Source organism: Pseudoliparis swirei, chromosome 12 (genome assembly GCF_029220125.1).
Source record: "Pseudoliparis swirei isolate HS2019 ecotype Mariana Trench chromosome 12, NWPU_hadal_v1, whole genome shotgun sequence".
NCBI classification, from domain to species: domain Eukaryota; kingdom Metazoa; phylum Chordata; class Actinopteri; order Perciformes; family Liparidae; genus Pseudoliparis; species Pseudoliparis swirei.
In genome coordinates, this window is record NC_079399.1 from 8929426 (window position 1) to 9051321 (window position 121896).

At 44.7% G+C, this 121896-nt stretch overlaps 3 protein-coding genes and 1 long non-coding RNA gene across 10 annotated transcripts; 2 read left to right on the plus strand and 2 right to left on the minus strand.

Annotated features, from left to right (window-relative positions):
* Positions 1 to 15478: 15478 nt before the first annotated feature.
* LOC130202385 (uncharacterized) lies at positions 15479 to 25786 on the minus strand. Its single transcript, XR_008833357.1, has 3 exons — positions 25102 to 25786; positions 17675 to 18202; positions 15479 to 17239 (listed from the first exon to the last, which is right to left on the minus strand). It is a non-coding gene; the product is annotated as an uncharacterized LOC130202385 (long non-coding RNA).
* A 296-nt stretch (positions 25787 to 26082) lies between these two features.
* Positions 26083 to 59108, plus strand: LOC130202384 (prospero homeobox protein 1-like). Of its 3 annotated transcripts, XM_056427882.1 has the most exons (7): positions 26083 to 27901; positions 28073 to 28187; positions 30913 to 32982; positions 36798 to 36905; positions 38602 to 38649; positions 41904 to 42098; positions 54176 to 59108. In XM_056427882.1, the coding sequence occupies exons 3-7, from the start codon at positions 30973 to 30975 to the stop codon at positions 54359 to 54361; spliced, it is 2547 nt and encodes an 848-aa protein (XP_056283857.1). In that variant the 5' UTR covers positions 26083 to 27901; positions 28073 to 28187; positions 30913 to 30972; the 3' UTR covers positions 54362 to 59108. The 3 variants fall into 3 exon arrangements, with proteins under 3 accessions (XP_056283857.1, XP_056283858.1, XP_056283859.1); XM_056427883.1 differs by lacking the exon at positions 28073 to 28187; XM_056427884.1 differs by lacking the exon at positions 38602 to 38649 and having other exon boundaries at positions 26098 to 27901.
* A 17686-nt stretch (positions 59109 to 76794) lies between these two features.
* LOC130202382 (N-lysine methyltransferase SMYD2-like) lies at positions 76795 to 84389 on the plus strand. Of its 5 annotated transcripts, XM_056427879.1 has the most exons (12): positions 76799 to 76999; positions 79202 to 79265; positions 79829 to 79939; positions 80009 to 80069; positions 80652 to 80776; positions 80934 to 81001; positions 81584 to 81686; positions 82378 to 82488; positions 82583 to 82703; positions 82945 to 83119; positions 83535 to 83643; positions 83774 to 84389. In XM_056427879.1, the coding sequence occupies exons 1-12, from the start codon at positions 76833 to 76835 to the stop codon at positions 83846 to 83848; spliced, it is 1290 nt and encodes a 429-aa protein (XP_056283854.1). In that variant the 5' UTR covers positions 76799 to 76832; the 3' UTR covers positions 83849 to 84389. The 5 variants fall into 5 exon arrangements, with proteins under 5 accessions (XP_056283851.1, XP_056283853.1, XP_056283852.1 ...); XM_056427878.1 differs by having other exon boundaries at positions 76797 to 76999; positions 79829 to 80069; XM_056427877.1 differs by having other exon boundaries at positions 76797 to 76999; positions 83535 to 84389.
* A 364-nt stretch (positions 84390 to 84753) lies between these two features.
* Positions 84754 to 121513, minus strand: LOC130202381 (tyrosine-protein phosphatase non-receptor type 14-like). The gene is made up of 21 exons (XM_056427875.1): positions 121162 to 121513; positions 109597 to 109980; positions 106983 to 107158; positions 103727 to 103765; positions 99337 to 99434; positions 98164 to 98231; positions 97695 to 97765; positions 97329 to 97416; positions 97089 to 97177; positions 96819 to 96906; positions 96529 to 96611; positions 96261 to 96321; positions 95577 to 95655; positions 94224 to 94693; positions 92836 to 94134; positions 91411 to 91551; positions 90162 to 90380; positions 88210 to 88338; positions 87825 to 88059; positions 87400 to 87563; positions 84754 to 86717 (listed from the first exon to the last, which is right to left on the minus strand). Exons 2-21 carry the CDS (start codon positions 109768 to 109770, stop codon positions 86589 to 86591), a joined length of 3900 nt encoding a protein of 1299 aa, XP_056283850.1. The 5' UTR covers positions 109771 to 109980; positions 121162 to 121513; the 3' UTR covers positions 84754 to 86588.
* Positions 121514 to 121896: the final 383 nt, after the last annotated feature.

Below are 121896 nucleotides of genomic sequence, written 5' to 3' on the forward strand. Positions count from 1 at the left end.
CTCTTTACTATTTCACAAGCTTTATTTTATTTTACTTGTAGACGCTGCAGAGTTTAGCTTTTTCAGGTTCTGCATGCAGCGAGTCAAGTGCAGTCACTCTTCAGTCTCTGTCCCTTCACTGACGGTGAGACTGCAGAGCTACTTGCTGTACATATTGTGTGAGGGGATATTACCGAGGACAGCAACATGCTTCTCTCTTTGTAATTGCAGAATTAGTAAATGTAATGGCTCTTGTGAACTGTGGTGAAAAACAGCTTCAATGTGTCGAGGCAGCGGCATGTTAAAAGCTCTCCTTTTAGGCAAAGATGCAGTGGAGCCGTCACAGTTATAACAGGACACGACATTGTGGTTCAGCACGATAGATTTGTATTGTTGTTAATTCATTTACAATAGTGAACATACAAATGTTCGAAACATTAATGCACTTAATATTTTCTCAAATATTTATTTACAAGTAATGTTCAAAATACCAGTGAAAGTTGAAAGCTAAGACCTAAATGGGAAAGTGTGAAGAAAGTGAAGAAGTGGGTTCATGATAAAGCTTCAGGATGACAAACACACACACACACACGCACACGCACACACACACACACACACACACACACTGCTGCTGCCTGTCCTCATCACATGATTTGTCATGTACTCTGAAAGTGAGAAGTAGCAACAGCTGGGTTCACCGCTGCGCCCAAACAGCAAGACGGACCTGGAGTGTGTGTGTGTGTGCGTGCCTGTGTGTGTTTTAACAGTGTTTTTAAAATGGTAATGATATCCCTGGCAACTCATGTCATGCTATTGTGTGAGTGTGTGCATGTTTAGTCTAATTTCATGCATTTGTATGGTACATGAATGTGTGAGTGGTGTAAAAAATAAGTGTGTGTGTGTTTGTGTGTTTCAGTCCAGGCGCCACTCACCCTGATAAAAGCCCTTTGACACCCAGCTGTTTAACAGCTCAAACTGTCTTTACTCTGTGGATTAAACACACACATGCACACACACACACACACTTACACACAGCTTCAATGACCTCACCGACACCTCCAACATACCCCTCCCCAATTTAACAAGGAATATCTTGTGAGTACGTGCACGTGTTTATGTGTGTGTGCGTTTGCCCACATATCCAGTGGCCTGCTGAGGGCGTCCTACACCATGCGGCCCCTCTCCGCTGCATTTCAGCACCGTGGTGATAGGTGCTGGTCCAGGAGACAATAGAGCTCCTCCAGAGCTGGCAGCCAGCACACCATGAAGAGAGAGAGAAAAATAAGTGGCATTCGTAATCCTGAGTGCACGAGAGAGACTTTCCAAACCTATTGCTTCTCCCAAGTTTCGCCTAAATTAAAAGGTGAGAATAAGTGGTTTGGGTGATTGTGGAAAACAGAAAGGGAGACGGAGTAAGTGAGCTTGAGTGCTGCTGAGGGAAGAAGAGTTAAATAAAAAAGCAGCACGAAAGATACAGAGCTATAAACATGCAGCTCACAGATCTTTCAGACCCGAAAAAGGGGAATAAAAAGCGCGTGGAAAGTTTCCAGCGAGTCTTTGATTCCCCCAGTTTGCAATGCGACTCCTCAGGAGCACAAAGACGAGAGGTCCGAGCGCCGCGGCGTTGCACCGCCCACCCAATACAAACCCCTGCTGCCAAATTGGATTTTATGGCCCCGATTCAACATGTTGGGTGGTTTATGGCGGTGTATTTTTAGTAAGAGTGTAATGTATGTTTCCATGATTGAGATCATATACACGTAATAAAGTTCCTCGGGCCTGTGGCTTGTTTCTTAACAAAGTTCATCTCAGGTCAGATTCAGAACACGATATAATCCTCCCCTCTCAAAATTCTGAGAAAACATTCTCTCTTATTTAGTCCCACAAGGTAAGAGAGCTATTTTAACTGAGCTGATTTGTGAATAATAATCGATGTTTTTCACTTTATGTGTTTTTTTTATATGCCGATATTTTAAACGCCGCTAGTTTTGTCCATTTTATTTTTATTTTGCGTTTTATTTCTATCAAGGGTCAAAATTACTTTGGAAAATAGAATACAAAACATATCGTTGGTTACCGTTGTCAGTTTTTCATTACTAGTGTAGATTGAATAATGTACAAGTAAGGATTCATCAACTCATAAAACGAACATGAATTAATAATCATGGAGAGTATTATTAAAATGTAATTAGTCATATAAACAGGCCTTAAAGATGCTGTGAAGACTGAAGTCGTCTTAAAGGGACAGATCCCCCAAAATCACAAATACATGTGTCTTTGTCTTGATTGTTTTGGTGTGAGTTGCAGAGTGTTAAAGATATTGGCTATAGAGAGACCTGCCTTATCTCCAAGACAATGGGACTATACTGCACTCTAAAAAAAGAATGGAAAAAAAACACTCAACAGGGTTGTCTTTCCCAGAAATCATGTTTAATGTCAAATCTGACAGCTTAGCATCAGCCTCTAAGATGTGCAATGTGTGGAGCTCATATAGCTCCTCAACACGTTGGAAGTCATCCAGTTAAGTTACGTGTTCTTTAGCACAAGCTCGTAGTCCTCTCGATGTGTGTGTGGCAAACATTCTGCGTTTTATGAATTGTACCGTCTTGTTTTGAGTGGAGCAGGCTTTTAGTGTGTGATGTGTGTGTTGAGGATTCCAGAGTGTGTGTACTTGGCATGTCACCGGGGCCAGGTGCAGGGCTGGGTTCTAATCACGAGTATGGGTTCTGCTCAGGATAAACAGGGTCTCTTTCCCACCTCCCAAGAGACCGCCATTTCCTGGTACTCTTTGTAATGGGAGGAACACCCGATCACAACAGCAGAGAAGATCAAACGGTCGTCATTCGCTGAGTCAGGGTTAAGAAAAACCACCAGTTGACTCAAAAACATGTATGACAAATGGAGATGCACGTGTCACATGAACTGGTTTTATCTTGGCTGTGTCACAATTTGTCATTTGATTATTTATTTATTTTTTGCTCAAATCTGACATGTGCAACATGCCCTTTGACTTAACTATTTGTAATTTGATAATTAGTTTTTTTTAAATGTTTTGCTCAAATCTGACATGTGCACCATGCCCTTTTGACTTTTTTTATTTCCACCCTGTTTGGTCGTTTGTTTCTTTTGCAAAACGAAAAACTGCGAGATATGATCTGATTCAGTGCGTCTGACTTTTTTTTTTTTTTCAATCCTTCAGCACAAAAAGTCTTTATTTGTTCTCTGCAGAATTCCCCTTTCAGCCTGTGATAACCTGCCGTCCATCCCCCCCCCCCCTCTGCCTTGCTGGGCAGGAAGCGGAGCAGCTCAGACATACTGTACGGTCCCTCGCGTCTGGGCCGGAACCAGGATGTGTTGCTAGGCGCAGGGATGATTGTGTCAGCACTTGCTGGCCGCTCCGTTTCCTTACAGGTGATCTCCTGAATGGACAATGACAGATATACGTTTCCTGCTATTTTTCACTTCTGCAGGAGGGGATCAGAACAACACGGGACTCTGTGACCACGGGGCCACCTCCGCAAGCAAGTGAGCAGGCTCCCAAAGATAGCAGCGCTTCAGACCGGGTGAGACAATGACACATTCAGCCGGTCAGACACGAGACCTCGCGGTGACCCCGTGGCCTCAGTCTGGAGGCGGGTGGAGCGTTCAGTCGGGGGGTAGTAAACTAATCTGAGAGATAGGGGTGGGGGGGGGGGGGTGGATAAAGAGGAAATATTGAGGAAGCCACTCTTGATTTCTGACGCGTTTGACGATCTTTGATGTGTCGAAGGTCGAGGAGGATGAGAGGGTGACGGTGTGGCAGGAGGGGAAAGGGGGGGAGCGTGCGATGGCGTGTGGCAGGATAGCTGAGGTCGTTCTTTTGATTTATGATTTTTTGACTTTGTCTAACAGTGGAGAGTATATGCACAGCACGGGAGGGGAAGGGGGAGAGGGACGTGAAGGAGGGATGCGGCGGGGCGTTGAAGTGGAGGGGTGGTCACGCTCTTGATTTATGACGGGGGTGATTAATGCCCAAGGATATTACCCCTTGGAAAAAGTGCTGGCCCCTTGACTGAAGTTGTGTTTTGCTACATGTCTGACAGGCAGGAGCGATTTGGCCTCCTTTTGTTTTATGACGACAATGTGAAGAGGGGTCATCTCTTGTTCACGAGCCAGGAAATATCTTTTTGATGAATTTATAATGAGTATAAAGCAGTGTGAACTGGTTAGACCGATCAAGATGAGCTATTATAAAAGAAATACATACATTTCTATATTACTAATACTAACTAATCAGTGGGAACTTTTTTTTTTTTGGGAGACCAGCACGACATTTGCAGTTAAAAAGAAATTACGCACCACTTCAACCTGTCTAAAAATGCTCCCTACAATGATATCATGTATGTTACTGAAAGGCTGTTCTTTAAGATTACAAAAAGTCATTGAAAATACATTAAATGAACAACACACAGTTACATTTAAACTGTTATCTATATATGAACCGTTTCCCTTCATTCACAGTCTCTGCAGCTTCAGTCAGTCAACAGTCTGGAAATACAAACAATGCAACAGATCATCGGATTTCTTCTCTTCCTACGATTACCGTGATGCGTATCTTTCTATGTAGCCCAGGCACAGTTTAAGTACATTTGTGTTTTGTAAACTTTTCTGACTTTAACGAAATTGTAAATGATATAAGCTATAACCCGACCCTTTAACAAAGCCCTCTTGTCACTTTAAAGCCATTGATGCCTGTATTTTACCTTTTTTTAAAGATATATATTTCTTAAATGTCGTGTTTTAAATCAATAATGTCTTTTCACCTTGTTGCTGCTGGACTGACTGAGTCGCCAACTAAATTTCATTGTATCTTTCTACGATGACAATAAACACCCTCATCCCGATTAAAGGAGAGGTATTAATTCATCATGCGTGTTTTTGAGTACTTTTTAAATACCCCCGCAGACCAACAGACACGCAAGGCGGTGGCAGGAAGCGCTAAGGTCAGCCATGGTCTGGTACCTCTGCTCAGCCATCTTGTTTTTAAAAGACATAAATCACACGAAATCCGCCGGTTCCTCTCCTCTTCAAAGGCCTTTGTTCTCCAGCCTCGGCACAGAGGTTATCAGCAGGGCAGCGGCAATAGTGTGTATAATAGACCTCCTTACGCTGCCTGATAAGATGCATCCAGAGTCGCTGATTCTCATGTTAGACTGTCAATAAAACCAGGGAATCGGTGTGTTTTTTCAGGCTTTGAATTATATCACATCAATGTGACAGCGGCACCATCTTTCTCCACAGACTTGTCCGCCAATATAAACCGCGGAAGAATTGTTTATGTTCCCGTCTGCGGTTTTTTTTCGACGACTGACCCTGTCTGGTTGATTAAACGTCTTTGTGCTGCATGTTTCGGCACCATCATCCCCGACTGGATCAGAAGGTTATACACACTGCCGCGTACAGTAGATATTGATGTTGTCAATAAAAGTGCCTCGGAGTTATGTCAGCCGACTAGACGCTCCAAGGTTAAGCGGTGTTAAGCACGCCGTCTCCTCCTCGTTAGACACTGTTTGTCTCAGTGTCAATCACGCCACATGTCAGTCTCTTTTATGTTGACTCGCTCACTCGCAATGACGACTCCTCTTGCTCCCGCCGCTGTGCGCCCTCGTCCCCTCCAACGCACGCGGCTCGTCGGAGGTCACCCTCGCGGTTCTACGCGCGTGTTGAACCAAGGAGCGCCGGTGGGGAGGCGGGGCTTGGTTGAGGGCATCGGCTATCGCTAATCACTAACACGATGGCTAACGGTAGCGCTGTGGAAGCAGTAGCCTTGCAGCCGTGTGATCTCCAGCTCACCTTGCCCACGGGCCTCTTTTGTCTGCACGCCGCACACGGCTGGCTCCATCCTCTCTCTGTTATTGAGCGGGCTGGATGGGGGGGGGGCGAATCAATGGCGAATCGCTGGCACTGTTCTCAGGACAGTGACCGAAGCCCAGTCTGTTGGCCCCCTTTGCCTCCCTTCCTCCTGCCTCCCTCAACCGGCCCTCCGCCCCTCAGTCACCGCCCGCCCCCACAACCCCTCCTGTCTGATTGACACTTGAAAGGTGGCCGAGGACGGGGCCGGAGGCGATGTTCCACGCTCTGGAACCCTCCGTGCAGGGGAACAGCTGGTGACATCTGCAGTGAGGCCCACAAAAGGCAGTTGAAAGCGTGCAATCATCCCCCCTCCTTCTCTTCTTCCCTTGTCTCCCTCACTCACTCCTTCTCTGTCTCCCCCTCTGTCTCTCTAACCCTGCTCGTTCTTTCCCTTTCATTCTCTCCCCCTCTCTCTCTACCTCAGATGTCCCGTCCATCTCCTAAGAGCTGGCCCATTTGTCTAAAGCAGTGATACAGGCCTTTGAAATGCATGCTTTAAACTTGAAGAGCTTACGCTGGAGCATGTGTGTGTGAGCAAAGAGAAACAGGGGGGACAGAGAGAATAGGGGGGGGGGGGGGACGCCTGTATGTCGTACAACAGCAAAACACTTCTCTTTTATTTAAAATAAACTCCCTCTAGTCATTTAATTTATTTATCTTTCTGCTTCTTCACTGAGAATTCACCCAGTGTCTCTGCGTTTGATCACCTTACATGGAAAACTATCGGCGGTATTGATATACACGCGCACGCGCCCAGTTAAAAGCTGCCTTTTAAGAGGCCCCATTGTCCCCGTTCAATGGCATTACCCCGGCTCAGCTCGCAGTGAGTGCTTGGGAAGCGGAAGGGGGTATCGACTCCCGTTAAAAGAATCCAAACGTGTTCACTGACGAGACACACATCGCCCACAGGAATGTCAAACTTCCGACTCGTTACCCGCTCCCTCCCTCTCCATCTTTCCCTCTCATCACTTCACATCTCTGTCCTAGAGTCAAAGGCTAACTCTGTTCCATCTGTCCTCTAGTCTGTGTTTTTGAGATGTTTCTTCTAAATTGAGGAAACCATTTCAAACTAAATGTATTCACTTTTTTGTCCGACTAAACCCCCGCGTAGGGTCTCTCGTATGCATTGAAACGACTATCTGTACATTCTTCCCATCATTAGCAAAACTAATTCCCCCGTCACTAATTCCACCTGGCCACTCCCAACACTTCTGCCCTCCATCTCCACTTCCTCTCCTCTAAGAATGTAGAGAGGTCAAAAGGTCGGCGTGCTCCAGGTATCAATATTTCAGAGCTGTGTGAATCCCTCCTTTCAGGTAGCCGGGCCTCGCTGACTGAAGGTATCTTCAGGACCCAGGGGCCGGCTGACGGATGAGCACAAAGCACCCGTCAAGCCCGCGAGCAGCGCCGCGCCGCGGCTCGCACGGTCCGCGTTACGCGCACGGGTTTTGCGTGCGCGTGAGCGGAAGGCTCGGGCAGCTCCCCCGCGGTCTCCTTTGTCGGGCCGTTTGAATGGAAGTGGGAGCTTTGAGTGACAGAGGAAAGTGTAGCTGACGGTAAAGTGAGATATTGACCTCTCAATCGCCATGGAGGGTGAGTGGGGGAGGGGGGGGAGTAAAGCGAAGCGGCGAACGCTTCTGTTTGAATGCGCAGCGTGCGTCCCGTGAAAGCTGCGCAGGGCCCTATAAATGAGATCGGCGCTCAAGGAAGCGAGTGCAGATGTCTTTGAAATCGAGTGTGAGTGCGTGAAACCGGTGTTTGAAAGGGAACGGCTCCCGCGAGGTGGAGTGGTCGGTGCACTCAGCGAGCCGGCCTCGCCGCTCGGTAACATGAAACAAGATTCCCCCCAATGATAATATTCAGTTTCAGTCTGCCCCTGGCCAGAGCCCCTCCAAGACAAAGGGGGAAGGAGCCTGGCGGGGGAACAGTAGCTTCTTGTTATTATGACATGCGGTAACATGAACTCCTTGGAAGACTTCTCCTGTCATCCCGGCCCGAGGTCCTCTTTATTCCACGGGCAGGGGATGTGGAGGTCACGACCTCCCGGACAGATTACGTTGGAACACGCTGCGCTGTGTTGAAACTGACTTGAATACGTTCATTGGCTGAGCCAGTGACGGCCCTTTGTGCCGACTCCCTTGGGAGGCTGAATACAGATTAGTCCGTGGATTGACTATTCATTTCAGATTGCACTCAGTTTTATCTCGCGTCACAATTCTCAGTGTCTTTACTTTAGCTTGAGGAATTCTTGCGCTGAGGATGATGTGATTTCAAATCCCATTTGGAGATTACCTTTTCATTCTGGTGTTTGTCTTTTCAAGTCATGTCAATTCATTCGTAGGTGTCATTTATGATGCGAAGGAGTTGATGAGACTTACAAGATGCGTACACCTGTTTTATATAGTAACATACGATGTGAAAACAGTCTCATTTATGTACATTGACATCACATTGTCGATAAAGTTACTTTCTATAAAGCCGAATGCATAGTTTCCTGAAGCAGAAGGTTACCGGCACCTGTTGGAACCACAGTAAGCAAATCTCTACCAACACTTTACTGAAGCCATCTGTAGTTAGAATATAATTTAAAAGAATTTAAAAGTTTGATTTGTTTTGTAAAGATCATTTGGTGGTATGAGGTGACTTTTGAAAACCTGTCCTTGAATGATTGTCGACGAGTCGACGAGACAAAAACACACAGAAGGCGTCAGTGACACTTGGCCTCTGACCGAACTCTGCTATTTATAAAGTCTTGTTTGTTGCACTATTAATATTCCCACTCCGTAGTCCGTGGCAGGGTTCAAAGGCGCACGAGGAGATGACAAGTCTGCTGTGGCGGCGAGCGAGCCAAAAGAGTGACAGCGACGTGGCCGCTCCCTCTTGTTAACGAAATAAATAAATGTGCTCCGAAAAGCCAATAAGCGGCGGGCGGGAAGCGGAGCCAAGGATCGCTGCGTCAAAAACAACCGCTTCAGCCATTAATCTCGCTAACTCTCTTCCCCCCCCCCCCCTTCTCACTTTCTCTCTCTCTCTCTCCTCTGAGAGAATTACTGCCATAGATGTATAATTCACGATGGTTTGGCTTTAGAAGGCAGCGGTTCTGTTGGAAAACACGGTGACAGCCAAGTGAGCGCACCCTCTCATTCAACTCAGCCACCTGTTCACTGGGGAGGGGGCAGAGAGAGCGACGCTTGATTTATATTTCATCTTTCCTCCCCATCTAATGACTTTGTTGCGCAGTCGGGGCTGGAAATCGTCTCATGTATTAAAGATGACAACTTAAAGGAATCCTAAAGCCCTGACACGATTGAGCACTTAGGCGGACACTTTCGGTTGCTTGTGTCAAGTTGAACTTGTCAGCTTCCTATTCCCAACAGCAACTCATCACTTCAAGTCCAATCAGTGTCATCAAGTTTAAAAGAATAACTGTGTGCATGCATGTGTATTAAACTTTCTCAGTCGCTCTCTCAATAGCAGTTTTCACACAAACAATATAATTGCTGCCTCGATCAGGAAAGCTCGAACGCATCTCAAATGTTTACGGCGCTGCGTCTCCTGTGTGTACCTGTGCCAGTGTAGCCGGACACACGCATGCCCGTGTCACTGCCATTTATTAGCATGGCGTAATTTTTTGGAGGTGAAGAGGAATAACAAGTTAGGGCTTTGGCAGCCGCACGCTCTCGCCCATCTGCGCGGCCCCAGCATCAGTCTCAGGGTTTCCTCGCCGATGATGAGGGCTGTCAGGGGCTTTTTAACCTCCTAACTGCTGCTCCCCACCGGCCCTAATCACACATTAATGACATCAGGAGGACCCCGGGGCTGGCCGCGTTGCTGCCTGCGCAGACAGAGTACTGATGAAGAGGGCAATTACCGACCAGCAGATAGCATAACCTCCACTGATCTGTACGAGGGTTATGGGCTATTAGCGTGCAGGTTCTGCTCAAAAGATACAGCACAGGCTTAAGGAAGGATCTGGTGCTGAGAGTAATTGGGGATGTGCGTGCGTGGCTGTGTGTGTTGCAGAGGGGGGGAGGGGGGGGCTTGATGGTTTTGTTATTCGTCATACGGTGTCAGTCTTTTTATTCATTTTTTGCATTTCTCGCCGCATCTGTGGCCAAAGTCTCACCTTCGACAAACAAGTGTGTGATTTACTGATTACGATTCACAAGGAGTCTCGCTGCGAAGCACCGCCGAGTGGGCAGATTATCCATATTTCATCCAAATATCTTTGATTTCCCCTCTCACACCCATTTGCCCCTTCACACACACTCACACTCCGCTCTCAGTTCTGTCCGTTTCCTTGCTTCGGAGATGAGTGAGAGTGTTTGTATGAAATATTAACAGGCCATTTGCTCCTCTGCGCCTCTGTTTGAGAGCTGGATATTGGCCCTGTGTCTCTGGTCCCTCTTTGAGGCCATCTGTTGGGGACGGGCACCAGGGAGGTTTCCGGGAGGGGGCCCTGTCACCCAAGCAGGGCCAGCCCAGAAAGCGGCACCGCCCTGGGGATCGATACACCCGACCTGCTGGGTGACGGAGCATCAAAGCTCTCCAACCTGCCAGATCACTGTACATGCTACGAGGACCGCTGATACGTAAACGCTGCTGCTTACCATGCGGCCCTCGGGGAGCCTCCGCAGTGTTTGTGCCACTTCTGAGGGTCTGTTTTAAGTGCAGTTTATGAGCTATTTATGTTCACCTTTTGTAGAACGGCAGTCAGAAAGCTCTTGACAAAATGCCCAGAATCCCTTTGGAGACTATTTCTTTTTGTTAAAAGGCTGCATCCCTTGTTTGAAAAAGTTCCTTCTTTATTATCTCCCAACTGTATTTATTTTTGCTAATTTCAGAGTTATGGGGGAATTTTGGCAAGCGTGAAGACCTCCCTAAAAACGGACAAATAAATAATTCACAATATAAAGCTCCATAACACCACCAGCTTCTCTGTAACAACTGAAGACGGATCACAACAACGTGTCAATAACTATTGCCACCGGGTTTTCTTCCCATTCAGTAGTTGTAGCATTTATAGAGACACTTCCCTCTCATGACATCAATCAAATACACGTTGGAGCAATATATACAACCTGTGTGTGTGTGTGTGTGTGTGTGTTTGTTGACATTTGATGTCCTTGTTTTGGGTAATGGATTTGTCCCTGGCAGAGAGAGGGGCTGGGCCAGAGGCTGTCTTATGAGGCCCCTGGGTTAAGGAGGCTGCATTAGCCCACTGCTAACTGATTACTGATCAGACAGCTGGTGCACACACACACACACACACACATGCACAGACATGCCTGCGTGCATACATATGTGCAAACATATACATGCATACATGCACTCACAACTGCGCTATTACCGTAATGAAATGCTCCCGAATCCAACGCGCACTAACGTAAATGGTGCCAACCAAACAATGAGAAAGTAATTGTATAAGGCTTTAAGATGCTCTGATGTTATTTCTTTATATAGTAATGGTGGTAAAATTGATTTTTTTTTTTTTTACAGTGGCTGTAGTAATCATTACTTATTCACACTGGCATTAAATGCATTGCATGACGTAATCATCCTCCATATGAAAGCCCTGCAACATAGGGCAAAGATTAGATGTGTGATATGAAGAGATGGATTAGTATTAGCATGGGGGTATCATCGTTACACATCCCAGACACTGGCCTTCCTTCAGGCAGGAGAGTCACACACACACACATCAGATCTTCTTTTTTGTTCTTGTTGTAATTGCAAATGGGCTTTGCATTCATAAGCTTCTTTCTCGCCTTCTTTCTGCACGTCGACGTTCACCCAACCACACACACGTTCTCACGCTGATGGCTGGCAGAGGCTGCCAATGCAAGACGCCACCTGCTCATCAGGATCTAATAAACATTCACACATCGATAGCACAGATGTCGCGTCGAATTTTGGGGTTTCAGTATTTGGGACACTTCGGACCGGAGGAGCCGCGGATCGAACCGGCGGTCTTCGCCGATCTGATCCGCGGCGAGCAAACGGATGTCGCACGCCCGCACACATGCATCGACACACACTCTCTCTCTCTCTGTCACACACACGTCTTGGCCCTTCTCTGGTTGGACGCCGTGTGCCAGGACACCGGTGCCATGAGCGCCCATGTGTGACGCCGGCAGCACCTGGGGTCTCACAGTAAAGATACAGCCGTCATGAGAAGTCTTATTCACAGACCCGCTCACCGTTTCCTCTGACCTGCATCGCTTAACTCAAACCGCATCTCATCTGGGATTAACCGATAGCTAAATAACACTTGATGATTTTAAATGTACATAATGCATTTTTTTGTTATGGATTCAAACTTTCACCTCATTTAAACTCAAACAGCGGGTTTTGGATCGAGGGCCCGAGGGTTTGAGAAAGTCTTTATTCATAAAGACGGCATCCTATTACTGCGCTAATGAACTACATTCAAGAAGCTGGATATCCAAAGCACTAAAGCCACAAATGGCTCATGGAAGTGTGACATGACGAAGAAGAATAGATTTGATAGTGTGTTAATGGACGATTTTAGTGTCGGATTTCAGCCCATGGGAGCAGCTACACTGTACAGTGTATGTTCACAGTAAGGCTCGCAGGCACTCTCTCACTCACTCAAACACACACACACACACACTAATAATAATAATATATTGTTTGCAAAAAAATTGAAGTTCAATTTCAAAAATTTGGATTGGATTTCATTTCTAAAGAGATTAGATTTTTTGTGATTAAAGGCTTGCTTAGCGGAGACAAAACTAAAACTGTGTGTCGGCATGTGTGTGTGTGTGTGTGTGTGTTTACTCGAGAGAGAAAGAGAGAAAGAGAGAGAGACCAAGCTTATATTATCGTTTAAATAAGGCAGATTGAGGTGTTAACATCATTATTTCGTATTTCCTCCCATGAAATGCAGCATTGTTTCCTCGGTTGCCATCTCGATGGGAATACCATAATCCCAGATTAAAAAGGATGGGTTAGCGGACACACAGCAACACACAATGAGCCTTTTGTGTTTGCGTGTGTGTGTGTGTGTGTGTATGTGTGTGAAGCGTTTATTGTTTACTGTACAGCTTAAACACCTGCAATAGGGCGAGAAATGTTCTAAAGCGTACACTTTCGCAATGTGCAGCTCTTTTCTGTTCAGCGCCAAAGACATCCTCACACGTGGTCACATGGTCACTCGGCAACAGAAGTGTCACATGGTTCTTTGATCAAATTATTTTTTAACATCAGCTGAAAGTTAACATTTTCCTCTCAATGTGTCATTTTGTCATGACTTGACTAGCTCATTGATTCAATTCTGCAGATTCAGTGTTAACCTGCATTTCCGCTCCATCTCATGTGTGACTTAACCAGGTCCGTATGGGGTCTCCTAGGCCGTGTGCAGGGGCTAAGGCCCCCCTCTGAAACTCTCATAGTTCTTGGTCAGTCATGCATGAGAATCCGTGGGTCACAGAGTGGGCTGGAAAAAAAGCAGCTCACAAGTCGCTCACTGTGACAGATGTCCTCTGGAAGATTTCTCCACCTCGCCCTCCCCCTTCCCTCACCCTCTCCACCTCCGTCGCCCATCCCTCCCACCCCGACCCTCTCGGTGCTTTTAAGCCGGGAGAGAGCAGCGAGAGGTGATCCTGGCCTGCTTAACCTACTTCCCAAGACCTTGCTCTTAAAAAGTGTGTGTGTGTAAGTGTGTGTGAGTGTGTGTGAGTGTGTATTTGTGTTTATTCACCAGGATAAACCTTCAACACTTTACTGAACGCCTGTATTTGTGCCTGCTAAGGCTTTGACATCTTTCACTCTATAACGATCATCTCGGCCATATTGGGGGAGTTACTGATGATGAAGATGAAGATGATGAAGATGGTGATAATCTTCAGAGCTGAACTATTGGTTGATTTTCGAATGAAATTGAGCTACATACATTATTTTAGTCACACAAATCTGACATTCACTGGTTCAAGATTCTCAGTTCTTCGGTTTTACTGCTTTTCCTCGTCTTTAGTGACAGGAAACCAAATATCTCTGGGTTTGGGATCGGTGGTTGTCAGACATTGTTTAGAATAATCAGACCAACTGGGTCGATTGTTTAACTTTTTTCTGGAAGACACTAAACTTTGTGTCTGAAACACAAAACAATTTTTAAAAGGAAGTTCCCTCTCTCCTCCCACTCGGCAGCTTTAACAGAGCTGTGAGCCAAACAGTTCCACCGCGTCAAATACACGCCGCATGTATTTAGCGAAACGCTAAAGTCGGCCCGTCTCCACTCAGACACAGCGTGCCCATCACAAAAGTGGGATTAGGGCCCTTGCTGTAACTAACTCTCCCATGTCATTTGCACCGAGACAAAGATCAATCAGTCAGATGAAGGGAGGAAGTCTTTCGATGAAGAGAAATTAAACGGAGGGAGGGAGCGGCGAATGTCTCTTAAATACAGAGAAATTAAAACAGATGAAGGGGATGGTGTCTTTAAATACCGCTCATCCACTGTACAGCATCCCTCATCCTTTAATGTAATGAGAAGAGCGGGAATAAAAGGCTTGGCCCGAGGATGAAAAGGTGATTTTTTATTCTTCCCTTTTTTAGTCCTGAGCGGTGAAAGCCTTATCCTAATGTAGATTAGATGTTAAATCTGACAGAAGGGTGAAGCTTTGCTGAGTCTGTTCACCTCGTTTCACTTGTCCTGGTTGAGGGTGGCAGGAGGTTGTGTGATGTTCTGATGAAGTCGAAAAGCAAAGTGTGAACTCAACTCTTCTTGAGCTTCTTGCTTGGACTTTTTGCCATTTCCAGACACTGGTTACAAAATAAATGTACGTTTTGATGTGTCAGAAAGTGACAAAGACATACTGTACATGTGTCACACACACACACACACGCAGGCACGAACGGACGCACACAAACTCCGACACACACACTCTGTGCTAAAGTACACACACTTTGAGGTGTATCACAATGTATGTCCATCTCCCCTGCACTGAATTTGAGGTTAAAGACCATTTGTTGGTAAGCAGGTCATTAGTGAGTGACAGAGAAGAAAAAATCTGTCTGTCGGTGTGTGTGTGTGTGTGTGTGTGTGTGTGTGTGTGTGTGTGTGTGTGTGCATTTTCTCTGTAATAATAATCCCGATGAAATCCACATTTCTCAATCCGGTAGCTCATGCTGACACTTTAAATAAAATCATTCTAATCCCACATGGTAAGAGAAATGAAAATGAGGAGATTAACATGGGGAGGAGGACGGGTGCCCACCTCCCCCTCTGTCTCTCACACTCACCCCGGTCTCTCTCTCTCTCTCTCTCTCTCTCTCATCCTTGAACCCCTGTTGCTTCCATCGTGCTCGGGTCAGAGATAGATAGAGAGAGTTTATGGCAGGTCTAGAAGACGGAGGAGCTTTTAGCATTTCTAGCCAGGGGAAGTATTGGATAGTATGCGTTGGAATTTGTGTGTGTTGTGTGCGCGTGTGTGTATGTGTGTGTGTGTGTGTGTGTGCTCTACTAGGGGAATAGCCTACAATAATTGGACAATGTTAGGACCACTGATCCAATCAAATGATGGGAAAGTATCTGTTTTTCCTTCTCTCATAGTCACAAAATAAAATAAACCACACACACACTTCCAGTTTATCCGTTCATGAATGTATATGTATAAATGAATGGACGAAGTATGAATGCATTGGGATTTTAAATAATTTTGCATTCATACTAAACCCAAGGCCCATGAAGAGAAATATCCTAAATAACTGTTGTTGGTCAATCTATAAACAAACGACAAATAAACAATAATTTCCTCTCGAGATTACAACTCAACACAGCCAAACAATACTGTGGATAGATTTTTTTGACACATGCAATAAGCAATAGAACATACATAAAATACAACAATCATAACAGAGATCTTGCGAAAAAATATTATGAGATCTACAATTTATTAGTAAACACAGGTTACATGTTACTAGCATTACTGGTAGAGCTCGGAGATTTTGACTATTTTTAAAACTGCTAAAAATATATATTTTTTATTAACTATGCTGTTCTCATTCAGTGATTGATTGAAGGAAGTCAGGTGAGGGAGTATAAAGAGGGACCAAGTGTGCTTAGGAAGGAGGTCAGGGTGGATGGATGAGTCAAACTAACATGTTTCTGTACGAGGAGAATAATTCAGTCTGTAATTAAACTGTGACTCAGGTTTTGCTCTCGATTGTTCGGGTTGTTTGTCAAATAAAAGCTTTACGCTCCGTCACCCAGACAAAGAACAGCCGACGGTCTTCAGTTAGTGAACACTTCCCAATCCCTGTTTTCACTGCTTAATCCAGCTCTTGTCCTCATCCTTCCTGCTTCCTCCTCTCTTTATCTCTCCATCTCTGCCTCTCTCCATCAACCATCCTCTGCTCTCTCTCTCTCGCTCCGTCACATCACCTCCATCTCAGCCTTTTCATTTCGACTTTCCCCTCGCTGCCGTATTTCTCTCCTCGCTTTTTTGTTAACCCTCTCCCACACACACGTTACCTCCATATGATTCATTTGCCCTCTGTCGATCCACCCGACTGTCCGCGCAATCTCTCCCTCCACCCGCCCCCTCTATATCCATCTCTTAAGCACATCTTTTTTTTCCTCCTTCTCTCCTCCATCTCCACCGCCGTCCTTTCCTTTTAAAGGATAATCTTCAGATAAGTGGACAGCACTTCGCTCTCTCTCCCGTTCCCTCTTAAGTGACCATCCGATAATCTCAGGATTCTCTGTTGAACCCCAACAGAGTGAACGGATCAGAAAGCCTGGAGTGGAAGTCCTAAACTGGGTCAAGAAAAGGCCAGTGACTGGGTTCTCTGGGGCTGGTGGGACCATGGAGAAAAAGCTGATGCCAAACAAAGTTGGAGAGAGATCATCAGAGCAGATGGACATCATCTCTCTATCCGTTTTATCTATCTATCTTCAAGGCTTGCAAGGCCTCGACTTTGAGAGGGGAAATAGAAAAATAAGAACGGATCTGTGTGTGTGGAGAGTAGAAAAAAAGGACATCACTAGGCCATTTTGAGGATTTGAGGATTTGTTTTCTATCTGTACACACAAAAGAGGCCGAAAAGAGGGAGGGGAGATGCATTCACGCCGTTGGGGTCGGTTAAAGGACATGACACTGGATGCATGACACACACACACATATGCAGAGGTCGTGCTGATGGTACAAGATCCATCGCACCTCCTTGCTGCAGAGAAAAGAAGCCCTTAGTCAGGTTACACAGACGCACATGTTTTTATTCTTTTTTCTTCCGCTGTCCTCTTCACGGGTCAGCGGTTGAATAAAGCCGCTGTCACTTTCCTTTGGGAGGCGCCAGTGACGGGCAGACTGACCACGATAAACTTCCGCACAGGAAGAGGAGATTCCTGCAAGGAAAAGGCCAGGAGGATCAGGAACAGACCTGGGCATCACTTGTGCGCCGGCTTAGCTAAAGACACAGAAAACAGCAGCGTGTGTGTGTGTGTGTGTGTGTGTGTGTGTGTGTGTCTGAGGTTAGTCAGGGTTGCGTGGGTGAGTAATACAATTAGTATGCCACTGTAGAGTTGTATTGTAGAATCTGAAACAAAGGTTTTGTCATTGTTTCGCAACATTAAGGCTTCATTTTTATTAAATGATAATACACACCACATAAATAGTCAAAGTAAAGTTCAGATTAAAGTCTTTATACGTTGTACTATACCTAGTTTATCACAGGCCATGTCCACACTCCTACAATTCCATTTTAAAATGCATATCTTTTGATACGTTTGCACTGAACGTCCACACTACACCGGGGATGGAAAGCAGCAAAAACGAAATACCTGCGTTTTCTAATTGGGTCTTAGTCACGGCGTGTACTTCCCCGATTGGCCACGCCCCTATCACATGACTCTGAGCAACGGTTCGACCTCGTCCTCAGTCCAAGCGAAGACATCTCTGGTCCCTCTTTTCGTCATTGCTGTTCTTCATCTGCAGCTGTTCAAGAAATAAAGGTTTGTTTTGGGTCAACACCGAAACAGGCACTGCTTTTCTTGTGCACACGCCTCAAAATAATACAGCGACTGGTCAAACTCCCTGGTTACAGTCTCACTCCCGACTTGCCAAATATACACCTTTGCTGGATCAGTGCCCCTTGGCGTCCAATAGCAACGCACTGAGGCACCCTTCAGCATCTCTACGTGACTCGTGGGGCTTTCAACTCTTTTCAAGTCAAACTTATTAGACGCTCAGAGCAATTGCTGTCGCATGAAGTGGAGGCCAGTCCACTGTCAGCGGCCAGCAGGGAGGATGTGTGGTGGTGGGTGGTTCACACACACACAGGAGTCTGACAGGTGGCTGCTGTTCGTGACCTGTGTGAAACAAAAGGTCAACGTGAGTCCCTGGTCATGTGAGTCGTTAGTCACTTGAGGGACGTGTGGTCTGAATGGTAACATTTGGGTTTACTCTCAAACAGTCTCAATCAATGATACTGAATCCAATTTATAGGCAGACCTATACTAGTCCCTCTGTATGTTTTCCAGAGCAGTTAATAGGTTTTGCTATAAAGAGCTACTTTGCAATTTAATTTTAGAGGAATTATTCTCTTCCTTTATCATAATCCCAAAGGTGTAAAACACAAGCTTTTCACCTCAGGAAACAAAAACAAGTAAATCTCAGAACATTTCCAGGACAGATGGGAGGGGACATTATTCTGAGAGCAGTTAATCATACCAACAAAACCAAAGACACAACGTCCTATTATGGGACTCTCCTCTGTCCTGGATCTACCGGCACGGGTGCCAGTGTGGCTCATTTATAGTCAGGTTATCCCATGGTTGAGGCATGGAGCTGTGGTGTGGCATTCACACACACACAAACACACACACACACACACACACACACACACACACATACTGTACACACACTGCAAGCAGCCGAGTCGAAGAAGCTGGATGGATGTATAAAGAGGATGTCACTCCTCTGTTTCTTCTAGGAACTGCTCAGTGTGTGTGTGTGTGTGTGTGTGTGTGTGTGTGTGTGTGTGTGTGTGTGTGTGTGTGTGTGTGTGTGTGTGTGTGTGTGTGTGTGTGTGTGTGTGTGTGTGTGTGTGTGTGTGTGTGTGCGTGCGAGAGAGAGAGAGTTTCTACACAATCATGCATGGGTTGATATTCAAGTTTTTTGTGGCTGTACTTCAGGTTCCTGACCGGCACGTGTATACGTAAATATTTCACCTTGACGGTGTATTATGGTCATGAGCACTGGGCATGATCACTCATTGCATGTGTGTGAGTGAGCTTGTGATTGTGTGAGAGTAACAGTGAGATCTTTTATCTCTACAACAATGATGCCACAAATAGGCACAGGCCTCGCTATTCTTGCCCTCTCAAGGCTCCTCTGGCGTTCTGCTGGACGTACCCAGGCCAACAAGGGCGTGGGAGAGATGTGGGCGTGTCTCTGTACATGTAAATGACCACGTACAAAGACTTCTGTCTGCATGTTTTGTAGATGATTAAAGGAGCAAACATTTTTAATTTCCGATATCACGTGTCACCTTCCTCTAACAAAATGGATTTTCAAATTAAAACACAGTGTTGCATATCAGTGAATTTATTGGCAGTGGCAATCCTTTTACCGAGAAATTAAATTTTAGATGTGGTAATTATTTGTGCGGTTGCTTGCCAAGCAACACACAGCAAGTTTTTCCAAAGTGAGATTTGTAAGACTTTCAAGTGGAATGCCAAGTGCCAACCGCTGTGCCGGATAGTGTGCTTAGCTTCTCCCTCTGCAGCCGTAAAAATCAAGGGAAATAATCAGGAGACAACCCAACCCAACACATTCTTTCTTCTTTGTTCACTTTTATGTCTCTGTTGGGTGCTGAGGGGATTTAATGCTCCATTATGAGCCTGTGCACTTGGCTCCTCTGGATGGGCAGTAAAATCCAAATGTTTTACTTCCTCCAGAGAGGGTCATGAAGGAAAGGGACACCTTCTCAGCCAAATTTGGCACACCCTGAGGTAAACGGAGGGGGAGGAAGCCGATTGGCCCAGAGCACCTGAACCAGGCCGGCACACGACAGGATGAGGGTGTCGGCATCCTCCTGTTAAATGCTTACTTCCTGCTGTTTTGCGATTCTCTTTCTCTTTTTTATTTCTCTCATCCCTCTCTTCTAGCAGGAAGTCATTGGAATGGGGAAAAAAAAGAGTTAAATAAAGATGGGGAGGGGGTTGCGTGTTGCGTGTTGTTCCAAACAAGCAGAGTCCACGTCCCGACTGTCCTCTGCGACATGCTAAAATTCCTTCTTTAAAAAAAAAAAAGTGTAGTTGGACAGAAGAGGAGGAGAAACAATGGTGCACGGCGATGGGCTGAGAGGTGAGATGGAGGAAGGGAGGAGGACGAGGAGGAGGGGAGACGAGGGCACGAGGGGGGTCTTCTCTCGGGTCATGCTCAGAGGGCGTCGGGCAGCACGAGAGGCAGGATGTTATGGTTTATTCAGCTCAGGAGTGGGGGCGACGTGGACAAGGTGTGCCTTGCCCTCAGCACCAGCCGCAGCGTGATTTATAGCAGCGCTGGCAGACGCTTCTGTCCGCAGGGAAGTCTTTGAAAGTACCGGGAGCGATTTGCATGAACGTAGACCTGCACAAATACACAGCTCCTACTTGAGTGTGCACGGCCTCACTTGTGTGCATATACGGGAGCACTTTATAGGCTGCCGTGGTTTTTAACCTGCAGTTGGACCATGTTGATGCATGGCCCACCAGAGGAGAGATGGTCAAGCTACTCTGATTAATTATCAGCAACACACAAAAGATGACACGACATAAAAAAGACCTGGATCCGATAGGCAATGTAACGCAATCAAAATATATGCAGAGTAACACTGAGGTCCTTAGCTCAAGTAAAAGTAACAATAGCAAGCTGTAAAAATACTCATGTGAGTGTAAGTCCTGTATTAAAAAGACAACTTAAATAAAAGTACAAAATGCATTACTGCTAGAATAACAATAATGTATGTACTTAAAGTTCAAGGACATTGTCCGTAATGTTGTATTAAGTGTAATTTATAAAATGTACACTATACCGTTCAAAAGTTTGGGGTCACTTAGAAATGTCTTTATTTTTCAAAGAAAAGCACTGTTTTTTCAATAAAGATAACATTAAATTAATCAAAAATACCCTCTATACATTGTTAATCTGGTACATGACTATTCTAGGTGGAAGTGTCTGGTTTCTAATGAAATATCTCCATAGGTGTATAGAGGCCCATTTACAGCAACGATCACTCCAGTGTTCTAATGGTACATTGTGTTTGATAATCGCCTTAGAAGACTAATGTCTGATTAGAAAACCCGTGCAATTATGTTAGCACAGCTGAAAACGGTTATGCTGGTGATATAAGCTATACAACTGGCCTTCCTTTGAGCTTGAAGTTTGTAGAACAAAATTTATACTTCAAATATTAATCATTATTTCTAACCTTGTCAATGTCTTGACTACATTTTATATTCATTTGATAAATAAAAGTGTGAATTTTCATGGAAGACACGAAATTGTCTGGGTGACCTCAAACTTTTGAACGGTAGTGTATATATTTATTTGAAGTTACTGAAAAAAGATAAGGGGATTCCTCTAAATACATGTATAGTGTTTTACAACGTAGATCAGAAAAAAGTACAGTAAATGTGGCGCCGTATGAGTAGGCTATTAAGTAGGAAAAAAAATACTCAAGTACAGTATTTTTTTCATTCATTTTCAGTTTGATAGAGCCAGATATTTCATTTTTTAAATCAACAAGAAGTCTGTTTGTGTTTACAGGACCATTCTAACAGCGTTACCCTCCTCCTGACCTCCCCCGAGGCAGCCGAATCTCCCGTGAAAGGTCAGTGAGAGGTCAACAGAGGTTACCAGCGAAAGGATGCTCTCGTGTGGAGAGCCTGCTTGGGTGCCATGCCAAACATGCACAGTGGGGGTCAAAGGTTACAAAGATACATAAACCACACAAAAGGGTGCCAACAGGTACAAAGACATGTGAATGTCCACTGCTGTAACCGGAGAGCAGACGGCTGCAGAGAGCTCAACTTCTATATGGAAACTAATGTGTGGTGAGAGAATCACGTTAAAGCTCCTTAGGCCTCGTTTACATCACTTCATTCGCTATAGACGCCTCTCTTTATCGTATTTGGGGATGTCCAGAAAGGCTGAAGCACAGGTAACAGATCACTAATTACTCTTAATTGCCTCAGTCAGCTATAAAATCTGTGTGGGTGTGTGTGTTAGAGAGAAAGAGGGTGTGTGTGTGAGTGAGAGGGAGAGAATGTGTGTGCGTGTGTATAAGTGCACAGCGAGAGTGTGTGTGTATGTGTGTGAGTGTGAGAGAGAGAGGGTGTGCGTGTGTGTGTCTTTGTGTGTTTGAGTGAGGGACAAAGAGCGTGTGTGTGAGAGAGAGAGCGTGTGTGTGTGAGTCCACAGTGAGAGTGTGTGGGTGTCTGTGTGCGTGGGTGAGAGAGAGAGTGAGAGAGAGTGTGTGTGTGTCTGTGTGTGTATGTGAGAGAGAAAGTGTGTGTGTGTGTGATTGAGGGAGAGAGTTTGTGTGTGTGTGTGTGTGTGTGAGAGAGAGACTGTGTGTGTGTGTGTGTGTGCGTGCGCCCGTTAACCAGCCATAGTCGTAGAAGCTATTAAAATCTCATTAACCTGCGTTTTATTTGAAGCCCCCTGCCCCTGTCCGTCATCCCCCTAATGTATTTCCGTGAGACATTTTTTTTTTTTTTCCTCCTTCAAATTGAATTTAACTCCTCTTTGATTTAATGACTCGCCTCTGTTATTGTAGGATATCTTCTCCTTTCCTTGTAATTTTATTTCATGACATGGAGTGAGTCGAGTACAATACGCCCCCCGGGGAGGACCACTTACCTCCACGCCAACAAATATAATTACCACTGATCAGAGGAACGAAAACAGACCGCCGCTTATCTCACACAGACCATGGTTTTCTTTTTTTTCTTCTTTTTTTCAAGCAGTAGTCGCTCTGGAGTAATAATATTGGCGATATGGAAATCTAAAAGGAAGAAGGCAGAAACATGTGCACCCAGCAGAGTGCGAACAATCTCAAAGTTGATCCACGTTTCAACCTGACACCGCCTCACATGGTGCCGGAATAATGTAACATTAAACAAATATGCATCCCAAGAAATGATTAAAATGATCACATTATCGAACGGAGTTTGGCGCGAGTTTTACCCCGCCCCTAAATATACAGCAGTGACCGCGGCCCCGCGATGCATACAACGCGCTAAGTTAGCGCCAGAAGTAAACAGATAAAGTCCTCTCGTGTTTACCAAGTAAAGTCCTCTGCTCATGTTGACAGGTGAGAGAGTTCATAGGAGCACAGTCGGTCCCCTCCAATGGAGCCGCGAGGCTGACTGTGTAACCCCCAAGAAATGGTGAGGGTGCGTGTATCTGTGTGCGTGTGTGTGTGTGTGTGTGTGTGTGTCAGACAGAGGGAGAGATAAACAGGGAGAGTTGCTGAGGGGGCTCTTTGACTTTGAGCGCATAAGCCCTTATTTCATGGTGCCATTGTTTGTTTTAAGGACGTCAGGCTTAATACAGTTCCAGGCGATTTCCCAACATGTCTATCCGCCCAGGCACCTCCAAGGCGCACTGTGCGCGTGTGTTTGTGCGCGTGTTCACATGTGTGCCGCGCGCCCTTCATTCCTGACGACTTTAGCCTAACCCCCGTCGTATTGTACTAATGTGTACACTTTCAAGGTTGTTGGTAAGACATGTTGAATTAACTCAGACATTGCCGGATTCACTGCTTCCTCTTCCGCTGAGGAATTGTGTATATATTTGGTTTTAATGAGTTTGAATGCCGCCATATTCACATTAAACTCTATGAGCAGCATTGTTTTAATTGCCTATTATTTCCACGCAGGCCAGACACGGAGCCTTATTTAATGTTTGAGCAAACTGTTGAGAGGAGGATCAAAAGTGTTGCAATGCTCCATGTCAGGCGGACTGAGGGCCACGTGGGTCCGCTTTAAGAAAGAAAAGATGGGCGAGAGAGAACGAGTTTCATTCAGCCTATTGAGGCCATAATGTCTTCCATGTTGTTATCGCATTTATGTGTGAAAACATGCGTATGCTGTCATTTTTCACGTGGTCTTCTTTACATTGTGTGTGAGTATGTGTGAAAGAGAGAGAGAGGGGGGGGGGAGGGAGAGAGAGAGACTTGTATGCAGTATCTCATTGAATAGATTGTATAAAACAGGCCGCAGAGGATGACCAACCTCTCTCTCACACGCACACACACACACACACACACACACACACACACACACACACACACACACATTCGCCCATAATCACCACTAGGCTACTTGAAGCCTAGAAATAGGGATGTGGGTCATCGGGGGCCACAATGTGCCAGCCATCAAAACCCTGGCAGCCAAGATGTAATATCACTAATAATAACATCTGTGAATGTCTGTTATTTCACGACAGACGTCTCTCGTGTCACGTGCAGGTCAGGCTCCGGGTCTGAAATGAGTTTTGCCTCCACAAACAAGTGGTTTACATATTTTCCTCCATCTTTGACATGGTGAAAGCTGAATAAGTGCCGGACACGCGGCCCAACAAGGACTTTAGAGGCTGTAAGAGTCAGACGCCTACTCAGTGATAACACTCGGACAAAAATCCTCCTCTCCTCCTCTCCTCTGTCCTGTCTCCTAAACCTTTTTATTCAGGGACCCGGAGACCTCTCCGGAACAAAACAGCTTTTAGCGCTACCATCTCTGCTTCTGTTTTCGCAAATAGCGCTCGCTCTCTCTCTCTCTCTCTTTCTCTTTCTCTTTCTCTCTCTCTCCCTCTCTCGTATCTATAAAAATAAAAAATCAGTCTGTGAAAAGAAGTGAAGCTGTTGCAGCAGCACATTAAGTCATTATTTGGTGCATGTTATAAGAGATGGCTTTTTCTTATGAATAATATTCACTCTTAATAATAAATCATGCATAAACTTACTTGTTTATGTTTGTTGATTTGAGTCATTTAATTCACTCCAAAAGTATAGACGAAAGACAAATAACCTTGTAATAATGACAATACGAATACATATTATTATCATTATAGAAATACAGTTGACCCGATGTTGATCCAAATTAATAGCGAGGGGAAATAGACATGCACTGTCACTTCTATACACTCCGGGAAACCAACACCGCGTGCGCGCACTTATTGCCACTTAATCTTGGTCAGATTGTGGTTTTTAAAAAAGTACCTTTATAACACCCTCGGGAGAAATATTGTTTTCACTGGCTCCCTCCTTCTGCATTTGGGTCCAACTGTAATAAAGATGTCAATAAATCCAGCCATCAGTGCGCAATGCCAGAGCGCATTATCAGTCGTGGGCATCGAGGTGTGTCGCACTCGACCCAAAAAAGGAGGCGGGGGGTTAAAGGGGGGGGACATGAGTTTGAAATAAATCCACGGGTTGATCCACCTGGACTGGGCCGCGATAAGAGCAGCCTGTTAACCGACGCGTTTCCTCTACACCTCACCCGAGTCTTCCTTTTCCAAACACGCGCTCCTTTAATGTCCCGGCCTGTTTTTCCAGCCTGCGCGCACCGACGGCACCCGGGGGAGCCGAGGCCAAATCAGCCACCGACCAGTGAGGGAGCAGGGGGCCGGGACACCTGCTCTGGAAAACACACTCCAGACACTAAACTTTGCTGACTTCGTTGCAATTCGTTCGTCCTAAAAAACACATGCTTGCGACACGGAAAAGAGACTCGCCTTTTCCCTTTTGGCATCTGACCGATGCATATATGGAAAATAAGATTTTAGGATCCTGTTTGTGCAGAGTATTAAAAAAAAAAAAGTAGAAGATTCTGCGTGCAACAAATGAATCAGTGAAAAGCTGGAAAAGAAACAGGAAAAGGCAGAAGAAAAGCACGATCTCAAAATAATAAATAGTGCATGAATAACTTTCTTCTTTTCTGGCTTCAACACGTGGGCAGACTGATTTATCATTAATAATAATGCAAAACATATATATATATTTCTGTTTGTAATTCTTGTTATGCGTTAGTTATAATATAAACGTGTATAATGTATTGCATGTGCTTGAATAAGACGTTTACGCTTTATTCTCTAATTAAAGAAACGCGGATAAAGCGGATGGACGTGTCGATGAAAACATAATTATCTTATGGAGAGACACATTTTTATTGCACACATTTCCCAATAATATCACTAAATAATTAGTTTATACACCGGTTGTAAAGATCGAAGTATGAATATATTTGCAGAACGCAACACTGCAGTGTGATTATAAATATTACATTGTGTAGGAATGATCTGCCGTCATCGTTCCATAAATCAGAAGCGTCGAACAGGTTTGTTCTGTGGAAAGGATCAGATGTCCGTGTCCGGAGGGTTCAGCCTTACAGGTGCCGAAGTTTCAAAGGGATAAAAAAGTCTAATAATTCACTGAAATAAAAACGTTACGGTATTTTTTTGGTCGTTTTTATTTACAATCCTTTTAACTTGATAGTCTATGTTCTGATGACAGCGCAGTCTTTACGCACGGGGTGTATGTTCAGTGGATGACTGCGGATCCACTGACAGACGTTTCGTGACGATATTCGGCTCTTCGCTGAGCGGTTCACAAAGAGACGTTTAGCTCTCCTCAGATATTGGCTCCCCTGGATAATCTGAATTCCAAAGCAAAGCTCCGAGCTTCTGTGCTGCTCTGCTTGTTCATACATTCGACTTCGCTGCAACCAATGAGAAAACTCTGCACGTAAATATCTCTACATGCCACTTTGAACCTCCTATTCCCAAGTGACCGACGACTGCTTTTCCCTTTGAGAAGTCCAAATGTAAAAGGTGCAACAATAACAAAAAATGTACATATGATGTTTGAAATTCAAACGCGATCCGCGTCGTTATTAAAACATATTAAAATTTTAAAATTTAAAAAGTTGGTATTCATAACATGATTGAGCTTGAAGGAATGTGAATGCGTTTTAATAGACTCTCCTAAAACATAATCGAAACATGCATTAACACAAGCGTTTAAAAAGTCCTTTCTTTAAAATAGAAATAGACAATATAATGTAAACGTTAACGGCTGACATAGACGTCTGTAAACATTTGCATTAAAACGGTCTCTGCCTTAACAATTCAATTAATGCTGCATTCATCTTTAAAAAAACACATGTGTTTTTCTTAAATATAGTGCAACTGAGCTAATCTCACTGGATGCCAAATACATGAATTTCCTTAGCAGTTACGAGAAATGGTTCTTATTCAGATTTCTTTCCAAAAGTAGTTTAAAATCTCTTAGAATCAAACTGAAACTTAACCATTTAGCATAGAAACCATCCCCTTCAACACATAAATATGGTAATAAACAACATAAGCTGACTATGTGTTTTATTGCAGATGTTGGTATATAGGCCTATAATGTCAAAGTGCGGATAACGATTCTTACTGCGCTGTTGGTGATTTAGGACGAAATGGATTAGTACGAGTGGTATTTCCTTTCTTTCTCTCTCTCTCCTCTCTCTCTCTTTAGTTGCAAGTCCCATTCTCTGGTCAAGTTCAGTGCGCTGTTCTCCGGACCGGACGGACGCTTCTTATTGGTGGGCAGCGGCAGTTACATCACACCGCTGGTGACGCGCACGTCTTCCTGTTTCCTTCAGCGGTGTCTTAAAGTGAATCTTAGTGGCGGAGGAGCGCTCCAGCATCCAGTGCTCTGCATCCAGTGCGCCGCGGAGACCCACACGCGCAGTCTCTCTCTCGCTCTCTCTCTCTTCCTCGCTCTCTTGTACTCTCTATATGTCTCTCACTCTTTTAGTCACAGCAGAGGAGGGAGAGACCGCCGTGCAAGAGGCTCTTTTCATCTTCTATACTTTTCCTGTTTCGGTCCTTTCGCTCGCGCGGCTGACTTTACTCCAGCTCTCCCTTCTTTGAGAAATTGTTCCATCCCGGTAGCGAACAATCCGCAGAGCTCTGCGTCATTTCTCGTGTTTTTTCGCCGTCGGGGTTCAGGTTGTCCCCTCTTCGTCCAAAGGGTAAGTAACCTTGTCCTCCGATACCTCCCGTCCTCTGTTGTTCTTGTTCTGCCTCGCCGGCTCCCGGTTAGGCGCTAAAATAAAAAAATAATAAAAAACAAATCCAACATAACGGACGGGGGGGGGGGGGGGGATATCTCTGCGATGAACCGCTTATCATGTCTCGTGTAGACGCTGTGTGGTCCGAGTGGCGCGAGCAGCCCGTGTTATGTGAGGATGATGTGCGGACCGGCAGCCCGACCTTCCGCATCAGAGCGGGGAGCCAGTTGATTTTCAACTTTTCAAAGTAAGTTGGGCAGTGGGTTTTTAAAAAGAAGATTTTAGACTGGAACTGAGATTCAGCTGCGTTAGATCTTCAGAGCGTGTTGGAAAACCCTGAATATGCATTTTCTTCGTTATTGTCTTTGTCCCGTGGGCTATACGTTTTATTCTAACGCCTCCTTCGTGCCTTTTATTTATTCACTTAAAGTCCTTTTCGGAGCTTGTCAGTCCTCCTGTTGTGTAGTTTCGGCGTGTCTCTTTCTGCATTGTGATAAAACGCAGCCAGTGTATTGTTGTAAGTGTAACTCAGTCTCTCAAAGGTTTTGATAGTTTGTCCACTGACCATGAAATAAGTCAAGAAACAGCCAGATCTCCTTTATTGTCTTGTAATGTCAATGTTGTTGTTTACCTACTAAAAGTTACAACAACTGTGTATTATTTGAATTTAAAACCAAGTTTCAAACTTCATTTGTTGATTTCTTCTGTTTGCTGCTTTTCAACCGAAATGTTTTGAAGGTTTAAAGTTTGATAGTTTTTAAATGACAATGTGTTTAACGTGAAGAATCAGTTTTAAAAAGACAACTGGAAGATCTTTAAGAGTTCAAAGGGACATCTACAGCTCGTTGTTTATGTGTTTAGTTCATACAGCTTCAAATTGTTGAAAGGTTTTGAACGAGAGAAAAGGAGAGAGAGTGAGAGAGAGTGCGCATGGGCAGTGGGAGACAGGTGCTCCGTCGGAAAAGACAGGTGCTAGTGACTATTTCAAGCTCATTGTTTAGGTCCTGAGGCGATCAAGTCAAGTCAGTTTTTTTTGGGAGATGTATCACCTCTTGTCTCAACTGCTGATGTGACTGTCAAGACTTGGAACAAAGCCATTTATCAAAATAATGCCATTTAAAAATACGGTTTCACTTCAATAGTAGGCCTACAGATATATGGAAACACATTTAACCAAGTCTGTGTACGCGGTAAATTAGAATATTTAGTGTTGTCAGTTGACAAAATGTTACTTTCCAAGTGAAATATCCACCACTTGTGTTGTGGATCACAATACACAGTGTCAAACAAAGCAACAGCAAAGTTGTAGTGTGTGTGTGTGTGTGTGTGTGTGTGTCTGTCTGTCTGTGAAGTGTAATTATGTTTTTCTTTATTTTCAAATTACTTTGAAGCTGCGGTGATTATGTAAAGATGATTACAAAAAATTGATAGAACAAGCAAATAATCCGATAAAGATAATGCGTTAAATTCAGTTCTGTGTTTTCTGCTGTTTGTCCACACTGAAACGGACCCTTCAAATGTTGTCGTCATTTCTTGACTTTTGTCTAAGAATATCACAGCAAAATTAGATGTATATGAATCAGTCATTTAACATTTCTGTAAAAAAGAAGGAACACAAATCAAAATGTGTATAGCTATACGTCAGTTTTCTTAAATTGAAGTACGGTTTCAGTATATTTGCAATCTGTAACAAATAAATAATTATGTATTTGTTATATATATATATATCTTTATAAAAAATATTTTAAATATATAATTTGTTTACGAATCCACTGAGTTTTAAAAAGAGTTGGTGTTTTTCTGAAGAGTGTAAAAAAATCTAAATTGTTGCACCACTTTTATGCCAGTAAGAAAATGTAAAGAAAATATATCTTTCCAAGATTTTTAAATGTATAAATTTGAGAAAGAAAAGCAAAGTTAAAACTGTTTCATCACTACATTTGAGATTGGAAGCCTCTCATAGGGCTCTGACTAAGACACTGCTCCGCTGCTTACATAGCAGTATTGATGCAGGTCTGTACTGACAAAACGTTTTGCTTTCAGAGGGGCATTAGGGTTTTTGTAAGAGCGCTTTAAGTTGCTCCTTGCCAGAGTTGACCCTTATGACCTATTCATTTGAGCAGAATTAACTGCCCTTGCCAGATGAAAAGACAAACAAAAAACACAGAAGTGAGCTCACGCTGGCATGCAAATCAATAGGCTTATTTTGTGTTTCTTTTATGTGTTAGCCTCCCTATTGCTGAAGATATGAAGGCCATATTGATTAGTGTCAACACAGGACTTGCATTTTAAAATCACCCAATGTGTAAAGATGGTTTAAAATGACAATATTTTGTTGAATTGACCAAACCATTGTGCACTTACTACGCAATGGGATTCAGTAAAATGAATATAACGGCATGTGCATTTCCTCTCCTACTTATTATTATTTTGATACTCTTAACCCTATTTATTTTAATTTTATTTTGAGAATTAATTGATCCTATGTTGGTTCACACTGCACACAAATGTAAATGAGGACATGTACTTAAGTAATTATCATAATTTTATGCAGCTTTGTGTTCCGTGGGAACTGGTTCAGTGCCGCGCGGCGTGTAGCAGGGGACGGGATAAAATGTAGGACTTTGCCCTGGAATGTCGGGCCAAGGCCTCATTCTTCCCCTTGCCCCTCTGTCACTGGCCTTACTGCCTAAATGTAATCATGGATGTACCCGTCCTCTAAGACACATATGTGGAGGTATTACCGGCTGGCTGGAGACAGAACTCCTCAGTTTATATCCATAATGTGGACTAATGCAAGTCTCTTGAGGTGGATATATCCTGATTCATTAAGTTTATCAAAAGCTGTCAAGCTTCTCTCTTTCATGATTTTATTTTATTTTTTTATTGACATGGACATGTCCTAACTGGGTGAGTGATTTTAATATTTTTTCTCGTAGGTGAGTCATGGTTTTGTGACTCTTTGCCCACAGGTACTCAGAGGATTTGATCCTTGAGGTTTGCGGGATATGGCCCAATAGCAGCAGCCCGTGATGCCGGACCATGACAGCGACTCCCTCCTGAACAGACAGACCAAGCGAAGACGTGTGGACATTGGTGTTAAGAGGACCGTGGGCAGCACAGCCTCCGCAGCAGCAGCAACCACAACAACAACCACTGATAACATTGCCCGCGCCAAAGCAGCCATTTTCAGTGCCATGAACTCTCTGAGCTCCCACTCTCACCACGGATCAGACACCGACTCCATGGAGTGCTCTGTAGTGCAGCCACATGGTGGACCTGGCATTGTGTCAGGCAGCGACAATGAATCCAAGTCCAATGTACTCCGAAAGCTACTGAAGAGGGCCAACTCGTACGAGGACACTATGATGCCTTTCCCTGGCACCACTATTATCTCCCAGCTTCTTAAGAATAACATGGCTAAAAATGGGGGAGGACCTGAGAGGAGAGAAAGAGGGGACAGGGGTGATAGAGGGGATGCCGGCTTCCCCGGATCAGGGCTCTCCAATGCAAGTTCAGATGCTCCCCAGGAGGATGCCTGCAGTAACTCCTCCCACGATAGCACCCCTCAAGAGTGCTTGTCACCCTTTGGTCGTCCTGGCCTAGCCCCCTTTGAAATGGAACGTCTCAACGATGAACATCTGCGTGCCAAGCGAGCCCGCGTAGAGAACATTATACGTGGCATGAGCCACTCGCCCAGTGTGGTGGTACCTGCCGCTTCCCGTCACGAGCGTGACCACGAGATGGATCGACACCATGAGATGGATCTCGACTGCCCACCCCCTCAGTCTCAGCAGCAGGCCCCCAGCAGCCCACGGGGAGGCGAGGTATGCAGCAGTAGCAGCCGAGAGAACAAGCGTAAGCAGCGTCTGCCTCAGCAGCAGCAACAGAGCTTCACCCAGCTGGTGTGCCAGAGGAAGGAGCAGAAGCAGGAGGAGCGGCGGCAACTGAAGCTGCAGCTGGAGGACATGCAGAAGCAGCTCCGTCAGCTGCAGGAGAAGTTCTTTCAGATCTACGACTCGACCGACGACTCGGAACACAACGACCTCCACAATGAGCTCAACAATGACATGGGGAACATGTCCGAAGACAGCCCAGCCAGGTCCGACACCGGCGGCGATGACCGGGGTGGAGATGACTTGCGCTCTGACAATGAGATGTCTGACCTGGACCCAGGCCATTTCCTGGACAGAGCGCGGGCCTTGCTTCAGGAGCAGGCCCTGCTCGCAGCCAGAGAGAAGCCCAGAAGAGAGGGGCTCAGCCGGAGCAAAGGACCGGGAGGTCCGGGCTCCTCCATGCACGCTGAAGGCAAACAGCTGGCCGAAACACTGAAGCAGGAACTCAATTCAGCCATGACCCAGGTGGTGGACACAGTGGTTAAGGTGTTTGCCAAGCCTCCACGCCCTACACCCCAGCAAGCCTTCCCCTCACTTTCGATACCTCCTGAAAGATTTCCGACCACTGTCAACGGAGACAACCCCAACTTTCACACCGCCAACCAGAGGCTGCAGTGCTTCGGCAATGTCATCATTCCCAATCCACTAGACTCCTTCACCAGCATGCCAGGGATGCCAGGTCCCACCAGTGACCAAACTGAGGCATTACCCTTAATCGTGAGGAAGACACCGAGTGAGCACCACCACCACCACCACCACCAGTCCTCAGCTGTGGGTGCCCATGGCGGGCACCACCACCCCATCCTTCACCCCTCCTCCCTCTCTGCTTCCATGGGCTTCAGCCCCCCATCTTTTAGACACCCTTTTCCACTGCCTCTCATGGGCTACCCTTTCCAGAGTCCCCTCGGCGGGCCCACGGGTGGCTACCCAGGCAGAGACCGCTCCTCCCCAGACTCCATGGACCTGTCCCGGGAGACCACCAGCCTGAGGACCAAGATGGCATCGGCTCACCATCTGGGGCACCACCATCGCTCGTGTTCACCAGCGCACCCTGGTAGCACAGCCGAGCTCTCCCTGTCCCTCATCAAGTCTGAGTGCAGTGACCTCCAGGACATGGCTGACATCTCACCTTACTCAGGCAGCAACGTATCCTTTCAAACTAAAATGGTGTGTTTTGAGGGTGTGGTTGAAAGACAACAAAAAGTGAATGTGTTTGACAGTGATCGTTAAAGATGTGGTCCAGTTCATGTGTGTGGAAGCCAGATAAAAAGATTTCAGGTGGTAATTCCCTGTGGAGACGGGTGTGAAACATCTGAACCACAAAGAGTTAAAAAATCAAATCTTTTTCAGCCTGTTTGAAACTAGCCTAAGAAACTGAGAAATTGTTGATGAATCACTTTTCCTCCCACTGCTGTTCTCTCATCCATTGTACTGCATTGTTGTATTTATTTTTATACCCGTACCTCTTCCTTCTCGCAGCACCGTACAGCCTTTTCTTCCATCGCCAATCCTAAGTGCTTTAAAAGCTCTCTTGTCACATATCACTTACTCACGAAGATTAGGTCCCCGCGACATTTACTGCCCCAATTCCTTTTTAGAAAAATGGCCTGAAAGAACAAGGAGGAAGATGGCGTCCTGAAACTTGGCACACAATGGTGTTATATAGCCTCCCTTATAGTTTAACCCCGGTGCGCCCCAATCATGCCCTGCGGATAAAGAAACTATCCCCTATGGGAAGCTCAAATTGAAGCCCCCGGGGGATTCTGGACTAATAGCTTAAACAGATCCCTTCTCTGTTTCCCCTATACCTTCTTAGTTCTTTAGTGTGCAACACCTCCTAACTCTTATGAAAGTTTGATTCATGTCACACTGGCTGTCCTTAGAAAGCTTTGTCTTCAAGTCATTAACATGCATTACATGCATACGGAATGACACCATCAGTCTTTACCTGTTGGGGCTTTATTAGTTAAATTAATGTGCATATATTTAACAACTTTGGATGCCTTGACTTTGTGGTTGTGAGTACCTGAGTGCCTAGCCTTTCTCTGAGTGTTTGTGTGTGCGTGTGTGTGTGTCTTTTTGCGTATGTGCGTGTCACAAAAGGTTTGCCTGAGGACTCAGTAAAGATGTATATTTATGATTGCTTGTGTTTTCTCTTGTGTTCCTCTTATCATCCATCGCTGTTGTAAAAGGCCCACAATCATTGTCGTTTCTTTTCCCTTTTTTTTCATTTCATAAAGATCTGTCAACAGCCCGGGGGGCCCTTCGGCTGTTGCTTGGCAGCCAAATACTTCTTTTTTTGTTTTCCGTCCCTCCAAACCCCCCTCCTCCCTGTCTTTTCTTTGAAGCAGACGTTAACAGGTGTTTGCAGCGAGCTGTTTATCTTTCATTACCTCGCCTTGTCTTGTCTTCTGACCCAAGGGTGAACGCTTTCCAGAGATCCATAATCCTTTGCTTCTACGGGCTCCCGATGGAGGGATGAAAAGAAAAGGGAGAGAGAGACATACAGAGACTGAGAGAAAGTAGAAAACAATCAAACAATAACCACACATGCCAGATGCTGTGGCTTTCATTGTAGCATTTATACATTCAGGGTTTAACAGATGTACTCCCCTAAATGGAAAGAAAAGACAGAACATTTATCTTTTATTTTTTAAATTATCACAGGTTTAAGAAGTTTGTCACTTAAAAGATAGAGCTTTGGACATGTATTTTTTATTATAATTAGTTTAGCCAATTTAGTTTATTTGCATTTCTACTCTGTCGTTTTAAAGCATGTTCCATTGATGTCAGAATTGTTTTAAAATTCTGTAGCTTTTCTTTTTTTTCTCGGAGCCTCGGGAGCCAAAGACAGCTTGTCAGACATTTTGCGAGGTGTGTTCAAGTTCACCAGCTCTCTGCAGCGTCGTGGAGCAGATGGCGGCTATCAGTTTCCTCATTTGTTCTCAGTCCGATTCCAAATATTCTTGTCCTTACACCTGGAATTAGGACGTGGAGTAGCTATTTTCCTCTCATGACTTTGGGTTTTGGGGATGTGTTGTGAGAATGATGATGTCTTGTCGGATGTGGCAGTGGAACAGTGGGCCACCTGGTATGAGTGCACCATCATGACAAAATAATAGCCTTGCACGCCACCCCTAAGTCCAATCACAATTACATTTGCAAGCTGTGAGTGAATTAGAGATGAAAATGCCTCACCAGGAGATTTGAAGCTTCTTAATTGTCGTCTGAAGGGAGGTGATATTGTGTTTATGGCTGGAGAGGTAAAACCTCGACGTCTTTGTTTTAAAATCATTTTTAATTTCAGTGATAAGGCCAAAGCGATTCTAATCCAAATTAAAAAAGCAAAAACAAATTAATCTAAGTGTAAGTGCACAGCTTTCACAGCAAACAAATCCCACCTTGCCTTTCCTGTAAAAAGAGCTCTCTTTTTCTGTCCCTCCCTCTCTCTGTCTGAGGATCCATTGTATCCCCTCCACTTGGAGCAGATGGTGTGGTGTGGAGAGTGAAGTGCTGCTCTTTTGGCCAGGCCTGACAGAGTAACACCAGTCTGCCAGGGTTTCCCCCACAAGACCCTCGCTGCGTATACAACTAAGTCTCTCTCTCCGCCTCGCAGACAAAGTAGACGTGGTTTTTAAGGAGCCGAACCCAGTGTGGTTCAGCGTTTGCTGGCTTTGCCGTGTAACCCTGAGGCCAAGGGCAATCCAATCGAGCAGCTGATGCCTTCTTCCCACTCTATAGTTACAGCTACATCTGGACACTTGACTGATTTTAACGATCACAGCCACCCCTGTAGATCATAAATAATGTCACGCCATGTATTTTGTCCACTGGAGTGTAAACAGTCTTCATGAAAACTTGGGGCTCTATCTTCTGTGTAATTTAATGGGCCTGTCTTGCTCCTGCTTGATGAACACCCTTGTTGGAACAGCCTGAGGTCTTAACATGCAGCCCGCCCCCATCCCCGCTCCCTTTACAATGTCTTATCCTCCAGATTGATATTATCAGATGCATTATACGCCCGTTAATTCACCATGGAAATGGCTTGGGCCGTTCAGTGGCGCAGATGTGTTTCAGTCCCCCCCCCCCCCCCCATCACTGGCTGAGTCCAAAGCCTCAGAGCTCCTCTTCTCCTTCTCCTCCTCCTTCTTTTTGCTCCTCCAAGGGTTTGGCAGCAGCGAGGCTGGGGGGCAGGGGTGGAGCAGCGGGAGGAGGAGGGGGATGTAATTGAAGGTTGGAACCATACTATCCCTCAAGGTGCCCCCACCAGCCCATCTCCGTTCTCTCTGCTGCTCAATCCAGGCGATCCATTAGGAAGACGAGGCCTCTGACATGTATTTGAATATGGCCGATGTGAGTGCGGGAGGGTTTTCCATGTTGCCTGAGCCGAGGTTTGGGTCTGTCTCCTGGACCTTGTTTTGCCACTGATATGAAGCCAATATCAAACAGTCATATTCAGGCTTGGCATGAGTTGTCGCCAAGCCATTAGGCCTTCTTGCCCGTCACTGGCGTTAACTGCTGTCTTTGTCTGTGATATGCAAATGCCTCCTTTTTTCTTCTGCCTTTTTTTTTTTGGGTGTAGGCAAAGGCGTTTGCTTGCTTTGACTGTGAAATGAGCCTCCTTATGTAAAAGCGTCGGCTGTCGTGCTGGCCGGCGTTTTATTTACCGTGACACTCTCACACCTGATATGGACAATGCTAATTTCAAGCAAATGGTTTTTCTTTGGTGCACTGTCTTCAGCCCCCCCCTCCTCCTCCTCCCTCCAGCAGCCCTGCATTCATGCCTGAAAGGAAATTTGGTTACCCATCATCCAAATGAGGACGTCGTGCCAATCATTCAGCCAATTATTAGCATGTACATATTGTATTTGTGCTGACATCATTAGCTACATTAGCTTGATCTGCCATTTGTTGTTTCCCTCCAAACATGTGTTAATGTCCTTAATGGGAGCTATTTTCAGATCCAAGAGGGTCTCTCTCCCAATCATCTGAAGAAGGCCAAGCTCATGTTTTTCTACAGCCGCTACCCAAGCTCTAATATGCTCAAGATGTTCTTCTCGGATGTCAAGGTAAGCCAAACATGTTCTTCCTCTTCAGCCCTTGTTTTAGTATATAACCTTTGCCATCAGTGTTCTTTTTAATCCACACACCTGTCTCTGTTCAGCTCATTTGGACCTTCATTTTATTGAGATGGTGACTTCTTTTGCTGCATGTAACACGTGTAAAGATGGATTACACTTTTGGGTACATTTGTTAATGCACCTGCCTTAAAAGGGGACGTTTGATTTCTTTATTGTGATGTGCGAGCTTCAGTTGCCGAAGATAGCTTGTGTGCTTTTTCTTTTAACTAGGCCCTTTCCCTTACTAAGTTATGGCTTTATGCAAAAGATAAAGGAAGAGGAAGTTGAATGGGTTTTCATGAGGGAGCTGAAGAGGCTATGAGTATTAGCAGGATGAGTAATAGAGGGATAGAGAGGGCAAAGAGGAGGATGGAGCCTAGAGACGGAGGAGTGGTGATACGAGCAGGTGTAGGGAGGATGGTTTGATAGAGGGAGGGTTGAAAGAGTCCGTTTAGGGAACATAGCAAGGATGAGGGATAGCTCTACTGGGATTTTAATGAAGGCAATCTTGAAAACAAAGCACAATATGTAAGCTCCACACACAAAAACAAGAGGAAGAACAACAACACAATAGCCGTTGTGTGGGCGACCGAGTTTGTTTGTGTTGTTGTTTTGTGTCCTCTCGGACCATACGGAGGGGTAAACACTGTGACATATCCAGGCCATCTTATTCAAATCAGAAGATAAAAGTCCCCCCCCTGTTCCCAGCTGCCCCCTCTTTAATGCTGTCGCTACCAATCATAGGGTCATATGATTTTTCTCTCAGCACATTATTGGTCGGGTGGAAAAGGAGGATTAGATGTTGGCAAAGCGGGTAGACACCTGCACATGTTGATTTGTTACAAAGTCCTCAATAGTAGATTATCCCACTGATTTAACATTGATGTTATTTGCTGTTGAACAATTCAGCAACAAAATTGCTATTTCACTTTGAGTTTCATCAGTTTCACTGACTAATCGCTCCCAAGGAGGTGGCCTCTTCTTGGTGGCCTCAGCAGATACTTAAACCAGGTCAAGACTGTTCAGGGGATTATGAGGCACATTAGTTTGTTTTTGTTTTCAGTCGAGGACAATAGACTCAAGCTGGAAGTTAACAGACATGTATGGGAATGAGACTATCTAACTAGATGCAGCCAGGGCGGCCTCTTAGCGAGTGGCTGTCCTCAGACAAAAGTCTTAAAGGCTAATCAGGTCTCGACTATTTAGGTCTTGACTGTCAAGAATCTAATGAACGTGGGAAGTGGGCTGCTCTAATAACTGGGGGGCGCTGGAGCTGTTGTTCCCCTTGATTCGGCTCTTTTAAGACTTTTTTTGACTTTTGATGTTTATGAAATGTTTTGACAGATTTCTCCAAAAACCATTGTTAGTGCTGCTCATGACAGCCTATATCATCCCTCTATAGCTGTAACACGTCTTATTATGATTGTAGATATTGTTTTGATAAAGGGTGATTAACTATAACAGATTAATGCACAGATAGAATGAAGATATTCAGTAGATGAATAAGATCAGCAAAGGTTATTGCCTTTGTAAAGAGATACAGTGTGTGTTCTGTGTATTAATTATAGGTGTGCACCTTCATGTATTGAATATTGTATATATATTTCTCATTCTTAAGCAAACACCCTCTCTATTGCTCTTTTAGCGCCAAGCTTCAGTTTTTGGGCCAGTCATGTGCTGTGGAGTAGCAGAGGTCAGGAGGGTTTTCCCTTTTCTATATGTCATTCCTTCTCTTTTCTTTTTTTTGCTGATGGTGTGGCATGGTATGTGTGCCTCGGCGGGGCCGGGGAGAAAGAAAAGCCAGCCGCTGGATTTTGAGTCGCGGCAGTAACAAAAGCCTGCTTTCCAGGGCCGCTTTTTGTGTGCAGTCAGCCAATCGGCAGCCGGAGATTATCTCCCACAATTCACCCCTGCGAAAACAGGAAACGTCGGAAAGCCCTGATGACTGTGAAGGGGCTTACGAGAGAGAGAGAGGGAGAAAGAGGGAGAGAGAGGGAGGCCCGTCCAGGCTTCTCTGTCTTTCTGCTCTCCTCTCCGCTTGTTCTGGACGTAGCTCTGCAGTCTGAGGTCATCTGTGTGCTTTCTGCTCCGCTGCTGACCTCTATGTCAGAGAAAGTGTTGGCGAGAGACACATTTTATTTCAATAAACAAATTATTTAAAAGTAAAAAAATGTGATCCCAAACCAAAAGACAAAAACTCTTAAACCAATTGTATTCCACACATTGATAAATCAGCTCATGTGTGTTTGCTTCCTCTCGGTCAAAGCGCCGGAATACCTTCGGCAGGCGACTGATATAGTTTAACCAAGGATACTTGAGTGCTTTCCTATTCTGGACTTAAGTATGCGCCTTTGCAGGAGAAGCAGCATGTGTGTGTGTGTGTGTGTGTGTGTGTGTGTGTGTGTGCACCCCTTTCTATCTTGTGCTGTTAGCACTAAGCGCTGACCTTTCACAGGCTCTTGAGTGTGAGTGTGAGAAACACGCTCTCCCTGTCTCTCTCTCATCTGCCTCTCAGCCCGGCGCTCACACACACACACACACACACACACACACACACACACACACACACACTCCCTTATACACACGTACATGCTCGAACACACATCTCTTTCTCACTGCATCTAAAGCCTGCGCTGGCTGACCCCTGCCAGCTCTGATTAAGAGGCTGCAGTGATGTGCTCCTTTGAACCAACTCCCTCCTTATACACTGAACACACTCGTCTTTAGCCGCTCTCGGGGGTCTCCGTCCCCCACCAGCAACTTAATGAACCAAGACTGCTGCAAGCTGCAGAGGGACTTGCCCAAATTGAGTCCCTGAGTGTATTTGCTGCTCCAGATATATTATAATTGTGGGTATTTACCTGCATGCACAGTAAATATTGCATATTTTGTGGACTCTGAGCTGTGATTTAGCTGCAGTTCAGATGCACGGGCCCCAATACGTCTTCTCCCGAGCTGTCTGAAGAATAAAGTAATCCTTGTCCAAATGACAAATCTATCCGTCACTCTGCTACAGTGACACCAAAGGTCTCCCGCATGAGCGATGGCAACTCTTTCGCTGCCTTTAATCTCAGTATGTCGCGCTCGATGTCGCACGCGCTCGGATGCTCGCGTCGATCGACGGCAATCCCCTAAAAGTAAATATTCACACACACACACACACACACTGACAACGTCAATGAAACGGTGTTGTTGTGCTCTGTCACACTGTCTGCTGCATTGTGTGTGTGTGTGTGTTTAAGAATAGCCGTGTGCAGCCGGTGTATTTGTAAGTGTCAGTCGTTTGTTTGTTTGTTTGACACTGCGATGTCACGACCCCGGCTTGCTGACTGCTCACGTTCCGACCTTCTGCCCCCCCCCCTCCCCCCATCAGCGAAACCCCATTGTCCGACGACGCTGACCTGCACCCGTCCTCCTCTCCTCCCTCCCTCATTTTCAGATTTATGCTTACCCTGCACCATGCTAACCCCCCTCCCTCCACACACACACACACACCCTCTCAGACCCCCGGCCAAACAATGTCAGCGGATTTATTCTTTTACACTCCACCATTATGTCATCTGCCGATCATTCCAGAAAGACACAGCCCCCCCCCCTCCCCCCCTTAGCCCCGTCCCACCTCGGTCCAAACACTATCCGTTGCCTCGCCCACCCATCTTCATGCACTTGCGTGTGTTTGACTTCCATCCCGGATCGAGAAGAGTGTGCGCGCATGTCTGTGCGTGTCGTCGAACAATAGCCAGAGCCTAATCTCCATGTCAAAACCGCTCTGCCTCCCCAGCGAGCAGTCCGCTTAGCGTTTAGTAGCGTTTTGTCCCCCCATTCTTCCAGCGCCACAAAAAGAGCAGAGGGAGGAGAGAAGGCCCGTGTGTGTGTGTGTGTGTGTGTGTGTGTGTGTGTGTGTGTGTGTGTGTGTGTGTGTGTGTGTGTGTACGTGGATGAAGGGTGTGGGGGTGATGCTTCGGGGTATCAAGGTTTCACAGGCTAGATTTTGGATTTGATGAGATGTCATTATTTCGGGGATCACTGAGGAAAGACGTGAAGGTGTTAGTTGTGTGTTTTCAGGGGATTGGTCCGAGGTCGTCGTGGGGCATTTTAGGGTGAGTGAGCGAGGCAGCTATCCTGAGCCCCTGAGGTCCTTATCTCGTGGCGTGGATGTTTAGACAGTGTGTGTTTTCACTGCTGAGACCAGGGCGGAAAAAGAGCCGGGACCAGCCGAGGCTCTTAAAAGGTTTACCTCACCGAATCGAGTCCAGCCGAGCGGCACGGATCAGATAGCCACAGCCTTCTCGCCGCAGCGCTCATCGTCTCTGTCTTTCCCCGTCTTTCTTTTTCTTCTTGTTGCTCTTTTTCTTCTCCTTTCTTCCTGCCCGAGAGGTGCGTAGAGGGGAGGAGAATCGGGGTGTAATTGGTGAACGGGGTTAAGTACATGTTTGAGCCCCCTGCGGGTCCGGGGCGCTTCAGATGATGACTTAATCGTTTTTCTGGTCAATTATGTGTTTTGCGGTCTCGCCCCCCCCCCCCCTTCTTCCACCTCTCTCTCCACTCTCAGGGTTATGATAGGGGGGAGGTCTGCTCCCAGTGGGGAGGATGAACCACACACACACTCTCACCCTCCACCCCCTCCTGTTCGCTGTCTTCCTTAATGTCTCTATTACCACCCCTCTCTCCACGACCTGTGTCTTGCTCTCGCCTTTTATCTCCCTCTCGGTTTCTTCGCGGCCTTTTAAGTCATCACCTCACGTCGCACCTCCCTGATGTGAAACGGCATGCATGTCATCCCCACACGTCTTCTCAAGTCCAATGGCTTAATAAGGTTTAGACGTGACAGTCTTTACTCGACGTTGCCCGCATGAAGACTATTTACAGATTCCATTCATATTTCTTTCTTTTTATTAAATACTGACAACCTAAGCGATGCCAACTCCTCTTCCTCTCTCTTTACAGTTCAATCGCTGCATCACCTCCCAGCTGATCAAGTGGTTCAGCAACTTCAGGGAGTTCTACTACATCCAGATGGAGAAGTTCGCCCGGCAGTCCATCAACGACGGAATCACTGGAGTCGAGGAGATGGGCGTCAGCCGCGACAGCGAGCTGTTCCGAGCCCTCAACATGCACTACAACAAGGCCAACGACTTTGAGGTAAACACCAACACTTTCATCACTTGCACGCAGAAACGAAAAATCGCCACATGTGAGAGGAGGAGCTGAGAGCTAATGCGGTGCATTAAAAAATAATGTTACACCTGATACCTCGCGATGGGTAGTGTGACACCGTCTCACGGTGTCCTCGGCGTGACTGTTCTCTCAATGCTGAGTTCCAAGTCTCTTGTACATCCTGCCGCACCGGGCACACTGTACTTAATGTAGAGAAACGACACACGGTTTTCACTGGACAGCCATGATGTGAGGGCAAGGTTTTTGTTCTAAAGTGTGCATCACAGGTTGTACAGATTCGAGGAACTGTCCTCCAATGAGGAAGAAACCTTACTGACGGCTCGTTCGTCTGCCTCTTCCTCACTGTTCATTTCCCCTCAGTGGTTCTTATTGTGATTGTGTGTGTGTGTTTGTGTTTTTGAGAAACTGCATTTTACTTCCCTGTCCTCATGTGTTTGTCTTCCAGCTACTGTAACCATAAATTCTCGGCAGGCAACTTCACCTTTAATATGTTTTCTTTTTCACACTTCTCCTTTTGCCACTGGTTGTGTGTGTGTGTGTGTGTTTTAGGATTGCCAGTGCTGACTCAATGTCAGCTGACAATAGCCCTTTAATAGGCTTGTGTTAAGAAGGACCTGGAGTTATCTGAGGTTGTGTGTGTGTGTGGGTGTGTGTTTGTGTGTGTGTGTGCGTGTGTGTGTTTGTTAGAGGCATCGAGTCTATGTGTGTGAGTGTTTTGTTGTTGCTGCATTTCCAAGTGTCCTGTTCACCTCGAAGGGTACAGCCGTCCCTTGGACCGGCCTGGCATGCTGGCAAAGCACTTCTCCAGTGTGTGTGTGTGTGTGTGTGTGTGTGTGTGTCACTTTGAGGGGGGGGAAATCTCACTGTTATCAAGGTTAAGCGTCCTACTGTTTTAGCGAGAGGAAGGGGAGAGAAAGAGGGGGAGAGGGGGAAGAGGGAGATGGATAGATAGGGGATAGAGGGGGAGAGCTCGGAGACAAAGGAGAAAGCGATGAAGGGAGGGAGAAAGGGGAATGGGAAGGGGAGAAAGAAGGGTAGAAGGAGAGTGGGGGGGGAAAGAGAGATGACGTGCAGGAGAGAAGTGCCCTTGCGAGCAGTGGGAGTTTTGCAGCGCTCACATTTAAAGTGCTTCACTCTCTTTCTCTCTGTTTACGTCTATCTCTCTCTGTCCGTTATTTGTCCACTGGGGCTCCTCTGTGTGCACCCAAAACACACACACACACTCACACACACACTTCCCCACATCCATCTTCAGGCCTCTTGAGGGAGGCGTTGAAAGACTCTGGCAGGCAGAGGCACTTGTACATATGAGGTCTCGATAAGCCCAAAGTCCATCAGAGCGCAGCACAAAGAAAAAAGACACGTTTCCTTCAGTTCAGCCGATGATGAATTTTTTTGTTTAGTGAGAGGAGAAAAACGTTTAAATCGAAAGTGACTCTTTGAAAAGTTGAGTTTTTTTCACCACCAATGATAAAAGGAAGGCACAGTGAGAAAAAAGCATTGTTAAAGGACAGCGCCAGTATCTTTTGTTCTATTTTTTGGGGTTTAATTTTTCCCGATCCTGTAATCAGGGTGTAGTTTCCTTGAGCAGTGTGTTCTGTTTTGATTATGCTCCGTTTATGGAAAACAATATGACACCCACAACAGGAAATAGAAGTAGATTATATCCCAAAAACATACAACTTCACAAACTTGATTCTTAGTTGTGTCTTTAATTTTTAAGTTGAAGATGTAGACAAATATAAATACTTTTTTAGGCCACATCTTTTGATTTTCTTCGTACATTATTTGTATTTATTCAAGCTACACTCTATTCCTCATCAATAATCCAGAATCTATGAATACGCAAATATCTTTCTTTGCTGGATTCAAGATATCTCCATCTACAAGTTTCCAGACAACACTTGGTTTCCAGTTTAGTTGTGATGTCACAATGTGGTATCACGTTAAACTCAGATTTACAGTGAGCACAGAGGAACCTTCCCCCCTTAGCAGAGGTTATCAAACATGCAAACACATCATAAGTCAAGCATTGAAAAGAAGAAACAACGAGCAAAACACATTTTTTTGAGGCATTAACAAAATAAAAAGAATGAGGTTTGTATTGCGGAGCAATGGAGACGAATGTAAACTGGCTGGCACAATTATACATATTTTATACACACTGTATTCCAAAGAGAAATGAAGATTCTTAACGTGTGCGTGACTTACATAACCGGTCACATAAAAACAACATTGACAAAAACAACCTTTAAGAAAACGGCCTACAAAAGAAGCCATAGTTGTCCGAGCACGGTGTGACGAGCCGTCTTTTTCCCCCCTAACAGACTTTTTTCTGAAGTATGAATTCGCCGTCACGTCTCAGACAAAACCATCATTCTTCTGCTGGCACCAGGAAGCTGCTGTTGAAACAGGCTTGAGGGGAACAGCCTATTTGCATACATAAATGTGAAAATTTGCAAGAAGACAGACCGAGAGGACAAGAGTGAGCGAGGCAGGTGAATAAGTCTTCTGTTGGCCGAGGAGCTGCGGCAGTGGAGGAGGGAGGCGACGTGTTTTGCATAGGAAGGTTTTTTTTCTTTGCTGGGCAGGTGTCTGAGATACAGGAGCTGATTAGAGTTTAGCACAAGGAAAATTTGCCCAGCCATGCAAATTCTAACCCCCCCGACAATCCAACCGCCTTGGTGAGCACGAAGACTCTGCGTGCTAAGTGTTTGTGTGTGTCTTTTCGGTGTGTGTGTGTGGGTGTTATTTGTGTGTGTTTGCGAGTGCCGGTGCGTGGGTTGTGTGTGTTTTTTATTTGCCGTTTGATGTTGGTGTGGGAATGGTGTGTGTGTGTGTGTGTATGACGTATTTGCGCGGACACATTTGTTATGTTTTCCCGTCTTATACGTGTGTGTGTGTGTGTGTGTGTGTGTGAGTCACAGAGTTAATGTGGAGATGGAAATGTACTGGATGTGAATCAAGATGCCCCCAAGGCCCTTTTCTGTGGATCTCTCCCCTTTCTCCTCCGCCTCCTCTTCCTCCTCCTCCTCCTCTTCCTCTTCCTCCTCTACCTGCCTGCACCACCACTTGAAACAGGAGCCTACGCAGATTCAGCAAGTACACACTCACATATACACACACACACACACACACACACACACAGTTTTCCCTTTGCCAGATTCTGCATCATCAAAGTTCCATCCACCTTGGTGGCGTCTTTGGAATGAATATGTCCTCTGTTTCAGTGATCTCTCTCTCTCTCACACACACACACACACACACACACACACACACACACACGTCTGTGGCCTTTCTTGTTTGATGCTAATCTGCTCTGTCACTGTGCTGGCCTAATACGCTCCCCATCTCCCTCCCAGCTCCTCTTTTGTCGCGATTGTTTCCCCTTTTCCTTTCATATCCCTCACTCCCTCACTCCCTCTCGTCGTTCTCTCTTCCTTCTGTTGCCTCTCTCCTTTCATTCTTTCATCCTCTTTTGCATGTCTTCCGCTATTCCCCCCCCCCCCCCTCCTGTCCCTCGCTTTTTACCCCCATTAGGAAGTTTTAATGGCATAATTGTCACATTCCTTCTGGCATAATGAACGTCAGCAGTAATTAAAGAGCTTGCCGTTAATTACCTAGACCCCAGCTCTACTTTCCTCTTTTCTCAGCCCCCCCTCCTGATCGCCTCTCTTCTTCTCTTTCTTCTCCACTTCTCATTCGCTCTGTCCGTCGCCATCAAAGTCTTCCCGAAACAAACCCGGCCTCCCAAAGCCTTGACTTTGAGCGAGCAGCGCTTTCATGTGAGGACTCAAGTGAAAAATCTCGCTCAGTGTCCTTTTCTTTATACTTCGCAGCCCCCTCTGTCCGTCTTTGAACCCCCAATGACAACACACATCATCTTTCATAAGACAGGAATGTGTGTGACCTGGTAATGGGCTGGAGAGAGAGAGAGAGAGGTGGGGTCTGATAGAGAGACAGTTTTATGATGGCTCTGGGAAACTCTCCGATTTCCATAAGACAGACGAGGCCAAGTTTCCTCTGTCAGTGACCACTCCTCCCACAGAGGACACACATACACTCAGACATACACACACCTCGGCATTTAAAAGAGGAAGTCCCTATGATCTCCATGTGAGCGAGAGATACCAGCAAGCATGGTGAGAAGCCTTCGTTCGCGCGCGCGCACACACACACACACACACACGCGGGTATCGTGTGTCCACCCTTATCAGCTGCTCTTTCTCCTATTGGAAAGATGTCTCACTCCTTTTGTCCCTCTTCCTCTTTTGTCTGTCCATCCGTCTGTCATCCCTCTATTTGAATTGATAACGCCCTCCCACAGACACACACTTCATCCACAGTGCTTTTTTTTCTTCAGTTTTCATCCAAAGTGACAAAATAAATAAAGAAGACTTCTAAAAGTTTAAGCTCCCGTTTCTGTCGCCCCGCTGTATTCCCGCTCTTCCTCCCGTCGTCTCTCCGTCTCCCTCCTTTCCCGCCCTCTCGCGTCTCTCCAACTCTCCATCCATTACCAGAGCCACAGAGAGATGAGAGCAGATGCTGTCTGTCCAACCGCCGTGCCCCATAGCATTGTGTGCTTCACCTCTCCTTCCCCCCTCACTCCCTCGTTCCTCCTCTTCACGTCCCTCTCGGGGCTCCATTTGTTCTCAACCCAGAGAGGCTAATGTCTATTTTCTCCTCCTCCTCCTCCTCCTCCTCCTCCTCCTCCTCCTACTTTTCCCCTCCCTGTCTTGCTCTCCTTCATTCCTGTTTTTTGTTTTGTTTTTTTAACGGACGGGGGGTTCTCACCACGTAGGGCATGGTGTGTTTGAGTGTGTGGGGTGTGCCTTTGACCCGGGTTCGACCTCAGGGGATTTGAGGTGAAAAGGTCACGGCCGTTGCACTGGATGCACAGGCAGAGACACCGATACAAACATGTGTGAACATACATAAGTAACTAAGAACACACACTTGCTCACAGGTGTGGTGTTCTCAGTAAAAGGCTCTAGGGTTCTCTTTGAAGAGCGATTGAAGACAAGAAGTGGTAGAAGATAGAGGGAGAGAGATGAAAAGCTGGCAGTATAGATTTAAGTTCAGAGCTGCCAAAAATACAACCAATACAATTTGCCAGTGGGTTTATGTCAACTACACACACACACACACGCACCTCCCATAACCTCGTATATGCTGTCGTTCCTCTAATCCCTATTGCTTTGGAGAAAAGGTTGAAGTACACCAAACTACATGTGCACATTACCGTTTGTTATACTCCTCATAATAAGTACAGTACATGCTGTCCTTGCATTCCAACATGCAACCGTGTGCGTTTTCACCGGCTTTTTAAGGCAGTAGCGATGATCTGAGGAGAGGCGCCGTCTTAGGTTCATGTTTATCATTCTCGTGAACCGAATTTACAGATTTGATGGATTACAGTTCAACAAGAAAATATGATACAAAATGTCAGATTCTTATTCAGATGTCATGAGACGTGTTCTCATAGACTGGGAAGTGATAGTTTGAGTTTTATTTCACTGAGATCGGGGGTATTCATCGCTGAGACTTGTTCCGCTTCTTCAATACATTGGAGGTGAATCGTACTCACAGCATTAAACACATCCAACCCTGATACTATAGAAGATGAAATAGTTCCGCAGTAATAAAAAAAAGCAAATAAAACCAAAACAAAAGAAGCTAGCGAGGAAAAAAAATTCTGGGGTGAAGCAACTGTTTAAAGAAAGACTGGTAACAAAACCATGACGTCACGCTACCCCCACTAGTTATTTTTCTTCAGATATCGCCGCACAACCTTCGCTGTGCCGTGGGTATAATTTGCGACTTGTTTTTTTTAGTTCCCTTCGTGGGTTAAGGAAAGAAAAGAATAGAGAGCGTGATCATCTGCTTCTCGGTGAATAGGACTATTGAGGGCCCCCGTTTGACGTGGCCTGACAGGCCTTTTCTTCACTACGTGGTGTGTGTGTGTGTGTGTGTGTGTGCGTGGGTGTCGGTGTGGTGTGTGTGAGAATAAGCCACTTCATTCTGTGCACTGATTAAATGACCAGCGCCGCGTGTAGAGCCCGGGGCTCAGAGGGTAGCGAGGAATCACTTAAAGAACGACATGATCCCCTCTCTCCGTTTTCTCACCTGCTCACACAAACATATCCTCTCGCTGCGCTCATCCAACGATTGATTCTCCTCCCTTTTTAAACCCCCCTCCCCCTCCTCCTCCCCCTCCTCCTCCTCCTCCTCCTCCTCCCTTCTTCTCCACTCTCTCCTCCCTCCTTCTGGCCCTGGTCACCTTGTGAGGGGCAGCCTGCTCTGTGGCACAGCTGCTGATTATGTCATTATTTCTGGACCATTTTGGTCTCCCTCCCTGTGTGTGTGTGCATGTGTGTGTGTGTGTGTGTGTGTGTGTGCGTGTGTGTGTGTGAGAGAGCTTAATGAAGCGTGGCAAAGGAACTCATGCCAAAATGACCAGGGCGTGCATCAGAGCTGCAGATGTGTCAAAGCAACCCCCCATTCACACACACACACACACACACACACACACACACACACTTCCACTGCTGATGCCAAACTCTCTCTCCTTCAATTCAATCTGCAGTAAATTATATTTCTTTATTCTCCTGCCATCTTGTTCTCTCACTTGCCCTTCCTTCCTTTCTCCTTCGATGCATCCTCCCTCCTTCGTGGCAGCTCCTTGCTCTCCATCCTTTATTGTGTGTCCGCCCACCCACACCCTCCTTCTTCCTACCCTTCTATTCTTCCTCTCCCTCCCTCCCTCTGTTCTCTTCCTCTCCAGATGTCCTGTTCCTATCTTCCAGACTCCCTCGCTCCTTTCTTTCCCTTCTGCCTCCTGCTCTCTCAGTCTCTCTGAGCCGGGCTGACTTCCTGACCTCCAGGGGCCCCATTACAGCGCTCTGTGACCCCCCTTCGCTTGGATCGCTTTCTCTCAGCCTGCGTCTGCCATACAAGCTCAGACGATGAATTTCTAAGTCTCAAAACAAGGGCTTGAACTGTGATTCCGGGCTTCCCCTGCTGTGTGCAATTCTTCTGAGGACAGATTATGTTTCTGTCCGTTGACTGAGGCAAAGAGAAGAGGTGGCAAGGGGGGAGGAAATACCTGTCAAACATGAATTTGCAGCTTGCGTACGGGTGGGGGGGTTGAGAGGTAAGTATAGATGGCGGTCGTAGCGAGGAAGATGGGATAGGAGAGCGACTTCATCAGTGGCTTTGACCCTGTCCTGTCCTTGACTCCCGAGGGGAGGTGCACCTTGAGAAGAGCCCATGTGACGCTAGTGCTTATGCTCACATACGCACACGAACACACACACACACACACCACGCAGTAAGACACACACACACACATGAACATACACAACAGCCTCTCAAGGCTCCCTGTTCACAAGGCTATCAGTGGAGTGAGGGAGCTGGTGTTTGCTCAGCTTTGAGGCCTGTTTCCCGTCCCAGTCGCCTCCTCAGCACAGACGAAAACACACACTTAACGGATGAGAGAGTCGAGGATTTGAGACAAATTTCGGAAAAACTAAAAGTTTTGAGAAATGTAAGTACTTGGAAAGGACGTGGTCGAACGAAGGATCCGCTGGGACTCTGCCCGTTCTCTGGACTCTTCAGCCATGGCACAGTCTTATCAGCTGGAGGGGGGGGGGACGAGCAACGTGGGGAGTAGGAAGAAAGGGGACATGGGTTGTGTTTGCCTAAAGTGACAGTGTGGACCAAGGGCTTATCAAGGCCTTTGTAGATTATTGATCAGAGCAGATACGTGAGGCACAGGGGCCTATGTTGTGAGAGTGTGTCCGAGGTTCGGGAAGCTCTGGCTTGACTCACTGAAATGTCACCGGCCTGCGCAACTTTGGTTTTCAAACATGTGTTTTCGCTGTCAGGAGAAGTGAGAATATTCTTAAGAGACAGTCACTGCAAAGACAAACCAATGCCAGATGACCCCACCAATGGTGTTCAGTGCGAAACAAAATCTATAAATTCCCTGTCCCAGACACACACACACACACACACACAGACAAATACAGTGAGTGCAAAGCATGGGAAGTGTTGGTATTCCCAGGCTGAGTTGGGGTTAGGAATTAACCTGGCTGGCAGCGGGGGCTTATGTTGTGTCCCTGCATTTCATCCTTCAAGGCTACAGCTCACGAGAACACACACTCACTGACACACACAGCCTTATCTTCCAGGGTCTCATCTTGTTTGGCCAACGTTGTGCAAATAGAAGGTGCAATACATCTCCTGACAGTTCCCAAAAGCAAAGGGGAGAAACACGTTGGCCAAACAAACGGCTCAACCCTGAGTCACCGAGGGAGGAGAGATTTCTCAGGCTTTACTGGGACACATGCAAAGACACACACACACACACACACACACACACTTACACACAGTGTGTGTAACAGAAGCTTTTATCCGAGGGCTCGGGCCTCTGGCTACCTTTTTTAAACGTTTGTCTAAGCAGTCTTAAGGCGGGGGCCGCTGCCGGACTGAATGGCTCCCAGCAAGCCGTCCACAGGCTCCTATTGTCCTCCGTCATATTTTATTATCTCATCAAAAAGCAGGAAATCCGATTCCCTCTCTCTGAAAAAGAGCTTATCCTTCTGTCTCAAAGCAACCTGTCACGAGAGAGGGAGATGGAGCGAGGTGGGGAGAATTGGGGGGGTGGGGGGGAGTCAGTGAATGAGAGTGATTAACTGCCTCATCGCTGCCTCTTGTCAGAGAAGTCCCTCTTTCTTTCTCTCGGTTTCTTTCATCCTTTCTTCTTGATTGGTATTTACCCGACACACAGCACGACGCAGAGGTTAGGCAGACGTGTGTCGTACTGCTGATTCTTTTCTCTCGTTTCCCCTCCACCTCTCTTCCTCCTTTCATATTGTGTTACACAGGGGGAAGAGCCACAATAATATCCCTTTTCATGAATGCTTTGGTTTTTTTGGACCCGTCGCCACACGCATACACACACACACACACACACGCACACACACACGCACGCACGCGCACGCACACACACACGTCCAGCCTCTCTGTCTTCCTCACTCAGAACAAAAACACGTATATTTCCGAGAGCCGAGCGACTTCATCAGCAGAAAGCGCATCTGTGTGTGACACAGGCAGAGGTCAACCTCAGGCAGACTCGTCCTCTTTCATTCAGACTCTTCCACATTAAGTCGGCGAAATTTGAAACTGCTGTGTGAAGACGATGTTTCCAGACCGTTGGGGATTTCAGCTGTTTTTTTATTAAGATCTCAGACCACGCTGAAACAAGAGCAGAAACATGGTTATATATCTTCTTCTTTCTTTTTTTTGTCAAGCAACTGAAGCGTAGAGGACGGGCGGTCCGAGTTCTGTCCTTCTGCTTCTCATCACCTCTCACACTAATCTTAATTATGTGCAAACTTACACTTTAGTTCATCTAATGATCCAATTTACTCCTTTTTGGTTCTTCAGAAACCATAAAAGTGTGTTTTGATCTCAGACTTTAGATGCACCCTGTTGACTAGGCAACCGATGGCATATCTTGATGATTGTGAAGTAGTCTGGCAGATTAATGACAACACCTGCACATTGTGATTGTTTGCATTCACATTTAAATGCTCTCTATGACTGAACAGGCGTTCATCAACATTTTCAAAAAGCTTCTCCTAGATTTATCTGATCTGGAGACATTTTTCAGGTGAGAAAATCCCTGAATAGCGGAGACCAAAACATTTTCAAATTCAGCCGGCATCGTGTAAATCACCTTGTCTGCCTTTTTCAGGAGTCATTCACACACACTCAGCCCTCCATCTTTACTCCCCTCCCCCCTCTCCTCCCCTCTTTAATTTTGGGCTCTGCTGAGAAGTTGTTAAAAAGACCCATGAAATATGTATGAAGGATTGTGAGCCACGCGATTGGCCCCATTTACCGGACAGCCGAGCGAATGAACGGCCACACTGGATAATCCCCCACAATGCCTCTGGAACAAAGGCCCAACAGCTGACCCTGGAGAGAGAGAGAGAGAGATGAAGAGGGGTTGGGGGGGATGAGTGAGGGGGGCTAGATTGGGACAAGGGAGGGGTGGCAAACAGTTCTGGCTCGCTGCTGGTCAGGAGGCCGCTCGCTCACATACACAACTCACACATACTTACAAAACAAAGGGTTGTGGGACAGGAATAACTCCCTCTGTTCTGTCGCTCCCTCTCCTTAGACTCGTCTCAGCCCCTCCTTCTATTGCCATCGCTCTCTCTTCCCCCCCACCCCCCTCCCCTCTCATTCTCACTCTCTCGGTCAAGAGGATCTGAAATACCAATACCCTTTTCTCCTTGACATTGCTTTCCCCTTGTAGTCAGCGTTTTGCTGTCCTTTTATAGTCAAAACGTCAGGAGAAATTCCATGCAGAAATATTCGTGGTAATGCGGCACTCCCTGCGTCTAACGGCTCGGCCGCCAGCTCTGCACCGGCCCGTGAGCGAGGTCTTTTGGGAGAAAGGTTGCGCATGCCGGCGCAGGCATTTACAGCGCATGCACACATAGCTCTCAGCGGGGTCATCGTGTCAGTGTTTCAGACGACAGCGGCCCAAACAATGAATTATATGCACTTCTGTCCCAGCAGAGGGGAATCCAATATTTAGGGAATTGGGTTAGTGTGTTTTCTCTCCCTAGCAATCACACACACACACACACACACACACACAGAGCGCAGAAGCTCCTTATTCACAACTCACCTTTTCACTCGAGCAGTGGACACACATGTGCACACACACACCAGACACACGGGCATCTTAGCCTCCATTCATCACCCCGAGGGGGGGCGGGGGGCTGTCCCAAGCGTGTGTAAGTGTGTGTGTGTGTGTGAGAGAGAGAGTGTATGAGGGAGAGAAGAGGCATGCCTGTGTGTGCATGTGCGTGTGTGTGTGTGTGTGTGTGTGTGTGTGTTGCAGTGGCCACTAACCTTGCTGTGTCCTGACACTCCTGATGAGTATCTGCAGGACACTGGAGGAGAGGAGTGGAGCGGAGGGCGCACTGTCAGGCGTTTGGGCAAGCTGCTGTAAATGTGTGTGTGTGTGTGTGTGTGGCAGTGTATGGTTGTGTGTGTGCGAGCATCACGGGAGGCGGGCGGGGAGACAGTCAGCATTCTCCAAGCAGGTGACCCCTGAAGGCTGCGTCGCCCCGGAGCTCTGAGACGAGGAAATAGACTCAGCCAAATACACCGGGGTGGCGTGTGCGTGTGCGTGTGCGTGTAGCATTATGTGACGCTCTGTATCCGTACAGGATGTGTCATCTCCTTGGCACAAGGAGGTGTGTGCGCTGGTGTGTGTGCTCACGCTTGCATGGATGTGTGTGTGTGTGTGAGTGTGTGACAGAGTGTTGGCTTGGGGGGAGGTGTCACAGATCTTTGCCAGACTAATCATCTCCATGGTGTCGGTGAGCGCTGCTGTCAGGGACACTAAAGAGGCGGCGTGTCTCCCCGTTCCCAAAGCATTTAGTACTTCCTCTTTGGCCAGCACCTCTCCGCCGCTCTTCACTCGGCTACGTTTTCTTGTTTGATCACAGATTTACAGTGGGACTCGTAAAGATGTCACGCTCACCGTGTTGCGGGCAGGGAAGTGGGAGGTGTGAGAAACCTGAGGATTCACAAGAAGTGACTTTAGTCAGGCTGACGCCTCAATTGGCTTTTCAGGAAGTACGTGCTCAGGAGACGGGAGATTTATGGTTTTACATCCATTGTTAAATTATGAGCATATTCTAAAAGGTTGGAGATAGCAGTGTGACGCATTATGCAAGAAAATCCTGCTGCAATATGATAGAGAGAGTAAAGGGAGGACGTTATTTTGGGAAATCTTGTGTGTGTCGTAACAGTGGAAGCTAAGTTCCGCGTTGTAGAAACCTGATAAAACAATTCACTTTCCAGCTCTGAGTCAATTCTAGATGATTTTGCCGCCTTACAGATTATTTCTCCTTAAAGAGGAGCAATGTATTCAATAGTTTTTTTTCTATAGATGCACATAGAATATACTTCCATTGATGAATAACAGTTGTTTCTCCTTCCTGTCTGTAAAGGTCCCTGAACGCTTCCTGGAGGTGGCCGAGATTACACTGAGGGAGTTCTTCAACGCCATCCTGGCCGGCAAAGACGTGGACCCATCCTGGAAGAAGGCCATCTACAAGGTCATCTGCAAACTGGACAGCGAGGTCCCCGAGATCTTCAAGTCCCCCAATTGTCTCCAAGAGCTTCTACACGAGTAAATTTCCCCTCCTCCTCCTCCTCCTCCTTCTCACACAATGCTTTGGCTTCTATTTTCTTTGATTTTATAGAATTTCAAAATAATCTCTTTTGTTGCTTTTTTCTCTCTCAACTTTTCCTTTGATTTCCTGTTTAAAATTTTTTTTTAAAATAAATTATTTGTGAATGTATGAAAGTTCTGAAGTAGCATTCCCAATCTGCAGCAGTTCCTAAACGACCTAGCTATTGTCTTGTTGTTCTTCTATGATAATTCTCATGATGGTTTTTATTTGTTTTGTTTTTGTATGATTCTGAACTGAAGAGACTCTAATCTTATTGGCTGCTTTTTTTGGCCCGTGTGAAATCCTCCGTTTGGCTTGTTTTATGATCAACACTAACAAAGTCCTCCGTGTGTGGAAGGAGTTCCTGAGTTCCCATTCACACCACGCAGAACAGAGCTGGGTTACCTAAAGACTTTTGATTGGCACCCAGGGGTGTCCCTCCAATCCAGTGGGTGTGCTAATGAACTGTCCCTGCAAAGCGGGTGCCCAATAGACTGTGCTACTGAAGATGTCCCCAACCTGGCAGTCACACACACACACACACACACACACACACAAAGCCGAGTGAGGTGATTGACTGGACTAAGACTGGACTGGTCTGTGGGACTTGAACTGGTTTCAAATGGCTACTGAGCTCCACCTTGTTTTGAAGTGTGTTTTCCCTGCAGATAGGGCATTGTGTTTATTGGGTGTACATTATTATTTAGATTATTATTATTATTGTTGTTTATGATTATTAATATTATTATTTGTCATCACTGCTTGCTGAAGATTGGCACTTTGAGATTTGTTTGTCCTTTGATGCTGTTGCAGAAAAAAATAAATTATTGCTATTAATATTATTCCAAGAGTTTAGAATCTGAAATATGTTGCACCCCCCTCACAAAGCCCCCCCCCCCTCCACCACCACCCCCACCCTTTCCACCTTCCCTCTCCTTACTCTTGTTATTATTTGTCCATCTCTGAAGTGGACTTTTGGTTTGTTTATTTTGTTTTTGTGGTGGTTTGAGGCAACTCGCCTGGAAAGTGTTTATTTGGAATTTTAATGGAGGGCCGTCATCCGAGTGGGCTCGACTATGCGCCTGTAGTGACCAGCCTCTCCTGCACAGGACCAGTCTGGCAGCGATGCTGGAGAAGAAGTGAGGCGGCAGACACCCATAAATAAACATGTCGAATAATAGAAATATCCAGAAGATGGGAGGCCCTTTGGTGCGTGACCTGCTGTTATTATATGGCTAAATTTCCATAGCCACTCCAGCTTTGATAACTTAAACTGCTCCCACTAAATGAGCCTTTTTTCCAGCTTTTAAATGAATCGTAATTCTCTAATCACCTGTTCCAGATTGGTGAACACACACGATTATAACTGCATCGTTTTTTTCTCTTTTTACCGCACTGTCATGTATAAAATGAAGTCAGCCTGTTTATATGAATTATTTGATGACTTTTATTGTGATCAGCCTTTACGAGCTGTGAATGGCATTATAAAGTTATTTCAAAAACAGTTGATACTTGAATATATCAGAATGCTGTCTGAAGTACAGTGTCGCTGAAACAATAGATCATTGAAAACAAAGACAAATAGAAGCATTACTGGGAGGAAGACTATCAAAGAAGGGCAGAGAGAGGTGAATAGAAGATGAGACACAGTTCTTTAATTCGGCTTCAAGTGGAACTTCGCCCACAAACAACCCACACACACACACACACACACACACTGCTGCTGCTGCTTCTCTCCGTGTTCACCTGCCTTTGAGTGATCTAGCTCCTCTCAATGCAACAATACAAGGTTGGAGGTGAGCACTCACCCCAGGGGTAGATGGAGAAGCTCTCAGCGGCACAAAGAGTGGGGACAAAGGCCCAGAGTGAGGAGCAACACGCACCTGAAACCCTCCGCTCGGTCCCTGCGTCCCAAACTGGCAGCTTTTCCAGACCCAAAGTGGGATTCTGCTGAAGCCACATGTGCCCCGTTAGTTAAGCATCATTCCTCTCACTTCTACCTGAGATTCTGATCCCAGATGTTTCACTCGCACATCACTTTCATGTGTTGTATTAGTTATATCCACCCTCTCAGGCTTTTTTAAGCGGTTAGTGTAAGCTGCCCTTTTGATGAGGTAAGTTTGAGACAATGAGAGGACTTTAATGCTTTCTAGAGTGCGTGCAAGCTAGCGGTTGATCTCACCTTGGCGACATTATCTTATGGTGTGTGTGTGTGTGTGTGTGTGTGTGAGTGGGAGTGTGTGTGTGTGTCACAAAAGATCAAAAGGGGCAGGTTGCTTAACCTGCTGACTTGCCTAAGCGAGACAAAGCACCTGACAAAAGGAGGCAGAGAAAGACAGAGAGCTACTCCCTTCATTATGTCCCCCTTCTCCTCCTCCTCCTCCCCGAACAGTGTTCTTAAGATCCAGGAGTCCTGAGAGAGTGAGCCGGACACATTTCTCACTGAAGGATGGGCTCGGCCCTGTAGTCTCAGTCTCAAAGCACCAGCCGAGGGCTCTAAAGCACCACAAACAAAGGAGAAAGGAAAGGACACTTTTATCTGATGCACAGATTATTACCGCTTCCCATCCTCCCCTCTTTCCTGCAACCCCGCCCTAAACGTAGAGTTCCTGCGCCTAAAAAGATTAATTCAGGATAATGAAGACTTATGTGCAAAAAAGGATTATGAAGACCGTAATACCGCATTGAAAATATTTTTCAGGTTTTTCTTCTCGTTTGATTTTAAGGATGACATTATTGAAATACATATATAGCCTTTTTTTAAGAATTGTAAAAGAATAAATCTATGAGGAAAAAAATATATACAAGAAGTGGAAGTAACTTGGAAGCACAGTTGTTGAATTGTTTCATCAAATAAATCTTGAGGGTATTTTTAGTGATGGCTTTGTTTAAATATGTATTCTGAATAAGTGAGTTGTTGGTAGATTAGGAGCAATAGCTGTTTTTTATTTGCAGGTTTTGTGACCAGTTTTCCTTTTGGTTTCTTTACCTCTTTTTTTATTATTGTGCTGAAAGGCCGTCTACTCAAAATCAGAAAACTAAACGTGGAATCGTTTCAGAGTATGAATTATTGTTGTCGCTGCTGTATATATCAGGATGGAACAAAGAATAGCTGTACAGTTTTTTATATTATCACTCAGCGTGCTAAAGGAGGGTGAGAGTGGTTTAAAAAAAGAAAGGTGAAAGAAAAGAGCGATGACCCACTCTCCCCAACCGGACTCATAACCACTCTTCCAAAAAAAAACACAGAGGAGAGGGTTTTCTTGCCCCCCCCCCCCCCTGCCATGCCTTTAACGGGGGCCTGTTTCCCGTCGGCAGTGCCCTTGAAGTTGCACCAGCATCCGTTTCTTTAATTTCCGGTGACAGAACGATGCAGTAGACTAGCGGTCGGGTAATGATGATGTCACAGAGTAGGGGCCCGTTGGTGGGACCCGGTCTCGTCCAGAAACCAGGGCAGACTGCCACCAGCGTCGCTCTAGATTTGACCCGGGAGGGAAAGACAGGAACTCATTGTCACCAGAAGACCAGTGTCATGGAGGGGGCACATGTTGTACAGTACCAGTTTAAAAAGAGATGCGATTTATACCCTTTTTTACCGGGTCCAAACAGTTGGGAAACGTTTGGACTTTTGTGGAATTTCTGTACACTTTGCATCGTGTGTGTGTGTGTGTGTGTGTGTGTAGATGTATATGAGTGTGTGTCTGTGTGGAAGAAAAGACCGATTATGAGAACCTGTGAACCAGTGAGTGACACAATTCTCAACACTGTGGCCCCTCCCCCACCCATGGGATTACCATCCTGACATGTAAATGATTCTCATTAAGCGTTGGCAACGTGTGTGTGGTGTGTGCGTGTGTGTACGTGTGTGTGTGTGTGTGTTGCGACAATTTCCTCTGATCTGTTTTCTGACCTGTTTGAAAGGGTTATTTGTTTCTCGATGCTTTCAGAAGTAATTCTTTTTTATTATTACATTGCTCCTCTTTTTTTGTAAATATCAATGATGTGGACTTACAGTGATAAATACTGCCTTTGTGTAACTTAGCAATATGTTCTGTAAATAGTGTTTTGTTGATGCTTTTTGTATGACATTATTATTCAATTATAGTGCAGTAATTGGAACAGCCATGTTTCAATTACAGTCTGAATAGTTACACACGGGTTGTAAAATAAAACTCACGACATGGCTGTCTTTTCTGTTATTGGTGTCTATTTGTCTTGCAGATTTTGTGTAATTTATTGGTTTAATTTATCCTAATTTATTTGATGTTTTTATTTTGTTTTTCAAACAGGGAAGGCTGTACTGCATTTCTTTAAGTAGAACCAATTTTAAAGATTTTAATCCTTATCTACCTAAAATTGATCTAGAGAATGTGTATACTAGCGCGCTCATTCAATTGAGATAAATGATAAAAACGGAAATCTTGGCAGCTAAACGGAACTGGACAGTTTTGAAGAAGAAAAAGAGGTTGTTTTGTTTAGTTCCGGCCCGAGGGTGAGCTCTAAGCTCACACTAGTTTGAAGCAGTTTTGTATTTTCTCTTGCGATTTCTTCCCCTGTTTTGCTTTGGCCCAGCCCAAAAACAACCAGTAGTCAAATTGCCTTTCGTGCCTTCGCCCTCTATGAACTGAATGTATGTGCAGTATATATGCAAGCTTGTGCAAAATGAATAAAAAATGGAAATAAAAATGAAAAAATTTCCAAAAACATCTGCTGTTTGTGGTTTATTTATATGACTTTCAACAAGATACACGCACAAATAAACTGTGTGTGAGTGAAGGTTGGGAGATCATTAATAGTAAGAAAGTCATTTAACTGACATAAATATACTGTATTACCTTGATATGTTTTTGATCAAATCTTTTAGTAACAGCACTACTGATGTGTTATGATATAGTTACTTTGTTCTCTGAGGGTTTAATGAGGGTTTGACCGTGGAGCTCCAACCTCACCGGCCAGCTGACTGCAGATGCAACAATCATATCCAAGCACACACATACAAACACATTATTAAGCCTTTCAGCTCTTAAGCGTGAAAAAATATACATCCAATAAATAAAGATTAGTTTTCTGAGATAAGAATTTAGGAAAAAAGCAGGAAGACAAACCTCAACATTTAAGTTTTAACTAGAGCTCCAACTAACGGTTATTTAGGATTATCGATCAGTCTGCCAATTATCTTCTCAATTAATAATTGTGTCTTTATATAAAATAAAGGCTTTGACAAATGTCTGTTATAATGTTCCACAGCCCAAGTACATTTATTAAATAGCTTGAATTATTCAACAAACAGTCTGAAACCCCGAAAATACAAGCATCAAATCCTCACAATTTGAGAAGGCCAGATTATGTATTTATTAAATATTTAAATGATTAATTTATGTTCATAATCATTGAAGATGACCTAAGTGAATCAAATAATGTATTAATCCAAAAAAATTATCAGCCCTAGCTCTAACCAATACATTATGTGTATACATTCAAACGAGTGAAATGTAAAATAGTGAAGAGAGCGTTCGCTCTAATGACACATTCACACACATATATAGTTTGCAAGTCTTTTAAGAAAAATCCACTTTGATTTCAGAAAGGCTTTGTGTGTTCTCTCTGCTGTTGTCTTCTCGTGACCTCTGTTGTCCTCTCCACCGCGCCAGCCCGTTGCTCTGTTCCCTCTTCGTCCTTTTGTTCTCTCCTCACTGCTTTTCACTCTTTTTGCTTTGATGCTCATTTTTGGAGTTGCATCTTTTGTGTCTTCCTTTCTTGCTGGCTTGCTTTTATTCTTTTCTTTTTCTCTCTCTCTCTTTCTTGTGTTCCTTTTCCCTCCCGTCCTGCGCCTGCCTCCCTCCGCTTGCCTTAACCGGAGGCTACAGCTCCTTAGGTTGGGCTGAGACAGCATCTTTGTACAACACCGACCGTCTGCTCTGTAATCAAATACCATCTGTCGCTACATCTGAAGACTCACTCTCTCGCTTCCTCCATCACACACACACACACACACACGCACACACACAAACAGACATGTAGGCGCACACACACCACATCTGTGTTTCCTGCTCTTGAACAACGTGTGTGTGCGTGTGCGTGTGTGTGTGTGTGTGTGTGTGTTCGCTTTTAATGTACAATGACCCGTGTACTTACAATCATTCCAGCTGATTCATTCTTGGCCCGCAGGGAGGAAGTTACACAGGAGTCACTTTCACCACTTCCTGTTTTTTCCACCTCTCCCACTGGGGGTTCAAAGGTCATTGTCTTCAGGTATCCATGTTTGTTCTATGGCTCTGTGTGTCAGCAAGACCTTGGCTGCTCTATCAGACAGGAGATAGTGGACTTTAGCTCCTCAGTCTTAGATCAACGGCCCACTATCTCAAAGGCTGCCAGCCTTTCCCAATGTTTGCCCAATGTTTGTCCCTGCTCCGGCACAGAAAACGTTGACACGGCCCCCAAGGTCCCTCTCCAAGTCCCCCCTCCCTCCGTGGTCACTTGTTATCACACACTCAGGTTCAAGAACATTTTCGGTTACTGTTAAAGAGTGTGTGTTTTTCCGCTGGAATAGTTTTCTTTAAGCTTTCACACTCGTGGAAAGTGTGTTTTACAGCTTGATGGCAGTGGGGGATTTACATCACGGCAACAACTAAAATAACTTCTTCTTTGTGGGAAATATCACTACACACATGCGCTGACGTAACTCCTCATGCTGAGAACCCTTTGTGACGAAGAAACACAAGGATCCGGGACCTCATTTCGATTTCTCCTCTGTGCGATCCTCCTACCAGCGACCAAATGAGATATCCTCCGTTTCAACCGCTCTGACGCATACACCTGCAAAATGACTGTGGGCTTGAATCTAAAACAGCGGAATATTATTATTTATACGATTTTATTTTGTTCCCAGGGGATGGCAATCTGCAATTGCATGTATGCGTGCATCTCCTTCTATTTGCTCAACAGTGCATTTATTTCATTATTGGGTCTAGAATGAAAGTTTTCAAACACAAATTATTCCAGTTTCAATCAAAAAGCTTGAAAACTGATTTAAAAACTGCACAGATTGATGGATTCATTTAGCATGTGTTTCTAATCAAACACTGGTGAGGATGGAGCAACCCACTGGTCTTATGCTCCACAGCTACTGGCACAGTGTGCGATTAACTCTGGGTTGCCCACATTTGGTATCCGTGATGGGGACACCTAGTGGTCAGTATGTGCATCTCACTCTCCTTGCGCCGTTTCTGATGGTGTTCTCATATACTTTTGCAATCTATGACCTTTTTGTTTTTGTTCAGTTCCATTTGTTCCTCTTTCGGTATCCTTTGAGTATTTTGTTCTTTAATTTTCTACCGCCCTCCTTTCTTTCTGTCTTCACGTCACGTGAGTGTGTGTGTGTGTGTGTGTGTGTGTATGTGTGTGTGTGTGTGTGTGTGTGTGTGTGTGTGTGTATGCGTGTGTGTGTGTGTGTGTGTGTATGTGTGTGTATGTGTGTGTGTATGTGTGTCTGTGTGGGCATTTGTTTTGTGGAATTGGAATATTCCAGTTGGACAGATCATTGTGCCCTCTTTTTCTCCCGATATATCTCTCTCTTTTCTTTCTCTTTCTATCTATCCCTCTCACACACACACACACACACACACTCTCTCTCTCTCCCTCTTTCTCTCTCTCTTTCTCTGGAAGGCTCTAACACAACTGGAGCCTCGGAGGCTCAAGAGAGGAGCCTGGGAAAGGAGGAACAAAGGGCCGTCCGTCTGCAGTGATCACCACTCTGCAACTCCTTCACCCCCCCCCCCCCACCCCCATCTCCACCACACACAGTTCTTCCCTCCCTTGGTCCCCTCGCCTCTCTTCCCGCTCCCCACTGGCCAGTACCCCAAATTAAGACTTCAGACAAGAAAATGGGCTCACTAAAACAGAGAGAAAGAGAGAGAGAGAGAGAGAAAGAGAGAGAGAGAGAGAGAGAGAGAAGGATGTCCATAACAAGCCAAGAGGAGCAGAGCGACAAAGCCTCTGTTGTTGGATGGAAGGGCCCCTCTGTCGCTCTGCGAGGAACTGTCACTGTGTCAACTTGGACCCCGTGTTGTGAGCAACACAAACCATCATGAACACACACATGAAACATTCACGCACAGGCAGAACCTACATGCTGCCAAAGACACTATTCACACACTCGCACCCACAAAGTCGGCAACATGAGTGCAGTGTGTAAACTCACATATAAATCATGCCAAGCACATAGTGATATTCCGAAATGAGTCCAGACAGTGTCGGGGAGAAGAGAGCAGCGGTGAATCCCCACAGCACACCTTCACTTGCACTGCCAAAACAGGTGAGGCAGTGGGCCCATGAGGAGGGAGGAACAGAATGGAGGTGAGCGTCTGTGAGTGTGTCCACATGTGAGAACATGTGTCAGAGGGAGACAATGGCAGGATAAATCAGAGATCAATTAGACCAGGACACCCATTGATACCGGGCCTTCAAGGTGCACGGGGTGGCCCAGGGGCAAACACCTGTCATGAGACATAGTGTCTTGTGAATTGCACACACACACACACACACACACACACAGTAATGAAGCCTGTCTTTGGTACATTTCTCAAAGAAAGATCAAAGAATTGAAGGTTCCTTTAACATATTCCACCAACCACCCTCCCCTTTAAGAGTGGAGTGTGTGTGTCGGTGGATGTGTGTGTGTTTGCATAACAGTGCATCGGGGGCAGAGATTGAACTGGTTTGGCTTCTTCCAGTATAAACTGGGTCTAGTGGGTCCAAGACAGATGGCACTCGGGGCAAAGCTAGTCTCTCTCTCTCTCGATCTCTCTCTCTCTCTCTCTCTCTCTCTCTCTCTCACACACACATACACACACATCTCTTTTAATAGCCATTATTGGCTTCCATTGCCTCTTCCAGATCCCTGAATCAGAAATCACAGAGGCCCATTATATTTCCTATTGACCCATTTGGCAAGATGGTGGGAGCATCGAGTGCTGGATTAAATCGAAAGCAGTTTATAATCCAGTAATTCTAATGTTTTAATTACTTAGATGAACAGGAGGTGTTTGAGCAAAGGCTAATCTCCGAGACATAAAGTGGAGAGAGGGAGAGAGGCGGGAAGAGATTTGCCTTTCTCCTTTGCGACTCACATTAGCCGACTCGTGGAATATTATCGCCGTATTAAAGTTTATCACCTGTTATCAACGCAGATTAAGAGATTCACAGGCGTTATTATTCAAATTAAGGTGAGGGCCCCAGAGTGGAGGTGGGAAACAATTATCCAACGTGGATGCCGCTGTGTGTTGGTATGTAATCTGCATTTGCGGCTGCTTGATGTTGGCCCCATGTTCTTGTTTTGAAAAATGTGTAATTTTAGGCCAAAGTGGCAAATTAACAGAAATATTTGTCACGGAGATCTGCTGTACCTTGAGTGACACCCATGGCTGTAACCGATCCAACACTTGTCTTTGATAGCCACCCCTCCTGTCAATCAGGCTGGAGCACAAAGGCTTCTAAACTAAGGCTGATGACCTCATGCCCGGGGTCTGCTCCATACCGAGGGGGTCTTAACACCGTTCAACTCGTCTTTTGTGTCTGGGCCGTTTTTCAGACGCTGCTGACTCTGAGGACCGAGAATCGCCTTGCGATATCTCTCGAGGCCCAGGGTGCACACACACACACACACACACACACATGCACGCAGAAATGTGCCACACACATCCCCTTGATCCACGGGCCGGAGCGCTGAGCCAGGAGTGAGCCTTAAGACAAGGAGTGACAACCGGGACAGCTGCAGGGGCTGGAAGCTAGTCTTAGCCACCACCCCTTCCACCTCCACCACCACCACCACCACCACCTCCCATACCGCCTCCAGCCAGCCAAACAAGCCATTGTTTCTGGCTGGGGCCTTTGGTATTTCATTTGTCATGAAATGGATACGGACACGGGACAACCATGAGGCTCTTTCTCTAAAAAAGAAGCGGCTACTGCGACTGCTGCCGTTGTGGCTGCCGGTTGCCGAGCCCGGATTGCTAACTCCCCTCATCCTGAACCTTCTCTGCAGCTTGCCCCAAGCACCCTGCTCTGAACTATTAATAAACCTGCTTTTTCAAAGGTATAGAGAGGTAGAGGGAGGGGGGTGGTCCGAAGTGTATTGTTTATCAGAGGTGTAAGAAGAAAGGGAGAGGGAGAATGTGGAAGGGAGAGAGGTTAGCTTACGTGCCAATCTGTTTCTGTCATGCTTTATGATCTTCCTTTTCCAGGTTTCTCGGTGGACATTAGGCAGGTGAGAGGCCCGTGAGCCGGGTAAGTCGCGCGGCTGTCAATCTCCGCCGAGAAGGAGTTTGTTTCTGTGGTTATTATGTCAGCCACGCAGTATTTGGCAAACCCTTTGCACGTTCATATGGCTGCTTGATGCTCCGCGGCCAGCACATGCCGCGTCTTTGAGCATCTTTCAACACGTAGTTAACGGCAATGAGGAGGAACTGTCACCGTACAGCTGTGCTTCTCGTGTCATTCGTGATAACTGCAAAGATGCTAAGACGTTCATCACCCTCGCGTCTCCATCATCCTGACAGTCCCAAGCCTAAAAGAGTTCATGGGCATAAAAACAATACCCGTCGATCTCCATCAAGGGCATTCCTTGGCACAACAATAGGACCATCTCCCCCCCTCCACCCCCATATTTTCCTTCCCTCCCCTCCCTCCTCATTCTCCAGCCCCTCCATCAAAGAGCATTCCAGCTCCAGAGCCCCTTAAGCCCTTCACTCTGGGCCTGTCCGTGCGACACGCAGACAGTCATCTTAAAGAATTGATTCACTCTGGTATCCAAAGCCTCGATGGAGTCTGGCTGCCAAGATACCCAGCAGGCGCCACTCATGGGGTCCAGGTACAAAGCAGCTGCTGCCCAACAATCAAGGCAAACATGGGAGGCACTCCGGGGGAAGATGCAGCCCTAACCTCCCTCTCAAGCCTCAACTGGTCACCTTGAGCCAGTTGTTGCCCGCCTGCCTTTCGAGACGACGAAGGATCGGGTCCAACGTTCGGATGAGGCCGGTGGAAGGGGGCGGCTATTGAAAGGCGCCTACAATTTACGATGAATGTGGAGAGAGATGCGAAAGGATAAAAGCAGAAAAATAAATGTGTTTTCTTTCCTTGGAAGAAGCATCCGCACGTGGCTGTGCTACCAAGGCCGTATAGAGTCGGCCCAACACACGGAGGACCATCAATAAGATAATGGCATGTGTGGTTTTCTTCTTGTGTAGCAGCCTGGAGGTCAAGTGAAGGAGATGCAAGCCCATCCCAGAAACCTCACGCACACATGCACACAGGGAAGAAACACCGGGTATGTCGTGATGCTCCAGATAGAGATCACAAATCACACACAAGGAGACAGGAAAGATATTACCTCACCTGAAGTGTTTCCATAAACTCCACTGTACCAAAGCCTTGGGAAGTGGTCTCACTCTTAAAGCTGTGATTTATGATGATACAATCCAGCACATCATCTTTCATAAATAAGGGAGATTAAATGAATAGACTGGGGCTGTGTATAGTAATTCCACGCTCAGAAATTAGGTATTCTGTTGAGCCACTGTGTGGTCTAAAAAGTAATAACAAGATGGTTTAGGAAAGAGGAGACATGCATCTGTCACCTTTTTCTTAAAGGTGCATAATACAAGATCTGGAGAATTTCTGTTGCCTCTCGGCTGCTCCCAACATGAGCCGGCGGCTCGTAGCTAACGGGGCTAACAGCTCTGAAAAACTCTTCTACACACACAGAGGGAGACATTACTCCTCTATATCTTTACATTCTGTTTGTTGCCATAGTGATGCTCTGAATACTGTATGTTGAAGTTAAAGTGAAGGAGGTATTAAAAAGAAAAAAAGAGGAAGAAAGAAAGAGAAGGGAGACGAGCTGAGGAGAGAGCGGAACTTGGCATCGCCAGTCTTCGTTTTAAAGTGAAAAGGCAGAAGAGGCAAAACGAGAGCGATGGAGAGCTGAGGAGAGAGGGGGCATTTACTAAAGCAGCTCAAGAGGGCCCTCATTACGATATTAAACAAGATTTAATAAGTGAGAGTGATTTGATGAGGTGATTATCCTGGCCCATTAATCAAGCAGGCTTCTGGCCTTGCTGTAATATGGCCCATCTTTCCCTCTCCACCAAAGCCTCTTTAGACGCTGAGCTCCTTACGGCGCTAAAGGCGCTTCAGAAACAACACAGGCCAACAAAGAAAAAGACATAATACATCTCATCTCTCAAGCCTGTGGGTATTTTTGATGCTCACTCATCCCTCTGCCTGCCTGTCAGCTCCTGTGGTGCATCTGGTAAATTGAACTCCTTAACATCTGGGTCAGAAAGTAAAGTCTTATCAGAGGGGGCTAAAAGTGATAACTGGCAATGATAACGAGAAAGCATCTGTTGGCTTTCAGGCTTTTGGGTCGAGAACAGAAGGAAGTTGCACGGATTTCACTGCATTGCTGGGTGTTGTAGAGAGGTAGGGGAAGCCTTTGTGTGTGTGTGTGCGGTGAGGGGGGGGGGGGTGTATGTGTGCGTGTGTGTGTGTGTGTGGATGGACTGATTCATAGATTGCTTCTTAGTAAAATGAGGTAGAAGCTGCATCCGGACATGAGCACAGTCTGCTCTTCATGCTCATCCAGGTCAAAACATGAATACGACTGACTGACCTTACGAACCCCCTAGCGCTGCAACTTCTTTCTTTTTTTTAACGAATCTGTTGATTTATTACAATTTCTTGTTTTAAATAGTGAAAAAATAGCCCAAAGTGCCCTTCTTCAAACTCCTTTTTGTTGTTGCACCATCAATCCAAAACACATAAAGTGGTCAATTTATAATGATATGAAATAGAAAAATGCTCACGTCCGTCAAGCTGCAACAAACAAATGTTGAGCATGTGTGCTTGATAAGTAGCTTAAATAATTAATCCATTATCAAAATACATGGTGATTAATTCACTGTCAATTGACTCATCAATTAATGGACAAATAGATTGAGCCATAACCCCATAATGTCTGTGTCATGAGTAGTGTATGTAATGTGATGACTATCATTTAACTTCAGTCACTTGCAACATTTTTTATTAATTTAAAAAAGATCTCTTGGTTTTTTAGACGACGAGGTTTGACTTCCTGTCAGTTGCACCCAGATTGGATTTGGAGAGTTGTTCCTTGAGGAGTCCAACTATGAGCTTTAAATGTGTTCCAGCAGCACATCTGAAAGAGATGATGAATGAGCAAAAGAAAATGGCATAAACTGATACAATTTCCTCCTCAAGCAAAATACATTTTATTAATGCGCCATAGAGGATTCGATAGAGTCGAGTCTCGAATGTCGTATTTTGTTATTTGTTTTTTTTACAACATAATTGCAGGTTGAATCACTGGAATGCTATATCTTTATGAAAGGAAGAATAGACTTTTGCAGAATACTTTAGATTATCACTTAGGTCTATAGACACATCTAAATCCTATAATTAAAGCACAAGAATAAAACATCCTGAAAACACAGTTGGATCTAAAGCAATGTAATGTTCTCCTCACAGTGGAGTAATTCATACCTCGAGGGCAGTCTTTTGCCTTCAAAACTTTTCAAACCTTTTTCAAGTCCAGTCCCGCACTACACAGATGCACATATTTATTAAAAGATGTACCATGTGGAATATTATGATGGAGCAGTTGAGTCCAAGACAATAGGTTAACCATAACCTCAAGAGTGGGAGAGAATAGGTATTACAAAGACAGCCAACCCCCTGAAACATTTTAAAAGCTCAAGTAGAAGAAGATTACCTTAAAGCAGGCGTGGGACGGAGCTTTTTCTAGGAACCGAGAGTATTAATACAATAAGCACAGAAAATATAATACAAGAATGTTTTTATCAACGTAATCCGGAGAGATGAGGCCAAACCAACCTGGACTATAATCCCAAGGAGAAGTACCCCTGGTTATCTGACATCTGGGACACACACACACACACACACACAAACACACACATTCACACACAGTGCCTCTCCATGTCTTATCCCCGATTCAAATTATCAACAGATAATCTTCAAGAGGATGTTGCCCCTTCGGTCTCTCTTTACTGAAACCTCTCCCCCAGAAGTAGAGGTCAAGCGGTCCACTGCTGGGTTAAGCTATCAATAAGAGGTCAGCGTGTTAACATTTCTATTAATATGACATGTTTGACCTGATACTCATTACTATTTGGACAGTGGAACGGTTGCTTGATGGTAAAGATCCTATCTTTGATTTAAGCTTAATTGAACTCATTCAGTCTTTTTTGCAATTTAACCCTCCTGTTACCGTAGGGTCAATTTGACCCCATTCAATGTTTAACCCTCCTGTTACCTTAGGGTCAATTTGACCCCATTCAATGTTCTTTCGGGTCAATTTGACCCCAGGCTGTTTTTCACTGTGTCAAACAAATAAGAAATATAAACTTTTTTATATATTTAAAGGGCTATTTAGGGAGTCAACAAACAAACATAAAGTACCTCACACTTAAACTTGGAAAACAATATTAATTCTAATAATTTTCTGGAGGTTTTAATTGCTGGGGTCAAATTGACCCCAAGGGTAAAATATGTCAGTAAATATAAAGGTAACAGGAGGGTTAAACATTGAATGGGGTCAAATTGACCCGAAGGCGACAGGAGGGTTAACAATGATTTAAATCTAAAGCATGAAATAAATCCCTCATTGGCCCCGACGATGGTTAGCATTTAGCTTCACACAGTTGGAAACAATTTCCTACTGATTTTTAAATATAATAAGTTTGTCTCTGCACTATCACGACCTTTATTATTTTAGGGGGCAATTTATTACCACTCTGAAAATTAATTGCCTATTTTATTTCATGTTTTCTATACGTAACCCTTTATTCTTCTCATGATTTCGCCTTTAAGTGGCGCTCTAATGAGTTTATTTGCCTGGTGTAAAATCCTTTATTTCAAAGGTATACAGATTGACTTGCCTTTATAATAAAACAGTTAGAAATAAAGCAGAATAACTGTCATAATGAAACACCTCGGGGGAAGAGCGGACTTGAAGGACAGACACAGAATTTGGTAGCTGACACTCTGAGGGCTGTAAGACAATGTCGCCTCCACTCTCTCTCTCTCTCTCTCTCTCTATCTCTCTCTCCGTGTTTCTGAGCAGCGTAATTTGAGTAAATGACAGGGGAACATCTGCTGTGCATAAGAGAGAGGCCAACACTTTAACATGCAGATGTCTCTCTCCATCTGCATTAATTCAATAATTACCGCAATGGAGGGAGGGGGGGAAATCTTTTTTTATAGCTTAAGACAATGTTATCTGTGCCAGTTGGTATGGGGAGGGAAAGGGGAGGAGTGTGTGTGTGTGTGTGTGTGTGTGGGTATGTGTACATGTGCTGCTGGAGGTTTGTGAAGAGGAGGGGTAGATTATTACACCATTTAGCCAGAGCAAGCTGTCACATTGTGGAGAAGCTCACGAATGCCATTGTGCCCTTGGTGAGTCACTGGCAGACTCCAAGTGACCGGCGATGCCTCAACGCCACCACTTTGTCACCGGACGACCGACATTCATATGCGTGTGTATGTGTTTGCACGTGTGAATGTGCATGACAACCAATCGGCTTCAATTCAGTGTTTATTTGTATGTATCGGCCGAGGTCTCTGAATCCTCAATTAAAGGGGATTTGAGGCAACACCAGAGGACGACGGGTCAAGGCTTCGACGTGCCGCTGAATCTGTCCTGGTGACATTTCAAATGTCAGGCAATCATATTTTGGTTGGCACCATCAATTACAATAAAAAATATTGGGCCAAGGAGAGCATTAACATGTAATTGTTCCCATTTGAATAAAGCTCATTACTTTATTGAGAGGTGGGCTCCAGTATCTCATTTTCATCAAAAGCATTTATAAAGCAATCAGACAGATCTGATTATAACGGTCGATGAGTGGAAGAGGTGACATGTGAAAAATGATTTAAATATCAAGATGTTACTTTTTTGCACACTATAACTAGAAGTTATTTAGCTGCAGATCTAATTGTGCAACTATACAGTCGCAGGTTGTAGAGATTAACATGCGTTCCACCGAGAAGCAAACCGATGCTCCAACAACCTTTGCCGGCACACGACCCCTGAGAGGAAAGGTCAATGAGAGGCTTTGAGATAAGCTCGCACAGACACACAAACAATTAAGGATGTTTCACAGTACATATACGATTACACACCCAGAATAAACATACAACCTGACATAATACCCGTGAGCATGCACACACCATCTCTTACAGCCACACACACACACACATCACACTCTTAGATGCCTGCCAAACATAGGGACAAAGGAAACTATTTGTATACTGAGCAGGCCAACTTCCTTTGATTGCACCAGTGCTGCTATAGGAAACAATGCACAGGCAGGCACTATTAATACACCAAGGAGAAAGAGAATTCCTCTTAGAGGAAAGCTCAAAGGAGCCATCGGCCGAGCTATTTGCAGACTTACTGACTGATTAAATGACCGACTGCGCCGTGCTTACTGCGGTCTCCGCATCTTGTCTTACTCGACTCCTTCCTTCTGCAAGGACTTCGACATGCAGAGACATGTGATATGTTGGGCATTAAGCGGGTCACTGGTATGTTCTCGCATATATTTTCTTCGACACATTTCTCAGACTATTGTGGTTATGACAGTTCCAGTTTATTCCAGATATCTAATTGAAGAAAGTGCATGAGAAATGTAACAGATCTCGACCACCGCTGTGTCGCCGCCACACGCCGGTGACATTTGACTGTTGGTAAATAGCTGCCCGGCCACACTTATGACCGCCTCTCCTTTCTAAAAGTGCCCAGTTAAAGAGCATCAAATCCCCACTCGCTAAACCCACACAAGCCCAACCTTCATTAGCATAGCTAACAAACTCCCTGAAAGAGCAACAGTGAGGAGAGAGAACAATGGCAGTCTATTAAAGGGGGAGATGAGGGGGTGAGGAGAGGAGACAAGGGGCAAAGCTATTGTTCTGGTCTGATTTAGCCCTTGGTGTCACCCTGCAACTGTTTTCACTTCTAAGTTTAGCCGGACGGCTGAAGAGGACAGGGAGAAGAAGGAGGAGGAGGAGGAGGAGGAGGAGGAGGAGGAGGAGGAGGAGGGGGGGAAAGATGGAGAACGCCGGGATGGTATTTGGACTGGGAGAAATGGTGTGAGGAGAAAGAGGATAAAGAAGGGAGGATGAAGGGTGCAGGGTAAAATGGAAGATGGAAAGAATGCAGAGTGAAGGGATGATGTCAGTCTCCGTAATGCAGACGTGTTCACAAAATCATGGCTCAAGTCTCATGTCGGAGACTTCAGAAATGTCCCCATAACGTTCAGGCTTAACAATGATATGTCTATTTATAGTCATTTCACAGCAGATTAATTATATCCAAGTACGAGCACTTCATAGTGGTATAAATAAAGAGTAGAGTCACGACAGGATACAATTAACAGCCTTATTGTTTTACTGTTTCTTTAAAATGAACAAATAAAAATGTCCATACTGCATTTGAACTGATACTATAAGCAAACCGTGTAGGCTTAAGTCTCTTAAGCTACACAAACAAAGTTAACAAGCGCACAGTGGAGCACCTGAAATGCTGACCTCGTCGTTTTTTTAAATTGCAACGATCAGCTGAGAATGTTCACAATTATTCGATTCCTCGGTTTTTGTTTAGATGACCTCATCAAATGTGTTTGACCAAAAGCACAAAACCAAGATTTTCAGTTTACTATCATACATGACAAAGATAACTCTCAAATGCTCACATTTAGGAAGCTGAAGAAAGTAATTGTGAGCATCTTTGTTTAAATAATGTAGCACTATTGTAAATGGACACATTTCATAGAAGCTGCTCTGAGATCAGTTCAGGTGTGCAGGGGATGTCAGCCCATCGTGTGCATAACGTACACACAACACCTCCGTACACATTTTTTTTCCGCTCGTGCCTTGAACCTTTTAGAGAGTCAAAGTAATTAATAACAAGTGAAAGCCAACTCAATAAAGAGGAGTAGAAAGTTCTGCAAAGTTCATTTCGTTGCATTATCCTGATGGAGCGAGGACCGAGGCTCAAGTCTCAAGTCAGTAAACAGCTGTCTCATAAAAGCAGTGTCGGTGATCCATCTGAGCAAACTAGGATCCAAACAGACAACCAAATGAGCAAGAGCAAGACCCAAGGAGAAAGAAAGAGGGAGACAGATTAGCCCAGCTGTCTGCTCATAAAGCGGCCGAGGGGTGAGGCGCTAAGCCCTGCAGTGAAAGCAGAGCTTAGGTGGGTGACACAGGGCAGAGGACCCCACTCAGCCCACAGGGGCCTGCAGCACAGGGCCCGAGCCAAAGCAAAGACACATGGATAAACAGTGGGAGATGCGGCTCCGAGCTCGCAAAGACCGCCGGGCTAAGACGGGCGAGCGGGCGGGTGGGCGTCACATTCCCCCCCCCCCCCCCCCCCAAGCCAGGAGTGGAGACAGGGGGGTTAAGGCTTAAGGCTTGGCTCCCTAACTGACGGACAAGGGACGAGTCGGGATGGCAGACACTGTCTCAGCCGGTGAGTTCACCAGAAAGAATGTAGATTTATTGTACATTGCTTGGGCTCAATGAAGGCCCAATTACGTCGGATCTTGACACGCAACCCCTCCCAGAACACGGCCCGGAATGACCCCTCGGCCCCCGTCCTCTTTCCACTGTTTTTGCAAACACACAGCACTGTCCATCTCTTCAGCCGTGTCCTGCTGATGACCCCCTAGTTAGCACAGCAGCCTGGGAATGGCCTGTGATGACAAGGTCACTGGTATGAAGGCAGAAGGCCTGGTTCACCACCGCAGGACCGAAAGCAGCACGGGGTCTTTAACCGCTCTGGATTTCACACACAACCCTCGTCCACGACCTCGTGGCAATTGAGGCATTAGCAGCTGCTGTTTTATGAGGGTCCCGATGTGACAATGCACATCCATCAACAGTACGGTCATAAGTTATATCTACAGTATTTTTTTTTCCGATCGGGTGTGAAAACAGCCAGAGTGCTTATGTTGTTTGATCCTTGAAGAGGTGCAGGGGGAAGAGCGCTCTGACAATGTGCAGATAAATTATGACACAGTAAAAGTGTAGATATGCAATAAGCCTTTTAACACAGTTTACCTTCCCTTGGATAGCTCATTGATGATGATAATAATAATAAAACTATATTTTTAAATACAGAGAATAATACTGGTACTGCAAACCTTTAGATGTTTTCACTGTTTTTCTATGTTAACAATGAACCAGTCCACCTGCAAAGCTGAGAGAGAACACACTTGTCTGTAATTGAAATGCCCAGTGTGTGCAGTGTGATGCCTCCTGTTGTTTACGATGCTCCTCCGTGTGCTTGGCATGTCGACTTTGATTACCAGCGTCATTTACTCCATTGAAGAGCTGTTCTGCTTTGAGCTTTGGACCTGGGGCCCCGTTTCTATTACACTCCGGTAAGAAGGCGGGGAAATACCATTTCATTAACGTGTCACACGTAAAATTCGATTTGCAAAATGATTTAGCAATTATTTACGGAGAGCCAAAAAGTGTGACCAGGAGCAGTTTCACTTACATGTATTATTACAACTTGTGATTTCCTAAACATATTTTTCACAGAGATTTCCATGATAAGAGAGCACACAATCAGGAGTCAATCTTAATAGGGGTCTCTGTATACATCTGGCATTAGCCTGGACATAGTCACCTATGTCTGGCCGCAACTAAAATATGTGGATTAATTTGTTAATTATTTTCTCGAATAATCAATAAATCATGTGGTCTTTTAAAATAGTGGAGAATGGCGATCACAATTCCCTTTTCTGAGGCTGCAACTATAACAGTTATTGTGATGAGTAATCTGCATTGTTTTTCATTTGTTCTTGTCTCGGTTCATTAAAATAGCAAAAACAAAAGCGCACACGTCACAGTTTACCATAGCCTGAAGGAATGTCTTCCAATACAGATCAACAGTCTGAATCCCAAACATAGTCCCTCTAGAAATATTGATATACAACAGTGGAACACAGCCAAACCGCACTTTAGAGAAGCTGCTGCTGCAGAAGCGTTTTGCTTGATCTACAGCTTAAATAATAAATGCACTGGTTTAAAAAGAATAATTGATGAATCAACTAATCTTTGCAGCGCTGTTGCTTTCTGTAAATAAGGCCAAACATGTTTTAGACATAACTTTGAGTGCCAAATGACTGAAGTTTATAATAACTTTGTAATAACTGTGTACAAATGTCATGGTGGGATTCACTGATGTGAGTTCAGGTCTCTCAGACCCAGCAGGTCAGGCCGACTGTATCTCTTTAATACCTCTGCCCTGTATCTCTTCTGGCCGGTCTCTTATTCCCTTGATTTTCTATAACAGGGTTTCCTTGAGAACTAAATCTACTTAGGATTTATTGTTTCTTATTATTTCTCATCATTGGAAAAAATAATCCTTTCACCTAATCCCCCACTCCCTCCCTCTCTTTCAGATCATATTCATCAAGATCATCCCCTCTGACAAAGCAAGAAATCAGCACAGTGGTGAGGTCTAACGGATCGCGGACTGGAACATGGGAGTTTCTTCCAAATCAAATCAGGTTCCTCTGATGTAATCAAGACGAGACGCCAAAGACGACAACATAATCTCCCGGGGACATGCCTCCTTTGCTTGGACATTATTAAAAAATAGAGGAGGAACAAATCTTTAGATTGAAAGACTGGGGGGGGGGGGGGGGGAATGAAATTATAATAAATCTGGGAAAATCTGGGGTAAGGTTGGATAAAGCCTTCAGACACAGATGATGGACAAATCTTCACCGTGGTGTGTGTGTGTGTGTGTGTGTGTGTGTGTGTGTGTGTGTGTGTGTGTGTGTGTGTGTGTGTGTGTATACATATTTAAATTGACTCAAGATCAAGTTGCTGACCTGCTCTCCCTCTGTGCACATCAGGAGAGCCTGTGGTCACTGAGTGTTCGGGATAATCTGTCTACGGCGACTTGGTGGACTGTGATGCATCATGGATGGCTTCTCGGTCATTGGAGGGTGTACTTGCAATCAACACCCACATGGTGGCACAATATGTCAAAAGTGGCCCCCAGCTATAGGAATGTAATATCTCTTTCTATTAATCTGACCCGATCTCTCTCATGATGAACAAAGCAGCACACGTAATGCATAAAGGAACCAAGGCCAGTGAACTTTTCACTTTTACTGTGGGTCTAGCTGATCTACAAACGCACCGCCGTCACAACACAGAGGATGAAATAGTAATAATAGAGTAGACATTGACTGCAAAGTAATTCTTGGCCTTCGCCACCAGGGGGCCTCATGTGACCTGTGGAGAGGACCTGTGGGCAATACAGCTTGGTTTTTGTTTTGAACACAACCCAAACGTGACTTGGCATGGCGTCAGATAAGTTTAATGCCTGAGAGTAAAAAAACAAGTATTCTAAAATTATTATGGCGGGGGTCAGGGGTGGGCGTCTCCACAAGTGGGAGGGAGGTACATTTACAGTATTTATGTATGTGTATGTATAAGAGGTATGCAGGTATGTGCATATATATATGTTAATATATGTGTGCATGTTTTTGCATGTCTACCCGTATATATATATATATATATATATATATATATACGCTTTTTTAACATTTATATATATTCTTTTTGTAATGTTTTTTGTCTGAGTTCCTTTGTATAAGTAAAATGTGTACATATTTTCCTTTGCATGTGCATATCTCGAAAACCAATAAAAGATTTGATCACACAAAAAACGAAAAGTATTATGGCAGGTGTTCTGCCTGCAAGTTCACAATTATTTAGCTAATATAAGTGTGTTTGCCATGGTGATTTAGGGTGTATCCAGTGGGATAATGGCCTGGGATTCTTGGTGCATATCGTTTCCGGTCCTCTCCGGAATGTGTTTGTCTGGAGGACTTGGACACCGTGTGATTAACAGGTCAATACCACGACGTTGTCCGATCTGGGAGTTATCCCTATTTTTGTCTTTTAACCCGTATGGTCGTTTAAATATAGATACAGTGACAAATCATTCATTTCCAGAATGATAACTCGAAAAAGTAATACTTATACATCGATAGCGTAGCAGGGAAGCTATACCTCTTCCAATTTTAGGAGACTCTGATGTTGAATTTCAAAATAAAAGCTCTAGGACTTCACATTCATGCGCAAATGTGCCTCTAATTTAAGATTAGATTAAAAAAGAATTGGTCCTTAGTTACAAACTAATTTTGCTTGAGAATAATACCGTAATGCCTCGTGCACACGCGTACCGAAAAAAAGAAAGAAAAAAACGTGCGGGTTGGCTTGACAGCAGTTGGTAACCTCAACGTGACTCTCGGTCCTGGCCAGTGAAGAGTCACTGTGGAGGAAGACCATCGGAGAAGGCACCACCATGGGCAGCATCGCGGGCCTCGAGAGGTTCGACAGCCCGGGTAAAGGACGAGCTCTCCGCGTGACCAGACCCTTCAAAGTCGGAGAGCTGCTGTATTCCTGCCCGGCGTACACGTATGTGCTGTCATTAGAGGAGAGAGGATACAACTGCGAGTTCTGCTTCGCCAGGTCAGTGACCGCTCACTTTCCATCCGATTGACTTTTCTATTTGTGAAACGACAACGAATCGACTCATCACTGTAGGTGTGATTCCTGATGGGGCTTTAAATAGCAGAGAATGTCCCTAATGCTCTATTTTTGCAGATATATACTATTTTATCCTCCTGAGAACAGAGGGGAAATGGTGTCTTCTAACTTCTTTTTTGTATGTGATTTCTACCTATTTAGAGTTCAATAAACATTTTACAATTTAAACATTTTGAAAATTATTTTGATTTTAAATTTTACAGCATGTCCACTGTAGTGGACCTCAGGACAATTTTCGTGTGAAAAGACAGAAAATATAGAAGATAAACTAATAAATGACGGCTGTAGAGTGATATTAAACTAATAATACATTGCACTTTTTATTAAAAATGAACATCTTATGTCCAGAACTAACTTAGAACCGATATATTTATTTTAATTTGGATTACCTAAACTAATCCTTTGTTCATCATTCTTTACTTTTCTTCATTTATTATGTTGCATGTTTTATTTTTAGCTATGATATTCCTGGTAATGTAGAGGAATATTGTGCATTTGGTACACCTCATATACGATCTTGAGTCATTAAATACATCAATGTTGTCCTGGTGTCCACTATGATTGACATTCATACATTTCAGAGCTAAATATATCATTCCTGACATGTTAATAAACAAGAACATATCTGAATATCATAGTAAAAAAGACAATAATTAAGCAATATTTGACGTATCTTTTGACTTTCCCTAAAATGGGCTGGTTGATCTTGTGTCAAACGGAAGAGGAAGTTGTCATCACCCCACCTCCACCCATGTGGTATCACTGGAAGGCCCATGATGTCCTCTTTAGTCAACAGCAGGACTTCATAGAAGAACTCAAAGAAGTCAAAGAAGAGATGCAAAACCAACATGTCCACCACAGACTCTGTGGAGGACACAAATGAATGGGCTGGGTCTCAGGAGGATATTATATCATACAGTTTATGAAGCGATAATTCAGTAAGGTCATAAAAAACATATTCTCCTGAGATAAGTTCAAAGTGACTGACGCACAGCTATTTATGGTTTTATCATGAATCAAGTTGTGACATGTCTTTTTTTTCACCATCCAGGCAGTCGTTATTATAGGCTAAATAACAAACAGATAAAATCTGATTTAATAATCTAGTGTTTATTGTCCTATGGTCATTCTTTGTATTTGATAAGAATATGAAAGGTTCATTATAGATGATGGACAGTGTTGCTGTTATACTGTGTCCTCTCTGTATCTGTGTTCTCTCACATATGAACATAGTCTTGCGTAACTAGAACGTCACCGTGTTAATTTCAGAGAGACCTCAACATCTTGGCAGAGAAACGGGAAGAAGGAAACATTTTAAGGCAAGGCAAGGCAAGTTTATTTATATAGCACATTTCATACATGAATGCAATTTTAACATCCTGACAGACAAACAGATACAGCTATATATGCAGTACAACCCGTTGTGAGAGGATCCATTCTGTTTGACACAGCTCAGTTGGCTACTGTGTGTAGAGTAGAGTGCAGACTGTGTGTGAGTGTAAGAATCAGTCATCAACATGAGACTGAGTTACACCTGTGTGTTCCAGCCACCGCCCGACAGTCTGACAATTAAATGGATGGACTATTGCTTTACTTTTCAATGTGATGAAGAGACGCAGCTGGTCAGTGGTAAGGTCAGCTCTATTAATACAACAGAAGCGCTTCATTGCCTTAATTATGATGGGCCGACAGCAACTGCTGCGTCTTGTTTCAGAGTAATGGAGCAGGATGTTTAGACACATACAAACTCAAGCAGCTAGACTCAAATTAGGGGTCGGCTGGAGCTCTTGGGGGGTCGTCCCGTAACCACTAGGTAGCAGGTTCGATCCCCACTGCTCCTTAATAACTAAGGATGGGTCAAATGCAGAGAAGAATTTCCCCATAGGGATAACTATAAGTGTACATTTCTTTCTTTCTTTCAAATACAAGTAGATACTCACATACAGATACATTGAAGTTTGATCTTTGTATGCAGGTTGATCTATTCTGAGCTCAGATGTCTGATGTTAGTGTTTGTGTATCTGGAGAAGTACATCATACAAGGAAGTGTGAGGATCTTTTTCTAATCATATGCTGTTTACAACCCATGAACTAATAGACTATCTCTCTGTGTCTCATACATAGGAAAGAGAAGTTGGCGAGATGCGGGAAGTGCAAGAAAGCCTTCTACTGCAATGTGAAATGCCAGGTAGGATGCAGCTGGGGGAGCGACACAAATACTCAGGAACGTAGAGAAAGATATCGGACCCTGTAAAGTAGCTCAGAGCTCCAAACTATTTGGGTATTGCCTTTCTAACGGCTGTTGGAAATCAAGGAGATTCATTCAAGGAATGATAATATTGCCCTGTGGACATTTTAGCTGAGCCTGCAAAGCTACGTTTAAAACGACCTAAAACAGCCACAGTGGGGATGAACCTTGTGTTTTAGGGGAGATATGTCCTGTTCTCTGATGCCACCCACAAGCAAAACCTAACACGTGTTGCCCCACTAGTAGTAGCACCAGTAGTAATGATCATTTTTGTTCTACCCTTTTTCATCCATATTAATTTTGTTTTCTGGTGCATGTCACACCCGTGGGTAAAGATGAACTAACTCAGAGAATGGAGACGAGCGGTCAATGAATGGATGAGTTTGCATGGTGAGAGGTGAGGGAAACATTGTGGTGGGTCCTCTACTCTAAATAGTTTGCTGAACCTTAGATATTCACACTTGAATGGGCTTTAAATGTCAGGGTTGTGTGTTTTTGTGTAGAAAGAGGACTGGGCCATGCACAAGCTGGAGTGCTCTGCCATGATTGCATTCAAAGAGAACTGGTGCCCTTCAGAGATATGTCGCCTTGTGGCTCGGATCCTCGCCAAGAAGGTTGGCCAGTTAATAAAAAACAATGTATGGCACATTATTCTGTTTATAATCATGCCTCTTTTTCCACAGAAAACAATGAAAGAAAGATGTGCTTCGGAGAATATCTTACTCATAGAGGAGATACAATCACGTGAGTGATTCACCTTTAACACACATGCATGTTTTTTAAATTTTTTATTAAGGAACCCACTTGGCAAGTGTTAGATTTAGCATAAAATGTCCAGAGACTCTGAGTTTGTACTTCAGTCCTAGGGGTCACGAGATATCGCTCTCAAAAAAGCACAACCCATTCAGATTAGACTGCCAGAAACACTCAAGGCCTCAACTCTATATATATATCACATAAGTGTGGGTTGAATTACACATCGCAGTGAGTGAAACAACTTTAGACTAACAAACACAGTGCTCACCGACTGTCTGTAATTTAAATGGCGTTGATTGAGTTAGTCATCATGAGAGAACTCATAGTCGAGGTTCAGTTCAAAACCATAACAAAGCATATCGACCAATATTCCCTGATTTGATAGAATACTACATGTATAAAAGTAGATGGTGTGTGTGGAATAAAAATCAAAGTCTAGGCTGTTTCTAGTAGTTATCAAAAGGCAATCATAGATAGTCTAAAAATATTTTTTTAAAGAGTATGCATACTATGCAGGTTACGAAATACACATTTAATCAATCAAAATATCTATCCCTTCTCCTGAAACAGACATGGAGGACGTAGATAATGAGAAAAGAGAGATGCACGAGGCAGATGTTGCCAGACTGCATCGTTTTTTCTCCAAACATTTGGAGTTTCCTGACCATAAAGACCTTCTCACACTCTTCGCCCAGGTACCACACACAAATCATTGTTAAATAGGCCTTACTATGTTATACTAACAATGTGCTGGTCCATGACTCCATGAGTTAAAGAAGAGCAAAGGCACAGCAAATTATATATATTTTGATGAACTTTTTCTTTCTCTTTCCTGTGTCATTTATTCAACAGGTTGCCTGTAATGGTTTCACTATAGAGGACGATGAACTGTCCAACATCGGTACTGCAATCTACCCAGAGTAAGGAGGAACACATGCATAGGAGCACATTGTCATTGTGTACCGTTTGAACAACGGCTGTACGCGTAGTAGAGTGCACAGGGCGGTCTCCCCTCCCTACAGCTTATATGTCTTAGTGTTTATTCCTCAAGGTTGCTTTTTTGGTTACGTGGCAGTTACCTCCTTTTATTTTTGGACATTGGTCATTTGATTGGGACTCCAGTTATTGTTCTTGTAAAAAAAAAAACATTCCATGAATGCTGAAAGCTACAACTAGCTGTATTTGGTCATGTATAAAGATTAGTATTCAGGGCAACATTTAACAATCATATTGTCAATACTTCCCCAGTTTATCATGTGGTGGTTAAATGAGGCTGTTAGATTTATATTTTTTTTAACGGCTGTGCGAGAGTGAATTTGTCCTCTCTGCAAATTTCTAAGAGATTTCCATCCTGCCACCCAGGTAGTAGCAAGATCACAAACATATTTAAGTATAGTATATGCCTAAGTTGGCACTTTTCTCTCTGCTCCTACTTCACTGTAAAAAAAATAGAAAGCTTGATTTGTAGTCTTCTCCGTTTCCTTCCGTCCGTCTCCTCCCAGTGTGGCACTGATCAACCACAGCTGTTGTCCCAGCGTCATAGTCACAAATAACGGGACGTCAGCGGAGGTTCGGGCGGTGCAGAACATGAAGCCTGGAGATGAAGTGAGGAAACGGGACAGCTGCCATTAGAGGGGTTGGGTTCAGTTTGTTTTTGTTCATGTGTGTGTGTGTTTGTGTTTGGTGTGTGTGTGTGTGTGTGTGTGTTGAGAAGGGAGACGTTTTAATGAGTGTGTATACAACGTGTCCATCTGTGACCTTCATTGGATTCAAATGTGGTGGTTCAGCACGCACCAAATAAAAAAACAAGACATAATCACAACATGACATTCAAACTAGTGAAGAACAGTAGATGTGTTATGTTTAAACAATATAATACTCCTGTGTAATCAAAATGTCAAATTATTCCATTAGATCTTGAAACAAACTTGATAGTTGTTTTTTTGTTTTTTAAACACTGGAGATTTTGGAGGAAAATACATTATGGCTGAGATAGTATGTTAAGGTGGAGAAGCTTTGCAGGCGGAGATTGAAAGGCGAGGACAGGAGTGTGAAGGCTCGCATGAGCATCACTGCTACTTGTCAGGGTGTAAAGGCAACCCTGTAAAAGACTGTGTGTGGTTTCTGGGGGCAGGGGCGTAGCAGCTGATTTAAGAGGCCAGTGGGGTTATATATTTTCAGACTGAGCTCCTGAACTGAAGTTTAAAATCTATCTGGCAGCAAATGGAGACATTCAAACAAGAAGAAAAACATCAAGGGAAGCGTGTTCATTCCCACGTGTTATTTCCACCTCTAGGTGCTCATCAGCTACATAGACGTCCTCTTTCCGACAGACGACCGCAACAACAGGCTGAGAGAGTGCTACTATTTCACCTGTGACTGCCAGGACTGTAACAACATGTCCAAGGCAAGAAGTGCCCAGTGGAAAAAAAGACAAAATCATAGAATTGCAATTCACGGAGAAACAAAACTTGATAGTTTTGTCCCGTTTTCACCTCTAGGACAAAGAAAAGTTGAAAGTACGCAAGCAGAGTGACCCCATCGAGCCAGAGGTCATCAGCAACATGGTGCGGTACGCCAGGAAAACCATCGGAGAGTTCCGGGCTGTGAAACACACAAAGAATATCCTCTCGCTAAGTAACAGCCAAGAGGCTGATGTACAATTCATCTGCACTTTGATTTTGACTCAAGGAGACCCGCGGGCCCGTTTAGTGCCTATGAAGCTCTCTGAAGCAGACGGTTATCCTTCTGCAAAGTAGCTTTCAAGACTGTGAAACATCCGACTCTATAGGATCAGAGGCCCCGTTGATGCTTCAGTAAAACCCCTCAGCTTGTTTCGACACGGTCCTTGACTCTGTGGCACCCCCTAGTGAGTTGCTGGAGATGTGTGAACAGAGTCTGGAGAAGATGGGAGCCGTCTTTGATGACGCCAACGTCTACATGCTGCACGTGATGTACCAGGCCATGGGGGTCTGTCTCTACATGCAAGACCCGGACGGAACGCTCAGATACGGCGAAAAGATCATCAAACATTACAGGTTGAGACCACATGAGACAAAGTAACACATGATTTCAGATTGCATTGTGGGAATTGTAGTTTTTTAAATTATTTTTTATAAAAGATATTGAACTATACCAGGAACTAATAGTCAGGATAGCTTTGCCTCCGTTTGTTCAGTTTGACCTCTTTTTAATCTGTTGTGTGCAAGTCCATCAATTTCTGTATAAAAAGTAATGAAGGTGATTAAGAAAGTCAAACATTTAGTTTCACCGTCTCTTTTCTTTACCATTACAGTACAGGAGGAAAATTAAATTCATTGTTTTATCATGACATTAATGCAAAATATTACCTTTTGAAAAAGCATGTTGTCAATGTGCATGCCTTCATCCAACTTCTTTTGTCTTTGTAAGCAATGATTTAAGTCTAATCAGCATGCACTCTCTCCAATGCAGAAAGCTGTATCCATCCTACTCTTTGAATGTGTCCTCCATGTTTCTGAAGTTGGGTCGTCTGTACATGGGCCTAGAGAGGCGCTCAGCGGGGGTCAGCGCTCTCAAGAAGGTAACTGTTTTCAATATGCAGCGTCACAGTTTCGGTTGGTACCCAAAACCGAGGTTCAATATACCAGTAACTACGAATCACGGACATACTTGCATGTTGTATAACGCTGTACAATTGTTTGTTTACACAGGCAATGGCCATAATGGAGGTGGCTTATGGGAAGGATCACCACTACATGACAGAGTTGTGCAAAGAGATGGCATAAAAATGAGGAGTAAAGTAAAGAAATGATGGAACATGGCTGGCCCCAAGGGACTGCATGCACTCCTTTGATTTGGATCTTTAAGATAAGATAAGATATATACTTTATTAATCCCCAAGGGGAAATTAGTTCTCTGCATTTAACCCATCCTTAGTTATTAAGGAGCAGTGGGCTGCAGTGATGCGCCCGGGAAGCAACTGGGGGTTCAGTGCCTTGCTCAAGGACACTTCGACTTGCTACTAATGGGGAGAGCCGGGATCGAACCGACAACCTTGGGGTTGCAGGACGACCCCCTTACCCCACTGAGCTACAGCCGCCCCCTTTACAGAACTGAAGGCACTTTCTATTCTTTTTTTTGTACTGAAGCAGAAAGAGAGCATTTGTGTTCATATGCAAAGTTTAATGCAATAAAAGTATTATGGAATTTCGGGATATCGGACTCATCAGTGTTTACATCAGTGTTGTGTATCCAGTCATATTAGTTTGTTGAATGCAAGATATGTTTGTACCAAGCATGCATTAAATAATAAATGTGAAAATCTGACATTGTGAACGGAGTTTGTGACGTAGGTAGAGCACAAGATTATCCAAATGATTCCATGTTTGTTTTGGCTTGTGGCCGATACATCAGCTGGACCCTGTCATCCATCACAGTGAAGTGGTGGACGTGTGTGTGTAGGTGGCAACAATGCAACACAATTTCCACCAGCCAATTAGGTCGGCTGCCTCACCACAGGGGTCATATTAAAGCTGCAGAATGTCCCCCCATCACAATGTAGGGCTGGCATAGAGCACTGTGTTTGCGTTACCACTGGGAGAGTGCTCTGTGAGAGAAACCCTCTCCAGCATAAGATCTTTATTACCAACAAAAGGAAATTATTCAAATAAGTGAAATTGTGTCCCCGGTCTTAAAGAAAATAAGGCTTTATTGCATAATAAGCAAGTACGACAGCTTCATACATGTCTGGGGACAGAAAAACAAACGGCTTGATGCACTGAAAACGCATATACAAAACATATGTACACAAACTTTTAAAAAGGTATTTGGGAGTTTTGCCAAAAGAGAATTAAGGGGAAAAATTAAATATCAACAAACAGTGGAATGCCGTGTGAGGAAATACTGTCACGAAGAACAGAAGTGCAACAAAACACTTATATGTCAAGAGAGCATAAAGCTTTTACTTATTTGAGAATATATACATTAAAATATAAAAATGCATGCATAGTTTATTATGTTGCGGTATTTTTAGGGTACCAAGTCCAAAGAAGAAACTATATAAAACATTTGTAGAAATCGTTTTTTCACATGCCCATTATGTACAAAGTCACTTTGGACACGGCTGGGTTTGCATCACGATTCAGACAAATAAACAATAAACATATTTAAGGAAACATGTTAAAGGAAATTATTGTGTGTCATTTGTATAAATGAAATCAAGGAACATTGCAACATAGTAATCTATTGGGCTTGGATCAGATACTAAAGGCTGCATATTGTTGTCACTTATACTATTCTCCTTTACAAAAATAATATATAAATCAGTATTCTGTCAAATCCTTAAACGGGAGTTAGGTAAATTATATGAAATGTTTAGTTGTTCTTCTCAGGAAAAACTATTAAATACCAATTTAAAGATTTAATCTTGATTACCAAACCCATCCAGAAGCTAAAACAAAGATAGGGCCGTCCGCTTCTCCTGGTTCATGTTTTAATAAGGCACAATTATTCAGTGTATACAGTATTTGCAGTATCAAGACACATTTCTCTATTTACTACAAGTTGTGAAATGATACATTCATGAATTATCTCCAATTCATTGAATAAACACATTTTAGACTTTTGAAATGTGTTTCGGTAAGAAATGTGATCAGATACATTTGATCATAAGGAGTTGCAGCATTTAAATGCACGTTGCTTGTTTATGTGTGTTTGCATGTGGAGATGGATCTCAATAGAAATGAATCGAGGAAAATGGGAAAGACTCTATTGACATTGACAAAGAAGGCTTTTGGAAAAATGTGTAAAAAAGCTCAAAGATGACAAATTAAAAAATTGACAGGGCAAGGATCAACATGCTTGTCAATGCTCTGTTCAGTTCAAAAGGTGACCACAATCTTGATAGAAATAAATAAAAACATTTGTTACAATGTTGAAGTAAATATTTGCTGTATTAATCAATACTCTGTTGAAAATAAAAGCAACATTTTAGAACAGTGATTTAAGGAATACTTTTGTTTGGCAAACTCTTTCAGAGTATAGAAAATAGTAATACTACTGCTGCCACCTTCTGTTCATGCAGCATAGTGCCATTTCTCATAATAGCTAAATAATTAATGAGAAATGTAGCAGGCAGGCAATCTATCCAAAATGAAACTGAACTTAGATTTCTGAAGATATTTGTCAAGAAATCTTAAGAACACACAAACGCTTGTTTGGGGTAAAACCGAAGGACCACGTCCAAGAATTAAACCCGGGGGGAAAAATAACTACATAGGCATATTAGAAGGAATGGTCGTCAATTTTTGTACAGGCCTACGCAAATCCTTTCCTCCTTTGAGGTGAGTTAGTATGAAAAGCCACCATCATTTTCATAAACTGCCACATAGAAAACTCAAAGTGAATCTCTGCATCTCCAATCCAACCGTCAGTTACCCGCTCCTGTGGCACAGTCCTCGTGTGAAGTACCATTGTTGTTGTCTGGTGCCGTTATGCAATGCGGGTACAAATGTCAGCATACCGGGCTCAGATGAGACGGGAGTTCTTGAGGAACTGAATGAGGACCTGGTAGACGAACGTGTATTGGGAGATGGTCTGCACCATCAGCATCCTCTGCTGCCTCAGCCCCGACAACATGGTGGGAACCTCCACGGGCTGAAGGAGAGACCGACCACAAATAAAAAGACAAAAAGGAGGACAAAGTGAGACACAATCCTTTCCGTAAAATGAATTGTGTGCAGTAACAAGGCTACATGCATGTTAAAAAAGACAATAGACTGAGAGTTGCATTAAAAGTCCACTTACTTGCCTCCTCACATGTATGAGCATCGTCTCACTACAGAGGATTCACAGAGTGAAATAATAAAGGGATCATGCCTGGATGTACCTGGTCTGCATACTTCAGAGCGTATGCGTTTTGGCAAATGCAGTGTATATTATAACGTAACTCTGCTTTAAAAAGGGCCAGTCTGTAGGTATTAGGGGGTCTATTGGCAGAAATAGAATTGAAAGTTTGTTTTCTTTCATGCATTATCGCCTCAGAATAAGAATCGCAGCATTTTTATCAACTTTGAATGAGCCGTTTATGTCTAATTGAGTCTCCGTTGGTTTCAATCTGCAACCTCACCATTCGATGACGCCACATCCTACAGACTGGCCCTTTAAGTCACAGTCTGCATCTTCATGGGCAACATCTTGATTTACAAAATAACCGACGAGTACGTTTTTTCATCCCGAACAATTAAGCAGTGTATCAATTCATGTGATGCATGTTTCTCGTCTAAGAGAAGCTTTGTGTTCCAACTCTTTGCACCCTGTTAGTCCACAGTCCACCCACCTCATTGTGCTCCAGGCAGCTGATCATGAGCTCAGTGAGGATGACAACTCCGGTGCGCCCCACCCCGGCGCTACAGTGAACCACCACGGGAGGATTGAGGCTCTTCGAGGTGTCGAGCATGGAGTTGGTGTGTCTCCTTACAGACTGGATCTCCTCCAGGTAGGCTGAAGGAAAGAGGATGGAGACACAGGTAAGATGTGGGCCTTGTGTCTGCCAGGCTGAAGAGAGAATGTGTCCTCTCTCTTCTGGATCTACATTCATCAGCTAACTATGGACTACTACTAAACTACTACGAAAGGAAATAAACATATTTCACAAAATGTCAAACTATTCCTTTAATTAGACATGAAATAATGATTAATTCATCACTTTTTGTTTGCATCTTAAATGTCACACAAACTGATAATGATAATGAGGACACTCACAGAGGAATCCCTGGACATATTCGGGACAGCCCTGCTCAGGCCAGTCAGTGTACTGCAGGTGCCAGACTGTCCTCTCCTGGCCAGAGAGCAGATGTTTGACCTTTAACCCCGTGGTGGCGTAGCAGCCCGAGTCGGTGCGGAATTTGGTGGTCACCTTAAACTTGCCATGAGTGGCTGAGTTGTGTTTGGAGCCCAGTTTGGGCCAGTAGCGGTGACTCTTGGATCGGCCACCCTCCTGAAGGGAAGAGAGGGTAAAGATGGGAGGAAGGGGATAGGGGAAAAAAAGAGGAAGAAGGGATGAATTGACATCCTATTTTTTCCACACAAAGGCAAATGCCAGCTGTCTGACGCTGAAAAATATCCACATCTGCGTGTGTGCGTGTACCTCCTCAGCAGTAACCATGGCGATGACGTTGACCCCCTGCTCCCAAACCATCTGCCAGAAATCGGCGCAGGTGTTGGCTAGCGGGCCCTGGGTGGCAATGTAGTGCCACTCCTCCCCTCTGATCATCACCTGGGAAAACACACAAAACACACATAAAGAATCAGTTAGTGCACGTGGAGATTACAGTTACTGCAGTGCAAATAATAATCAGTCTACACATGAATGAACAAGCTACAACAACCACATTTGAATGAAATAAAAATGACTTTATACTTTAAAATATATTTGAAATGTTAAGAGCTTATTTATACGAAGACAATAATCTCCTCCACCACTAGATGGCACAATACACATCATGTTTAACCAGTCTTTTCTCTTATGTATAAAACCCCCTTCTTTGGCTTTACTGTTGCTTTCCCTCATTAATAATCACAAGGCCACACACAGAACTGAAACGCGTCCCATCTTCAATAAACTCCAACCACACAGATTTTGGAGTGCCGTTACATAATCAACATGTCCCAGCTAATTCCTCAGGCCACCTCGTGACTGTAAACACTGTATTAAGACATGGATAGGGAATAAACAAGGCCTTTTGTTCGGCGGCAGCTACCTTAAATGACGGGGAAAGTAAGAGGGTTACACCGTGATAGGCAGCGATTCAGTGGCGCTTTGGTGAAATGCAAACTCATGCATACACACAAGCTTGTGCACGCATGCTGTTTGCAACTAAGCATGAATAGAACGCTAGCGAGAGCCGCTCAGGTTGACTTGAGAGGGTTTGGAGTTTGGACCACATTCTTTGGGAATTCCACAAGCTCTGTGAGCTTAAAAGGCACAAACAGCCTTCAACAGCTGCCTTTCATCCTTTCCTCCGAGCCATCCGCTGCTCAGGAATGACCACAACAAAGACTAGCAGAGGGCTGAAAGTGTAGAGTTTATGCTCTGGGTTTTAATTGATGGCGTATGATGTGGGTGTTGGAACACATTGTGAGACTGTAACTGTCATCAACTTGAAACCAAACACATGAACTTGAAATGTTAAATGGGACTGTCAATATCATTCTTTCCCTCCTTATTGGTTCACCACATAAACGGATGGATAATTAAAACCCAGGCCGACATGTTGACAATGTACAATTCAATATTGTAAGAAGTGATCCATCTATGGGTGTGTTTCCATGCACCCGTTTCTATGCACATTTTAGATTTGCATATGATAAATGTAGACATTTGAACAAATTTTACGCTCGTCTGAGGAGGGAAAAGTCTGTATCGATAAAAGCAACATGTTAACAGTGTAAGGGAAACAGACTTGGTGAATAAATCAGGAGCTAAACCGCGACTGAAGACACCGGCTGAAAACACAAGATCCATGCGGAGCGATGAGGAAACTCATTAAACAAAACATGAATGTCATCTTCGTTGTTATTCCACACTTTGAGGTTTGACTGCTGCGTGTGCAATGACATTATCATGTTGCACTCTCTTCTTCTGCCATCGTATAAATGGCGTCCGCCTGGAGACTTTGAGAGAACTAACTGATCAGACCAACAGCAGTGGATGGAAACAAGCATTGATTTGCATTTCTTTTAACAGTTTTCCATTAATCCAGGTACATTTGAATAGAAAACTGATTCATGAGCTCTGAATACTGCAACTGCCCAATGAAAACCATGTATCTTGGTGATTGAGAAACTGACCAATCAAGTATTACTTCATGAATTTAGCTAGATAAATTAAGAAAAAAACATAGGATTTCCTAAAGTTTACATTTTGGAGATACATGGCTTTCCCTGGATGATATTTCATACACAAACAATTATGATTTAACAGATTAAAGGCATCCCACACATCAGATAAAAGTCTAGATGACAATGTAGTTGCTGTAATCATCACTGCAATTACTTTTGACACTTTTTAACATTTTACCCGTGACCCCTCGAGCACACCTTGATATGCGAGGCATTGATGTAGCCCGTGTTGTTCTCTTTATTTGGCACCAGCTCGACCCGATTCTCTTCGTACGGAACAACGTCACGGAATCGGTTGCGCTCCGTGTTTTCGGGCAGAGTTGCTGTGGTGAGAACACAGTCGGCTCTCTTCTTGGGCACCTGCTCATACTCAGTGAAGACCCGCTCCTCTTCCAGCTTCAACTCCAAGGTCTTACACTGAACAGACAGGGAGAAAGGGAAAGAGAAGGGGGGGGGGGGTTACTCATTCACATCATTCAGACGTTTCTCTTTCAGTTCCAAAGGGGCTTTTATTCGTTTACATTCCACCACACCGAAGAGACTATTCACACCAGAAGAATCCAGAAATCTCCTTATATTATACGTCAACATTTCTAAACTATCGTCGGCACTCACAGATGAATACCGACTTCAACATCAAAGAACTCGAAGCATGTATAATGCATCAACAAAGCTGTGAAAATGGCGTAATATGCAGTGGTGGCATTCATTCTAATGGGGGCACATGTTTATAAGGCCAGTCATGTTTGAGAGGGCAGCATCTCGGCCTCGCTCTCTTTCAATCACTTTCTGTGTGGCTCGCTCGCTCTCTGCCGGGTCACATTCTTAACATACCAACGGGCCTAGAGGCGATAAGCACCGCCATGCCACGCGTTCCACAGCCCACTTAGGGCTTGCCCCCTTTAGTTTAGCAACTGTCTGGACAATGGCTGGGTTTCACACCTCCGCACTCAAAAGGGAGACAGGATTTAAAAAATTACATTGCATTATTACATTATGAAATGCATTAAATAGAAAGATTATCAGAAACTATCTAGGAGTATTACAGCGACGATCTTTAGCCAAGCTTCTTTTATCACTGCCAACAGGTGAGAAATGAGTTAAAAGGTCTGATGTTAATCCTCCAATCATAAAAAGAAAATTAGTTTATCCTTTAATCTTTGTTTGTTTTTGTTTTTTTATTCTTTAACCATGTATAAATATGATGAAAATATTCTTAAACGAGAACAATCGGTGGTCAAAATAGTTTGATTACGTTGCTCATGAGCAATTAATTGTGAGAAGAAACCAAAAGCTTTTGCATTATAATGCATCCCGAAAGCTTTGTGCAGCACAATCTACTGAGATGTCACAGAAACACAAAAAAAACATCAACCAAAATGTCAACCATAACGAAAAAAAACTGCAACTCCACATATATCTTCCAGAGTCAGAGCAATCTTCTTACCCGCTCGTCAGTCGCAGCCTTGGCCCCGTCGTCTGCAGGGCTCTCGGAGACAGGCATTCGGGCCTGGTAGAGGCCGTTGAGCGCGGCCATCATCAGCGGCCTCTTCATGGAGTCCACGGACATCTTCTGTCTTTCCAGCGTCTTCAAGAGAGAGGAGAATCCTGGTGTCATGGTTACAGGTATCGGCAGCATTGCGATGGCCTCAAAATGCGGGGCACACACACGTGAGGCTTTCGATGTGGGTGGGGAGATTTTAACGTGCATATGAGCACGCTCTCTTTCAACTTGGTTTATTCTCACCTACCTATTTGGCCTCCTTTTTCCTGACAGAACATAAGTTCCCTCTGTCTTTTTTCCGCTCTACCACACTCGCCAAACTCTGACCCACATTGCCCGGTCCCTACTTCCTCCCAGGATTACCTCACCTAATCTCTGATTAAACCCCCAGGACAGCTCCACCTCCTTCCTTCCCAGTGGGACAGTCAAAAGAACAGCTTGGGGGTTATCAGGGGTGTCCTCTAGATATGAGATAAACCATTTTAGGGATAACTGTGTTTTTATTTATTTCATTGACTTAGCCAACCACACCTAGTCCCTCTTGAACAGGGAGGTTTATCTCAATTGAGTGAGGCGATTATGATTTTATTTACACCTGGACTGTGCGTGTCAAATGGTTGTGCTTTAACATGGAGCCGACGTACACAAGAACACCCAACCCAAAGAATAATCTGTGGGATTTATAAAGGTTTTAGCTGCCTGGGGGGACGTGGAGCCTCGTGCTACCCTCTCAGGTGCTGAACCCCAGATTACTGCTAATCGGGAACTATGAAGCTAGCTAGCAAACAGCAGACGGAAATATTTAAAACTGTATTTTATTTACTTGTTCCTGTATTATATTATATTTCTGACATTTCTTTCCCTCTGGATCGGACGTTACGAGGATAGAAGGCTGGGTCCCGGTAATACTGTATATGCAACTGACTCCCCCCCCCCCCCCTAAAAAAAACAACAACAAAAACAGGCCCCCTCCGGAGGGTCTGGGAGCTGTTTTTTCAAACCAACAACGGGCCAGCTCCTCTTTAAAAGGTCAGGGTGCGACAAATTTCACATAGCTCACACAAATATATATATACTTTTATGAATTTTGTCAAACAAACTTATTTGACAACAATTGCCCAAAATCTAATTTTGTCCACAACCCAAAGATATTGTATATAAATTGCAATAATATACTAAAACTATACTTCACATCTGAAGTGTTGGAAGCACAAGTGTTTGCCGCTTTTGGGGGAACATCGTGGTCATATTCTGTCAATTGACTTACCATTTCAGCACTGATAAAAAGCATGTATTATTAAAACATATGCTGCCACTAACATCAAATAAAATGAGTCAAGGCATTGACTTACTGAAGGATCGCCTTACCCTCTGAGCAATTTCCCGCTCCACTATGCTGTCCTCCAAGGAGAACATCTCCGACACCGGCCTCTCTTTGACCGGCTCCTTCCTCACCCTCTCCTTCACACTGGTCAGGTCTGGTTCTGAAATGGATGGACCTAAAACACCCCCATTCACTCCACCCTGGTCCCCTCGGGTCAGTGTCCCACCACCACCTGCACCACCACCACATCCAGGCCCGCCACCCCCTGGGCTCTGCCCAGCTTTGTGCGCTCTGCCCTGGGCTTGGTTCGGGTCCATTGGGCCCTGGTTGCTCTGGAGACCTTGATTATGGTTGTGGTGGTGAGTGTGGTTGTGACTCTGGGTGCGGATCTGAGCATTGCTAGGAGGTCTAGGAGGACCAGGGTACTCTGGAGGGGGTTTGTTAGGCAGCTTGGCCAGAGCCGCCTGGAGCTGAGCACTAATGCTGATGTCCTCATTGAGACCTGGGATTTGAACGTCCAGCTCAGGCCTCTCCTCTTCCTCTTCCTCTTCACTCTCACTACTGTGTATGAGCATGGTAGCATTGGAGAGAGTCTTTTGATGCTGATAGGCCTCTGCCCCAGATGGTGTTACAGAAGTCTCAGGGGATTTCTCGGCAGTCATCTGCATGGGCAACTCCTGTAGCTGCTGAGGTGTAGGCTGGGACTGCGGCTGAGGGGTTTGAGGCTGGGGCTGAGGAATGGACTGAGGCTGAGGGGGCAGTACATGTTCTCTGAGAGTATTCCTCCGATGAAGGGGAGCATTTATGCTCTTCATCACAATGCCATCCATCCCTCCTCCTCCTCTCATGCTGCTGATCACCTCCATGCTGTGTCTCTTTCCCAGGGTGGAGCGGTGCTTAGCACCTGCAGTTAGTGGTTCACTAACCTCCTGAAGGGACTGGTGCACCACAGCCGAGCTGTCCGGCTGGAAGGTCTTGACCGACAGCTGCACCATGCGGGTAACCAGCTCTGGACTGCTGCCCCCCATGCACCGGTGCCGGTGGCTGGCCAGGTCTGGCGTGCTGGTGGCCGGGCGGAAGGAGCTGGAAGGGTAAGGTGGAGGAGGGCGCGACATGTGGTTTCTCAGCATGTTAGCTGTGGCTGCGTAGCTTCCCGCATTGTTCCCCTGTTGTTTGGTATTCGCCAGCTCAGGCGTGCTGACCGTGTGAGAGATGGAGCTTCCTACACCTCCAACCCCGTCACCGCCTCCACCTCCATTGTCGCAGGGTGAATGACAGGGGCCCTGGCTGTTGGCTGGTCCACCCTGATGAGGGCCATGGGACACTGGCTTACTGTAGCTGATCTGCAAGGCAAACATTTTTTTTTTAAACAGTGTGAGATATAATGAGCAATACATTTAATCAAATCAAAACACAGATAATTCACCTGTACCTGTTTGGCGTAAGGTCCCGGGCTAGGCCCCAGGCCATGATAAGGGCCCCTTTCCCTCATCTCTGGCTGGCTATACACCAGAGCCTCCGGCTGGCGGTAAGCACAAGCATTGCTGATGTTCAGACTGCGCAGCGATTGGCTGTGGAGGTCATGGTGAGCAGGGAGCATGCGCTGCTTCTGCCGCATGACAGCATCATACTCAGGCGTGGGCCGATAGGACGGAGCAATGATGGCGCTGTGGCGGTGGCTGGGGATGTAGTCAGGGCGCATGAGCTCACTACCGGGGATGCTGAGGTTGGAAGACATGGGAGAGGGTGGGACGAAAGTCTGGGACTGATTGAGCGAGCTCAGGCTGGGGCTGCTGTACATGCTTCCATTGGGCACGGAACCATTACGAAAAGGAAAGTCCACTGGGCAGCGGTCCAGACTCGTCTCTGACTTGTAGTAGGGGTCATCATGGAAGATACTGTCTAAAAACAAAAGGAGGGAGGAAGAAATGAAAAAGCAGATGTTTTTAAAATATAGTTAACATAGCGGAGAGTGTTTAAGATCGCAAAAATAAGAGAAAAATAAAGAGAAAAGAACATGCATTAATCAGCAAAAATGATCTAAGAGCAAAGTTTAAACGTAAAGTTGAGTGTACTGGAGGTGCATAAGCAGTAAACAGCATTTGCAGCACCTTCAAGGTGTTTCTGATGTGGCACAATATATAATTGTTTGGGTCTGGTTCACTGACCACATTTGAAAGAATTCAGAACATTTCCCCACAGGAGTTAACCGACTTAGAATGGGAACGGTTTTGGAATATTTTCTTCCGACCGTGATGAAGGAGAAAGTGGTATGCATGTCATTCCTCTTCACTAAACAAATAGAGCATTCTCTCATGTGAAACTATCTCAAGCCCACAAGCCGGCAGACATACAGAATCTGCGTCCACACAAGCAGAGTGTGCTGAGGTCACACGACAAAATGATCCCACACCCACGCAAAGCAGCACACCCAGAATGTGTTTTCCATTCGTCAAGTCGAAATGAGGGAAGCTCTTCGGATTAGAACGCCGACTGAGTGTGTGAACGAGCCAACGAAAGAGTGAGGCACAAAATGAGGTCATTGCTCTGCACCCCAAACGTTGGGCTCCAATTGGCTGGGGCGATTGTAAAAATAAAAATGGGCTGTGAGTCACACGTCTGGCGGGAAAGACACAATTAGCTCCATTGAAATGCTTCAGATATCATGAGGGAGGCTAAAATCTGAAATCACACTGCGGTTGCAGCAGTGAGCTGGAGGAGTTGAAATGACTCAAAATGTGTGTGTTTGTGCGTGTGTCTGTGTGCGTCTGTGTGTTGCACCTACCTTGGGAGCTCTGTGTGTCCTGATAATGCTCTCCATACTGGGAATGCATTGACTGGAAGTTACAGGACTGGGGCCGCGGCTGAGTGAAGAAACACATTCAATGCAATTAGGAAAACGCATTTCATGTTTATACTCCATTAAATTGTGCATATTGTAACAAGCTGCACATATTAAAACAGCCTTTTAAATAAACGTCAACATGTCGCATTGAAATCTTTCCTAACGCAACAGGTGACTGTGACTCAGAGCTACTCTCAGGCTGCGGGCTTGTCAACCACCAATGCCGACCACGGTTCTCCAGACAGACAACTGAGCACCCGAGTGGACCGACTGAACAGCTATTGTGCCACATTTAGCCGAGCCATTGTCTGGCCAGCAGGGAGGGAGACGCACAAATCACTGCCTTCATTGTCGCACCGGAAATCAGACTCAGCAACACCCTTGCAAACTTTCCAGCAACACCCACCACACCAGCAACGCATGTTAAAACCAAGGCTCCGCGGCACAATTAAGTGCGGCCCTGAGTGGGAGAGCAGGGTCAAATCTCTGACCGCAGCCGTTTCTGTCTTGGATCCCAAATTCTCACAGTCTCCCCTGCATTCTGGTCTCACTCAGTGTCAAAACACTGAGAAATAACCAGTGATAATGAACCACATCAAAGCAAGCAAAGACTGCTGGCGGTACCAGAGACAGGCGGTGGGTCCAAGTGGGTCTCCTCCTTATTGGTACAGGTGAGTGAGTGGGCCTGAAGAGAAACAAACAAAAAATAGGATTCACAAACTCAAAGTACCATGCATCACATCCAGTTCAAGATTATTTATTTTTTAACATAACCTTCGAACGGTTGGCAATCTCTATTTTAAACATTAAATGGGAGATCATTTCGGGATATATGCGATATAAGTGTTCTGATTGGCCGTCTGCTGGCCTCTCCGGTGGCCTCGAAACTCACTCTGCACAGATTTTGTTCTGTTTGTAGAATTTGTGTCTGGCCGTGAAAAGACGAGCGATGTACTTGGCCATTTCCATATCCTCCTGCGGATACAAACACAGAGAGAAAAACAACGATATTTTGAATTAACACAGCAGATGTATTTATAGAAAATCAAGAACAGATTTGCCAGTGTGTGTTTTTTTATAAAACTTCCAACTAGAAACCTTGTGTAAAGCGCGTGTGCATGTGTGTGTGTGTGTGTGTGTGTGTGTGTGTGTACCGAGACCACCCGCAGACACAACACTCACCATGTGAAAAATGATGGTGTCGTCTCTGCTTGTTATCTCCACTGTGATGGCTGACTTGTTGTGCGCTATCGTACCAATGTCCTTCCACCTGTCACACACACGGAAACGCAAACAAATTTCACACAAGGGTTGAATTTTCTCACACAAAATTCATCACACTTTCTTACCTATTCATATATTCGTAATAGCCCTGCTCATGATCACCGATAGGATGAAAATTCATACAAGCTACAAAAAAAAAAGACAACTCCGATGGAGAAGGGTGCTTACTTGTGGAGCATGATGGATCTGCCATTTCTGTGTTTGACAAACACCCCAATGAAGGACACGCCGATGAAGATATCGTTGGTGTAGTTGTCCTGTGGAAGAAAAAAAATATTGTAAGGACTACATTCAAATAAACTGGTGTGTATGTGTGTGTGTGTGTGTGTGTGTGTGTGTGTGTGTGTGTGTGTGTGTGTGTGTGTGTGTGTGTGTGTAGGAGGATGGTGTTGTCTGTTATTCATCTACCTTTGCAGCAAAGCTCTCCTGCCCAAAGCCATCCAGTTTCTCCACCTCCTTGATGTACAGCAGCTCTGCCTCAGCGGTCTGCATTCGACTGGAAAGTACAGACAGATATAATACCTGGTCGTCTCTGAACCTTTGTTTCTTGCTCTCTCACATGTTCACGCATGTACAAACACTATAAAAATGAAAGTGACAGGGCCTCATATGGTAGAGCGGGCACCCAATGTACAAAGGATGAGTTCTTACTGCAACAGCCCGGGGTTTGAGTACTTTTCTGCATACCATCCCGACTCTAGCCCCCCTAGCTGACTGCAACATGAAGGCAAACAAATACCCCAAAAAAAACAGAGAAAGGGAATAAAAGCGTACCAGTGACTCTTGTGCTCCTCTGCAACTTTCTGGGTCCACTCTTCGAGCACCTCATCTCCATTCGGCCAGTTCTGAAGGAAGAGTGACAAAAACATCAGGCCGCAATTAAGGAAGAGATGGAGGTATGAAAGGAAAGAAGCAACAGGTGAAGAAAAAGTGAACTAATTAGTGACGAACACTGTCACTCGCTTTCACCGCCCTGTCAAACTGTTTTACATCTAAACTGTAGTCAGCGGTGTAGCAATGTACATCAGGTGGCTGGCAATGTAACAGAGAAATATAGTGTTCCAGTTATGTAATACATTTGGTATCCCCTGGATCTTTATTCCTCTCTTTTTTCTGTCTGTCAATCAGGTATGCAGAGGGGCAGCGGGAGGAGGTACACAACGAACACAAGAATGTGTGCTAACAGGCAACACACAAAGACACACAGACACACATATTTGAACAGTGAAGTTTGAGGACTCACCACTGGGAAGAGCACATACTCCCTGAGGAAGTCCTGAGACATGAAATGCGTGAAGTCTCCAAAGTCAGCTAGAAAATACAAACCCATACATTTTATTATCTTTGAGGATAAAATACTTTTTCAATGTGTATGACACTCATTTTTTTGTTTGTTATCACATTGGCTGAAATGTACCATCTATTGTTTTGCTTACTCATATTTTAAGAGTTTCAAAAAAAGTAAACTGCAGGGTCGCATTCACACTGCAGATGGGATGAACATTGCATGTTTTGTTTGCCTTCATCTGAAAAGGTTTCATCTACATAGTTCAGAAGATAAGGTCAAACCAAATACATTCCGAAAGAAATGTGTGTGCCAAAGATGTTAACGCATGAAGATAACATGGAAAGAAAATTACAATCCTTCCAATTAATGTCAAGGTTATTTTCTTCTGTGTTCTACGTCAAATGTTTTCATACAGAGGCTGTTGCTGAATGTTCAATTGCTAGAGAGCAAAACAAGTGTTACTCTTTTTTCTTATATTGTGGCTAAAGGCTTATTTTCAAGTTTCAAGTAAAATTCTATAACATTACGACGGAAGTAATTTGCCGTCACATTACCGGGTGCACATTTCGGTATATTTCTACCTTGGCAACAAGTCTTTTATTCAGAGTAACTAAAAGGGTATCTAACTAATTAGTACACTACTAATCTCCCACCTGCACAACACCTCCATAACATCTTCAGGCCTCCAGATACGGCCTTTGAGTACATCCTAAGTACTGCTCTGCTGTCTGTCGGACAAAAGGAGGTGTAGCGGAGGATCCTCGCCTCCCGACTGATAAGCGTCTTCCTCATGCTACTAAGGCTAACCTTGGAACTAGCGATAAGCAAACTGTCTGTTTACATTCCTCCTGAGACACAGACAGCACCCAGGAACAAGACCGAGTGAGGGTGTGTGTGTGTGTATGGACTGATACCAATGAACTCAAGTGGACTGGGCTCTCCCAGTGGTATGCAGCCATATTAGGTAGTGAAGTCAAGATGACCTGAGAAAGAGTGAGTTTGTGCTCACTCGTTCTCTCTTGTGCCGCCTGTCTTCCTCTGGTAGATAATTCACATGAGATATTTGTTCGTGTTCATGTGTATGTGTGTGTGTGTGTGTGTGTGTGTGTGTGTGCGTGGGCGTCTTACCTTGCACTGCTAGGCCAGCTAGTCTGATCCCCTGCTCTACTGAGCAGTGGAGACGTCCATCCAACACCTCCTTCTTCACCTGCAGGTAATACTGATACCTAGAGAGAAAGAAGAAAGGAAAGACAGAAAGGAAGATAGAGAAAGGAAGAAAGGAAGATGGAGAACAGAAAGAACGCATTACTCAGGTGAGACGATGTTAAGCGACACTGGCGTCAGCAATCTATTTCACTTCTTAGCCGGGCCAGCCACTAGCAGGCTCTTGGGATGGTAATGTCAGTCAGTCGGTCTACCACTTTGTATCAGACTGAAATATCTCAACAATCATTCGATGGGTTGTAATAATGTCTTATGCAGACGTCCACGATGCTTAGCAGAGGAGTCAAGTGCTAACTCCACCGTGACATGTTTCTTTCCGTTGTGAAACGTCTCAACCACTACTGGATGGATACCTATGGATTATCTAATGCTACTTGTGAATGTATGATAAAATACTTGGAGAATATTAACATTCCCATCTGTGTTTAGTGCAGAGGTTAGCATGCTAATACACAACATTATAACGGGGAACTTGGTTAGGCATCACACATGCTCACATCAGCATCGTCACTGTGAGCATATTAGCACGCAGACGTTAGCCTTTAGCGGTGACTAAGCACAGCGTTTCGGAGTTGCTCGCGAGACTGAAGACTCGTAGACTTGCTGAAACTTCACAGCGCAGAGCCGTTCTAACAGCTAGCTAAAAACTGAACGAAATATCTAAAGAGCCGGTGGTAGCACAGGCACTCTTATTAGATTTCAGAAACAAACCAGAATTTGGTTGGTGGTTCATGTTATTTTTCCAGCCGTCTCTGAACACCACTTATATAAAAAAAAAAATTGAGATGGAAAACATGATGGATATCAATCCAAAATATGTATCCAAAGTAAGTAAGAAGAACGCTGCTCAAGGCCTTGCACATTAGCAACTGAAAGATTGCAAACATCCACAGAGACGTACTCTTCTGCTTCTGGTTTGTGCAACAGAAAGTATGCGTCAAGACAGTATTGGCAAAAGAGTTAGTCGTTAAAAAACAATGCCAGAGAAGCATGTTGCAGAATCCATGTGAGGAATGAGTGAATCACCTCTATTTGAAAAAACAGTGACTCATTTCAGCTTCAGAGAAATTAAGCCAAATTTATCCCAGTATGGGCTAAACAATACGATCTTATAGATCTGTACATTGTTGTCAAACAGCGAGCAAGTGGCATGGAGCTGGCACTAAGAGGCTGTGTCTGACCAACACAAGCTGGACAAAAGGGGTTTTATAATTGCTGTGCAAATGTGAGGCAAACTGGGGACTCTGCGCTGCGGTTTTGGGCAGCGGTGGTTTTGCCAAGTGCAAGCTGATATGACACAGTTCAGATAGTTGAGCCCACTTACATCTTTCCCATATTGTGGTAAAAAAAAGTCCCAAAACCCAGAGGCTGAAATACACTGAGCTCCTTTTGTCCACTTTTAGCAGCAGTCCAACTGGATGTTTGTCCGTTGGAGAATAGAGTGGCCACACAGGAGGAAAGAGAGAATCGCCAGGGTGACCGGGCTCAGCTGTGTAAAAACTCGCACACCGTTTCCTGTTTGTTGCCATGGTGATCACCAGCTGAGTCTTTTTCCGATGTGGGCTGTGAGACACCTTTTCTGACGCACGCCCGCACAATCAGAAAGAGCTGCAAGAGTACAGAAACTTCTATTTGGGAACCACTGAGCTATACATGCTTAGTCATTCACTCTCTTACACTCACACACACCTCCTGTTGATGTAACTCATCAACACATTTTCTTTCCTGTCATCTCCATTGTAAAAGTAGCTCTCAGCAATGGTCACATATTTAGCTCCCTGTGAACTGTCAGTTTTACCCTCATAGTTTCATGCCCTCCTTTATGTTCTTTACATCTTTCATGTTCATATTCTTCGTCAAATTCTCTCCACCAATACTTGTTCTTTTCTTTTTTGAGCACCACTCGGCATACTCCCAGGCCTATAATCTGACCCCGCCCTCCACCCTCACCCTGTCATTACACCCGTTGGCTAAACTGCCATTCCGTTCCCGTGGCAACCCCCTAATTAGCCAACCCAAACCTCCACGGCAGCCGGAGTGGGAGGAGCCTGGTGTGGTATGAAGGGGGAGGAGCCTCGCAGGACACAAAACCCTTCAAATGATTGTGGACTTTGTTTTGACAAACTCTCCATGTTTTCCCAGCACTCTCCATATGGGGTCTGGGGAAATGTTGAGGTTGACAGTGGTTGGTTCTCATTCTGAGGTTCAATGATAACAACATGATGGTGTGTTTATATATATATATATATTTCTCTATACGTGTGTGTGTGTGTGTGTGTGTGTGTTAGTGCGTGTATAGCAGCACAACTAGGCCAACAATATGAACGAACATCTAGAATATGATTGACAGTCTCAAAGGTTGCGCAGTCTTCGAGAGCACTCTCAGAAATAAGACGTGTTGTTGATTTTTTTCTATATAGATGTTACAAAAGCTTTAACACTTATTTTACTAAAAAAGCCTTTTCACCAGCTCTTTTGTGCCATTTTTCGGGGAATGCAAATTATAATAATGCAAGAACTGATTGGTTGAACTTTTGCTCACTTCCTTAGTTGTTGGAGCTATTGATTAGTTTACAAATATTTAACTGCAATGAGTAAATGTCTGTTCTTTTAGATCGTTTGAAGATCCACCGTGCCGGTTTGAAGGGACTTTATTGTCTAGTCCTGATAATAACCCTGAATCAGCATGCATTTAAGTTCAATGCGAGTTCAAAGTAAAGCCTTGAGTGATGCATGAGTCTTAAACCAACATTGAAAGGAGTCTGGAAAATGTTTGTGTTTGAAATTATCCTCGCCACATATAAAGTCCACATGCTGCATATTGGAGGCTTCAATTACAAGAAGATCCATTTGGAGAGAAACCACTCTATTTAATACAAATATTTAAATCTCGGCCTCAAATATGTTAATACTTTGCAGACAATGATCATAAGATAGCCTATAAAGGTACAGCCCTTACTCTCTCACAGTATTTTCCTTTATTATCTCATCTATAATCACAGAAAAATACGTTTGAAAAAACTTTCCCGAATACTTTGGAATCTGCATGATCTACAGAAAACAATGTCAAATGTTTTTACATAACTATTTCTTTGTTAGATCAGCTTGAAATTGTTAACAGTAATTTGTCAGTGCTGGAACGCACATCTAAAAAACTGAGATATGTGAGAAGACGTTAAAAGCAAATTAAACAGAACTTCATCATGTTCTGGCCACAAAGGCGATCGCTTGTAAACCTCCATCTACGTGTCCACAAAGATGTCCTCCTGATGACACACACCTGGCACGTATGTCAGCTTGACATCGCTATGCTGTAATAACAGGTGAATATGCACACATAGACATGAGGTAGAGCTTTCCTCACTAAGAGTTCCTTGTGACTTCCACCCTGGCAGAGTGCTCTGCTGGCACTCCAGGCAGCCACACAGGCACAAAGGGCCCTTTATATGCCCACGCATGTTCAGGCCCGCCTCAAGACATGCTGCCAGATGTCCAAGTGGCCCGACAACAAGCCTGCAAGCATATGTGCATGCATGCATGAATGTGAGTGTATGTGTGTACATATGCTTCAACCCCTCCTCCACCACCTCTGCAGTGGGATGACCCTGACCACCCCCTCAACCCTGGATGGGTCGAGACAGCTTGTGTGGGAGGCAGGAGGATTTCACTTTGAAATGTGTTGAATCAGCGAGGGGGCACAACAGAGTACAGCTGTGTGTGCGTTCGTGTGCGCGTGCGCGTGCGAGCGAGCCGAACAATGATAGGATTTCAAGGCCGTTGGTGCTGCTAGCCTTGGGGGCTACTGAGGCCAGCTGGCCTCGCTCCGGTCAACAGCTCTCTGTTTAGTTTCCTCACTTTCTCTCTCTGGGCCACTTTAACCCTCCTTCATGTCAGAGACAGAAGGAGCAGAAGGTTTCAAACACATGCAGACCTTCTGCACGGCGGTGTGTGTGTTGTAAGATGGATGAAAAGTTTATTTTTCACAAAGAAAAACAAACACACACATGATATCTACTTACTTAAGTGAGTAGTACATAAGAGGTAGTTTGGGATTAGTACACAATTCAGTTTGGGAGTCAAACACGGTGCAACCCACTCCGAATGATACAGCCACACACCCAGCAAAGCAGTTAGTCGTGACCAGTAATGCATTACTCTGATTTCTAGGTTTACATGGACTATTTGGGCCAGAAATGCTCCCTACATATTCTGTTACGAAGTGAAAGGTCATCCACCAGTGTTCAACTTCAAAATCATACTTTGTAAAAAATAAATAGAGTTTTAGTGCACTTACCAGCAGCATTTATCCGCAGATAGCAGCATCCCCTTGTTTCTGAGAGACAAAGAAAATATATAAACTTTTAAAAAACTAAAATTAACAATTTTATTGCAGTGACTTTGCCTGATATTGGTTGTGTGACATACTATAATAAACAAGTCATCCATCTTGTGAGCACAGACATAGGCCAATGCCAAATATCTCAAAATGACAATCGACACAACATGCAGAAACTTTCTCAGACAATTGGATTAAAATGTGTGTTGCAAAACATAAAAAAACAATGTAAAACTCTAGGTTTTGACAAAAACATAATCTAACTGTATATGAAGGACTCCACACGTTTGTCTTGCAGCAATAACGGCAACTATGAGTTTAATTGCATTAACGTCACAGAGAACAGTGTTTACATGGGCCCCAGCTTTCCTGCAATACGGGCTTAATTGGTTGATAACAGGATTATTGGTGTAAACACACACACACACACGCTGCTTTGGGTAATTTTCACAGCTGCATGAAAGAGACGAGGAGAGGGAAAGAGAAACAGATGAATGGATGGACAGGAAGAGGGAGATCTAGTATCAGGTTACACATCAGTCAAACACTGAACTTCAAAGAGCCGACCACATTATAAAACTCACATTACTTTCTCAGTAAATCTCATTTACACAGAGAGAGGCTGAGTCAGCACTCTGTCTTTCTGGTTTCTGGCAAGAAGTTATCTGTTTATAAAACAAAGTAACCAGTTTTCTTTTCTTCCTTAAATGAACAGAAGAGCGATTTCAAACCAAAGACCTACATATTAGTTGGTAACAAACATGTTAAAGGTCAGTAACAAACCATGATATAGCATTTTAAATTTCCAAACTTTGCTAAAGGCTTTTGTGAAACAGTAAAACAAAACACGAGCATTCCATGAACCAAATTCACCCACTCCTCTGTTTTAGCTCACAAGCACAAACATACTTTATCTATGCGGACACATAAATATGTGTAGGTTACAACATGTGCGCAGCAAGCTCAAACCACATAAATAACAAGGTACAAACCCAACGCCAAGTGTTGCTGCCAAACTTTTACTTTCTCCATCCCTACTTGTCTCCCTCTGTCATTCTTTGCCTAAATCATTCTCCCTTCCCCCTCTTCCCCAGACCAGGTGTGTCAGAAAAAACAAAGACCTGCTTCACTGGCTCTGGCCCAAATCAACCTCAACTCGATAAATTATCTACATGTAAAAAACAGAAAAGAGGGCGAGAGGAAGTTGTAACTGTTATCATGCCCACGCATTGATGAGTCCTCAAAGGAAAGCACAGAAAGTACAAGAGCAAAGAATTTGTTTCAAGATTTATTTTCAATCCTGTTATATACTGGCTGATAAAAAAAAGATGAAACAAAAAGAAGTGCGTTTTGAACCTTATCAAAAATGTTGTAAAGATGGTTTTCAACTTGATGTGAAGAAAAAAGGGGGATGGTCCTTCCCAACCGCTTGCCTCAGGGAGCATATATGTTCTTACAATGTGGTGTATTGTGACTAACTCTTCTGACAGGGCTGCAGCTGGCTTCTGAGAGGATTCTTTGGGGTGGGGGGTGTGCGAGGTGTGTGAGGTGAGTGTGTGTGTGTGTGTGTGTGTGGGGGGGGGTCGTCTGGTTTACAAAACACACACACAGATGCACACACACGGCCCCCTTTACCCCCAGCACTTCTGCTGGGAGGAATGTGTGGTCCGCCTCCTACGCTGGACGGCTGTGCCAACATTCCTGACAAACAAAAAAAGTGAAAGAGAAGAAGAAGAAAAAAAAGAGGACGAAGTGAGAGAAAAAAAAATGTGGGACTGGAGTGATATGGAGATCTGCTCTTGATAAAGGAGCAAGAGTGACACTATGTAGAGGGATTGTAAGAGAAAGAGAGGGGGCTTGAGAAAAGAGGCGACCATTGTTCCCTAAATTGCCCCTAAGGCCCCATCATAACCCCTTCAATCCCACACACACACACACACACACACACACACACACACACACACACACACACACACACACACACACACACACACACACACACACACACACACACACACACACACACACACACACACACACACACACACACACACACACACACACACACACACACACACACACACAAAAAAAAGCCTGCAGGGGTTTCCTGGAATACCATCCCTTTACCAGAGCAGATCCTGACTTCTGCATAACAAACCTGCAGACACACGGACACACACACACACACTTATTCTCTTATATCACACACACACAGTGAGCGTCAGAGTATCAGGCCGGTCACTGATGTATGATGATTTCATTATATTCTGTGTAAACATAGAAACAGCATGTCCAGTCCTGCCTCTCAAAAAAAGAGGAAATTCGGCAGCGTAAATAGTGATCACACACCTTCGAACAAAATGGAGCATTAAAAAAAAAAATCAAGCTGTGACCTGCAATCGACCTTTCCCACATCCAGCAAAGCAGAAGCCGCAAATTCACCAGCTCAGTGCGAAGCCGACCTGCACAGTGTGTGTGTGTGTGTGTGTGTGTGTGTGTGTGTGTGTGTGAATCTGAGATGGCAGACTGTTCACTACACAATGACCTCTGGATGCCCTTTTCACAGCTAGCTAATGTGCGTATTCACACTCTCTCCCACTCACTCTCTCTCTCACACACACACACACACACACACACACAAACAAACAAACAAACAAGACAGCCCCATTCATAATCCCACCTGTTAACTCCGAGTGTTCGCAGGAAAAAAAGCCGTGAGTGGACACACTACTGGACAATTCAGAGATGTGAGCAGCAGTGTTAGAGCTCGGTCTTGGTTCAAGGCCAGTTTTTTAAGGTCTTTCCACATTTTCATACAGGATTTTACAGGGATATCACTAAATTGCCTGAGCATTGTTTGATTTATCTATTTACATCATTACTGTGAAAAAAAATCCCCCCTGTGATTTGAATTATTTTATCAAGAAACAAGATGGTACATCATGGTAAAATTATGACAATGTGGATCTTTCAGATCAATTATATATAGTGCCATATGGTGTGCATGTTCCTCATGCTATCATAAGTATGGACAAATTATGTTTGATTCCTTTAGGGGGGTTTTAAATGCGGGAAGGAAATATTTTGAAGTTAACAAACTCTTCCCTTTCCAAATGAGATCGTATTGGTAGAAAACCTCGACGCAGAAATAACCGAATAAAGCAGTTCGTGTCTGACATGTACAACCTGTACGTGGCGTTTGGAGACTCTTTACCTGGTGGCTTCCTGCTCCAGCCGGGAGACACTGGGCACGTAGAACATGACTCCGAAGAAGAGCAGTGGCTCATTGCCAAACTTGTCCAGCTGCTTCTTGAGGGGTTTCTCCAGCTCCACCCAGCGATGGGCCGGGGCCTGGGTCTTTCCTTGGAACCACAGCCCGAAGTAATGGGTCTGGAGCCAGAGGGAGAGACGGAGGGAGGTCAGTGTGGTGCACAAGGTCGAGGGATGGAAACAGAGTGGAGGTGGGATGAAGAGACAGAAGAAACAGACAGAAGGGAGATGGAGGAAATGTCCGTCAATGGAGGAGACCGAGTATTAGGATGGGAAATAGAGGGTTATCAGGAAATTAGTGAATAAATACAATAGAGCACAGAGGAGATTAATGAACTACTGAAATACAACAAGCACATATTTCTCCTTCAGATCTGATCAAACCTTTGACGTCAGCAGCGTACCTCTATTAAACACAGATATTAGACCACACTCTGGGAGACCAGGCAGTGATCCTATCTCACAAAAGCCCCTTGTCCATTATTTTATCTAGAGATTAATAAGCTATTTGGAAATGAAACACAATGCAGCTGAATAAACAGCCAAAACAACATTCACAGATAACAACTCAGTTCCTGTGAAACACGCTGTATTGATTACACACCGCTCCAAACAAGAGTGTGGTGAAGCCGATGAGATCGGAAAGGCTGTAACCAGTTTAGACCGCAAGGAAACAGCATGTACTTGGACTAAAAATACAGATTTGCTTTGGTAACATGACATTCAATCTCGATTACAGCCTAGAAAGCCCATAGAAGCCCGTTTCTATGCATCCAGGGTACGTTACAACAACATCCTGGGATTTTGACACGTTTCACAAATCAAAACAAACACTATACTCGCAACCCGTGCACGAGCATGCCAGAGCCCTGCAAGACGCTCAAATGTACCGGAGACATGACACCGTTGCCTTTTGCAATCTTTTTGTCAACAGTGCTTATAAGCGGCGAAACGGGCCCCTGACCTGAGAGTGTCTTCAAAATAAAAGATCTCAAAGTATATCAAACTATGTTTTCATGTCGAACCATGTAATTTAGAGTCATAAAATGACATTTCATTGGTGTCTGTGTGTATGCGTCATATCACGAAGGGGTAAGCACACCTGCTCTGTCTGCATACATTGACTCTACTTTAACCCTTGTGTTGCCTTAGGGTCATTTTGACCCGAATCAATATTACACCCTCCCCCCGCCTTTGGGTCATTTTGACCCGATTCAATGTTTCACCCTCCTGTTACCTTTATATTTACTAACATATTTTACCCTTTGGGTTCAATTTGACGCCAGCAATTAAAACCTCCAGAAAATTATTAGAATTAATATTGTTTTCCAAGTTTAAGTGTGAGGCACTTTATGTTTGTTTGTTGACTACCGAAAGAACACCGACATTAAACATTGAATGGGGTCAAATTAATCCTAAGGCGGGGGGAGGGTGTAATATTGATTCGGGTCAAAATGACCCTAAGGCAACACAAGGGTTAATGAACGTTGTGACGCTGCAGCTGGGAGAATAAATACACTCATACAAAAAAAATACACACACACACACACAAACTCAAGACCTCAGGTACAGCAATAAAGATGAAAACAACAAATTCAGACTTCCTCGAAAGCATGCATGGGGGCAGACGCCGGCTGAAGCTTAGGCGTCACATCACCTTATTTATAACATCACTGACACCTGGCAAATACCACAACACTGCGTGAGTACGCACATGTACACCGCTCCTCTGTCTCACTTCGTCAATCAGTTGTCAACCAAACACACAATCTTTCTGCAATCTGTGAACAACACTGCCCCTTCACACGCAAAACAACCGTCTACAAACAATAAGCCCCATCATGCAACGCCACATACCTGTGTGAGTACAGAGCAAGGTGCTGGTTAAACCTCGATGAAGGAAATGTAAAGAACATTAGGGAACAGAAAGAAAGGGTAAAGAGAAAACCCGCAGCGAAAGCATTGAGAGGAGGGGGAGAGGGACAGGGGGACGGGCAGTATCTCTTTCTTCTGAAGAGAAAAGAGGACAGAGGTAGCCACGCTTCGTTAGAGACACACAAGGACCCTGCAGGACGGGGACAGCAGAGGGCAGGGAGACACACACTGGGTGTGTGGAGAGACGCGTGGCCATCCCTCACACAACAACACACACATTCTCTCTCTGTCTGTCTGTGTCTGTCTGTGTCTCACACACACAATACATTCATGAAGTGTTGAGAGTTAATGGGCAATGTGGGTGATTACCAATGTTAAACACCCAGACAATTAGATCATTTGTAAGTCCGAAAAATGTCTGTGTCGCAATGTGGGTTCTGTGGTACGGCGATGACCTCAGCATTTTGACCCTTAAACTATTTATTAAAAGGTTAATATGAGAATCTGCAAGGTTAGCAGTTACTCATCTTGCATGTACGTGTTTGAATGAAAACATAATAGAGAATTGATACAAGAAGTTCAAATATTTTGAGATTGCAAGAGCAAACCAACTACCAGCTGACATATCAGTCTAACACGAGCATGTACGTGGATCACGTAATTAAAAAAAGACTCCTCCTCACCTCCCGCAGCTCCAGCCTTTGGGCCACCGCCTCCAGACATTCCTGTCCCGTACTCTCCACCGACAGAGTGCATTCAATCACATTGCTGTCCAGCAGGCGGATCCGTGTCACAAAGTAGTTCTTGCTCAGGACGTTGTAGCGCCGCGTGCGCCGCAGCTTCAGCCGGAAGGGCATGGCTGGCAGGAGGTCAGGGCGGAGTCAAAAAGGTCAAAAGTCACAAGCAAGCAGAGAGAGGGGTGGGCAGGCTCTATGACCTGGCCGCTGCCCTCCTCACTCTTGCGCGACGCCAGCCACACCACCGGGTGGAAAGATGCACCCTGGCAAGGCTCTGGCCCATTCCCAAAGATGTCCGGAGGGGAGGAGGACGATGAGGATGAACGGGTGCTGCAAGGAGAGATGACAAAGAGACAAATTAGTCAACTAGAAAAAATATCTAGACACTTTTTGTTAAATTCAACTGAGCCAACTGGAATGCCTACGCGTTGCTCCAATCAGTAAGCATCCGTCCTATCAAACCTTCCAACATCATATTACCCTCCCATAAACGACAGACACACATAGAAAACAGACAAGACGAGCACCATCACCAGCGATAACAGCAGCAGCAGCGGTGCCACAATGCTACCAGAGGCAGGAATCACACGGTAGCAGACCGCTTTATCCTATAGTTATGGCAGCTGCTCTCTCTCCAGCCCCATGAGGCCCAGCGTCGGGCAAAGCTGGGAGACAGAGGCAGAGATGTAAGGCTATGGATGAATGGACATCAAACAGTCGAGCGCAGACATCCATCTGAACCCGGCAGCTGGCTTTGAGGAACTAATGGAGCTCCTAAGTCTCATATCTGCCTGTGTGGGAGGCCTTTCCTTTTTATCTCCCAACAGCAGCACAGCGCCAGACATTGAAGCGTACAGTGTTGTTGTGTGTAGGATCACACACACATGCGGTGGTGGCACAGATGCTTCCACAGACGCACTGTTTGTCAGCCACGGCCACAAAACAGAAAAAGTCAATAAGAAACTCATAAAACTGTTAATTACTCCAACAAAACTTCAACATTATGAGGAAGACGCGCCAACACACACACTCTGGTTTTAAGGTTGAGACAGGTCTTTGGGGAACACTTTGAACATATCTCTGGGTTAGACATCAGGTCTTAGCTTTCATGTCTGTGACGGGTACAGAGCTTTGAATTAAAGCACACAAGAATATATATATATATATATATATATAGTATGTAACACTGAGGCAAGGAACAAAAAACGTTTTCCCACCTGAGCCACCAAGGTATAATGTTGTCAACGTTAATTCAAATTGCTAAAAGCGATGTCCTTTTAAGGGTGGTGGCCACATTGTAGCCTTGTTAGACAGGAACTACTGAACACCACACAACCAAAAAGTGTATCCACACCTCCTGAGCAGGAAAACAACAATGTCTTCTCCATAGAAAACACTGAGAACAGTCACTGAAAATCATGACAAAAACCTCAGGAAAGTGCATGAAAAAGAATTAAATGGACGGATGCAAGAGAGGGGAAAAAACAAACGGAAAGATGAAAAGACCAAAATACAGCACGACAATGCTCCAGTGATCAGGAGAGGAGAAAATGGGGGGGAGGAGTAAAGAAGGAGGAGGAGTGGATGTGTTGCTTCTTGTCCCGGGCTCTGACAATGTGCTGTTGATAGTCAGCTTGGACCCTGGCCCAGATTCCTCTCTGCGTACTGGAAAAACAGAGCACACCTGACGCAAGTATGCACCATAAGGAGGGAAAGAGAGAGAGAGTGTGTGTGTGTGTGTGTGTGTGTGTCAAGCGAGTCTTGAATGAAATGGCTACAAACTGCTGACTTGGAGACGTGTCGTTTAGTTGGATTTGAATCACACTCGTCTTTTGTAACAGCCGAGCCCTTCTGGAAGCCGTAACACATTCCTGACTCCTGAATCCATCGGAGACAGCTCACTGTAAGTGGCATCATCTTGGGTTTTTTTATTGGGCGTTCATGCCAAGACACACACACACACACACACCTAGAAAGCCACAGCAAGTGAGTAATTGGGCTTGAATGGGTGAGCGAATTAGCTTGAGGATATGTGATCCCACTCGCCACCTGACCCGAACCACAGCCTCTCTGACCCCCCCCCCCCTCGAGCTCAGGTTAGGGGAAGTGACATCACAGGTTGGTGGTAAAACCTCCACAAAAAGCCTCGAGAAATGTTCCCAAGCACACACAGGCCCTGCAAGATCACCGTCAACAAGCCTACAGACACAGATAAACACACAAAGACACACAAAAAGATGCATACTTTCACTGTGTCGTGTAAAAACATCTACATGCATGGACAGAGCACACCCCGAACACAAAAACACACACATAGAATCACACACACAAACACACCAGGTTCGTCAGAGGTTAGCCAAAGGACCAGTCTGGTTAGTGCAACTCTAAAGTAGTAATCAGTGGCATGGTTGGAAGTGTGTGGTTGAGTAAAAACAGACGGACAGACAGACAATAGCCGAGGACCGAACCCACTCCTCGACACAAAAACACGCTGCCTCAACGCCACTACAGCAACATTCTCTCCCGTGTTTATTTCAAGCGTGCAAAAATGGCGTACACATATATGAATTTGCACATTGTAATTTTGTGGCGTGGTGAAAACGAGAGGGAGAACGGAGGGTGGAGGATTGTTTTTCTTCTTGAGGAAAGCAAGCATTGGCTAAATATATCTGAAACCATTCCCAGCTTTTGTTGCGTTTCTTCTTTATCCCCTCTCGTCTAGTGTGGTCAGGGGCACAAAAGGTGAAAATAAAAAAGACAGAGGATCTATTTTTATTATTTTACACATTACCACGAGGATACCATTTCTTCAGAGCTGTTTGCTGACACATGGTGCGAAAACTGGATTTCAGATTGCAGAAGCCACCCGGTCGATTGATTAGAGGAGAGCAAATGAGAAAAAAATAAGTTTGACCGAAAAGATGCTTTGTGCGTGCTGCGATGGGTGAAAGCAAACAGTGCTGTGGGCTCAGATTTTGTTGTGCGCGTTATAAAATGTGACTAATTTAAACAAAGATGGCTTGTTGTATGCAACGTATACATGCCGTCTGTATTGTTCACACCTGCCTGGGGATGAAAACTAGCTTTTATATTAAGCTATTTAACTAATGCATCCAATTTCAAAGTATTGCATTTATTGTTTATTATACATGCTTCCTGTCAAATAAACAAGTACTTTGCAGAAGGTTGTAATTTGTGTCATTTCTTTGGCCGACACACAGAGAGGTCATTCCTCATAGAAAGTAGTTGTTTACTGACCATTGGCTGAACCGCTCAAAGTTTAGATAGATAGATAGATAGATAGATAGATAGATATATACTTTATTAATCCCCAAGGGGAAATTTGTCGAGTCAGTAGCAGCAACACACAAGAATAAAAAACCAAAACACAAAATATAAGAAGGGTTAGGGTGATCTGGCAAGAGGTGAACTGTTGTAGAGCCTCATAGCCGTCGGCAGGAATGTTCTCCTGTATCTCTCCTTGTGGCAGCGGAGCGTGAGGAGACGTCTGGAGAAAGTACTCCTCTGTCCCTGTAGGAGGTGGTGGAGAGGGTGGTCCGGGTTGTCCAATATGGACACCAGTTTCTTCAACGACCTCCTCTCCACCACCTGTTCCAGGTGCTCCAGCTGGCAGCCGATGATGGAGCCAGCCTTCCTAACCAGTTTGTTAAGGCGGCTGGTGACACCGGCTCGATGCTGCTCCCCAGCAGACAATGGCAAAGTGCAGCACACTGGCCACAACCGACTGGTAGAATAACTCCAGCATCTTGCTGCACACGTTGAAGGATCGAAGCTTTCTCAGGAAAAAGAGTCGACTCATCCCCTTCTTGTACACAGCGTTGATGTTGGCCTTCCAGTTCAGTCGGCTGTCGATGGAGACGCCCAGGTACTTGTACTCCTCCACCATGTCCACGTCCACTCCCAGGACACTCAGAGGTGTAGGAGCTGTCGCCTTCCTCCTGAAGTCCACCACCATCTCTCTGGTCTTGGCCACGTTCAGCCGCAGGTGGTTCTCATCGGCCCACTTTACAAAGTCACTCACCACTGCCCTGTACTCCTCCTCCCGCCCGTTAGCAACTGATCTGCATCGTTTTATAATCACGCCAATGCAGCATTCAAAGAGTTAGAGCGGTGGCTTTTTTTTGGAGCAAAAGTGTCAAGAAAGGAATGAAAAGTCTGTTTATCTGCGCTTGCATAAGCTACAGTCTACAGTCAGCATGTCCAGTAGGAAGTAACGCCAGCTCACTACCAACAGTCGTATGTAAGCGTTACTTTCTAGACCACGGAGCATATCATGAAATAACTGGGTTTACAGAACGAGTTTGTTGGGTTACAGGTTAACCTTTTGAAAACAGCCAGATTCACAACGAGCATGTGTGGAGTAATCCTCCAACTGTGTCCAAGCAGCTTCTGGATGCTACTAATATGCTAAAGTGTACACCAACATTGGCATTATTTGTCCAGCTCTTTTTTTGGGGGGATTGGGGAAGTTTAAACTCCAGTCAGCTCAGCCAACATTACACAAAATGCATGCTTCAAAGTACTAATAATAAAGACCGGTTTTATTCTGCAGTCGATGGGGCACGTTGAAAAAAGTCAGCGAGAGATTATGTTTGCAACCAATTCCTGGAGCTAAAGTGAGTTTAATTAGCTCGCCAACCCCGACTGATAGAACGCAAGAGTTGTTATTCCAGACGACCGGCTAGAAATGCGAAGCCTTCTTTTGTCCCACTCCGTCATGACATAAGAGTTGTTTCATTGTTTCCAAAATGACAAAAGGATATAAATTGGTAACCCTTCCCCCGCTGTTATTGTAACATGCGCGCCGTGCCGCGCGGGAACCGAGAGCGTGACAGGTGTCGCAACTGTGACTAATGGGAACAGGGTTTAACAGCCAGTAGATGTTATGAGTTAACAGCTGACAAAAGACGGATATAAAATCAGATAAAGAGCAATGTTGACACCGGTTTCTCCCCGAGGGTGTGGTGTTTTGCAGCCAGTCATCTTTTTGTTAGATTCAGCACACACACGGGAGAATGAACCAAACCAGGAACAGCTGTGGCCAACAGCCAGAGACGCAGCATTCAGCGAGAAAAATACAACACGGAACATCACATCGAATTTAATAATGACTTTTACATCGACACAAAGAACTGCTGAATACGATCCCCGAGCATCTGCACGGTAGCAGAGCGGCTGGTGTGTGTGTGTGTGTGTGTGTGTGTATCTGTCTGTGTGTGTGTGTGTGTGTGTGTGTGTGTGTGTTCAGTCTCTCAGGGCAGCCCGTCTGTCACTTGGCTCCATTCACATTTACACAATAGCGGGAACAAAACGGCACTTTGTCGCCTACTGCTAAGACCATTAGACGCAGACCGCCAAGAGCCGTAGACGCAAGTGTAGCGTGTGTAACTCAATCGATCGGATCTCTGATGCTTGTCTCGGTCTGAAATACCGACACCACCCTGTTCCTCCTCCCCTCCTGTTACACATGAGCGCTGGAGCAAAACAAAGGGGTTAAGTGCTTCACAGCTCGTAACTACTCTTCCTCCTGCAAACCCATTTTACAGTTTGGTCTACGAGCTTAAACCAGGCCTGGATCGCAGAGTAGGAGTTCTTATCCAGAAGTATTTAACGTCAATGTGCTCAGGATAACTTTTCTGTCAATGGAAACTAATTATATTGATATTTAGTATCAGCAAGTATTGACGTTTGAGAGTCTGGAAGCAGTACATTTTGGGCTTTTTTTGCTTTAAGAGATGACTTAAAAATCAATGATCAATATAGTTGCCATTCTACATTTATAATTTAATCCATAACATTTTTTAAATTGTGAAGAGTACATTACTAAATGACTTTTCATATGCAATGTCAAAAACCTAAACATTTACAATTATATTAAATCAGAGAATCTGCAGTCACACAGACGACTCCTAACGTGACTATTCTATCTACTGTGTGTGTGTGTGTGTGTGTGTGGGGGGGGGTCTAAGATATACTTGATATATGGTCAAATCTGACTAAGCAGAGCTAAAAGATAAGAAACCAATCTTCTCCAGAACAGCCAGATTTGGTCTGATGTTTCCCAAAAATACAATCTTCTTAGGACTTTGATCCTCTTTTGCCCCACTGGCTTACCGAGGAGCTAAGACAAGCGCAGTAGTTAGATGTTTTGGGGTAATAAGGCTCTGAAGTCTGCACACATTCCTGGATTCATACAGCCAAAGTCTGTCTGAGAAGCAGCAGATACTGGGAGCTGACCCTGGATCAGACTTGACCCGTCTGAACCTTGCTGCCCAATGCCCTGGCCAGTAAAAAACACAAACGGTGTAATCTTTTGCTCGATGAGAAAAGACCCAGAGAGTAAATTAAACTGCCTCCACTGCACATAGCAGTTGTTCTCCCAGCATGCCTCAGGGACAGAAGGGCGCACCACCAGGGCCCTCTGATATCTGAAACTCTGGCCATTCATGTTGCTTTCTGAGCCGTGCGTGTGTGTTTTCATTCTTTAAAAAAAACACAGAAGAATTTACATTTCCTCAACTTTAGGAGTGAACTTATAACTTCCAATATATATTTTATGCTTGCTTCCACACAGTCCTGCACCCACAAAGACACACACACACACACACACACACACACACAAACATTAGCAGCTGCAAACAGATGGTGGAACCAGGCGGTCAGACAGTGCGTTTCTAACAAGCGCATCTGCTTCCTCACTTTCCAGCTCTCTTATTTTCCTCTAGTTTCATTTTTGAGACAAAGACACGATCAAACACACACACACACACACACTCTCCACTACACAAGAGCACAGTGACGGTCACAAACACACAACACAGAGTGTTCGCACAGAGGTGACATCCAGACAGTGAAGCAGCCTTGTCTGTAGCGTGACACAATCTCTCTCACACACTCTGCGTCTCTCTCTCTAACACACACACACACACACACACACACACAGTCACACACACATCAACTGGGGGTGGACATCTTTAACACTTCACTTAAAAGGATAAACTAACTTTTAAACGTGTATGTATTAGAGAGAGCGGATTCCCACATATGAAGCTCGGGCGTACGTTCAGTCAAGACGACACTCTTGCGTGCCGAAGCCCGTCGTTTATTTCTCACACATCTGCCATTCACTTCTCACGCAAGCTCACTCATCATTTCATTGCCCAGGGCAGTCAATCATGATATCAGCTGTTTAGATCAGCTGGTCTCCTCTATACCACAGCACAAACCAAAACAATTACGTTGTCAGCCTATCATCTCGCTGCCGTCTCTCTCCCTTCAGGGCATTCTTGTTGCTGTTACGCACCCCTCCACCTCCCCACCTCCGCCCAGATGCATCAACTCATCGTTCTATCGGCCTCATCAGCCACCACCAGAGTCTGGACTCTACAAGGGGGGGTTCATCTCACAACACACACACACACACTATATCTTCCGTTTGCAGGCAGTAACTTGGGTTTTGTACATTGTGAATTCCTTGAACGCTCCTGTGCAAGAGGAGGTATCTATTCATCTATTCTATCTGTTCATATTCTATTCTATTTTGGTACCCAACTAAGTGTAGAGGAAGATGGAGTTCAAACATTTTTGCATTAGGGATGTAATGATCCAGACTTTGAGACCTGCAAGCAATACCTGTGGTTTTGTGTATCGGCTGTTAGTAACATTTTAATACCAGTGTTAATAACTAAGCTGTATGCCTCACTGTGCCGAGGTGACTGGATCATTCTTTTATGTGTGAGGCATGTGATAATCTCCTAATTTTGTCAAATAAAATGCAACAAATAAATACATATACATAAATGTACTGTATTGTTATCAAAAATGATTAATTGTGCAACACCAACTTGGTAAGTAGTGGTTTATAATCATAACATTTAATTATATAAATAGGCCCCGTTTACCGATATACACTCTAGGTATTTGAGTCAGTATCGACCTGGTAGCTGTATTGGTGCATCCCTGTCATTTATCCAAGTAGTTTGCATGAGCAGCAACTTTTCCACAAATGCAACTGTTGATGTTATTACTGCAGACAGAAGCAGGTCACATGAGGGCGTGCAATGACAACAACACTCAAAATCTCCACAATCTAAAAAGAGGCTGCTTTTAGAAAATATGTTCTATCTTTATTTGATCTGCTCTCGACTCCATAAAAAAAACAAAGGAGAATGATTTTTCGGCTCCTCGTTGCTAGTGAATGCGTCTGACAGCATGCGCGCCCATGAATATCACACTAGGAAAGGAACTGCAGGAATATAATAGAAATATGTGTTTATGGGCCGCAGCACTGTGTCACCGTTGACAGTAGACAGGGAATGCCCAGTGTAACACTGTCACTGGAACATGAAGAGGGATGCAGCTTAACAGTGGTTACAGTGAAGAAGTGCTGCAGACTCATCCTGGAGACTGACGACATGGAGGCAAGGAGAGTTAGACATATTTGACAGAGTGCAGCGAGTGTCCCAGCACACAGTTGAGAAAACAAAGGCTCAAGATAAGTGAGGATATGGGGAACGGGGCATGAAGGAAAGAAGAGGTGCAACATCGGTGTTTCTCAGGCTCTTATCATGTTGGTACAGTTGGGGGGGGGGGGGGGGGCTGAAGGGAGGATGGAGCGAGGGAGTGACGTAGAGTGAGGCTGATAGCGGAGGCTCTCCACCTCAACAACAGAAACATCGAGTCGGGCGACCGCGTCTGCTCAAGCCAAACCGCCGTGCTGTTCACATTTTCCATGCCCCCTCCTCCTGGGAACCACATCACACTCGCACAACCATACGCACCAACACAACTCCAGACACACATGCTCAATCACCAAAAAGCCACTGAGTGTTTTATCACAGCTGAACCCAGCGGCACCGACACCAACAGGGACCTCGACAGCACTCGAGTTTACAGGCCTATGAAAGCAGCAACGGTTTGCTACTGCTGACATCCGACTGTGTCTAACTCATTTAATAACGGCTGGGAGGGAAGGAAAAGTCAAACATTTTAAACTGAAATGGAAAATGGCTCTGCTTGATGCTCTGTTGGGAGAAAAGAGAAGCGTTCTTAATCACACACAGCTCCTCCTCACAAAATACCCTAAAGAAAATATGTGTGTCATGTCCAGTTAGGCCCATATGCGAGCCACATTTAGGGAAAAGTCATGTTTCTAAACTTCTGGGCTGATCAGAGGGCGGGGGCTCTGACCTGTTTGGGGGGGGGGGGGGGGAAGCAGTGATTGACTAGCACCTGGAACGTGCCTATGTTGGAGTGTGGGAGAGTTGGGCAAGTCGCAGCACGCCGTCTGCTCCGTTGTTGTCAGCCAGGCTGCCAGAGAACACAGCACTTACACAACTCTGACTAAAGCAGCTCTGCAAGTCGCAAAACACTTAATAAACACACACACACACACACAGTTCGTGACTTCTTTAAAGCAATTAATGTGTTGATTATAAAATGTCAGAAAAAGGTGAAAAAAGCCTGTCACAACTTCCTAAAGCCAAAAGGTGACATGCAAAGTTGCTAGTTTGTCCGAACAACAGCCAACAACTAAAATATATATTTAATTTACGATGACGAAAATCGGAACCCCTCACATTGGAGAAGTGAGAACCATCACATTGTTTGAACTTTCGCTTTATCTGAAGATTAAATACTCCATGGATGAGAAATTCGAATTTAGTATGTGCTTTGGACCACATCACTTTGCATCACATCTCAATACAGTATTTCATACTGATATTACATTGAAAGAAGATCATTTATAAGTCTCCTATTAAAAAAGGGATAGAATTAGAGTGTAGGATGATATAAAGTATGACAAATCCATCACTTCTTTTGCAAAAGTTGCCTTTTATCATGACTTTAAAAAACCTCACATCAACTTGATGTCTTTAATTTATCAGGAAGTTATTCAAATTTTAAGAAAGAAGGTCTCTGCATAACAACAAGAGAACCACAATTTGAATCCCGTATATTTCTTGGCCTCAAGTTAAACTGCTACGACAATAACAACAGACACGTATCTCCCTCCCTCTCTTCCTGTGCTACCGCGTGATCGCTTGACCTAAATTGAAAAGGTATGTTCGCCCCACATAGCAAGCAGCCAGATGGCCGTCACACACAAATGACCACTGGCTACACAAACAATTGCCACTTTTCCTTTTACATGCAGGCTCGCATCATGCAGTAAACACTTCTCATAATCGTACCCTGCTGCACGTAAACAAAGCATGCCTTTCTCTATGTTTTTAAAACACAGAGCCGGACACGGACAGCAACAAATAGTGCAACCCTTGTGGAAGGAAATCAAAAACATTTATGAGATATTTAACCCCTTGTGTCTCGACTCTTAAACAAGTGAGGTGATGAGAAGCGTGGATGAAGGCGGAACCTACAACTCTGACTTTTGGTCTTTTAAATCCTCCATCAGGGTTTTAAAAGTGGTTTGTACTCCCAAGCCACTTGCTCTGGCACCATATAATTTACACAGCATGCCTTTGAGCTTATAAAGACAGCCAGATGTGTATGTATATACGTGCGTGTGCGTGTGTGTGTGTGGCCTACACCTCCTGCAGCTATGCTATATTTGCCTTTGCAGAACTCTCTGCTTTTTCTTTCCTTTTTTACAGTAATGGTGGTAGTCTACGGTGCATGTCCAAACACATCTTTAACATACTCTCACACACACATTTATCCTCAGCGCGCACACAGGGTGTGAGCAGGGCAAACAAAATTGATAAATGACATCATCACCAGGCTCATTTAACCCATAACGTAGACCCAGACGTCCCCTTTGAGATGCATGCATGTGCAGCCCTCTGCCTCTTCTTCTTACTGTGCATTTCCCAATAAATAAAATCTCTCGAGGCTGGTTGTTTTCAGTGTAAACGTGTCCTTTCCAGCATAGTAGTGGTAGTACTAGTAGGATGTAGATCATCCAGGTGGTGTAACCTTTACCTGGAATGTGCCCAGTTGCCTCCCCAAGAGATGTCCAAACTGGAACCCAAGGGGTGGGTCCTGCACAGGGCTCCATTAAGTACCTTAAGCCAAGTGTATAAATATAACTTAAAGAGGCCTAAACTGAATGTTTTTAAAAGTGTATAAATATAACTTAAACAGGCCTAAACTGAATGTTTTTAAAAGGCTATATGATTCGAGTTGTAACTTCACATTGTGTTCTAGTCTAGTTGTGTAATCTTTGTTTTAGGCTCTTTAGTTACATGAGGCCACATCCCATCCAGAGGATCGGAGGATTGGGGGCCCTGTCTGTATGTTAATGTATGTTTATCTGGAGGAGGACGCGGGTGGGGGTTTAGTATGAGGATATTTGGGATCCCCTGCTTGCCCCTACGTGGCCAAGCCATTTGGCCTACATTTGCTCGTTCAGATTTTAACCAAAATAAATGTTTCCACTCTTCTAAGAGTGTCTCGAGTTTTCGGAAACGACCACGGAGCATGACAAACTCCTCTCCTGGGGGAGATTCAGTTTGCAACAAGACAACTCACCCTTAATCCTGCGCTACATGCCGTGTTCTGCTCCCCGCTGGAGAAACTCCTCTTGGCTCGAAGGCGGTGAACCTCACAGCCGACAGATAATATTCCACATATCGTTTTGTTCTTGGGAATAAGTTCCGACGTAGAAGAACGGCAAATCCCGAGAGACTCCTGAATCATACGAGCGCCACTTTCAGCGCAAGAAAAGTCGCAAACTCGGTCCTGTCGCTGCTTCTAATCCTCCACGTTTTTTCCCCCGGGTTCGTTTCGCTTTTGCGGTGCACAAAAGTCATAAAAACAAGTGAGAAAAAGTGACCAAACTCGGCCCGGGATGGCGACGACGTGGTCTTCTTCTCGCGTCGGGACTTCGGTGTGTTTATAGTAGTGGTCCCTCAGCCCAATGGAGGCTTTCAGGACAGGGGGAGAGAGTACCGTGTGCTGCCTTCAGGAGCAGCAGGAAATATTGGGATCTCGAGTTTTATTGTAAGGAGCCGAAACATAAGGGTTAGGGACCCTCTGAAAGCGTCGCTTAGGAAATTCCAACGGGTCTCTCGAAGATAAATGATATAAAGAAAGAAAATACATATGTCTGCATGTATCGAATTGGATTCTCATACTTTTCTTTGCTTACTTTGCAATTAATGGATCTATGTTTGGCTTCCCCTGACAATTTAGCCTAATTTAAAAAAAGACTAACAATTAGGCTATAGGCTTTACAACCAGTGAGACGGGGTCCCACATTTTGTT

Bases quoted from the DNA above. Each gene is read 5' to 3' on its own strand.
- LOC130202381 (XM_056427875.1), bottom strand. From the start codon at position 109,770: ATGCCCTTCCGGCTGAAGCTGCGGCGCACGCGGCGCTACAACGTCCTG. The intron at 96,907-97,088 runs GTAAGCACCCTT...TGTGTGTGACAG, and splicing joins AGATCCATCATGCTCCACAA to GTGGAAGGACATTGGTACGA. The intron at 94,135-94,223 runs GTACAGGTGAAT...TTTGCCTTGCAG, and splicing joins CGGGACCTTACGCCAAACAG to ATCAGCTACAGTAAGCCAGT.
- LOC130202382 (XM_056427876.1), top strand. From the start codon at position 76,833: ATGGGCAGCATCGCGGGCCTCGAGAGGTTCGACAGCCCGGGTAAAGGA. The intron at 81,687-82,377 runs GTGAGGAAACGG...TTCCACCTCTAG, and splicing joins ACATGAAGCCTGGAGATGAA to GTGCTCATCAGCTACATAGA. The intron at 82,704-82,944 runs ATATCCTCTCGC...ACTCTGTGGCAC, and splicing joins GGCTGTGAAACACACAAAGA to CCCCTAGTGAGTTGCTGGAG.
- LOC130202384 (XM_056427882.1), top strand. From the start codon at position 30,973: ATGCCGGACCATGACAGCGACTCCCTCCTGAACAGACAGACCAAGCGA. The intron at 36,906-38,601 runs GTAAGCCAAACA...TTGCTCTTTTAG, and splicing joins TGTTCTTCTCGGATGTCAAG to CGCCAAGCTTCAGTTTTTGG. The intron at 42,099-54,175 runs GTAAACACCAAC...CTGTCTGTAAAG, and splicing joins ACAAGGCCAACGACTTTGAG to GTCCCTGAACGCTTCCTGGA.